Here is a 133,093-nt window from a genome sequence, read left to right as displayed (position 1 = left end):
GCACAATATCTCAGTAATGTCAAACGTTGAGCTATAGTTGGTTATGCGCAGTAACAAGGAAACTGTGCGTTTGCTTTAGAGGAGGACAAAACTAGAGGGAAGGACAAAAACGCGCTGACTTTCACATAGTGGAACTTTATTGCATACGAAAAGCATAAATGTCATGAAAAAAAAAAAAACGTGTGGCGGGTAATTCCACAAGTGTGAAACTCGAAGAAGTGCATCGCACGGGTGCCCGGCGATTCCCATTCGTAGGGGTTCAATAACGTAAGTTTCAATAACGTCACTGTTTGCTGTGTGAATGTATTCTTTCCCTGGCACGAGTGGAATCTTGTTTGACAGATTTGATAAACTCGGCGCGTGGCATATGCGCTGTTTTCACTGCGCTTTATCGACTTCCTGTTCGCTTTGCGGTGGATATACGCGTCGTCTGCAGCGCATTACATCAGGTTGTTTTCCCCATCCACGTCCTCATCAAGCGTAGTCGCGTAGCGGCGCAGGGGGAGGAGGATTGGCCCGCTCGGTGAGGAGTTGGTGCTCTCTCTTGCGCCCTGCCCGTATCAGACACAGGATTCTGAAACGATTTAGCGATTTTAGGATAACTAATGCTATTACTTGTTGGCTATTTCTGTTAATTACAGTATCATAGTCATTTTTCGTCCATTTTAACCCGGGTTTGAGAATTAATGGCCTTGTCATGGCGTACATTGATTTACTTTGAGCATTACCACGCCACATGAGATGCAAGAACGGTAAGCCAGGCCCCTAAAACGCATTTAGAGCGGGGTCTGAAAACTCACGATCGCTAGTCGAGGCTTCTGAGAACAAACGAGCCCTATATTATAGCGCAGCATGCAGCCTGTAATTCCCGATAAATTATCATAGTCAGCTAAAAATTGCTCTCTCTTTTCTCGAGAAATGACGATACAAGCTCGAAAATCTCTAGTCAGAGCCATTGTATCAGGCATTGGCTGGTTTGAGCCATATTTGAGCATGGCGGCTTGCGCTGACACCGCCGCCGACTCGGAAAGACATCCACGCCGCCGCCGGTCAAAACCGCCTTGGTGCACACCTCTCTTTGCAATTATTCGATGTTTTCTTTTTATTTAGAAAAAACACTGGCAGCATTGTGCCTGTGCCATTTCTAAAAGTAGTTTATGAATTAAAGAACATATAATAGAAATTTTCACACTTTAAAAAGACATGCTTTGCTGTCACTTTTTGTTTGTTCTGGCAGACGACGGGCCGCCTCTTTGCTTCCCGTCCCTGGCTCACGACCAGGAGGTGCGCTTTCCCGCATGGTGGGGGCGTGGCACCGCGTCACTCTAAGGGAGTGCAGAGAAAAACGATAATTACTCCTCTCCCTTTCTGATTTTCTCATTGCTTTTACGGTTTCAAGTAGCAACTGTATGAACCTTTCTTCTGTCGGAGTTACAGTATCGTAGTTGCAATAGTGCGAGTTCCCCAGCTTATTAAAAGACAATCCACAGCGCCTATGGGCGCTCTTGGAATTATCGGCTGTTTTACCGCATTTGAATCGCTACCGTGCAGACGTGCTTGAAAATATCTAACAGCTTTTTAGGATTTAGGTACTGGCATAGGTCTAGTTCATGATAGTATAGAGCGTGTTTGAATCGTGTGCTAAAAAAAAAAGTTCCCTGGCCAGTTTTGTTCAGGGTGCGACAGCCGGATGGATGGATGGATTAATATGGCTGTACCCTTTAGATCGGGTGGTGGCTAACGCCACCAAACCGTAACGCTTAGTGAACCAAAACCAAGATTTTTTTCCCCTTCTAATAGTGAGGCTGAGGGGTCGTACTTTGCAGTAAAGGGTTTAATTTTCACTCGTGCCATGATTTAGCCACCATGACGATAGTTATAGCGCGAGAACAAAACGACGACACAGAGACAAGAAGGACACGAAAGACACGAGCGCTCGTGTCTTTCGTGTCCTTCTTGTCTCTGTGTCGTCGTTTTGTTCTCGCGCTATAACTATCGTCATGCCATACCAACTAGCCCAAGCTGCCACACTTCTTAGCCACCAATAGGATAACCTTTTTCTAGTGAATTCTTCCCGCTTAAAGTCTATTTTGCCCCCTCCCCCTTGTCCCTAAACTCCAGTGCTTTGAAAAACTCTGCGCCATCATCCTGAACTATAGGGTGAAGCCATTTACAGAACATTAACAAGTGTTCGGCAGTTTCCTCTTCCTCTCCACACGCACTGCATACCGTGTCTACCCCTTCGTATTTGGCCCGATATGCCTTGGCTCGCAATACTCCCGTTCTGGCCTCAAACAGTAGAGAACTACCCCAAGTATTATCATAGATCCTTTCCTTGGCGATTTCCTGCTTAAAAGTTCGATAGACCTCTAGTGCGGGCTTCTTACTCATGCCAATTTTCCACATATTGGTTTCAGCTTCCATCACCTTCTTAACCGATTTTTTTTTTTTTTTTGGGGGGGGGGGGGTTCAGTTCCCTACTGTTTTCTAAGTATTTACCAGTCAATTTTCTAGTTCGCTTCCTCCATTTCGTATCGACATTCTTCATGTACAAGTAGCCGAATACCTTCCTCGCCCAACGCTCCTCCCCCATTTCTCTCAATCGCTTCTCAAATTTTATCTAGCTGCGAGCTTCCCTGCCCTCAAATGATGTCCATCCCATATCACCTTGTACTCCTTGATTTGGTGTATTCCCGTGAGCTCCTAAGGCAAGCCTACCTATTCCACGTTGCTTAATTTCGAATCTTGCTTCAACTTCGGATCTCATGCACAAGACCGCATTGCCGAACGTGAGACCAGGAACCATGACCCCTTTCCATATTCCTCTCACAACATCATACGTACCTAATGTAATTCCACAGTGCCCTGTTTTTCATCCCTGCTGCATTCCTGTTACCTTAAGTCGTCACGTATATTTCGTGTTCCCTTAGGTACTTGGTCCTATTGCTTATCCATACGCCCAGATATTTGTATTTATTTGTTATCTCTAGCGTGACCTCCTGTATTCTAAGCTCACTACCTTCTTTATAATTAAAAATCATGACTGCTGATTTTTCCTTACTGAATCTGAAATCTAACCTATCTCCCTAATTACCTCTGATGTCCATCAATCTCTGCAAATTTTCCTTGTTGTCGGCCATAAGCACTATATAATCTGCGTACATCGATTCTGGTAGTGCCTGATTAACGAGTTTTCCTTGTTTGACGAAAGAGAGGTTGAAGCCAAGGCCACTTCCCTCTAATTTGGTCTCTAATCTATATGATGAATACATGGATGAAAATATGTGGGATGACTTTACTTGGGAGTGTTCAGTAGATAGGTGGATGGACAGACAGACAGAGGGACAGCCGCACGAAGAGACGCACGGACGGACAGACGAAACAATGGACGCACTGATGCATGGACGGACGCACGTACGGACAGATGCACCGACGGTCACACGGATGAACGAACGCACGGACAGACGCATGGATGGACGGAAGCAAGAACGAATGGGCGGAAGAAAGCACGAACGGAATGACGAACGCTTCGCCCCACAAATCAGCATTCACTTCATCGATATGCTGTTTTTTATTTTTTTGTGCTGTCTTTGCATATGCCTCACAAGATTCATGGCGGTAACCTGCTGGCATATCATTCAAAACAATGACGAACCCAGCCTTGAAGGACGCGCGCACACAACAAGATTCAACACGCAAGCTTGGACGTCAGTATTTTTAATGAAGCAACACGGTGCGAAAAGAAAACCAAGACGAACATGTGCTACACGTGATGCAGCTAGTACAGATGAAAACACTGTGCATGATACAATCACATAATAAATAACAACACGTGGCCATGCGCCGTAAAAACCATAAATATTTAACCCAGGGTACGATACATTGTAAATTACATTTCTCTAAAAAGATGATCAGGGTCTTTTCGTGATAACGCTACGGCAGGTACACGATCAGGATTATGTTCTTTCTTTGAATTTTATATACTTCAGTCAGTTCCCTATTGCATATCGTGGCATTTGATATATACTTTCACCAGTTCTCTCTCACATTTATTTCATTGCTGGGTATCGTTAAAACCTGGCGAGCAACCGCACTTTCTGCAGTCGAGCAGGTGAGTCTCCTACCGATGATGTGACGGACATTTCAGGTTCTTCGAGCGTCCCACCTGGCCTACGCACACTCTACCACGAAACAAGGAAGGGCTAAAATCCCTGTCTTTTTCTTCTCCCTCATACAAGAAGAAAACGCTATACGATACGTATGACGTCTAATAAAATAATGAACACTTACATGTGCGTTTCTTTCCTTACGTTCGCGAGTAATTCGGTTAATCTTTTACATGGCCAGTTGTACCTCCTCCTTGATTTCTGAATTTGATGATCTCACAAAATCACGAAAGCATTGCGAGGCGCCCAGAATTCGGCAACGTTTTTTTTTTCATTTTTCATGCTATTCAAAATCGTGTACTACCGCTCGCCTACTGTGCCCACTTTCACGCGTACCTGAAGGTCCATCTGGTTCTTCTTTAAATTCCTTTTCGTTTCAACTCAACCTTGCGGCCTTACAACGGGTGAGTCAAACGCTGCAGCTTTTCAACGAAAGCTGTCCAAGTGCCTTCCCTCGGTGATTGTAGGTATGCGTGACCCCCTAAAAACGCACGTTCTTCCTACTAAGAGTCCTTCCGAACAACAACAACAAAAAAAAGTGGGGGATGCGGGAGAGGGCAGGTGTTTACAACAGGCATTTACAAATTACCAGTGTCAGACGAAATTTTCCAGCATTTTTTTCCCTTTTTTTTTTCTTAAGGTGGAGTAGCTATGGAATCACACACATGTACGCGGAACACATTGTTGGGTCGGTCCGGCGCCGAGTCACGGAGAAAGCAGTGACCCCTTTCCTCTTCCTCCTAATACAAGAAACAGGTCGCCAGAGGGCTATGGGCCTGCTGATGGCCGTCCAAATGTGTGCTCCCGACACAGGAAGTGGGGCGCTATGCAGCCAGACGAGGCAAGGAGTTCGACGAAAACTACTGCAATGGTTCCCGGCTTCCCGGCCACATCGCCCTGCTTGAGGAGAGTGGTGTCACGGCGGATGACAACCAGCCTCGATAATTGAGCGTGGCGAGCGGCGGTCCTTTTTTTTTTTTTTTTTGCTCCACTGCTCGAGCGTGAGACCTATGCCCCAGCCTTTCACACATCAAGAAAGGGACACTTTGGTGAAATGTGGTGGCAATGCCTAGTCAAAAACGTCGACCTGCAGGCGGGCGTGGGCTCAGTGGAGACATCTTCGTCTGGTTTCATATTATGTTCGTCACGTAACAAAGTGCTTTTCCTGTAATTATTCTAAATAAACGTCAAGTTTCCTTTTACTGAAGGAAATTCAGCATCCTCAAGCTGCCTCGACCGCGTCTTTGCGAATCTCCTGCGCCAGAACGAAGTCCGGACACAACACTTCTAGAACCACTGATATATCTCTTGAGAGTTTAATGCCGTTTTGTTATCTGTCATATAGAGTGCTCTTTTTTTATTTGGCAGTTTTATGAATTCTTCGATTACTCGCATAACGATGATCTGCGGTAAAACACTATGCACAATTAAGATGACATTTCTCAATATTTTGTACAACATGCTGAAAGGAGGTCAATCGGTCTGTATAGTTTGTCGATGAATGGTGAAACAGATCACGTCGTGTGTTGATGAATTCATATATGCGCATGATGGGAAGTTATCAGGAGAAGAGGAAGAGTGCGAGGACAGTTGTTATGTCACTCGCATGACGATAAAAGTGGTGATCTTTAGCGAACTATACTTTATAAGAAACCATCCAAAAGCCCGAAAACAGCGAAGGAACCAGACAGGGCAAGCGCTGGACTAACAACTAAATATTTATTAAAGAAAGCCCCCACACACATGAACCATCAGCGCATGCGTAAATGGGCTATCTGAGCCTAGTATGTTGCACATTTAACAATACACAGCCAAGAATGCAGCACTTCAAGGTGTCGCAAACGGCGCATTTCCACAAAGCCAAAATATCAGCGCCACGTGCACCCGTTGGCTAAAAACTGAGGGTTCGCATCACATATGTCATGTTGCCTTTTTTATTATATTGATAGGCTTCGCAACTTTTATATTCAATGTTATTTCTCAATTCCTTTTTTTTTATGGCACCCTGATTTGAAATCACGGGCGCGCAGCTAAAAGCCTTTGCAGCGCAGACGTACGTGAGTTTCGAAATTTTCTTGTCATGTGGCCGCGTCTACAAAGGTAAGAAGAACAGCTCAGCTTCAATGACAGACTGCTTGAACACCGCATTGTACACTCCCTACAGGTACTGGTGGAAACTCACCGCTGCACTGCAATGGCTCTACGTCCCTGATTTCAAATCAATAAGTGTCATAGTCAAAGAAATAAATCAGCGTGAACGTAAAGTATTTAAAGCTTTCAAAATAAAACAAAACATGACAATGCGTCATGTGTAAATCATCCATCAGTTTTCCTTACAGATAAAGAATTCGCGTTGCTACATAGTGATTGCACGGCAGCGATGGCATAATTTATGCACGCGTTGCTGGGTTGTGTGTGGGTGGGCTTTCTGCAATAAACATTGTGTTTGAAGTCCAATGCTTGCTTTCTGTGGTTGTTCTCTTTTGTTGTCTTCATGTCTTTCGTCTGACTCCTCTTCCGAATATTATGCAGCAACTCGCACCGCAAGCTGCGTTAGGGACGCACGGTTTCAAACACCGTTGAGGAAAATCGGCATCTAGATTTAGTTAGTCGAATTTAGTCAAGGATAGAACACGGGTGAAGTAACGCACAGATTACTCGGTTTGAATGTCTGACGAGTGCATGACAAAGCGGAGGAAATACAAGGCATTACGTACTTGGTGTTTTTTTTTTTTTTTTTCCGCGTCCATTCATGTTCTGTGCAGTACTTCACACGAAGTTGAAGGTGATCCTAATCTCGCCCAATGGTAGACCTTGCTGAACCTGCCAACTGGATCGATTGTTTGATAGAGCATACTTCATCTGTTGTGTTGATCGTCACTTTCTCTCTTCAGTAAAGACTGTGTTCCAATTCCTAACGGACTTTTTCTGAATACGCATGCCGAACAGCTGGCTCCTGCTCGTTTAAAGCAACTATAAGCAACTGCTTTCATACGCATTCAGTTCAGTTTATTACTTTAATAGCTTCCCTTTATTTTAAGGGCATTACATAAGGAGGCTTCTACATTAACTAGCACCGATCTTCTCCTTTGAACTTTAAATGGTCCTTCACTCCATTTCACAGTCCCATTGATTGTTATTCCAACACTGGCTTTCCACACCTTTTATTCATACATACTGTGGGAAAGGGAGTATAGACTCGATCGTCAGCCAGAATATGTTGGTATATAGTCCTCGCCAAACACTGTCGTTGGCGCTGTCACCGACCTGTAATCGCTTTATTAAAGTGAGCGTGAAAGTAGCTTAAAATTAACGTTTATTTTGAGTCCAACACTATCTTCCTACGTTACTATAGGAGTATTGAACAAGTTTTACAGCGAAAGCTGTTATTAATCACAACTCGGGTCGCGCACAGTTGTCCGCCGCCGCCGGTGTCCGTAACAACAATGCATGGAATTAGAAAATAAAAACCTAACTTTATTGACACAGTGGGGCCCGAACCCGGGTCCACTGGGTGCTTGCCCTGTAGTCTACCACTGAGCCACACCAGTGCTGGGGACTTGTTGGCAAGCTTGCCTTAGGCAAGATTGATGTCGGGAAAGCAGCCGAGTTATTACGACTTTTAAAGTGTTTTAAGACAACGAAAGAACAATTAACCAGTCGTCGCACAATGCGAATAGCGTAGCGTGTGGGTCATCCAATGCTCCAATCCATTACAAAAGATTGTTCTTGTTTAGCATTAACTGTGGCGCATAACCATTTCGGGCATAATTCCTCATCGTCGTCAGCCACTGCATAAACAATTGGCACAAAATTCCTTGCAAGTGTTTAGCGGATACCACGCTTCTCAGAAAAATGACGAAAAATATCAGAGCGCAGGTTGTCCTACTACCCTAAAGTTTTTATTATTAATGCCGTAGTGGGTTTCAAGCAAGTGTGCTTGCAGCAGTTTATTAATGCCGTAGTGGGTTTCAAGCCGTCGAAATAATAACACAGCGAAGTGTCATGTGTGAGTAATCTCCCAGCTTTCCTCACGGATAAACTTGACGTTGATATTTTGGTGTTTCATAGATATCTGCTGCTGTATACCATCTTGAAACATTTGTTGGCAAAAAATGAATGGTTAATTATGCAACTGTGGTTTAGATAGTTTTTGAAGCATGTGCTTCTGGTTGGGGCTTTCTTTAATAACATTTACTTTTAAGTCCAGCACTTGTCTTTCCTGGTTTCTACGCTGCATTCGTGTTTTTTGTTGGTTTTTTCTTACGTATTTCGGTAAAGATCATCCCTATTATCGTCATGTGGGCATAGCAACCACCCTTCCTCATTGTCCCATATTTCACCATCGTGAACGCACAGAAAAGGTCTTCATCAACGCGTGACGGGAACGAGAGATGTGTTCCGATTATAAGTCAACAAACTCACTGATGAGTCTATCAAAGGAATTGAAAAACTCTGATTGAGGCGTGAGTCAGAGTCTGAGTGAATCCGGCCTAGGTATAATTAAGCCACAGAACTGATTTTTCAAATGGTAAATCTGTCTAATTCCCCACACTCTGGGAACTCGTTCCAGTGAAGGTCCTTGATACAGGGCCGTACCCAGGAATTTTTTTCGGGGGGGGGGGGGGGGTGGGGGTTGCGTGTAGAACGGCTGCCATTTTTGAGATTTATACTGGCTTATTTTCGTGAATAAAACAAGTACATCGCTTACTTGTAATAATTCGATGGTACTTTTCAATTATTTGTACCCAAATAAAGAAATCGGTATGTCAACCTCAAATTCTGGTTAAAGCAAGAAATAAGTTTGGACAATAGCACCACCAAAGCCGGGGACACCGCGACCAACGGCTCCTGATGAAGTAACACAATGTAACCGCGGTACAAAAACGGTATGTATGTGTTACAAGCTGCCACTCTAGCGTCGCCAGAGCGAAGTCGGCGACGGGAATGGCAGCAGGTTAGGTCATTCCGTACGTAAGCAGAGACAGTGAAGAGATCAGAGACGTATGTGGGGAAAAACAAAACTCTAGTGATATTGCAGCACTGCAGAGGAATCTAGGAATATTGCAGAGGAATCTAGTACAACACTTAATACCAACTAACAAAATACATATAAAATCAATAAATCAGCTTACTAGAGAGAAGTATTACAAACTACACAAAACTAACCAACAATAAAACTGCAGATGAGAAAGTCCGAAGGTATAAACAGGTGAAGGGATACCTGTGATGACCGGCAGCGTTGAGTCCACGACGATCGGATGCGAGAAGTCAGAGAGAGTTCTGGCACAACTGCGATGTCGGCCGTCCGCTTCATCGGTTCGAACTTTCTTGAAGTAAGACGCAAGACTCCTTTGCTTCGTTGTTGCAGAATGTCTTTTCATTTTGCTGCCGCAATCCTGTGCACGCACACAGAAGTGGCCAGTGCCTCAATAAAGACGTTTGCGACTGCTTCGACTGCCTGGCGTGAACGGCGGACGATGTTTTCTTCCTCTCTTATCCACTCTACAGTGGCTAGAATGCAGAAGTGTGATGAACGCGCCGGCTCCCGCGTGGCGCGTGTGTTTTCTGAACGCCGCTACAGCTGGTGTGCATGCAGGCCCATTATTGTACTAAAGCTGCAGCAAACTGGATTAACGCTACTTGAAGCCCTTTTCACAGAAGACTCCATGGGCACTGATACGTGAATCCCCAAGAATGCACTGCCGAGACATTTGCACTCCCGTGGTACAGTCCAGAAAGGAGGTGTTCTCCGTTCCTGTGAAAAAGTCACCTTTTCACAGACGGCTCCCTGGGCGCCTGCATAATTCTCTCTGGGCTGCGCTAATTAAATAGCCGTGACCCCCAAAAATGCACTTTGTAGGCTGTGACGTCAGCCTCTGTACTGCTGCGCGCAGCCCAGCTTGCGGCGTTTTTTTTTTTTTTCTCCTGTGAAACTTGACAGCTGGTGCCGGATTGTGTGCCGGCTGTATCCTCGCTTTGTGCGCTTTGTAGGGAGGCGCATATACCTTCTGTGTACAGAAGAGGTAGATTTTTTTGCGTGTGGTTAAGGTTGTTCGAAGTTGCTCGGATATGCCAGTCTTTCAGTAGATGTCATCTTCGATGATTCGTTTCGGTGGTGAGGACTACAGTTTGAGAAAAGTTTGCCCTGCAGCCTGCGTCCTCGGAATGCGCCGCTGAGTTTTTCCGCTTAGGGGTTTCGTTCCCTGGCAAATTTGCGCACGTCGTGTTGGTGTTGCCGTTGCTGTCGAACTGTTTACCTTCACAGAAGTAGACGCGCTTTTCTTAGGAACCCAAAGCCGACACGTGCGGTCTGCACAGACGGATAACTTCTCCAGCGGCAATGCACAAGGAAAGCATCTGGAATCAATAAAGGAGCTGCTACGGTGTGAAAGACGAAAAAAAAAAAAAGACTCCAAGGAACGCGAGGGCGAAGTGCAAAGCTGTACAAATAGGGCAGGTGCGGGGGAGGGAGCGCTGAGGTGTTCTGGTAAAAGGGTAGGTTTGAAGAAAGGAAGAAGAGGGAAGCAATGCCAGGAAAGTTGCAGTGTAACTTTGACAGCTGGTGGTCGCTGTGAAGGCGTGTAAATATTTTAGTATCACCGGAAAAGTTAAAGCATCAAAAAAATTTCGGGGGGGGGGGGGTCAGAACCCCCTCAACCCCCCCCCCCCCTAGTTACGGGCCTGCCTTGATAAAAACCACTTGCTCATACCTTCGAATAAAAATGGCACGGAATGAAAAGGCGACAAAGAATGCACCACTGAGTTGAGATATCAACACTAAAATGCTAACATGTCTAAGAAACTAATGTATACTGCCTACTTTGCAGATGCACAGCTGTTTGTAAATTTGTTTGCAGTGTCACGGAGCTAATGCCCTTCGCGTCGGCGTGACTTCACAATTTGAAGTTAGAATTTACAACAAGACGTTAGGAGTATCTTCTAAAAAAACCTAATTTTTGGTGATATTATAGTGATTTTATGCATCGCACTGGCTACAACTTTAATGCTAATAGGTAATGCGTTTATAGAGTACACCGTTCACAGATTATGACAAAGTAGAATGAGCAAATTATGTCCAGCATGCTACAAAACTCGTTTGATCTTTTCCCAGATGAGAGAAGAACGCATATCAGATTGTGATAATAACGAAAGGAAAAACTGAGTAATTATCCGTAATTACATTATTGTGTATCTAGTGTAATTCACAATTGTTCGAAACAAATGAACATTTCTTTAAGAGGGCACAGAAGTGGGTTGTGCAGCATGTTCTGGCACATGTGCAACTCGCGGGAGTTTTATTCCGCGACATCGTGATATACCCTACCACGACTCAAGATGTCATCACCATTTGCCAGAGACTCGGAGAACTTCAGTCTCTTCGTCTTTGCCATGATGCCTCGGACATACGTCTTCCTGCGGCCCTCGACATGCGTGCCCTGGTCCGCAACATCGTTCGTGAGGAGCTTCGTGGGTGCTGCTCTTTTTGCGCCTCACCATCAACTTTAGCCTCAGCTCCAACCAACTTGCGGGACATCATTAGACAAGAGATTGCATCTGCGTCACATCCACCATGTTCCGCCGAATCCAGACCTCGTCAGGTACCAACGTACGCAGAAGTTGCGGCGCTCTCAGCACCCACCACTATCCCAGCGGCTACACCAGGTGGCCGTGTACCTGTGGCGTGTGTTACCAGCGATGCGCCCACAGCCCTATTACACCATGCCGCGCCCTCCACGCCCAATTTGTTATTATTGCGGCTATAGGGGTCATATATTTCGCTTTTGCCGAAGGCGCCAACAGGACGAGCAACGTGGCTACGCTCCAGAGGAACGTGGACACTTCAGTCCACTCACGAACTAGGTTGGTTGGTTAGTGGTTCATGAGGAAACGGAAGAAGGCACCTAATTTCTGTCTGCCTACAGACGGCACGGCGCAGTGCCTTACCACGAACTACCAGCGCACGCCTTACTAGTCTTCTTTTCAGCGTTCGCCCTCTCCACCTTACAGTACGGGTCTGCCTGTGAACTCCCGTGAGTATGCATACTATTTTTCAACTTCTGTTGGCGACGTGTGTTGCTATGGCAAGCGCAGCCTTCAGAGCCTAGAAACGAGGTAGCTGGATGTTTGATATAACGCCACTCACTCATTTTGGCAACTTCGTCTATCGGTGTTTTGGTTTCGGTTTTGTCGGGAAGATAGAACAGATTTCAAAGGTACGTGTCTCATCTTGTTTTAAAAAGGTTCATTTGGGGTACGCCTTCTGGAGTTTGTCGGATGCACGCGACATCGGTGCTTCGGTTTTGGTTCCGCCTGTAAATTGGTTAGAATTCGATAACTCTAAAAAAATTACTGGTGACTCCCAGGTTACCTAATTAGCTCTATTTTCTAACTTTATCTTTAATTATTTCAACTTCCTTATATATGTTGTCTGGAAATCTGCCGACACACACACAAGCACATATATGAAAGAGGCGAGCAAATGTCGCGTTCCCCTTGATCTTGAGTATCTGCAGGCACATTTCTTAAAACCCCAATATATACTACAACCCTTTTGTACCGCAATAGTGCGCCAGCAAGCTTCCCTGCCTTTCCTTGCATCTTTATCTCTCTCAATCTTGACACGCGAAGCATCCCTCGACAACAGATTGATCTGAAAGCGTGCAGCTGACAATGGGGGCATGAAATAATTTTTTTAATAAACAAGAAGAGACATTTATTCGTTGGTGTAACCTAAAAGTGGTTTCCATCTCATCATTTATCTCGGAACTGCAAACCGACGCGGTATTCTATTGCGGTCTATGGCGGTTCCACACCGTTTTTCCTCTAGCAATATGGCCGCCAGCGGCTTCACTTGTTCCCGTTGGCGGTGGCCAGGATTGCCACTCCAGAGGTTCGTCCTTACGAAACTCTCTGAAGCTGCGCGCGCATTGGTTCGGGCGTGATTTCGTCAGCAAACATGGCTGCGCCTATGACCATGACCTACTACACTCCTGACCTGCCCAGAGAGCACCTCTTCCAGCGCCCACGTTCTAGTTCATACCTTCTGCCGCTAGGGCCGTCACCTACGAGCGGCGTGGCGCTAGGCAGCACCTGTTCGCTGTCGTCTGCTTCAGCCATCGCTGTGGCAGTGCAAATCGTTCTTATTGTGCATGAATTGTGTATGAATGTGTAAAATATGGCAAATAAAGCGATATGATTCCTCGTCAGAGTTGGCTGCATTCGTGTGGACGTTTGAAGCAGAAATAGAACCGTAAAAAAAGCACACAAAGGGTCACAGTGGCAAGCAGACGGGAACTTTTCTACAAATGAAGGAAAATTTATTATGAAAATATTTCTTGAATGAAAACGTAGTCCAACGAGATAAAAAAACTATTGTTAGGCATTCATTGTTCACACTGAATCACGATGGTTCCAGACGATACGCATACACAAATTGCAGAAGATACGCAGAAACACAGTAGGTCGTGTGCAGAAACTTGCAGACGGCAGATAGCTGCAGTAGTCAGCTCTAATAGTGGCCGCGTGCAGTTTTTTTTTTTTAGATGAGCTGACACCTCAAATGTAAGTATGGTGTATTGCTGCGTGCCATATTGCAAATCGGAACAAGGCAAACAAAGTAAAGTAAGTTTTCACGAGTTTCCTGCCACAGACATACGGGAAGAATGGATTATTATTATTATTAACTATGCTCGACAAGATGATGATAATGATGACGATAAAAACTTTATTGGGGTCGCAATGTGTTGCCCTCGATAGGCACATCACTGCCTTTACCATATCGTCTCATCGCACGGACATATAAAATCATAGAAACGCGCATCGGCCAGCGCTCCCCGTTCCAGCAGACAAACTCCCGTAGCGAAATTTGACGCACAATTTTTGTTGTGTAGGTCACAGTAAGAGTTAAAGCTTCAATTCCTGTGTCTCTCCTTGATATGCGTCCGTGGGCGTATGTGCATTATTCTCTTCTATCAATTGACTACAAGTGTAACACCTGTCCAGGGCGAGTGTCCAAGGTAAGTGCTCAACAGGGGCACTGCGTTTCACCTGACGCGTCCTAAACAACCTAAAATCAGTTTGATATTCTATTACCAATGAGTACATTATTAGTCAAAAGCTTTATGAATACTAAATTGAAGTTTTTTTAGGCTGGAATGGCAAAAACAACCATGCAGCAAGACATTTCTACGCAAATATACAGCTTTAGAAGTCAATCAACCAGTATAGCCTAACTACTAAAATGTAACACATAGCACACGTTAGCCTTTTCAGCAAAAAACAATCACACGTATAGGCAGTTTGTCACAGAAGCAGACGCATGGTATCAGTCCGTCGCCCTCCTGCCGGCCGCACAGTAGCAGACGAACAGGTTATAGGTAGCGCCACCTACGGCGAGCGATTGAACGAGAGCGGGGACACGCGCTCCCATAGGAACCCCGCTATCTGAACAGGTCAGGAGTGTAGTAGGTCATGCCTATGACGGTGCAGGAGGCAGCTGCCAGGCGATACTGAATAAGCGCGCTGTGTTGGCTGAGACAATCTTCGTCGTGAAAAACGCCTTCCGATCATTTGGAGGCACGCGAATAACCTTCGAGTGTGCCGAAAAACGCTGTGAGCATGCCTTTATCTACGCTGCACTTTAGTGCAGTCGACAGGGTTGGTCCGTTTTCAACGCTTGCAGGAGACTCGCAGAATTGGACAGTCGTATCCAGTGAATATTAAGAAGACGTCGAGAAGCTGGTCTCCGTAAGTTCTTTTTGCACTTCCGATTAGAGCCATAAAATGATTGTTTACAAGACCGTCGGTGCAGTCAAGTTCGCGAACGATGCTCGGGTTGGCGCCACTTCGGTTACTGCGCTACCCAGCGAGAGCTGCACAGTGCCTTTAGTGCACTGTGCATGAAGACATGGTTAAAAAGGCTGTAAAGTGTTCAGGGTGGGGGGTGAGTTTGAAAATGGACCCAAGTGCAGAAGCAAATGGAGGGGAGGCCGATGCGAAGTGTAGTCAATGTGAGGTCGAGGAAAAAATGGAGAAAACGATGGCTGCCCAGAGTGAACTGCTGATGAGAACCAGCGAGCTGCAGACTGCGTTGGCGACAAAGAAAGAAAAAAAAAAAAGCGAGGGCTATGGGATAAAGGCTCAGGTCCGCCAAGGAGGCACTAGCGAAGGTGAACGAAGGAGCGGTCGACGGAGAGAACGGTAGAGCACCGGCAACCAGAACGGCGGAGAAGAAAAATCAAGCAAATTCGGAAAAGACAGGTTCAGTTGGTTCAATAGTCGCATGACCCAGAGAGGGGACAAAGCAGCCGGCGTCACAGGTGCAAGTAACCCCCAGGTGCAGGACGCTCCAGCTGAAAAGTCACAGCATGTGATAATCGCCGGGGACTCGAATTTCAATCGATGCGAAGAAGCAATCAAAGAGAAGGTAAGATGTGACAAGAGGGTTGCAGTAGGGATGTTCCCAGGACGCAAGCTGGAAGCAGTCGTGAGGCAAGCGAACACAAAACTCAAAACTACAGCTGATTGACGAAACCTCGTGATGATTTCAGGAGGTTTAAACGATGTCTTAAATGAAGATACGGCAGGGCTAGCGACCACACTGGCGAAAGGGGTCGATGACATGCGCACCACTTCTCAGGTACAGGTAGTGATATGCACGATACCGGAGGTACCGGTGCTTGACGACAACCTACAAAGAGCGGTTGTCAACGCAAACCGAGAGATATGGCGGATAAGTTGAGAGAAAGGCTTTGAGGTGGTGGAAATAAACTGAGAGGTGCATAGGTGGAGTGGTTTTCAACGAGACAGAATTCACTTCGATGGGCGGCTAAGTCGTGAGGTGGGTTGGCGACTTGCAGGACGCGCAGTAACTTTTTTGGGGGGCACGTGGGCCCTTCAGGGTGCAGGATAGCTAGTAACGAGGAAAACAGCCAGGGAGACTCTTTGACAGGTGGTATGGACAGATACGATTCCAAAGTGGCACCAGTATTTAAGATAGGTAGAGTCCGGGGCAGAAATCGACGTAGCCACGAGCGCCGAGCCAATTCAGACATAGGGTATATTAACATGCAGGGTGGTAGGAACAGGCTGTAGTGGGAAGAGATAGAACAGCTAAGGGAAGAGAGGCCGATGGTATACGGTTTAGTAAAAACACATCTAAGGAACATGGAACAACCTCCGAACAATCCGGACTACGTGTGGGAATATTGTAGTAGAACAGAAGGCAGCAGAAAGGGGGGTGGTGTTGGGGCACTCATTCATAAAAGTACAGACTGGCAAAGGCTCAGGAGTGCAAGGAACATTTATGGCTAAAAGGGAAAGTGGTAGGGCAAACGACACTCCTTGATTTTGTGTACTTGTGGACGGGAGCAAAGGCCAGAGAGGAAAACCAGGCAATGGTAGAGTGTATATCAAAGGACATTGAGGAGTTAGGAGGAGAGTGCGAGATAATTATGCTAGGAGATATGAATGCGCACATAGAAGATATAGATAGGTATACCGACCCGACAGGCAAAATGATCATGGATATGTGTGAAAGGCTCGATTTGATCATTTGCAACAGTACCGAGAAGTGTGAAGCGCAAATAACATGGGAGGTAGGAAGGCTGCAGCCGACGATAGATTACGCACTGATGTCACATAGGATGTATGATAATCTCAGGGGCATGCACATAGATGAAGGTGGCTCCGGAAGTCTGGTTAGTGATCACAAACGTATCAAGCTAAGTTTTGGAAGAGCAGGGAAAGTGGGAAGGAGACAAGATAAGCAACTACAGGAAAATTTTTATTCAGAAAGGCAAATAGAAATAGCTACTAAACAAATTGAGAGAGTAATCAGTGAGATAATAAAACAGTGTGGACATACACAAATCTAGCTAGACTGTTTGAGCTAGAGCTTGCTAAGGCACGTGACAAGTCACCCCGAAAAAAAAGACACAAACCCAAGAGTTGGTGGGATGAGGAAGTTAAGAGAGCCATAGCAAAACGCCAGGAAGCCTCTAGGGAACACAGAGATGCTAAGCAGCGGGGGGAGCTGACAGATTATGTTGGAAGAAAATGGGAAATCTTTCTAAGCTGTAGAAGGGATGCATCCCTTGTGATCAATGAAAAGATTAGAAGAAATGGGGCTGAGTGGCTGGCAGAAGTACATAAAAAAAGATAGAAAGGCAGCTGCGAAATTTTGGAATCATCTAAACTCCCTAAGAAAGGAGACGAGTCTAGAGCAGAGGTTTATAACTACAGCTCAATGTGCTAGGCTAGAAGGGGATGAAGCTATTGAATATATAAGAACAAGGGTGACAGAAAAATTTCAACAAAGAAGTGCTTTATGCACCATAATAGACAGAAGATGAATCAAGTGGCGCAATGGCTCCATTTTCACAACGAAAGTGGGAAAGGGCTGAAAAGAGAGTTCCTAGTAGTACATCAACAGGCCCAGATGGCTTTCCAATTATGCTGATAGAGACATTAGGTCCGAAGTCTAAGCAGGCTGAGAGAGAGGCTGTGAGCAATATAATAATCGGTGGTGAAGTCCCTGATGGATGGAAACTTAGCAGGATGAGCATGACCTGTAAAGGAAAGAGGGACAAAGCTGACATAAACAACTACCGTCCTATTACAGTGACATCAGTGGTCTACAGGCTGGCGATGCAGATTATAAAGGAAAGACTGCAGGCATGGATAGAGGATGAGGGGGTGCTAGGCGAACTACAGAATGGGTTTCGGAAACACAGGAGGTTAGAAGACAATCTGTTCTCACTTACGCAGTGCATCTAAATCGCAGAAAAGGAACACAGGGCCCTGTGGCTACCATTTTTGGATATCAAGGGAGCGTACGATAGCGGGGTTTAAGAGGCCTTGTGGGGAATATTGGACACACTAGGTGTGGAAGATAGAGTCACTAATCTTTTAAAGGATATCTATAAAGGTAACAAGGCAGAGTCACTAATCTTTTAAAGGATATCTATAAAGGTAACAAGGCAGTTATCAAGTGGGAAAAACAGGTATCCAAGCCTGCAGAGGTAAAACGGGAGCTTAGGCAGGGGTGTCCTCTGTTGCCCTTGTTATTCATGATGTACCTACAAGGATTAGAGGCCAAATTAGAGGGAAGTGGACTGGGCTTCAACCTCTCTTTTGGCAAACAAGGAAAACTCATTGAACAGGCACTACCAGCATTAATGTACACAAATGATATAGTGCTAATGGCCGACAACAAGGAAGATTTGCAGAGATTGATGGACATTTGCGGTAATGAGGGAGATAGGTTAGATTTTAGATTCAGTAAGGAAAAATCAAGTCATGATATTTAATGATGATGAAGGTAGTGAGCTTAGAATACAGGAGGTCACGCTAGAGATAATAGATAAACACAAATATCTGGGCGTATGGATAAGCAATGGGACGGAGTACCTAAGGGAACACGAAATATATGTGACGACTAAAGGTAACAGGAACGCAGCGGTGAGGAAAAACAGGGCACTGTGGAATTACAATAGGTATGATGTTGTGAGAGGAATATGGAAGGGGATCATGGTTCCTGGTCTAACGCTCGGCAATGTGGTCTTGTGCATGAGATCAGAAGTTCAAGCAAGATTAGAAACTAAGCTACGTGGAATAGGTAGGCTTGCCTTAGGAGCTCACGGGAATACACCAAATCAAGGAGTACTAGGTGATATAGGATGGACATCATTTGAGGGCAGGGAAGCTTGCAGCAAGATAAAATTTGAGAAGCGATTGAGAGAAATGGGGGAGGAGCGTTGTGCTAGGAAGGTATTCAGCTACTTGTACATGAAGAATGTCGATACAAAATGGTGGAAGCAAACCAGAAAATTGACTGGTAAATACTTGGAAAACAGTAGGGGGCCAAAGTAAAAAGAATTATCGGTTAAGAAGAAGGTGAAGGAAGCTGAGACCGATATGTGTTTAATTGGCATGATTAAGAAGTCCGCACTAAAGATCTATCGAACTTTTAAGCAGGAAATTGCCAAGAAAAGGATCTATGATAATACTCGGGGTAGTTCTCTACTATTTGAGGCCAGGACAGGATTATTGCGAACCAAGACATATAGGGCCAAATACAAAGGGGTAGACACGGTATGCAGTGCATGTGGAGAGGAAGAGGAAACTGCCGAACACTTGATAATGTTCTGTAAAGGGATTCACCCTATAGTTAAGTATGATGGCGCAGAGTTTTTCAAAGCACTGGGGTTAGGGACAGGGACGGCAAAATAGACTTTAAGCGGGTAGAATTAACAAGAAGGAGGTTATCTGAATGGTGGCTGAAGTCAAGGCACGAGTGAAAATTAAATCCTTCACTGCAAAGTACAAGTCCTCAACCTCGCTATTTAAAGGAAAAAAATAAATCTAGTTTTTGGTTCACTAAGTATTACGGCTTGGTGGCTTTAGCCACCCCCGATCTAAAGGTTACAGCCACATCAATCCATCCATCCAGTGTGCATAGACTTTAGTGGAAATAATGTAATAAAAAATAAGGACAATTCAACTGAAACCCACAGCTTCGAGCATTAGTCGAAAGCAATAAAATAATAAAAAAGTATGCACGCGTTTATTGAGGGTTCACTGCAAAAGTGCTGTGTATTTTGGTGAAGGCATGTTTGAATCTTTACGATCGAGTGTCCAGCGTGAGTTTCGTGTTGCAAATCACTACAGTTAGTGTAAAAGAGACTGCAGTGTGTGTCTCACATTAAATATTAACGTTTGGTGTTCCGGATGCAGGGGTGCGATAGCCGAAATACAGTTCAAAGCAATTTTTTGGATCAGCGAAATGTTACTTTTAGAGCACTAAAATCCAAATTTAGAACAGGATACGGGGAAAAAACATGCATTTTTTATCACAAAACACCAAATTTGGAGCAGTGTGAAAAGAAGGCTTACATTTAGAAAAAAAGGTGTATGAATTATTCAATCTCACCCAAATCATGTAGTGCGAACATGAGCATTGCATGAAAGTGGTATTTTGAACCACCACATTGAACAATGATAAAGTCCATATTACTATTTGATGCTCCTGTCAAATCATTTCACAGACTGTAATTTAAACATGGATCTGCCAAACTTGCGACCTTGAAATTGAGAGATTCACATAACCAAAGAGTAGGGGTGGTGAAAAGAAACTGGCGCACAATTTAGTTTGTTTTTTTAGCGGAGCAGTTGTTATACACTGTTCCAAATGATTGCCAGTAGTTTATTTAGATGGCATTGATTATATTGGTATTCAGAATTATGCGGCATACAAACACACAAGTGAACAAAATGTGCTGTGTCCCGTGGGCTGTGACTAGCGCTCTCCCAAAATTTAATACGCTTTTCCGCTAAGAACCGGTGTACTACTGCGGCGAAGGTTGCTTAAGCAGCATCCTCTGCACGATTTGGAATTCCAAGCCAAGAAATATTCAAACCGCCCCACTCCCCCCCCCCCCCACCCACACACACACACTACCCACTTTTTTTTTTCTTTCACTGTGGGTTTAGGTGCTGCTTTGGCTTCAATGCAAGGCGTGTTCGCCCAGGTAAAGTAACAACGACGTACTCCCATTGGCCTGGCAATGGTACCAGACATCTATCGCCTGTACCGTGGCTGGGACCACGTGAATTCAACAATAAAAGAAAGAAAATGTTTTATGTGCCACTGTTAAGCCAATCAATGTGGTCGCTAGCAACGCCGGCGTTCGCAGCACGTTGAGCTTGTTCGCGCGAGGAAAACGTGGCATAAGCTTCCAGTTTTATTTGTAAACAAGCCATTGCCACGTTTTCAGGCTAAGAAATTTATATTTCCCGCGAAGCGTTGGTGGCTACAGCAACATATTTTTGTCTTGAGTTTCTGTCGTCCTGCCGATAGGTATCCTGTGTGGTCAGAAGACCATTAGGTGCGCAATGTTATTACTTTATGTGGTTGATCATGTCTTGCGAACGTAGGGCGGGTGCCTAAAATATTTTCAGTATGTTCTAGTCACTACAGTTGGGGTTTGCGCGCCTTGACTGATGGCGCGTACTGCAGGTGGCCTACATGGCGTGCATTTTTCATTCACCGAAATTACTGCACCTGAAAAAATATTGAGGCAGGCTTTAGGCATTTTGGCGCAGCATGGCGCAATTACAGCAAATTTCACGGTTTTGGCGCAGCTCGGCGCAACAATCGAGAATTGTATCAGATTGGTGCAATCGGCGCAGCTATTGCACCCCTGGCAGTGCCATTGATTCACCAAGTTTTTGATGGTTTATTCAGATGTATACTGTTATAGTCTAATAAAAGTACTCAAATACTGGGTACACATTTTTGGGAATGAAACTTCTTATGGCGTCACCCGTCCATCCCCGTTATAGTTTGTTTGTAACCGCTGGTGGCTCATACCCGCTCTCTTGGGTATGTGCCGCTGCCTCTCGTTAATTTTTTAACAGGCCATAAAGGGCCGTACTTGTACTATATAAAGAATGCATGTACACTGAAAAATCAAATGGCACGACACTGGAGGGCTCCTTAAGCGGTGTGTCGTGAGTCCTCGATGTATGTAGTAGGTTGGCACATCTCGTTTATTTCTTGGAATGTCCGCTAGATGGCGGTACTTGTATATAATCAATATATGATGAATAGATGCGAGATGGTGGTACTTGGTATGTTTACTAAATGGACGGACAGACATATCGACACACGATGTTGCACGAACGAACCAACAGACGCTTCGCCCCACTCATCATCATTCAGTCCGTGAATATGCTGTGATTTTTTTCTTTTATTATTTGCAGCTCCTCTAAACATGACTCGCATAGATCCTACTTAGAGCTGTCTGCTGCTTCACTTTCTCACACTTGGATCTTCAGTGAAGGTGAACTTTCCTCTGGAGATCGCAGCACTGACTGAGCGCACAGATTCCGCAGGTTGTCCTTTAGCCACATCCTTTGAAGGCCTTGCCTAAATTAAGCATTGTGAATGCTGAGCATATCGCTTTCTCGTCTTACTTTACACAAAGAGCCTGAAGAAACCCACAAAAAAAATGGAGCGGTAAATACATAAAAGTGCAGTGCCACCTTAGAAATATTAAGGCATCACTCACTCCCCAAGACTACATTTAAAATTCAAGACGACAGAAATAAAGCGATTGGGGAGAGATTCATTTCCAGAAGCGATGAAAAATGTTTAACCCTTTCATTGTGAAAATAAATCACAGCATATTCACGGAGTTAATGTTGATGAGTAGGGCGAAACGCCCGTCCGTCTGTGCATCTGCCCGTCTGTGCATCCGTCCATCCGTACATCTGCTTGTCTGTCTGTCTGTCCAATCGTCGATCTAGGGAACACTCCAAGTACCGCCATCTCGCATCTTTTCATCGCGATCGTCTCTCTGTCTGTCCCTCCCCGCAGGGGCGCCTGCGCAAGCAGGCGTTTGGTGTGTAGCGACACCACGGACCCGAGCTAATGGGGGAGTTTTGGCTCCCTCCCACGCCTAGCCGTACGTGGCTGAGCCGTGTCCGGGGAAAAGGGGATCCTGGGGGTTCAGTCGACGCTGGGTGATTGGACCTTTAAGGCCCCCCGGCAGAGGCAACACACCCCTTTGGCCCTGGCTTCACGTAGACGTCACCCCTGGGCTGACCCACCCAGGGGAAATCGGCAGTCACCTTTTCCTATCTCTCTCCCCTACAACTTCATGTTTATCTCTCACTTTTAGTCTGTCCTGTCTACTTCTCTCTTCTGTTTACTTCCAATTTTCTTGGTGGCAAGGGTTAACCTTGTGTAGTTACTCAACCTTGAGTAGTTATATTTGGTTATAGTGGCAATGTACGGCTGGCATCTGCAGCCTTATGCTATTAAGTGCTTCAGCGTCGCCTGGTTGGACTCCATGGTGGGTGGTCGCCATTGCTGCCGAAAAAAAAGTACACTACTATGGGAACACCTGCATTTCCCCGTCTCCTAGATCGTCTTCCCCTTAAGAGAGGACACACCGATGAAATATCACTTTTCAGCCAACCCAGACAATGCTTTCCAGAACTCCATGTTGTGCACAGCGAAAATCCAACACAACAAGCCAGAGCCATATCTCCATTTCTTGTTGCCAAATCTCTGGCTGAGCTCCTTGGCCCAGGATACAAGGTTACAAAGACGGCTAGCGGAGACCTTCTCCTTGAGCTGCCTGAAAAACATCACTATGAAGGCAGTCTCGAAGCATTTGGTAATATCCCAGTATCTGTTTCACCTCATAGATCAATGAACACCTCACGCGGAGTTGTTTCAGAAGGAGACCTTGAAATGTCTGAGCAGGAACTGCTTGAAGGGTGGAAAGAGCAAAATGTCACGGATGTGAAACGAATCGTCATCAGACGCGACAACAAAGAAATATCTACTAAACATTTAATACTCACTTTCGCATCTAGCACATTGCCTTCATCTATAGACACAGGCTACATCAAACTCTCTGTCTGTCCCTACATTCCCAATCCAAGACGGTGTTATAAATGTCAACGATTTGGTCATGGCTCGCAGAACTGCCAGGGTCAGGAAACTTGTGCAAGATGTGGTAGCCACGGCCACCCATCTGATAACTGTGTTATTACGTCTCACTGCGTGAATTGTGACGGGGAACACGCCGCATATTCGCGTTCGTGTCCTAACTGGAAGAAAGAAAAAGAAATAATCACTCTTAAAGTTAAGGAAAATATATCATTCAAGGAAGCCTGGAAGAGGGTCTCTCCTTTCTACAACACATCTTACGCTGATGCGGCACGTCTGGTGGCAGCGTCGCACCAGTCCTCGCCACCCCTTCGTCCCGCGCATACCGAGCCGGCGGTTGTGCCATCTGCCCCCAAGACGGCTGTAGTCCAGGCTACACCGCCTACTCCCAAACAGAGACCGGAAACTTCAGAGTCCTCAGGTCTCAAGGCCTCACCTCACCAGGCGAGGCCCAAAATTCGAACTAACAGCCCGCACGTGCGGGCACCCAGTGCCTCCGAGGAGGCAATGGATACATCGGTACCCTTGGTGCCGAAAGAGCGGCGTGGCTCCTTGGAGCGCGCCAAGAAAACAAAAAAAGCAGATAACAGAGCCTGGTGACGGCCCTGTTACGTGAACTCAAACTCCCCGTCTAAACAGCCACTCGCTTTTCGTACACACAGCACTATTTTACATTCAGCATGAACACTCAAATAATACAATGGAACGTCAGGGGCCTTCTCAGAAACCTTGACGACATCCAAGAACTTTTACACGAACACTCACCAAAAGTGCTGTGTGTACAAGAAACACACCTTAATTCAAAACACATAAATTTTCTTCGTAAATACGTTATTTTCTGAAAGGACCGTGATGATGCCGTGACATCATCCGGAGGTGTTGCCATTATAGTGAATCAAGGGATTGCATGCACACACTTAGAACTCCAAACATCCCTTGAGGCAGTGGCTGTTCGAGCGGTTCTTTTTGATAAACTGATCACACTGTGCACTATTTACATTCCTCCTAGCTATCAGCTGCAAAAACGTGATTTACACTCTTTAATTGATGAACTTCCGGAGCCTTATGTTCTCCTTGGAGACTTCAATGTGCATAGCAGGCTATGGGGTGATTCTCGGTGCGACGCGCGAGGTCGACTGATTGAACAATTCCTTCTCTCGTCGAGCGCGTGTCTCCTAAATCGAAAAGAACTGACCTATTATAATCTCGCTCATAACACCTACACCTCCATAGACCTAAGCATAGTATCTCTATCTCTTGTGCGTCTACTCCAGTGGAAAGTCGCAGTAATCTGTACGGAAGTGACCACTTCCCCGTAGTTTTGAGCACAACTACACCAACTGAGTGTCCACCACGTGTTCCCAAATGGCTCATAAACAGAGCCGACTGGGAACAGTTTTATACCATCGCTCGTCTAGATTAGAGTGACATATGTACTTTAAGCATTGATGTTGCTGTCGACTAGTTCACAGCGTCTTTGATTGATGATGCAACAAAATGCATCCCACAAACAAATGGACACCCTGAATGTCTGGACACCCTGAAATGGTGTCCAGGCATTCGGGTGTCCAGGCATTTCAGGGAGTGGACACCCTGAAATGGACACCCTGAACTCCGAATGCCAAAACGCGGGCAAACAGCAAAACAGAGCATGGAGGTTGCTTCGGAACTCACCGACAGCCGAAAATCTTGACACCTTCGAGAAAATAAAGTCTCAAGGCAGGAGAACGCGTCGGCAGGCCAGAAGAGAAAGCTGGCTGAAGTTTTTGTCAGAGATTAATTCATACACACAGGAGGCTAAAGTCTGGAACATGGTTGGTAGGATAGCAGGAAAACAAGTACACACACTTCCACACGTAAACACTCACGTTGATACCTTGGAAGATCAGGCAAACTTCCTCGGTGCACACTTCGAACGGGTGTCCAGCTCGTCCCACTATACTGACACTTTCCAAAAATACAGAACAAGAATAGAAAAGCAGAAACTCGAACACAACTGCACTAGAAACGAGGCATATAACCAAGCTTTCAGTCTAGCCGAGCTCCGAACATCTCTAAACCTCCTGCAGTACTTCTGCCCCAGGTTCTGACCGTGTGGTGTATGAAATGTTAAAAAAACCTACCAATCGAAGCACTAAAAACCTTACTTTGTTTATACAATGCTATCTTGTTTTCTGGCACTGTCCCTACCTCCTGGAAAGAGGCTATTATTATTCCCATTTTAAAAGAGGGCAAGGACCCTTCTTTAGCTTCGAGTTATAGGCCTATTGCACTTACAAGCTGCTTCTGCGAAGTCTTAGAAAAAGTGATAAACTGCCGGCTTGTACATTTCCTTGAAACAAACAATTTGCTAGACCCATTTCAGTGCGGGTTTCGAGAGAGTTGATCCACCACAGACCACCTTGTTTGTATCGAGACACAGATCAGAGACGCTTTCGTGCATAAACAGTATTTTCTCTCTGTGTTTCTCGATATCGAAAAGGCTTATGATACAACATGGCGCTTTAGAATTCAAGAGACCTGTCCCACCTTGGCGTGCGCGGTAGAATGTTTTCCATAATCGAGAGTTGCTTGTCCAATCGGACATTCCGTGTCCGTGTGGGCAGTGTTCTCTCCCAAACATTTGTCCTGGAAACAGGCGTGCTACAAGGTAGTGTACTTAGTTGTACACTTTTTATTATCAAAATGAATTCCTTGCACCTGTCCATCCCCCGCAATATGTTCTATTGTACATATGTCGACGACGTTCAGGTTGGCTTCAAGTCATGCAACTTGGCAATGTGTGAGCGGCAGGTTCAGTTAGGTTTAAACAAGGTCTCCAAATGGGCAGAGGAAAACGGATTGCGACTGAACCCACAAAAAAGCATGTGTGTCTTGTTCTCCCAAAAGAGAGGCATGCACTCGGAACCCGACATTGAACTGAACAAACAACGTCTGTCTGTTAATGTGGAACATAAATTCTTAAGCTTAATCTTGGACAACAAGTTGACCTTCGTACCGCACATCAAGTATTTAAAAACAAAATGTTTAAAAGCCATGAATGTTTTAAAAGTGTTGTTACATACTACGTGGGGTAGTGACAGGCAATGTCTCGTGAATCTGTATAGAAGCCTTATTCGCACCCGCTTAGATTATGGGGCCGTTGTCTATCAGTCTGCGACCCAAAGTGCTTTGAAGATGCTGGACCCCGTGGGCATCCGCCTTTCTACGAGTGCTTTTCGCACCAGCCCCGTAGAAAGCCTTTACGTTGAGTCAAATGAGTGGTCGCTTCATCTGCAGATTACTTACATGTCCTTTGTTTATTTTCTTAAGGTGAAAGCAAACAAGAAGCACCCCTCATACTCCACCATTAATGATTTGTCAAGCTCCATTCTGTTTCAAAACAGGCCTTCGATGAGGCAGCCCTTCTCAGTTCGCCTGAAGGGTCTAGCTGAGGAAACTGGAGTGTCACTTGAACACAGTTCAATGGCTCCTGTAGCATATTCACCACCGTGGCGGTGGCAGACTATAGACTGCGATGTGTCTTTTCTAGAAGTTACAAAGCATGCGCCTATTGCCCATATCCGAACATACTTCCTGGAACTTCAACACAAATACACACGTCCTGAGTTCTTTACAGATGCCTCCAAGTCTAACCCTCTGTGTCCTACGCTGCTGTCGGCCCATCCTTTTCGGATGCTGGCCCTCTACATCCAGGCACAAGTATCTTCACAGCGGAAGCTTATGCGATACTTGTGGCAGCTAAACACATCAAGCAATTACAAATACAAAAAGCAGTAATTTATACGGACTCCCTCAGTGTTGTAACGGCTTTACACACGCTTGAAAAACAAAATAACCCAGTCCTTGTCTCACTTTACTTCATTTTATGCACACACTGCACACTCAAACAACATGTTGTAGTGTGCTGGGTGCCAGGGCACCGTGAGATCCAAGGCAACATGGGGGCGGATCAGCTCGCTGCATCCGTCCACAAAAGCACTGCCCCTACACCCATATCAATCCCGGCCCTTGATCTTAAGCCGTCTCTCAAACGAAACCTCAGGGACTACTGGCAGAGCAAGTGGGATAGACACACACAAAACAAACTACACATTATTAAGCCACACCTTGGTCATTGTCTGCCTGTATCGAAATCGCGTCATACAGAGGTAATACTAACGAGGCTCAGGATAGGACACACATACACGACACACACATATCTTTTGTCCGGTGGCGATCCATCATTGTGTGACAGATGTGGTGAAGCATTAACGGTCCTACACATGTTAATCCAGTGCAAAGAGTTAGAAACTCTAAGAAAACAACATTTTCCATTACCCTACCGACAACATATACCTTTACACCCTGCAATGTTCGTTGGTAGGGAACCACTTTTTAGTCATAAATCATTGTTAGCATTTTTAAAAGAAATTCATAGTTTTCATATCATATACCCGGGCATTTCCTAGCACGGCCTCTGCAGAGAGGTTTTTGCTGCGGTGGCTACACAAGAAAGCACTTGTGTAGCCACCCCTTGGACGCAAGGGTATGGCTACACAAGTCACGGCCCTTGGACGCAAGGGTATGAACGAGTGAGGCACTTGTGCTAATGCCATACATGTCCACTGTTTTTTATTATCACCGACTTTTGTCATCTATTCACACCACACACACCTTTCACGGCATGGTCATGATTTTATTACTTGTATGTGTTTACCCGTCTTACCGCGAGGAATTTTATGGCCCTTATACAGCCGCTTATCATAATCATTGTCCATATCTTATAAAGATGAACTGGCGCTCTTTGGCCGTGAAATGGCCCTTGTGCCACAAAACATCATCATCATCATCTGTCTATCCCTTGTGGCACATACCCGCTCTCTCAGGTATGTGGCACAGGTGGATACGCACTACAGTGGGGACGCACAAGCCATGTCATAAGGAGCTTCGCCCCTGGAACGTGTGGCACATGACAAAGGTGTGGGCCAAGAAAGACAACAGGACAACGCGCAGGACAGCCCGTCGCCTATGCATCGTCCCCTCATCTTTATTATTGTCCTTTTTGTGTATCATAAATTTTTATGACGTGTTACCACCAAGAAATCTATTCTTACGTCCTGTCAATTTAACTCTACATAGGTTCTCCTGTAGTTCTGACACAGTAATATAAAAAGTGGCTGTGGTATATTGATATTGTGAGCATTATTCATTATTTATGTGTTCCATCTTCTGATCTGTACATACTCATCATTACCACTTCAGTTTAGATTGTGGGGCTCATACTCAAGGCAATAAAGAAGAGTCTTGAGGCTATTAGACGTAAGTCTTACTATAGCCTGGATACGTGGCTGGAGGATATCAACCTATGCCTCAATACAAACAAAAGTACAATCATACTTTTCGCATAAAATGCCCCAGTGTGAATTTCACTAATGTACCGACAAGACGGGATACCTCAGGTCGAGTCAGTTAGGTACTTGGGGGTAACCTACACCGAAACAATTAACTGGAGTCCCCACATAGAAAACATGGCTGCTAAAGGAGCACGTGCCGTAGGGATGCTGCGCAGGCTCAGTAATTATCGTGCCGGTTTGTGTAGAGACGTGCTCGTTGTGATACATTGCATGTACATTCGACCGATATTAGAATTCGGCTGTGTTTTGTTTTCTGGTGCTCCGGCCTACAAAGTTCGACCACTGATTCTGCTAGAACGCGAATCTTTACGCTTATGCCTAGGGCTACCCATATATATTGCCAACAATATCCTATACGAAGAATCCCGCCTGCCTTCTCTTATCAAAAGATTTCATATTCTAACAGTATGTACATTCCTTAAAATCCATGCATCACCTCAGCGGAGGTCACAGTATGTGTTCATTAACCAGCAGACCTCATTCTTCAACCACCAATGGCCTAATTTAAGGTGCCCTCAAGTAATATTTACTCAGAAACTTTTGGAGCCCTTTAGAGTTAACCTTTGGGAAACAGTTGTGCTCAACACTGTAGGTGCAATTAGGATAGAATTTGACTATATATATCCCAAGAATGCAAAAAATTTACCATATCAGTATATAAATGGCATTTTGGAAGATCATTTGGCCAATATAGAAACATCCATCGTAATAGCGACTGACGCTTCAGTTTATGAAGAGAAGGCTGGCGTAGGAATCGTATCATCCTCTCTAGATTGGGCTTTCTCAATTCGATTACCCGACCTTACACCTATTTACCAAGCTGAACTACTGGCAATAGTCCTAGCATTGCGTAAAGTGCCGGAAGATCTATCAGCGGTGATTGCTCTAACAGACTGTCTCTCGGTCTGTACTGCCTTAAGCTCACCAACTTTTTCGCGTACCTTAGAAACTTTCTACTCGCTCATTCCTACACATGTGCGACTCGTCCGACTAGCTTGGGTACCAGGCCATAGAGGTTTAGCTCTGAATGAGCATGCAGATGCACTTGCTGTATCTTCCCTTGATTTTCCTGTTTTACCTATTTTGCCTACTTCGGAATATATCACAGCAGCACGCTTTGAAAAACGCACAACGGCCAGTAAGTTTGAAAAATCCCCTTTGTTTGTATCAGTCTTCCCACAGCTAAAGTTCCCTTGGAAGAACAAGTGGTGTTCATCAAGAAAGGAAGAAAGAGTGATTACCTGGCTGCGTTGTCGAGTCCCCTGATTGAACTTTTACCTTCACAGGTCGGGTCTGGCACAGTCGCCTTTGTGCCTTTATTGTAATGAGAGGGAATCTTTGGAGCACTTCTTTTTGTCATGCCGAAAATTCAAAACTCAAAGGGAAAATCTACTAGAACCCCTACGAAAGTTGGGCTTAAGCTTGACACTTCCGGTGATTCTTTCATTTGGCGCAGTCACATTTGGATTCAGCCACAGGAGCGTTTTACCGCTGTTACAAATTTCTTACGAGAATTTAAAAGAATGGAATGCTAAAAATAAGTAACTTCAGTCGTTTTATTTATAATTTTTTGTATATTTATTACGTTTTCTTCTCAAGGTTTTTTTTGTTTAGAAATTTAACACCTTTTGATTATTACTTATATTACCTAATTAATCCAACCCTCTCTTTCAAAAAGTCAATTAATTTAAACAGCAAGGCATTGTCCCATTCATGGCCTATCCCTCTAGGTGGGTTGTGCCAAGGCATTGAGGAACCAACCAACCAACCAAGTCTTACTAGTGGTGGAGAGTGCTGCCCGGTCCCTGCATTCTCTCACGCTCTCGGGCACCCCCCAGCGTCTTCTAAAACAGCGTCTTCTAGAGCTCAGCGTCTTCTAGCGTCTTCTAGAGCTCCGTTCAGGCCGCTGCCTAAATTCCCTGGGTTCGGTAATGTAGCAAGCTGACCAGCCCAGTGTGGCGGCTTCGCCACCGGTCCCAGCACCAAGAAACCCTTGTCGGCTGGTCACTGGCCCTCAAAAGGATTCTCCGCTGTTTGCAGGGCTTCCGGGTGAGGACGTTGAAGTCTGGCTCGAGGAGTATGACCGCATGAGTGCCATCAACAACTGGGATGAGCCTGTGAAACTCGCCCCTGTTGCATTCTACCTGAGCGGCATCGCAAAGACGTTTTTTCAACCATGCTACAGCTTTTCCGACATGGCCCGCCTTTACACATCAGCTCCGCCAGATTAATGCCAACCCGTCGGCGCGCTCGGAGAAGAGGCTTGGTGCAAGTGTTCAACGACCCGGTGAGTCTTACTCTTCTTACATTCAAGGTGTTCTCGCCCTCTGCTGCCGCCTCGACAACTAAATGACGGAAAACGATCGTGTGCGCCACCTGCTAAAAGGCATTGCGACTGTCGCTTTTAATGCGCTTGTGGTGCAGAATCCCTAGACCGTAGCCGATGTTGTCGCTACCTGTCAGCGCCTTGAGGAGCTTCAGACCACTCAGGTGCAACCTGATATGTCTGATCTGAGCTCGAGCTATGACACAACAGAGCTGCGTGCATTGATCTGCTCTATCATCCGCAAGGAACTTCATGCACAGGCTTCACCTCGCCACGTTGATATTCGAACGACGCCACCTGCTACTAGTCTACGCGACGTCGTGAGGAAGGAACTGGCCTTGATGACTGGCACACCAGTTCAGAGCTTACATCCCATGCCCATACCAAGTTACGCTCACGTTGCTGCAACCGACATCTGCGCCCCACCAAAGCCTGGCCTCGATGACTGTCACATCTGTTTCGAGCTCACTTGCTCAGGTTGCTGCTAGGACACCTGCACACCAGCAAAGCCCAATGCAGCTACCAGCGCCAAAGTGCATGGTTCCCTCAACTCACTCGCACCGCGACCATCTGCCCAGCCTTCCAACGCTTGACGCACTACGCGGCCAACTTGCTTCTATTGCAGCATCCTTGGTCATATTTCAAGGTTTTGCCGACGCCGTCAGCAAGACGAAAGACGAAGCTTTGATGACTTTAAACGGGACGACTACTACCCCACTGGACCACCCTATCGCCGACTGTATCAGAACAGCGCACGTCGATCGCCGTTTCCGCAGAACTTTGGCTCAATTTGCAGTTCCCGTTTCCCGCGTCGTCGCTCACCTTCACCGATGCAGCGTTCCTCTTCTCCACTCCGACCTTCTACTTCAATTCCCGACCGCCAACTAGAAAACTAAACAGTACAGCTTCGGGAGGGAAAGCTGCATCTTTCGAACTGCGTCAAACTCTTCCGGACCGCCCATCAAATGTTTTATTGGTGTATGTTAAAGGTATACAGACAGAGGCACTGATAGACACAGGCGCATCACTTTCCGTAATTCGTGCAGAGTTTTGTGCCCGCTTGAAAAAAGTTAGGACGCCATACGATGGCCCTCCCCTTCGTTGCGCAGATGGAGTCACTATTCAGCCTTCAAATGTTTGTACAGTCCGCGTTTTCATAGATGGCATCCTTCACCACATTCAGTTTTTTGTACTTCTTTTGTACACTCACACAGTCATTTTAGAATGGGGCTTCCTTTCTTCGGCATCAGCTTTCATATCGTGTCGTCAGCGAGTAATTCATATGTCAGCTACGGAGAATTCATCCAATGTCGATCCATACAGCTTCCGTTTTGTTCCTGCCGCTGATTGTTTCATTTTGCCAGGAGACAAACAAATTCTCACGGCAAATTATTGAGGAAAACGTCGGCGACATGCTCAAACGGGACATAATTCGACATTCATCTAGCTCTTGATCATCTCCTGTGGTGTTGGTTTGGAAAAAGGATGGCTCTGTCCGCTTTGCGTTGATTACAGAGCAGCACTCAATAAAATCTCGAAAAAGATGTATACTTGTTGCCATGCGTAGGTGATGCCCTTGATTCCCTACAAGGTGCAGAGTATTTTTTCTCCAGTCTTGACCATAGATCTGGGTATAAGTAAATACGTATGCGCGAAGCACACAAAGAGAAAACAGCCTTTGCAACGGCTGACGGGCTTTACGAGCTCATCATGCCTTTTTGCTTATGCAACGCTCTGGCAACATTCGGGCGCATTATGGATACTGTCTTACGTAGTCTCAAGTGGAAAATCTGTTTATATTATTTAGACGACATCGCCATTTATTCATCTACTTTTCCTCAGCACTTTAAACGTTTGTACAAAGTTCTAACATGCATTTCGAACGCTGGCTTACAGCTCCATACAAAGAAGTGCTACTTCACCAGCACAAGCATCAAAGTACAGGGTCACCTTGTCAGCAAAGATGGCCTTCAACCTGACCCCGACGAGATTGCTGCCGTCATTCGTTTTCCTCATCCAGGCAATCAAAAACAATTGCGAAGTTTTTGGGCCTGGGGTATTACTTTCGCCGTTTCATCAGGCACTTAACTGCCATTGCGGGGCCGTTACACAAGCTTCTGACGTCGGGAACGGCCTTCACTTGGACTAACGAGTGCAAGTGTGCTTTTCAAGCCCTTAAACGTGCTTTGACATCAGATCTTGTCTTCCGTCACTTCCATGAGAGTGCACCTACTTTCCTGCACACAGATGCAAGTGGCCACGGAATCGGTGCTGTCCTCCTCCAGCGCGATGACACTTCACGTGAGCGAGTGGTTGCATTTGCCAGCCGCGCATTAACACCTGTGGAGCAGAATTACTCTATAACCAAACAGGAAGGTCTCGCTGTCGTTTGGGCCATCCAGACCTTTCGACTATATCTGTATGGACGCCATTTCACTGTGATTATCGACCATCATGCTCTATGCTGGTTGTCCTCGCTGAAGAATTTGTCTGGGTGCCTCGGTCGCTGGATACTTCGTTTGCAAGAGTACACATTTGACGTTGTGTACAGGCATCAACAGGCAAACAGCATCAAGATGCCGACGCTCTCTCTGGCTGCCCTCTCTCCAAGGACGCATCATCAATGCCCCTCAGGTGCTCAGGTGGCTTCTTGTTTAATCTCGTTATCACCCCTGGCAGTTGCTGGATCGCTACCTTCAAACAACAGTGTTCAGTTTGGCTCGTGCCAGTGTGACGGCCCCTACTGTAAGCGCATCATCGGATACTTGAATGACACGCTTTCTCCACCTAATGCCCGACTACGTCGTCAGCTACGGTAGTTCAAGCTAAAGAATAATGTCCTGCAGCGCTATACTTACACTACGGATGGGCGTCGGTGGGTGCCAGTACTTTCACGTTCACTGCGAAATCAAGTTCTCGAAGTATTACACGACGATCTATCAGCTGGACACTTAAGTTTTCAAAAGACCTACAACCGCGTTCGGAGCCGTTTCTTCTGGCCTGGTATTTCTACCTTTGTGGCTAATTATGTAGCTTCTTGCGCACTTTGTCAATGCCTGAAATGACTAACTTCAGCTCCTGCTGCCCTGTTACAACCCATTCCATGTCCCGATACACCTTTTGTCGTTGTCGGAATAGACCTTGTCGGACCACTTCCCGTAACGCCAGCGGGCCACCGCTGGATCGTCACAGCCGTCGACCACCTCACACGATACGCGGAGACCGCTCCTCTACGCACTAGCTCCGCCTCAGACGTTGCCGCCTTCTTTTTAGAAGCCATTGTGTTGCGTCATGGTGCACTTCGCACGTTGTTGAGTGACCGGGGCAAGGCCTTCATGTCGACAATTCTTGACGAAATTCTAAAAACTTGTGGCACAGTTCATAAGACCTGGCACAGTTCATAAGACCATAAGGAGATGCTTGGCACATATTCACTTTGCAGAACTTTTTGCTGAAAGAGCTCCGCTCCGGTATAACAAAAATCACGTGGTCTCCATGGAACACGCAGCAGACTATCACAGCAAAGGGTGGCCTTTTTAAAGGTTATTGTAAAAAGTTTTTTGGGGCAGCTAATACAATTAAACATGCAAGGTACCAACGAGACCATTTTTCGTTTTTTCTTTTTTTTTTGGGGGGGGGCAGAGAACCGGGGACAAGCTAGAGCTCCACCCTCACTAGTTACCTGCCTGCTTCTTTTTTGATACTGCTAGAACACCAAAGTATACAACCTCTTTAGATTATGGTTGCCTGGCAGGTAAATGCTCACAAAAATAAAGCAAACGAATAGGCAATTATGATCGAGTAAGCAGACTGAGTGCTGATATGCAGGCTCCTAGAAACCTACTTAAATGGTGGAGCTGATCTTTGGCCTTCATTTATGATGCTGGTGCATGCAAACTAAAATGTTTTTTGTCCTCTCTACCACAGGCGAAGAAACTTTTATCAGTGAACACTCATGGTTCTATTTACATGACAGTGTGTTCACCTCTACAGCTTGTAGGTGTTGGACAGCTGATGATGCAAGGAGAAAGTCAATATCTTCCTTTTACATTTCACAAGCATTCTTGAACATGCTATTTCTATCCAGAAGTGTCACATGCTTTAGTCATGTGGCCGTGTTGTTCCTGAAATGCCAATGAAATTACGTGAAAATTTGATTTGAATTTTCTATTTAAAGATATTCAGACAGTATGTTGAGCTAAAATTACACATAGGTATCTCAATGATCCCACTCCTGTGCCAACTGTGCCAAATAAAGTTTACTGCACCATCGAAATAGTATCAACCGAAATCTTGCCAAAGTGCACTAAAGTCAGATTTGGGAGCATCTGTCACCGGCGGTAGCCATACATAGAAACATGTGCACTTTGTTCTCGAGGCCACCAACCTCCCAATCACGTACGTTTAATAATTTCACTAAATAAACAGAGCTCGTGCATGCGTTCCAAGTAACCCACGATGCTATGTTTGGTGCCGACACCACGCCTGTTGTGCGAGTCCGGGCACATCGAAAATGTGTCCCCCCCCCCCCCCCCCAATGAAATTTTTTGCTTGCCTGGCTCCCCTTCAGATCAAGGTGCACACCCCCTAAAGAAAAAAATATAGGGCAATTCTGCCTACTCGCCTGGTGACAAGAAAAACCACTCGAGAATGTCCATATATTTGCTATCGTAATAAAAACAAAATGGCTTTCATCATCGACTTATCTTAGGTGTATGCGTTAGTTATCCTGTGGGTTTTTTTTTCTATGTCCTACTTTCTAGGGGACACTGTAGGGGATTTTCGGAGCCCTAGCTACATGAAATATTGCTGCTAAAGAAAAACAAAGTTTATCCATTCGTGTAGTTTTAGCACGAAATGAGTGCCAGAGAAGGTTGGCTTCATGAGACTAGCTAAATCATGTCATGTTAGTTGTAAAGGAAAAAGACATTTCTTTATCCTTCAAGTCGTCTTACGGAAATGCAGTTGGGAATGTGTGAGTGTCTAGCATTGTACATCACAGCGTTGGTCTACCATATCTGCTGATAACCACATAGGTGTATATAAAATGTTAGTTCATGAAGTACAATTTTATTCAACCAGTATTCTGTTTATTTGCTATGAAAATGCCTAATCGCTGAACAAATTTTTCCAGAATGCTCAATGGAAGGACGCCATTATTTTTTCACCATCAACTGAAATAGAAAGTGCTCCTAACGTGATTGGCTCTATGAAGTTTGCAATGAATTGAAATATTTTTTGCTGTTCACAAGAGCCCCAAAGTAATTATTTATGTCCTTGATTGAAAACGCAACTTGAGTCTCCTCCAGGTTGTGAAGATAGCAGCTTCTTATTACTTCAAAATGGGAAATTTCAGGGCTTCATATTTGAAAATTTTGTTGCTTCAAAAATTGCTCCAAATTGGGAGACCTTGGTAGCATCACTGGTATCTCAAACCATTTATTACTGGTGAATGCAATCTCAAACACATTTAAATATGGTTTCAAAGTAAGCACAAGTGCCTGAATGGGTGGCACGGTGACTGACACCTTGTGAACTCTTTACCAGTCCGATGAATTCAGTGGCTGCTCGTGCCCAATGTTTACAATTCATCTACTCTACGAGTATAGCAGGCATCAATGACAGATGAATTTGCAGGGTCCACGAGAATCATTCACCTTTCTTGCAGTGTTCTTGGGCTGCTTTCTTGGTGGTGCTGGCTGCTTACGCCAGAGGTATTTTAATTTAAACATTGCAAGAAGTACACAAACATTCTAATAGTTTTTTTTTATAGGGGAGACTGTGAAACAGGCGCCCAGTCGGTACCTGTAAACAAAGTTCGCCAGAGGACTGTGCTTGATGCCCCATCACCCACATCATTTCAGTTCTCCCAGCATGCTTTCGATGTCACTGAAATATGGCCTGGCACATAGTGCAGTAAAAGCTCATTCATTCGAATTTTAAAGGGGCCCTGAAACACTCTTTTCAATAACCGTGAAGTGGATTCACTAAAATAGCTATTGCGTCACAAATTCAATGCCAGAAAATTTTTTAAGAATCCGTCGAGTACGAGCGGAGTTACAAAGCTTTGTCCCACGCTGCAATCGCACTCTCTCTTCTCCTGTCCCGGTGAAAGCGCTGAAAGCTAAGCAAGGAGGAATGGCAAGGGCAAAGAAAATATGTCACGTGCGCCTCGTGACCTTGAGCACTTTTTTTTTTTCTTTCGAATATGCAACTTTTTCCAGTGTGATCATGCTCGCATGCGTGGAAAAGTTGCGGCTTCCCACGGCAATCCCTGTAACGACTGAATGCGCCATCTTCAAATCAGCCAATGGCTGATCGATCGCCTTCTACAAGTGATTCTCGAGCTTCCTCTGTCATTTGACGAGAGCAGAAAAAGCACTTTTTAGCTGACTTCAGCAATTAATTATGAATTGCAGGCCGCATGCTGTGCTATAATATTTGGCTTGCAGGTTCTCGGGAGCCTCTACTAACAGTCCGCAGCGTTTTCTGACCATGCTCAAAAAGTGTTGCAGGGCTCCTTTAATTAAAACTGATGCCCTGTTCTTGGCACAGCCTTATGTACTTCTATGGGGGAAAACTCCAAATAATTTGAATACTTCGTTATCAACAACGGTTAATGCTAACTGGAGGCCCCCTCGCTTTTGTCCACGCTTGAAGAAATCGGCCTAGGATAATCATCCGAATTTCTCATTACTTTCGTCAGTAGAAAACAAGAGCAGTAATTGATTTCCATGTGTGATTTTATGGGTGTAGATGTAGTCTGTCTGCTGCTACTACCTGGTGGAATGGCAAGTCTGGCTATGTTTGCATTTAGCCATGTTTTTTTTGATAATTTCACTATTCTTCCAAATAAACTAAGAAAGAAAGATTTTAAATCGTGATTTGGTGACCTGTAGCTCTTCAACATCGTGTAAGGCATCTGACGAGCAGAGTCACTTCAGCTCAGCTACAGTAAGTGTAGGGCTCTCGCTATCCACTCAATACCTGCAAGATCCATGCTTGTGCAGCTGTAGCGTCACTCCTCAAGAAACAACCACATTGCACGAGTTCATGCCAATTGTTATCGAACACTTTGTTTGTCTGCCTGCCTTTGGAAAGTGTAGTCATTCAAAAGAATAGAATAAGAACTGCTGGCAGTGTGACACCAGCCCATATCTCGTGGCGGAGCATTTCTTAACCACTCTATGTGTTTGGTCTCTCTCGCCCGATGGTGCACTCAATGAAGCCTGACCCATTGAGTGCCCTGCAGTTGCCAGCAATGGCTAACGGTTTGACTAGTTGGAGGCAAAGTAGTGTAAAGAACGAGGGTATTGTTGTGGGGATTACAAACACATGGAAGAGAGAAACTAGTCTATTTGCAAAATTTACAGGTCGGTGTGACACCCCAGGACTGCAAGCATCTCACGCTTCTAGTCCGCTTCTTCTTCATCAATTCGTCTACGACGGCGGAGCCATGCCCACTGCCTCGTAACATCACCCCCGGTGGACGAAGCGACGTCACGGTGCCCCTAAGTAAATCAGGAACGGCATTATAGTAGCGTTTTAGTCGCGACACATGAACAACATCAGTAGGTGGTGGGGCAGAAGATAAGTGTGGTTGACCGGGAGTGATGATGTAGTCGACATCGGTGACCTTGCCACTCTGATGCGGCGTCCGAAGTAGGATGAGAGAGTCAGCAGGGTAGTCAACGTCGCGGTGCCAGTCATCGTAGCGGACTTTTTGTGAGGCCTGAGAAGCAGTGGGCCTCGTGTGCATGATTTAGCGAGCGACGTGGGCTCGAGAAGCCACGTCCTGGGCATACACCATTGGTTCGAAAGTATCAGAAGAAAGGAGTGTGTCGAATGGCAACGCAGGGTTGCGGCCGTACAGAAAAAAGAACGGAGAATAGCCGGCAATGTCATGCCTTGACGAATTGTATGCAAACGTAACTTAGGGGAGCGTTGCGTCCCAGTCACGGTGATCAGCAGAGACGTACATGGACAACATGTCTGTAAGAGTTCGGTTGAGGCGCTCTGTGAGACCGTTGGTCTGGGGATGGTAGGCAGTAGTAAGGTGATGTTCGGTAGAGTGGCTACGGAGGATTTCGTCAATAAATAACTTTTGTGAGGAAGCAGCGGCCCCGATCCGTCAGAAGCTGGCGCGGAGCCCCATGTCGCAGAGTGACGTCATTCAGTAGAAAGTCTGTGACGTCTGTAGCGCAGCTACTTGGCAAGGCACGAGTTATAGCGTATCTGGTCGCATAGTCAGTTAAGACAGCGATCCATTTGTTGCCTGACTCGGACGTTGGGAAAGGTCCGAGCAAGTCGAGGCCGACGCTGAAAAATGGTTCCGGGAGAATGTCGATAGGTTAGAGCAGGCCAGCCATACGGAGAGCAGGACATTTGCGATGCCGGCAGCGCTCTCAAGCAGCGACATAGTGGCCCACAAATTTATACAGGCCAGGCCAAAAGAACCGTTGCCGCACGCTGTGATAGGTGCGTGAAAAACCCAGGTGTCCTGCCATTGGATAGTCATGCAGATGCTGAAGAATGGTGGCACGCAGGTGTCGGGGAATAACTAACAAAAATTCCGGACCATCAGGCTTCATGTTGCGGCGATACAGAATTTCATTGCGGAGGACATATTGACAGAGCGAAGGGTCGTAATGTCTTGAAAATACTCGGTCAATGACCATCTTGAGGGTTGCGTCCCAGCGCTGCTCTGTGCCGATGTGCAAATCAGATATGATGAGCACGCAAGAATCGCTCTCATGGACAGTGAGGCTAGCAGGGTCCACTGGATAACGGGAGAGACAATCGGCATCTTGGGGCAACCTGCCAGACTTATACATTACGTCGAAGTTGTACTCCTGGAGACGTAAAGCCCAGCGACCTAGGCGACCAGTTGGGTCCTTGAGCGACGACAACCAACACAGAGTGTGGTGGTCCATAATAACTGAAAGCTCCCGGCCGTACATGTAGGGGCGAAATTTCGCTACAGCCCAGACCAATGCAAAACACTCGCGCTCCGTTATCGAATAGTTTCGCTCAGATGTGGAGAGAAGGCGGCAGCCATACGCAATAACACGCGTTTGGCCCCCTGGTGTTGAGCGAGGACGGCGCTGATACTGTGAGCACTGGCGTCTGTGCGAACTTCAGTCGTCGCGGACGGGTCGAAGTGAGCCAATATTGGTGGTGAAGTGAGCAGGTCGATCAGTGAGGAAAACGCAGCTGCTTGGTTTAGCCCCATGAGAAGGACGCATTCTTTTTGAGAAGATCAGTCAGTGCTTGTGCAATTGTAGCGAAATTGCGTAAAACGTTGGAAGTACGAGTATAAGCCCACAAAACAACGAACATCTTTGGTAGTAGAAGGCAGAGGAAAGTTCTTGACAGCGCTAACCTTGTTAGGGTCCAGTTGGACGCCAGCAGCACTTACACGATGACCAAGGACAGTGATTTCTGGTCGACCAAAATTGCACTTTTTCGAGTTAAGCTGGAGTCCCGCTCAACGAAAAATGGCTAGAATGGTCGACAAATGAGTTAGGTGGCTTTCAAATGTTGGGGAAAAAAACAATCACATCGTCGAGGTAGCAAAGGCAGATGGACCATTTATAACCACGGCGGAGAGAGTCCATCATGCGTTCGAACGTTGCCGGGGCGTTGCACAGCCCAAAAGGCATAACCTTGAATTGATAGAGGCCTTCCGGTGTGACAAAGTTTTTTCTCGGTCTAAGTCGTCGACAGAAATTTGCCAATAGCCCCAACGCAGATCTATAAATGAGAAGCATTGCGCGCCATGAAGGAAGTCAAGGGCGTCGTCGATTCGTGGCAGCAGATATACGTATTTGCGGGTTATGTTGTTCAAGGCACGGTAGTCAACGCAAAATCTCCAACTGCCATCCTTCTTTTTCACTAAAACAGCAGGTGACACCCATGGACTTGAAGAGGCCTTTATGACTTCTTTGGAAAGAATATTCTCGACTTCTCGTTATATGACCTGGCGTTTGGACTGGGAAACACGATATGGTCGCCGTCTAACAGGACTAGCATCGCCGGTATGTATTTGATCACGCATGACGGACGTTTGACCCAAAGGGCGGTCATCGATGTCGAAAAGATCTTGGTAGGTGGTCGGAACGTAGTGGAGTTGCGCAGCCTGATAGGACAGAAGATCAGGGGCAATCATCATCGTGATTTCGTCGGTAGGTGCGTTTGCTCGGCTGGCTGCAATAGGGGGCGAGCAGTCTTCAGGGTCTAATGCCACGATGTTACATGCATCAAGTGGGGAAACATGGCCTAAGGAAATGCCTTGCGGGAGAAATTGGGTCAAACTACTAAAGTTGAGGAGCGGAAGTTGAACATAGTTGTCCACGATAGTCACGATGGTATGCGACACAGCAACACTTCAGGCCAAGAGCACATCCACTAGTGGAGACACTATGTAGTCACCGTCAGGAAGAGCTGGTGAAATCATTAAGGCCACAAACGCGGTGGCTTGCGGCGACAGCCGAACATATTCAACAGCGCACAAGCGTTGTGACAGTGAGGACAGCACAGCCCCAAGTTGAGGCAGTTAAAGTTGGAGAACGCCGGTTGCACATTCGATGAGCGGCATGAGTGGACAAAAAATTAAATCCAAGAATCGAGTCATTGGGGCACTGCTCAATAACTGCAAAAAGAGCAGATGTTGGATGATGCGTGCTGTGCACATTCCTGTGATGGCAAGACTTCTTCTGTCGGCGACACGAATAATGCCAGGAGCAGCCCGTGTGAGAACTTTCTTCAGGCGGCGGCGAAGTCGGGCACTTATCGCAGAAATATGCGCCCCGGTGTCAATAAGTGCAGAAACAGTCGGGCCGTCAACGTCGACGTCGATCAAATGTCGTCGTGTCGGCAGTACAAGGAGAGGATTTGAGGTCGGTATCAAGGATGCAGCTTTACCTCTAAGAGCTGCACTGCTTAGTTTTCCTAAAGAGAAATGAGCGGGGAGCGCGGGCATCGTCGTAGCGGAGAAGGGGACGACAGTCGACGTCCAGGTAGGTAGGTAGTCAACTTCACGTCAAATGATTCACGAAGGAATCATTTGAGGGGGGGGTGTGGTTAGGGAAGTGGAATCAGGATGATGACGAGCCCTCGGGCCGCTCTAGGTGGCCGGACACTGCTGTGCTTCGGCGACCCTTCTGGCCCAGCTCACTGTCCGGAGCTGTAAACCCGGTTGCGAGCTGCCCAGAGCAGCCTCCCATCGCTCTTGGTGTTCTGACCCTTGCCACGGAGGCTTGGGTATGTTTGGACAATTCAGAAATATGTGCTGGAAGTCGGCTCTGGTGCTAGGACATAAGTTGCAATGAGGCGAGGTTTCGCCATGTGTAAAAAGGGAGAGAAGAAAAGGAGTCGTTACTGTGGCCGTTTGAAGTCTGCGCCACAAAGCCTGGTCACTTCTGGAGAGAGATTTATGTGGCGGGGGATACGTTAGGCGGGAATTTCGGTAAAATAGCGTGATATTGTGATAGCTGAGAAGTCGATTTCTGGCACTTCGAAGCGAAGGCAGGTCGCTGTGAGCCCAGTTGGCGAGTGCTCAGGCTTGGGTGTGAGCGGCCGTGTTGCCTGGGTGTCCACAGTGCGCAGGGACCCAGAGGAGGGTGATGAGGCGATCAGGCGGAAGAAATGATTCAAGAATTTCAGCAGCCGGAGAATGAATTCGGAAAATGGCGAAATTACGAATTGCAGTTTTTGAATCAGAAAAAATATACTCAGCGGAGGAGGGAACAATGGCTAAAGCAATTGCCACCTCCTCTGCTTCCAGGGATTCTGTCGAATTTGGAAGGGACGCACTAGCGACCAGTTTTTTAAATCCATCTACGACGGCTACCGCGAAAGCTCGATGATCTACATATTCGGCCGCGTCTACATAGACTGCGGGAGAATTGGGAGGGAAGCGCTTCTGAAGGGACTTGACTCGAGCTTCCCGTCGTGCCCGATTATGTTCTGGGTGAGTATTTTGGGGGAGTGGCGGGATTAATAGGTTGCTGCTAACAGTGACGGGAACTGCGTGCGTGGCCGTGGTGTGACCAGGAACGTTGATTCCAAGTCGGCGCAGGAGTACCTGTCCTGTTTCTGTGAGTGATAGTCTTTGATATTGGCTGAAAAGATGCGCCTCTACAAGCTCTCCCAGAGTGTTGTGCACCCCAAGTTGAAGTAGTTTATCCCTGGCTGTTGATTTAGGGAGATGGAGCGCAGTTTTATAGGCATTACGAATGAGTCTGTTAAGTTGCTCGATCTCCGTAAGTGAGAGATAGAGGTAGGGGATAGAATAGGTAATTCTGCATAGGCAAAAGGCCTGTATGAGGCGGCGTGTGTCTGCTTCCCTCATGCCGCGATGACGATTGGATATGCGCTTAATGAGGGAAGCTGTATTTTGAACTGAGGTGCGGATTAACTTTATGGTGTCAGCGTTCGAGCCATTGTCGGAAATGTTAAGGCCTAAAATATTGATTTTATTGACCCTGCGAATAGGGGTGTCATCAAGCATGACTTGAATGTGACATGTATCTTGCTTTTTAAAGTCAATTACTAGGAGTTCCGATTTAGCCGCCGAGCAGGTGAGCCCAATATTGTTGGCGTGTTTAACAACAATGTCAGTGGCCAACTGAAGCTTCGATTCGATTTCGCCATGGTTGCCAGTATTAACCCAGATGGTGATGTCATCCGCGTACAAGGAGTGATTGATAGAAGAAAGTTTGGCAAGTTCCAGCGCTAGCGGTATGAGAGTAACGTTAAAAAGGAACGGGGACAAAACTGATCCCTGGGGCGTTCCCTTGCTACCTAGCATGAAGGGATCGGTTTTGAAAGTGCCCAACTGTAGGCATACGGACCTATTGCTGAGAAAGGCAGAGACATACCTGTGCGTGCGAGAGCCTACGTTTAGTTCACTAAGAGATTGTAAAATCGAGGAGTGAGAAACATTATCAAAAGCCTTAGTCAGGTCCAATGCAAGGATGGCTCTGGTGATTTGTGGAAAAGTAAGATTTAGCACGTCCTCCTTAAGCTGCAGCATGACATCCTGAGTGGAGAGTCCCGCTCGGAAGCCGTACATGGTGGAGGGAAACAGTTTTTCTTGTTCCATGTAGCGATTAAGACGATTGAGAATTACATGCTCCATCAGTTTTCCTGTACATGAGGTAAGAGAGATCGGTCTCAAATTATTAAGGTCTAACGGCTTATTATGTTTGGGTATGAAAGTCACCTTAGCTGACTTCCATTCCTGGGGCAGCGTGCCCTGCTCCCATTGTTGATTCATGTAATCGGTAAGAGCTGCCACTGACTTGGAGTCTAAATTTCGGAGTGTTTTGTTAGTAATTCCATCTAGTCCTGGAGCAGATGTGGTGCGAAGTTTGCTTAGGGCAGCCCAAACTTCCACCTCTGCGATTGGTGAATTCAAGTCTGCATTGGGAGCTCCTTTGTAGGTAGGTAATGATTCTCGCCTTGGGCCAGGGAAGTACGTAGTTTTCAGAGCAGTTTCAACGTCTTGCCCTTGTTTTTCTACTTCAAACAAAAGTTTCGCAATTCGCTTATTACTTTCACATCGCGAGGAGCATGGATCTAACATATGGCGAAGCAGGGACCAAGAGTTCTTCATATGTAGAGTACCGTCGAGCCGGTTACATATCTGGTTCCATTGCTGCGATGAAAGTTCGGCCGCGTGTTCAGTTACAAGCTGGAGTGTTTGTGACATTTCGCGTTTTAGTTTACGATTATATTTTTGCTTGAGCCATCGTTTCTCCAAGCTGTGATAGGCCTCCCATAGGTGGAGTAGCCTGCTGTCTACTGGATCACGGATATGTGCTGCCGGGGCTACTTTTTCGCTAAGAGCTACATCCTGTTTAAGCTGAGACGCGCAGTCTTTGTAGTCTTGAATTTCTTTTTTCGGGTTTCGGTCTCGGATTTCGCGAAATTTATCCCAGTCAACAATATGTTTTAAATGAAACTGTGGACGAAAATTGGCATGGGGCAGCGTAATTGTTAGGATGTAATGATCACTGCCGAGGTTGACCCCACTGTCTGTCCAGTTAGCTTGTCGCACATTTTTAGTGAAAGTAAGGTCAGGGGTGGTATCTCTGCTCACACTGTTGTCAATTCGTGTTGGTAGCATGCAGTCAGTGACTAGAGTGCACCTGTTTCGCTGAATGTATTGAAGAAGGCTGGTGCCCTTTCGAGTGTTTCTCCTGTAACCCCAATCTACGTGCGGGGCATTAAAGTCACCCGTTACAACTATGGGAGCAGAGTTTGCTATTTGGATGGCCCTATCGATTGCTTCAAAAACAGCAGTGAGGCCATCTCTAGGATGAGAATAAATATTCAAAATAAAATATGTGCCTTGTCCTGTATGACGTGGGAGAAGTTCAAGAAGAAGGCAGTCACTGTAAAGATCGGAAAGGTCATGCGCTATAAACGAGATATTCCTCTGTATATATGTGGTAGCCCATGGGGAGCTAGGATGCGAATGTACAGCCTGATAGCCGAGGAGTTTGCAAGCTTTTAAAGGCTCCTGTACGGAGATGACATCAGGGGCCCGTGTAGACCGTTGTATATAAAGCGAGAGGTTGTCTCTCTTGTTTCTTAATCCACGGCAATTCCATTGCCATATGCAGAGTGAAGAGGGTGAAGATGAGGCAAGGGTGCAGGAGGGGGTTATGGCTCCGAAGGCGCTGGAGAGGGTTGAGATTGTGGGAGAGATTCGATTCGAGCAACTAACACGTCTAGAATACTCTCTATCTTATTGAAGCGTTCAGCAATTTGCGTAAAGCCTAAATCAACCTTTTGTTTGAGTTCCCGGTGTTCTTTCCGAATTTTTTGACTGGTGCTTTTAAAATCATCCTCTGATGACTCGAGTTGCTCTGTCCTTTTCTTTTTTGCTGGCTGTGGAGAGGAATCAATAATGTCCATCCCTGACTGGGCTGCCATATCAGGCTCTATGACAGAGGGGGAGATAGATAGGGGTGGAGAAGACGGGGGTGGGGCAGCCATATCAGGCTCTATGACAGAGGGGGAGATAGATAGGGGTGGAGAAGACGGGGGTGGGGCAGCTGTAAGTGTACTTAAACGTTCCAGCAGCAGAGCCAACTGTTGCTTTAACTCTTGATTCTCTCGCATTAGACGTTCGATAGTCTCCTGAGTTTTAGAATTTTCTTTAGCGTCAGAGAGCATACTACAGGAGCAGGAGGCTTGCTTTGCCCAGCTCACCTTTTCGGGTTTGCTGCTGAAGTCGCGGCTTTGTGATGCACTTCGTCCAGGGCTTTTGCCTTTGCTGCCACGGTTTCGTCCAGGACTCCTGCTTCTGCTGCTACGGTTTCGTCCAGGACTCTTGCTTCTGCTGCTACGATCTCTATCGTCGATGCTTGAAAAAAACTCCTTCTCGAGCTGGAACTCGGGCTGCTCCTGCTGGTGCTCTTGTTGCGGCCTTTGTCGTGGCCGAGAGAGACGGCTGACGCCACGCTGAAAGCGTTGCTTGCATGCCCTGTCACCCGTCTTGTGAGCGTCCCCACAGATGACGCACTGCGGGGTGCAGGGATAGTCCTCCGGGTGTTTCTGTCCGCAGCTTGAGCAAGTTAGGCGATTTGGCAAAGGACATACATATGTCGGTGGCCGACTTGTCTGCAGTTTAGGCACGCTTCCACCTTCGGTCGAAAGTTGAAAACGGCGTAGAGGATGCCAAACATTTTGACTGACGGAGGAAGCTCCTCAGCCATGAAGTGAATGAGCACTGAGCGTGAGGTACGCCCCATGTCCCTTGCTTGGACTATTGGTAGAAGGGGATTCGCCCGACGTAATTCTTGAAGCAAGTCCTAAGGTGATTCACCATTCCAAGCGCGGTAGATGATCCCTGCCCGTGCCCCGTCCGGGGGAGCTATGTACGCGTGAAATCCCAGTTTTTTACCACGTAGCGTGAGTTCTCGTATTTTTGCATAGTTGGCAACTCGGTTGGCGCAAGATGTGGACACGGTGAAAATAGTCTTGGCCAGATTGGTGCACACAAGATCTTCGTCGGCAACCACAGAGTGCAGTCCGCTTTTGGCGACTACAGCCGCTCGTAACTCTTTGTCGTTGTATTGGGCCAGATCTACGCCCGCACTCGGACGAAAGACAATCTTGAAGTCGTCGACTGGCAACCGTGGCAGTCGTTTTAAGCGAGGACGCGCCACAGCTGTGTTGTCGAGCTTTGAGGAAACGCTGGGCGGTGATTCCGTTTTGCGTGCTGGCGTTTCGGCAGCTGACGCCGCTTTACTTGACTGCATTCCTTCAGTGTCTTTTGACTGTTGTCGAGGTGAGCGTTGTCGGGCATTCAGGACTACACTCCATTCTTCTGGGTTGAATTCTGTGGCAGGCAAATCCGTGTCACTCACCATGTATGCTATTGCGTTGCCGAATGAACTTGTGCACGCGCGTCGAAGCGCGATCCCGACGCCGGTGCCGGTGGCGTTAGGGCTAACGAGGCGGCGTTCCCCCGCTCAGCAAGAGTTGATGTTTGCAAAGCTCCTCAAGAACAAAGAGGTTTGAGGCACTCACCAGCAGCGTCGGCAACTTTGTGAAGTTCAAGAGAGACCACTGTTGGCACCAAAAAAGCAGTCTTGGTTCGACAAAAACTTCGTAGAATACGGAGCCCATGCGAGGCACACCAGCCTTGCCTGGCCCCCTAGCGGACTCTCTCAGTCGACGTCCAGGCGGCGAACGAGACTGATGACGTCGAGGCAACGGTGAGCGACAGTGCTGCATATCAGGGGTATCGAAGGCGTTGGACTCGAAGGGTGGAAGGCAGCGGTAGTTGTCGGGGATCGGCGCAAGAGGCTGGAAGAAGCGGTAGCTGTCGGCGCGGCGAGCAATGTTGTACTGTGTTCAGGACGAAGACCAATGGTTGTGACAATATTGTCACGTGGTCGCGATGTGGCCGAAGACAGAAGACGTTTTGTTGGGATTCAACTGTTTATTTGGGCGAACCTGTACCCGGTAAACAGAAAGTTCGATTACAGTCGCAGTCTTGCACAGAAAGCAGTGAACGGAGCATCGGCCGTCGATCAACTACTGACAAGCGGCGAAGTGCGTCGGCATTTATACTCTTGCCATCGAATGTTCTAGCGTTATCGCTGGTGGTGACGAGTGTTCCAGAATAATCTGTACAGTTCGCGGAGTGGGCGTGATCTTATCGAAATTATCTACTACAGTCCCGAAGCTTCTCGAAAACTGCAGGCACGGTTTGCGCTGAGAATTGTGTAGTGTATTGGGACGATAACAAAGCTTGAGGAATGGAATGTGGCAATATCATGCGATGTGCCCTATGCGGCGGCAGTTGAAGTATATCGACCGATCATCCGCAGTTCTCCATTCGGCCGGATTGCGAGAGCATAGATAAGACCTTTCCTGGGGCGGTGACCGGGGGCGAGGTGGCAACCTTGAACGGAAGCCTTTTGGTTGAGACTGAACAACGCCGCAGACATTGAAACTCAAATTGCTGAGTTCTTTCCGCACAATCGACTGTACCAAGCAAACCTGAGATACTTGCGAATAGACGTGGCCGTTGTTGGGAAGAGCAGGTGTAATTGCTTCGATTTCCCGTCGGACGATTTGCATAATTTCAGACGCCGGTGAAGCCTGCCGACGAGAGGTCAGTCCATCTTCGTAGCAGGATGTCGCAGCTGTGTTCGGCAGTCGAGTGAATGATCTTGAAATACGCCTGCTTTTGGCCACTTCAAAACGCCAGCATTCCTGAATAATTCTCTCGACGGTCGCGCAGTTTCGGCACATTAGCAGGTTGAACGCATCGTCCGCTATCCCCTTGAGAACGTGGCCAACCTTATCAGACTCCGACATGTCATTGTAGACTTTACGACATAAAGCCAGCATGTCCTGTATTTACAAGATATACGGCTCTGTGGACATCTGAACCAGTATAGACAACTGCTTCTTTGCAGCCGCTTTTCGACTGATGGGCTTCCCAAATAAGTCGCGAAGCTCCTCCTTGAATGTGTCCCAATAGCCGATCTCCTCTTCATGGGTCTCGTACCAGACTTTGGCCGTGCCTTTCAGGTAGAACAGCATGTTGGCCAGCATGAGAGTCGGGTCATACCGGTTGAGCGCACTGGTACATTCGTAGTCAGCTATCCAGCCGTCAACATCAACTTCGTCCGTACCGCAGAAGGTTCCTGGATGCTTCGGATGCGTTAGCACGTACGTGGGTGGGGGTGGGGCCGGTGGAGGCGTTGCCGTGGATGGTGCAGGCGTTGCCGAGGTCGATGGAGAGGTGGCCATGGGATCAGTCTTGTGTTCCATCACAGAAACGCCGATTTGACGACCACAGCGGAGCTTCGTTGTATGGCCATTCGTCACCCAGCACGTCCACCAATTTGTTACGGGGATTACAAACACATGGAAGAGAGAAACGAGTGTATTTGCAATATTTACATGTAGGAGTGACACGACAGGGCTGCAAGCATCTCGCGCTTCGAGTCCGCTTCTTCTTCATCGATTCGTCTATGACGGCAGAGCCATGCCCACTGCCTCGTAACGGTATAATTGCCTGTAGCTGCCTTGATACACAGTATCTGGCTTAACTAGGGGGTGCTTCGAGTCAACCATTAGGCTCTTCAAGGCCTTCTCAGGAAGATACATTTCCCAGTTCGGCCTCACTCCCCTGCACCTGCACTGCGGAGAAGCATGCAATAAAGACAAGCACACGGATGGATGGATGAAAAAACTATTTCGTCAGAAAGTAACTGCGAATGATTCCATGTTAGATTACCATCAGCTCAATGTTGACGGCGACCTGTGTGGCCCTCTCCACGACCCTTGTCTAGACGACTAGGTCTGAGCTGGTCAACACGGACTCGCAGTGCTCAAGGGAGCAAGAGCAATCACGCATAATATCCGATGGTGGCACCATGCTACATTCCCAAAGTATGTGACCATATGTGGTCACAGCCTGGCACCATTTACATTGCGGTTTCATCTTCTCTGCGTATATTTTGTTCTATACGTAAGGGTTGGGAAAAGTTTGCGTGTGCAGTTTTCTCCAGACGCATTCCTGCACCTTAGTCAACCGCTTGTGGGGGGTAAGATAAAATTTCCGTTCTAGTTTATAATGATTCGTGGTGTCGTGAAAGGACACCAGCCCATCTCTCGCGGGCCTCTCCGGAACAGGCGGCTTACCTGCCCAGCTAACGAGACCTTGAGAACATTCAGGTGAGCCGCCTCGTTCCCAGGGTTCCGAGAGTGTGCTGGTACCCATACAATTTCTATTTCTCAATTTCTCGTCCCGTGGCCCAATGCAGAAATCGTGCGGCGGTCGCCGATATTCTGCCCCTCGCCAAATTTCAGATGGCTGTCTTTGAATCACTCAGAATCAAGTCTGACTGAGAATTACTTATAGCTAGTGCTCTTGCCGCTTCTTCTGCAGTTTCTTAGGAGCGGGTTTCAACCGACCAAGCGTTCCCGCCTGTCCACCGCCACAATCACAAAAGCGTCTTTGTCCTTATAATCCGCAACATCTGTATAGACTGCCGCTTTGTACTCGCCGTACTCAACGTGTAAAGCTCTGGCTCTTGCCTGCCTGCGCTGCGTATGGTGAATCGGATGCATATTTTTGGGCAAAGGTTTTATGTACAGGGCCTTATGTAACTCTCGTCGCACCTGAATTTTAGTGTCCCCAGTGGGAGCCTCTACTCCAATGCCAATCCTTTTCAATATGATCCTACCCACTTTAGTTGTCAAAAGCCTAGGTTGCTGCATCACCAGGTGCGCCTTCTGTAGTTCGTCCTGGGTGTTGTGCACTTCTAGATTTAACAGGCTTTCTGTAGGCTCATTGTTAGGCAACCCAAGGGCTGCCTTGTAAGTTTGCCAAATCATAGCCTTGACCTTACCTTTTTCTGTAGCATCCAAATTCATATAAGGTGTCGCATAAGTAATCCTGCTGAGCAGAAACACTTGTACCAGCTTAGAGAGATCCTTTTGTTTAACCTCTATACGGTTAGTGATTCTCCTGATTAGCCTGACAATAGCATTGACCGTGGTCTTAAGATTTAAAGGGCCACCCTACTCTTCCTGTTAGTTTGCAGATAGGCCCAGAATCCTAATCGTTTGAGCTTCAGCTACGGGCCTACCCCCATGTGTATCTCCAGTTGCGGTAACGGAAGAAAGTGTCTCGCATGTAGCCCTCTGGGTTTGTCCCGAACCACAAAAAGCTCTGACTTAAGCTGAGGGCATGAAAGTCCTGCCCGCTCTGCCAACTCTTTGACAATATTCACTGCCTGTTGTAGTGTTTCTTCCAGATGTGCGTCACTACCGTTGGTTAGCCATAGGGTAAATATCATCAGCATAAAATGTGTGTTTCAGTCCCAGTATCTCCTCCAGCCTTGGTGGTATTTTAATCAAAGCGAGGTTAAACAGGAACGGCGATAAAACTGAACCCTGTGGGCTCCTTTTGCCTCTCAACGGGAAGGAACCAGATTTGATATCTCCAATTGAAATTTCTGCAGTTCGGCCCTCCAAGAATGATCTGATGTAGCAGAAGGTCCTAGCCTCCGGGCCATTTTCCGATGATTATTTAATATTGTCTCATGCGAAACATTGTCGAAAGCTTTATTCAGGTCAAGCCCCAATATAGCTTTGGTGCCCGTGCCATGTCCGGGATTGACTACGTCATAACATCCTGCATGGACAAATCGGCCCTAAAACCAATCATGGTTAGGGGAAAGATCGCCTTGTCCTCTGCATAACCCTGAAGCCTGTTGAGAACCACATGCTCCATCGATTTGCCTATACTTGATGTCAGCGATATAGGGTGCAGGTTCTCCAAGCAGAGTTTCTTGCCTGGCCTAGGAATAAAGATAATCCTAGCATGCTTCCATTGTGCTGGGACCTCCCCGGCCACCCAATACTTGTTTATCAAGTCAGTGATAGCCCCAACTGATTTGAAATGTAGGTTTCTAAGCATTTTGTTAGTAACCCCGTCCGGACCTGCGCCAGATGTAGTACGCAGCTGCCCCATGATAAACTCCACCTCCGCCATTGTAAATTCTTCATCTAGTTCCGTGTTTTCCACCTCCGAGTAGTGTGCTAAACTACCGTCTACTCCATCAGTTATGTACCGATTCCGGAGTTCCTGTATAAACTCTCCAATTGTGCCTTTATACTAACGCATTAATTGAGTCATTTGTCCCTGTTGCGCCGATTTGGTTGCTGCTGGATCCAAAAGATGCCTCAACAACTGCCATGTATTTGGGCATTTAAACTTTTCATTTATGCGATCACAAATCTGGCCCCACTGCTTAGCTTGCAACTCAACTTTATAATTATTGATTTTACAGTCTAACTTGTTCGTCCTTCTGCGAAGGATGCCATTATGTTTTCGCTTCTTCCGCCTTCTCAAGAGACTCGCATGCGCTTTCCACATGTGTAATAGTCTAGAGTCCACCGTAAACTCCTCCTGCATGACTGGCACTTCTACCGTGGTACTCTTTACATCTTCCTTGAACACCTCTACCCATTGTCCAGGTCTTCAATTTTCCCGTTCACAGCGTCTGCCCTGTTTTTCCTAAATCTGTTCCAATTCATAATTCCATGCCCCTTCACTTTGTCTTTATGCTTTGCAGCACTAAACGTCGTGAAAAAGATATAGTGATCACTTCCTAGTGCTTGTCCCGTGTTAATCCGCTTTGCATTACTGATACCTTTAATAAACGTAAGGTCCGGAGAGGTATCCATGCTTATGCTGTTGTTTATCCTCGTATGAACTTTTGGATTGTTTAACAGCGTCCATCGCAGATCCCAGGCAACTTGCCAAGTTGCTTTGGCAAGTTGTGACATTGGTGTTTTTTATGTATTGAGTTTTAAGCACTGGAATTGCTCAGTATTAGAATACTGAAGAGGTATGCCGTTCTGTCATTGGTGTTTTTTATTTACCGAGTTTTTTTTCGTTCGATACTGGTTACGAACACCGGCGAGGGAGGTGGCAGACAACTCCGGCACCGCTGTGACTTGTGTTCTGATCTTATCGCAGCTCTCGCTGCAAAAGGCCCTTGAAAGGCCGTTCTTGCAGCTTTTGCTGTGACTGCGCTGTAAGTTCTGTGCAGGCTTTGCACAGAACGCACTGCACATTAGTCAGTTTGACAGTATTTGAGTATCTGCTGGGCCATCTACATTCTTTTTTAGAGAAAGTGTTTGCTTTTGTACAATGTTACTTGCAATGTTGGCAGTGTCATGAGGAAACTATTTGTGGGCAATTTATCTCGTCCTTGAATCTCCCTTCTTGTGAGTTTTGTCTTTTTCTGAATCAAGAGCTACATTACGTAAAGCTCACTGATGGGCTCGGCAACTCGGTTGGCATTCATGAAAACATGTGCAGGGCAAGTGCGTTGGGACAGTTAATAAATTCATCCACTAGAGTTACCATGTTTTACTGTGAGCATTTGCTTAGGCAATTGTTTACAGAGTTGGTACCGTGATATGCAGCGCTATTATCAGTACAGTACCAGCCAGCTCCATGCAAGACTGTTTGAATTTGCAGGTGCTTGCTGTGTCTCTACACCACGGGTCTAATGTTGAATTCCAGTGGCAAAGCCCGAGCAGCCGACGGACTCTGCGAGCGAGCTCGCAACTCTGGAGTAGAGCATAGCCTCCAGATTCGTGATGGGAACACAACACATGCAACTGGAGCAAGGTGGAAAGGGTAGGTATATCTTTTGAGTGCAGAGTTGTCCAGAGTACTTTGCATGCACAGATTTTAATTGGCTGCCAAATTACTGCTTATATACAGTAGTTACAATATTGCTGTTCAATGAATCCCTCCTGTGGGAAGTTTTCTGACTAGGAACTGTCGCTATTGAGCAGCATAAACAATTTGTCAATGTGGTTGATTGGGCGAGTTGGTGATACATGACTGTTTTGAAATGAGAGCGCACTACTTAGTCGCGGACAGAAAAAAAGGGAGAAGTGCTTGTCCCTGTCTTTCTGTTCGCGTCTAAGTAGTGCGCTCTCATTTCAAAAAAGCGTAAACAATACCACACAATTTGTTGACTCTATCATCTATGTTGTCCATAATTATTACCAAAACAGGCGACTACTGGCGGTGCAGTCTCAAGCAGGAAAATGTGGTAAAGGAAGTACGTCACGCTGAGTTTTGGTCTACTGTTGATTTTTATGGAGCAGCTTCTCATGTTCCATGTAGTGACTCCCGCACTGAATCCACTCTGACTTCATCATTGAAACTCTTGACTTCTGCCCTCACTCTGCCATTGGAACACACTTACTCCAAAAGTAACAGAACATCTCGCTTTGACCATGTCATTGGAGTTCAACACAAACTCATGGCATCGGACACCCCCAAGCATAGGTGTGTGCACGGGCGTGGGAAGAGGGGCATTGGCATAGCCAGGGGGTGGAGCATTGGGTCACTCCCTGGCTGTGATGCCCAGAAAATGATGACCAGGATCAGAAGCTCTGAAGCATCTCAACAGCGGCCATTCGGAATTTCAGTTTCTTAATGACGGCACAACTAATTTTTAGAGTTGCGGCAGTAAGTAGCGGTAAATGTCTTGATGCTACTCGTTGCAATTTAGATTTGCCGTAGTGTATTGCATAGTTGGCATCGTACTGGGATAAAATGGAGGCATTCTTTCCAGCATACATGCCACATTGTCAGGGATGACGAGGGAAGTGAAGAAAGAAGAGCAAGAAAAGAGAATGAATGGGCGAGAGGCCAAAAGAGAAAAGCTTGGAGGAGAAGGACGAAGTGCACGAGGGGACACCATATTGGAGGAGTGCGCGCACGAAAAAAACGTTGGCACAGCGGAGAAGAAGACGGCGGGTGATTGAAGCAGCCTGGGTCCTGTCTCAGCGCTGCTGTGCGTCGAGATCTACCTGAGTTGCCTCCTCAATGAGCCACCGTCTTTGCGCTCCTGTCGTCCAGCTAGCGGGCGGTGCAGCGAGTTGCCAGGACAGGTCGGCGTCACGCTACCGACCTTCAACGGGCCCGGGTTCGCAGACACTTGTTGGCGACGTTACAGTGTACTAGAAGAGGGCAGTGGGCTTACTCCGCCGCTCCTCTGACGCAGTTGGTGTCGCATAGGAGAGGTGGCGCCACAGGCATCTTCGATGGAAGCTTCGCCTGCAGAAGCTGCTCGCCGCTGGCCGCTCGTACGAGTTGCGACGCGCGTTTCTTCGATATTTATAATAAACTTGCTTGTATTAACTTCCCTTTGACTGTACTGAGAGCGTATGTTGCTCTCGGTTCGCCATTATTTCCTTTTTTTTTGCGATAAATTTGCCGAAAGTCAGTCCGATGGCAGCTTATGCAGATATGCTTGCTCCTTTCTAGTGTGACGCAGTTAATGCTTTTTTTTTTTCTTGGGGGCGGGGGAGCTTGAGTTCTTTGCACATTTTGACAAGCACTACATTTGTGCAGGCCACATCGTATTTTCCCCGATATAACACCTCGCTCGCTTTCTAGCCGAGCTTTAACATGCAGGCGTGCTGGCTGAGTTTGTGCCTTTGCTATGATGAAATGAAATTGTAGCTGAAATATCTTTTGTTCTAATTCGGTTGTTGCACATGGCACAGTAGTTTTCTCGGGGTTTTTAATAACTATAATTACGCAGTTACACATCTGTTAGGCCTATGTACAAGCTTCTGTTCCGGACATGAAGCTCTTATTTTCAAAACTGAAGCACAATATTCAACCACTGATTTACACACTTTATTCACTTCATGTGCAACGGCTCAGCTTCAGCTGCTTGGCCCTCTGCCGCTTTCCTCCTTTGTCACTGTTCAGTCCTTTCACATAAAAATGAAGACGTGTGACAACATAAAAACTAATTACTTTCGCTGTGAGAGTAGCTGCATGCACACTGCAACCAATTTCGATGGAAAGTCTGTGCTGAACAACTGCCAGCATGTCCATAATGCTGTCAGAGTGCAGCTCGCTCTGGCAGAAACAATCTGTGAAGATATCTTCGAGCTTTTTCACAAAGCCGTACAGCTGACTAGAGGGATGGAGGAGGCCTCCTCGGTATCCTCGGTCACAATAGTTTGTTAGCCGAGCAAGCTGAAAACTTTCACCAGGTGAGGTCACGGTGAGCAGCTTGACGCAATCTTGGCATTTTGTTTTAGCATTGACAATGCATTTTCGTGCAACATAGCCCGAAATATGGTAAATGAGCCTGGAGTCGCTTCTGACCACGTGCTGGTTATGGTCACTTGAAGCCTGCGGGCCAGCATTATGCTGGTGTACCATGATTTTTTTTGTTTTCTCTTCAGCTGCAGTGGCAGCAGCAGTTTGACTGCACTCCTCTCTATCAGTTGATGATTCGAGCGAGTCAACTTCCAGCAAGGAGGCCAGGGTACCCTCCTCGCAGTTTCCATTGCTAACAGACCTAACCAGACCATAAAATGAGAGGCAATTCACAGTGATTAGGAACTGTGTTGGAGTCGGGTGATCGTTATTGCCAGAAGCTTGTCTTACAATTCCGAAGAAATTCTCGAGTGGGTCCTGGCTGGTCCTTGATCTCATTAGGTACTTGTATCCAACCTTGGATGTTAAGTAGGCAAGCAACTCGAAAGTGCTTGAAATGGTGACACGCAAGCCGGCTGCTGTGGAGTCACTTAAAAATCCACCAGTTCCTTTGGCATGCCTTTCCCACTGATCAAGGTACGACAGGAAGTCCTTCAGGGTTTCTTCTTTCAAGGAGCCTGGCCGGAGAGCTTCAGCAGCATACCGTGATGTCATCACTGATATCAACTGGCTCACCTTGCTGAAAAAATAGAATAAAACAATATTGCTTGAATTCTTGTTGACATGGCCTCTCGGATTACAGCCACCGTCATGCAGTCGGGCAAAAAACTGCAAACTCCTTCATTTTCACTTTAAGGAATGTTTACTAAAAACATTCTATAAGCTGGCTGGCAGGGAGATTGGTTAGTCTGGGGCACGGTGTTGTCTGGGGTGAAGGCCTCGTCAGGAGACATACGGGTCATCTTTTGCCTAAGCTCGAGGACATAATTCACATTGTGTATTTATGTCTAAAATAACGAAGTGAATTGAATTAAATAGCGGTACAGTTACCTGGAGAATAATTCCTGGGTGGCATTGATGGTTCCAAATATCTTGTCCAGCTCATTCCTGTAGAGGTGGAAAGCCTGGAGGACTCTCGCACCGAACAATTGAAACGCGATGCTCACTCTCATTTTTTCAAAGCCATTTGGATTGAAATGGCACTCGGTGATTCCGGGCATAGCCTTGAGGGTCACATTATTGGCATCAATCTTGTAGGCTTCCCTCACCGGCCGAATGCTGACCTGGAATATGATTCCAAGACAAAACCAGACATTTGTTGCGATGCGCACTAGTTGCAGCAAAAATGTAAATGAGCCTCTGCAAAATGTTCGTTGATACCCTCCAGGTTAATTTTCCCCAAATAAATGAAGCCCCACGCACAATGTAAACCCTCCAATGATCGACAAGCAACAGGAAAAGTAACTGCCCTTTAGGCAAATGGTCCCTACTGCAAAACGAATTTTCGAGAGGAATGAACAAATCATATTGCATTGTACTGTTAAACGAATAGCTCGACACTGAAAAACTAGGCAAAATATGCAGTTATTAAAAGAGGCGATACATGTTACACATGCAGAAACTTACATGGCCAGCTGGGGTGTTGAAGCCGCTCTTCAACAGGGAGTTCCAGAGGCATTTGATTAGATGAGGGAAGTCTGAGTTGAAGAACAAATGCCGCTTTGGGTCAGAAGGGTGGTGGACCTTGCACTTAATCGAACTAGCAGTTGCATGTAGTCCCATCATCCTCCACATCTTTCGATTCCAGCTTGCCCCATCAGTTGTTATGAAATCGACAAAGAGCCCACTTTTTTCTGCTAGTATTGTGGCCTCTACAACAACCTTGGCGAGAATATCTGCTTTCATGTTGCCATTCGTAGCGAAGCACCCTATGACCGGACTCCATTTTCCTTGGAATGGAACAAAAAGTACCACCATACCATGGTCAGATGGAGTGCTCTTGTCCTTTTGTGTGGTAAATGGGCCCAAGTCTACAAAGCCTTCAATTGTACCACTGCTCCTAACAGACAAGCTCTCAGAAAGTTTCAGCTCATCGATGAGCAATCCCCCGTGCCTCTTGCTGACGTCGAGCTCCGCTGTTTTACTATTCAATTTCTTCAGGATTTTCTCATTGAAGCCAAAAAGTGTACGGTAAACAGATACATAACGTTTCAGGGTTGATTTGCTTGGCAGGGCAAGAATTTTGTTTTTACGCAAGTGTTCGTACAAGCGGGGACCCTTCATCTTCATTATGATGCAGTCGAGAAGCCAGCTCTTGCTGTATCGAAGACCATTAGGTTTCACTTTAGCTGCTGCAAAGCAGTGTTTAACAGCTTCTTGCTGATGGGTAGGTAGGCTCCCAATCTGTTCCTGGAGAACATCTGCATTTTTTGCTGCAGCTTGCTGTTGCAGTTTCGCAAGGCTCTCCCTTGTATCAGAGAGACGGGTGGAAAGGCGCTTATTTCTTCTTACTGCTGTTTTAAGTTTCTGGGCAATGTTGAGGCGTGCATTTGTGTTCCTACGCTGCACTCGGCTTCGGCGTGTCAACAAAGCTCGCCTTAGGTACCGACAGGAGACGCATGGCGTTCCTGAAAAAGACACGAAAGCATGGTAATGCACAGCCTCTTCTACGCTAACAGCGTGATGTGTCATTGTTCAAAAATAAAGAGTGATAATTACCTTCTTTAGGCACCTGGCCTAGGCACTTCCTGCTGAAGTACAGTCCTTGGCGAGTCAACACGTGGTCCCTAAGCTTAGTTGTGAAGAGAGCTTCATCATAGTCCTCGAGCCTCATTGCACCCGCACATAGCTGCATCCGGTCAGTCTTTCGCAACTCGTCCTCGGCCTCCGTTTTTGTATGCACCGGCCCTTCCTTTATCAAAACGCCTCTAGCAAGCACTTTGCAGTATGCGGCACATTGCGACTCTGAAAACATTACCACCTTCTCGGAGAGCACTTCGGCATTAGTGGTCAACGCGGCCGTGCAGTATACAACACCGGCATGGCCAGGGAAACTGTGCTTACTCCAGTATGGTGAAGGCACTTCTAGGTTGAAGTAAAACTGATTCACATTGGCAGATGGTGGAGATGTAGACGCTTGTGGACATTCTTCACAGCCTGCATCAACAGCGTCGTCGGTGTGTGCAAGCGGCCCAGACACCGCATTGTCGGAAGGACAGAATGCGGGCTTTAATTGCCCGTCTGAAGATTCCGATCGTTTCCTCTTACGAGCGGTCCTCTCTTGTGTCGGCTTTTTACTAAGGTAAGCTGGCAGATTTGGTAGAAGCGTCGGCACAGCATCAGCGCGGAGAATGGGTCTCCCACGAGGTATCCGCACTTCTTTTCCCTCAATAATATGCACATAGTCTCTGAGCACATAACGCGGCTCGAAGTGGAGCTTGCACACTGCGCTGGTGTCTTCCAGGGGCTTGTCCGCTCTGCGCAGGTTCTTCTCCCATTGTTTACGCCTGTTCTCATCCTTCGGGACACCAAACAACGACAGCTTCGGCCCACCCTTCACGAACACATAGCCTGTTTGGCACCCAGGCGCGTAGCAGTGGTTTTGCCGATATCGCGGCATGGCTTAGGCACTAAAGAACATACCGATTTCTTGAGTGGTGCGTACGGCTCACAGCCGACAGCAAAAACTCGGCGCTACAATGGCCACAGCAATAGCACGTCGCTCGACAACTGCTGCTGCGCAAGAGCTGGCCAGCACTTTCAGCCGCCACGCTCCCCCAAAGTTCTATTGATGGCGATGCCAGCGCCGCCGCCTGGGCGAAGAGAGAAACACACACTGGCGACGTTTGTGGAGCCACCCCACCGCATACCGTCCGCCGGGGAGTAAGCCCACTGCCCTCTTCTAGTACACTGTAGCGACGTCAACGGCGCATGGGCCAGAGGGGCTTGGAACGTGTCCAGAGTGCCTCCCGGCACTAGTCCAACCACCGCATAAGAACGACGTCCTCACACTTGGGAGCATTTGGGGCAGGCCTTTCCACATCAGCAGGAACAAGTCTGGACGCACGTGGTAAGCGCGGGTGTCGGCGTGATTGATATTCGTCGTAGGAGGCCGAGACCTTAGAGACGTTAGTTACTGAGTGGGATGATATGGACGCCAGTGGAACTTGGCTGTAACAGGAGTGGTACGTTATTTCGCTCTGGGGACATAGCTATTTATTTTTGGCTTCATTTTTCTTCGTGTAATCATTTATATCTGTGTGTAGGTGTGCAACGAAGGTTGTGTTTTTGTGCCACACACACTGTGCCCCGCTTTATGTGTCGATCCCGCTGACTCAAACAAAGTGCGCCCGGTGACTTCGTGACACACATCTTTAGGCGAAGGTGAAAGACAAGCAATATTTGTATTAATTGGCTTATAAAGCAGAAAAAACAATCAACAAAATGTTCTGTTCATAACTTCGCTAGTACGAAATTCAGATGCACTACAAAAGTGTACTTCATGTAGAAGGGATATTGCTAAGCCAAGAAATTTTGCTCATTGGTAACCATTTGTTCCTTTCTTTCCGAGGGCATTCACCAAATCTTCGGGGACAATTACTGTTATATGAAGGGCATCGTCATGAACCCCGAGTGTTTACTTTCTTCCTTTTTGATTATGTGACATTACTTCATGCTACCTTTTGTGTTGTGCACATGTGTGTGTTAATTCTGGGCTCTAGCATATTCACTTTGCAGAGATTCTATTGTTTAGGGGCTTGATGGGAGTGGTGCTGGCTGCGTTTTAATATCTATGTATTGCAAGCATCATTCATTATTCAGGGTACTGCTTCAATTGAGATAAACCTCTGAAAAGTGTCTGATTTTATTAGGTATTTCTCAAATTCTTTTTATTCTTATCTTTCCTTAGTTGTCTTTGGTGCCCCTTAAAGCATGGAGAAAGTAAAGTGACGAATGAATTTAGACTGAAAAATTATTTTATGGAAGCTTTATTATCAATAATCTTGGCATAATAGCTTTAATAACTATAATAAAACAGATAATAAAGGTCAAAGTTTCATTTTTAAATTACATGCAAAATCTTGACATGTGGATGCAAGCTTGGCCTCGCTGATTTCGAAGTGTTTCTTTATCTTCCTGCCTTGTCCGCTAAAAAATATGCTGAAACTCCATGCATTTCCTTCTGGCCCTCTCATAGTTCAATTTACTTAGTTTTCTCTGATTAAGGACTGCATAGGCCTATAGTAAGTGCCGCCCAAATGTACAAGGTTGCAGCGAGCTAGTGTGGAAATTTCAAGGTAGCATTGTAATTTTGGCATTACGTTTCCAGATTTCCTCCTTTACCAAGCATATTTTCAATGCTATTGTTGTGACTTCGTTATTGTCAAAGGGTGATTTACAAAGATGGGAAAAGTAGTTTTTCTCTCCAGTGTTCCTTCAATGCAGGCATCTCCTTGCCATTTCAGCATCACCACTGAAGAAGTAGGAATTTCTATTTCTGTTGCCACGCTTTACGCTATTCAGAGTGGCATAGATTTTGTTATAGCAATTTTTAGGGCATGCTTACATGTGTAAAGATATGTAAAAAATTTCTATATACAGTTGCAAGTAACTAGAAAGTGAACGATTGTGTTAAATATATATTTTGGGTAACAGCAAGCGCATTTAAATAACCTGGCATTGTTGCAATCGCAGATGTGCACACAGAGTAAATCGAAAAGGCAGATCAGTGCCGCTTTGGCTCTTAAATTGCCCTTACGTCTTTGTCACTGAGGAATTTATTAATAGGTGTCCGTCTTAATTAATTTCTTTGCCATTTCAAATTATGACTCCAGTGGCTGAGTTTTAATAGGAATGAAACACTTGGGACATCATTTAACCATGCATTATGTTAGCAGCTATTGTATTATTACATTACATTATATTATTACAAATAGATCACTTAGCTCTAAGTTGTTGCTGTGCATTCCAAAGCACCATACATTTTTTCATATCTTCAGTTTTTTCACTGTCTTGAAAGTACAGCATTTGACATGAAATCACTAGTGTACCGGTGTTTTGGTTAACTAGATCAGTTCAATTTTTTTTAGGATGCTAATTTCTTCTGATTATTTATTTGAATGTTTGTTCTAATGATGTATCAAATCATATTCATTTCAGGCACTTTCAAGCTGTATGGTGCAGCTTTGGACCTGATGGACCACCAACAATTTCGTTGAAAAATTGATTTCATTTGCTTTTATTGAATGCTTCAATAAAGCCTGAATGATGTTCATTTATTATTTTGATTGAATGTGGTTGCTATGACAAATTTTCATCATTGCATTGTGATGCAAGTGCTGTGATTCATCACTTTGTTTTCTTATTTTTACATCAATTCAGCTATAGTTTCGTCAATGCTGGAGTCACTGCATGACTTCTTTTTTCAATAATACGTTAATTAGGCCCTTTGAGAACTGTCCATGTCATTTGATTTTACAAACCTTGTTTTCAATAGCTTAAGGCAGTGAGACTTTTGTGCATCATTAAATACAAATAACAGTTCACCTGATTGACTAACACTTTCATGCATATTCAGTAGAGTTGTGATAATTTCAAGTTGGCCAGTACATGTATGTGACACTAATAATGAGTATCATGGTGGTATAACAAACGTCCCAACTTCATTGCCATATTGCATATTTTCTAAGTGCCCAGGAACGTGTTTGAATCAAAAGTGGAGCTCATAATTTGTTGTTACGGCAAATATTCGAGTGTGACACCTTTCTTCTTTCTTCCTTGAAGAAATTTGACATTTTTTTCGGGTTGGTTTATTTTGATAAGAAGCCTGAACCACGCACAAGGCTTCATTTCATATTGTTGTAATCTTTTTATGCCTGATAGTTTTGACAGTTGGCAATATTTTCGTTCCCCTTTTTTTTTTCTCTCTAGGTTACCAAATATCAAGAATACTCTGATGCCACTTTTATATGGGGGAACATTATATCGTGAACCCCTGCTGCCTATCTTTTGCTGAATTTGTGATATTACTTTTTTGTAAATGGGTGTTTATTCTAATTACCTTGCATCTTTGCACCAGATCCTTTTTGTGGTTTTCTCTATGAACAACCTAATTTCATCTTATTCTGTTTTGCTCATCAATTTGATCTATTTAGGTTGTAGCTAGTTCGAAGCTATCTTAACGACCACATGCAGTTGGACATTAAGAAATGTCAATCTCAGTTTTCTAATTTCGGATCAGCTTCTTCAATGACCATATATCGAGCAAGTGTTGAAGGTTCACCTACCGTTCTTTGTTTCATAGTCACCTATCTTGTTTTCTTTGTGCAGCAACGATGGCCAGCAGTCCAGCTACTACAGATTGTGTGAAGAAGCCACGTCCGCGGGCCTGCCACCAATGTAACATGTGTGACTATAAAACTTATCATACCGGTAGGCTGAAGACACACATAATGGTTCACACTGGTGAACGGCCTTATGAATGCCACCTGTGCCCGCGGAGCTTCTCACAGTTTGTCTTGTTGAAGAATCACCTGGTCACTCACACATCCGAACGGCCATTTCAGTGCCCTTTATGCCTTCAGAAGTTCCGACGCAAAGACATCCTCAAGAGACACCACCAACGGCGGCATGAATGTCATTGACCATTTCAGGAGTTCTCCTGTTGGATCCTTTCTTTTGTTGTTGTAAGAGAACGATTTACTGATTTTCGGGAGCTCTGTAGCATTGCCAAGCTTCGTAGGGCTGCAAAAAACACGAATGGAGTAGTTTTTGCACTGCCTCAGTACTGTTGCCAGGGCATCAAGATGCATGCAATGAAATGCTGTGACTATGTTAGATATCCTTCTTTATTGCCTCCTTTGCAGAGTTCTTGATCGATCATTTAAACAGAATGTGTGCTACGAGCATATGCTCTCCAAAAAAGTTAGGTTCATGATGTTTAGCTGGCACTCCTCTACATAGTCAACTTCAAATGTTTTGTAGGCCGATAACTGTGGCATACTGCAATTTGGTTCTGTGGAATCTCACAAAGAGGTGGAAAGAGCAAGAAAGGGGAACTGACAACCACCTCTTTGTAGCGTGTAGCGTCAAGGCCATACGGATTTCTCAGAAAGAAAGCATCTCAATTGCCAAAGAATTTATTTCACTCCTGGATCAGGACACTAGGACAGGCACCGACTCTCAAGTGAACATTTTATTGAAGAAACGAAGCATATGGAGATACAGGAAAGCATTTAAAAAAATTAGGTTACAATTCTAATTATGTGTGCAACGTCAGATGGTGGATTTTCTTGTCTAACAGATCAAGTGACAGAATGCACACACATCGCTTGGCTCTCTGGCAGATAGCAAAGGCCTCGTACATCTCTCTGATTCCTTTGATAAAACTTGATGAGGACTCAATAAAAGCTCATGCAGGCCTTTGATGAGAAACTTGTGTGGAATTCCTTTTGGCTTGGGTGCTACATATGGGTCGTTTTCAATTTCTTAAGATTTCTGCATATATGAACTTTTCTTTGTATTAAGAAACGTTGTAATGAGCTTGAGAAAGGTTGTTGCATATTATTTTTTCAAATTGCTAGTATGCTTGTTGTTGAAAGACCTCTTTGTCTAGAGTCAAAGAAAGACTTCAGTGTTTTCTTGTGTGTTAGCTTACAGGAAGGAGTCGATGTTTTCAAAGGACTGCAAGCTGATGGCTGTGTGACGTCCCTGCAAACGCGGACTGAACCCCAGCCCTTTCAAGATGTTTATGTTCATTTCTTAAACCCACGTCGGAACCCTAGAAAAGCGGTCACGAGTCAAGGAAGGGGGGATGCGAAGAGTCGTTCCCAGGGCCAAAAGGAAGTACGCTGCGACGACTAAAGTGACAAATTGGACATCGATGGCAAGAACCAACCTTGGGCCCCTACTCGGGCAGCCAACTCCGAGGCCCCGACTACAGGGACATTCCGCGAGACGAACTTCACCTCCCTTACTTAGACGAGCTTTGCGGGAAGGGATGCGGCATATTGAGACATTGCGTGGTTTTATTAATTATTGACTTTATCATTTGTGTCATCGTGTGTTTACTCTGTATTGAGGCACCCTTGTGTTGTCACCGTTACTTTGCTTAAGTATCCTGTGTCGCGTGTCGTGAGTATTTACTGATGTGTTACAATTTCGTGTAACAGAGATGTCGTACACGGGCAGTATGCGTGTACGCCATTTGCACTTGCTATTGAAATAAATGCGTCCCAAATGAAGAAAAGATTGTAGCGTCTCTTATTTCCCGGCCCCAGCACGAATCCCTGTAGGTGGAAAGTAATTGAGACACGTAGCCAAGAGGCAACCGGATAGAAAAGGGGTTGAGTGGTCTTCCCTTTCTTTGGCGATCGGTGGCGTAGCGAGGACGTCTCAGCTGTGCAAATTAAGGCACCAGTTTAAGTGTGAAATGGACGCATACTCTTTGAGCATTCATTGAAGTTAATATTGAAATGCAGTTGGTGCCTCCCATCGTCTTGTATAATATTTCTCATGGTATATTTATTAGAAACACATCAGAACACTGAGCTGTCATCTGTTGTTCATTTAAGATTTGTCTTTTTTATGAAACAACACAGTAGTTTGGTCACACTTGCACAACATTCTGACGAGGACAGAACGAAATCAAAATCTCAATAAGAATTGCACTCCTCATTGCACCTTAGGATGCCCAGTTTTAACAGTGCTTTCACAACACTCATTTGAGTTCATTCAACCTAGCTTGTGACAGACTTGTTGCCTGTCTATTGAAAGTTTCATTCTTGACATCCCGTAGATTGCAGCATAGTTTCCCATAAGCACACACAGGGAACACTTGCCCCATTGTAACGGAAGCTACAACGCATGACACTTTAGCCAGCATGGCAATGATCGGTAGTAGTACAAAGATTTGTCTAAGCTTTGTTTTTTGGCTCTGCTTGGCTCCTTGTGGCTTGCATTCACTCTGTTGCACGACTAAATTCAACGCTGAGGTTACACCTCACCTTAACCTTTTCAGGCTCACCAACTCAAATATGCTTGTGAAGTTCACAACGATTTGTTCTTTTATCCGAAAGAAATTCCAAAGCACTACAATAAACGAAGCGACAAGTGCTCCTGAAGCCGCTGGCACGAAAACTAGGCAAGTTTTTGTACCACACATCATTCTCATGGAGACTAAACGATTGCAGTGCCAGATTTTCCTCTATTAAGTATTGTAGGAAACTGTGCTTTGAAGGGCTGATCAGGATCAAGTAAGCCTTCACAGAATGAGAATATTCATCTCTAGAATTGCATTTTGATATTGACTGCTTATTAGCTTGAGATATATGTGAATTCACATCAATGTAATTGCATTCTATGAGTGTCTGTCTTGTTTTTTTTGTTTTTGCACAGGAGTTATGTCACGACAGTGTTATGAGACATTAATTGGTAAAATAGTGCACAAATATATAATGCTTGGATGTGCAGCTGTTGTGAGAATTGAAGCAAAAGTGGAGTGATTGTTACAGAGTTATGAAGAATGGTATTTACCCAAAAAATAACAACAGAGTGCATATTGTGCGTGTACCTTTTGTGGCATGTCAACTCATGCAAATGTGGGAACTTTGAAGGGACATGACAGTTATTCAGATGCAATCCTTTAGCTTTCTTTCTATCCCTGTGGTTCCTGCGCTGTCACTTCAGTCCTTGTTGGCAGTGGTGGAAAACCTGTACCAACTGGCGCCAACTGGACATTACTGCATCATACTGTTCCACAAGGGTCTTTTTTGTCTCATTTGCTCCGTTGATGTGCCACAAGCTGGTTTTAGAACCGAAAGTAATGTTCACTGCACGTATGTCATGAGCGGATATTACGTGAAGGTCGCATTTTGCACACTTGCGCTGCTGCAAAAGCACATAATCGGTAGTTCATGCAATTATTCCGACTTCTCCTTGATTGAGGCAGTACCTTTTCTGTTAACCATTGGCAAAGAACAAAGGCGATGTGGCGACTATAGAAAAGCGTGCCAGTATGACATATCCGACAAAAAGCGACGTTAGTGGCAGTGTGGCGCAGCGCCGCTTTAGGCCTAGTGCACACTTTTAATGGCTGGCGACCACCTTAGAGCGCTGAGGTGCTGACCACTGCTGCCTCAATTGTTGTGTGGGATCGTGTTTAGTGTGCACTACTTTGCAGAAACGAAGATGCAGCTTGTTGTTACGTAGTTGAGTGTTGTGGATCATGGGTGCCAAGACAGCAAGCGTAGCACGTACACGCTTTCATGAGGCAACAGCCCAAATGCACCTCCGTCCGATGCCAGGACAGCTAGAGCATCGCTTGCAGAAAGCTTGCGTCGTCGCTTTAACACAATAGGCTTCTTGCGGGGTCTGTGCACGGTCTCAAGCGGAGTGAGTGCAATCGGCTCGGCACTGTGTGTGCGCCAAGCAAATGAAGCACTGCACACGCAACCAGTGAGTAGACTGTGTCAGTAAAAACTGTGTCAGTTTTCGTTAAGTAGCAGATCGCGGCACACATTTATAACGGACAGCCGGTAATGTCTGTATCGTTGCTATGTCAGTCGCTGCGTTGTCTGCGGAATCCGGAATACGCATCGGACGATCATGTGAGAATTCGAGCCATTTCTGAACATTAGCAAAAAAGAAATAGCTTCATGGTGAGCACTTTAGGCAATATTTGCTGTGGCACTAATTTATTGCTTCTTTATTGGTGGTGTACGTAAAAAGATATAAATTGGTACTTGGTCACAGGAGTGTGCATGAGGGGGAGAGGGCATGGAGGGTGCATAGCCAGCCCCATAAGTTGACATATTAAAGAGGGGGGGCGCTGCGATAAACCATCTACTCTGAAGAGGAAACCTCTGCATGTTGATGTATTTGATGGTCAATGCATACTACGTTTAGTGTGTAGTTAGCAGCATTCCCTGCAGGTTCTCAGCATGTATGTGCATATTAGCAAGGTTTTACTGTAACAAGTGTTCTGTAGGTGCATGTGTGTGCACAATGGTATGGACCATGCTACAGCTAGCTTGGTGCGATGCCCTTTAATGTAGACAAGATTTACATAGCACCGACTAAGCTGAAAAGTATATTTATTTAAAAAATTCTTCACTATTTTATGTTTCTGCCTCTCTACATAATCCTTCTTTGTTTATTTTCGTGCTTATTTTGTGGGCTTGCTGCTTCTGTATAAATGATTATGCAAACTGAGGGAACAGTAAACTAAATTAAAGCTAAGTTTTCTTCCTCTGTGTGCGTCATGGAAAGTCTGTGCGCACTCCAAACACAGAGGTAGCTGCTTCAAAAGCAGATTTTGCCTGCTGCAAAATGCTGGAAGGCATTCCTACCACTCTGTTGCCATACTTCACACTTTTCCCACAGAGTCCCAGCTACTCGTGCCATTATCGAACAACACAGTGCGGAGGCTCTTTGACATATGTATTGATGCTCTTACTACCATTGTTTTGGATGTCCTCATAGATGGTCGCCCAAGCGTCATAGCGAATCTACTGTCAGGTGAAACTGACACGTGTAGTCCCAGCTGCAGGAACAACAAATTATCAAGGCCTTCGAAATCGGGAGGCGGGGCAAATTGTCACATGTGAGCGAACCCGCAGTCTTCATCACAGAGAAAGAGTTTGTGTTTCTAGGTAGCTAGTGTTCCACGCGTTAAATTTTACATTCATTCACACATTTCATAATATGCACGGTTAGGTGCCAAAGTTTGACATGGCTCAGATGGTCTTTTTTATGCATGCGCTGTTGTTTCATGTGTGGGGGTACGTGCAATTCTTTACTAAACATTCAGTTGTAGCACTCGTCCTGTGTGGTTTTTTGCTGGTTCTTTTTTTCTTATTGAACATTTATATAGTTGAAGTGTTCTTCTGGGCTAAGGTTGGTGGGGCTCTTAGGGCTTCACCGACAACCTGCTTACTGGGCCAGCTCAAAGTCAACCACTAGGCTCTTCAAGGCCTTCTCGGAGAGATACATTTCCCATGACCAATGTGGTATTCTGTTCACCTCACAAGGAAATCAAGGACAATTGTACATAATATGTGTCAGTGTTCGCACCACTAAGCTCCAAGGGTGCTCGTCTCAATATACTGCGGAATGTAGCAATTTTACAGTGTACTAGAAGGGGGCTGTGGAATGAACGAGGCGGCTGCGCCGCGTATTGGCTGATTCTTCGGCGGGCGACAGTAGCGGCGGCACTGTACTTCCATGGTACTGAAGATCTCAGGAGCGTCTGCATTGGGAGCGTGCGTGCCGTAGCCTGCAAAACCATGTAATTGCTCGTTTTTAGTGCGTTTAATGCATTTCTCAGCCTTTATCAGTGTATGCAGATCCGCTAAGCACCACAGTGCACGAGTTGTAGTGGAGCATACGCAATAACGCGTATGCCCCTTCGGAAGAGAACGAAAAACCCCGTGCTCTGATTGCGCGAGAACCTGTGCCGTCTTTGCCAGACTTGCCGTACGCCCATTTTCCGTCGCGACCACGTTGCGAGTTCTCTGTTTGAATGAACATCATCGCATTTGGTGGAGGCTGCTGAGATCCCTAAGCAGACCTGGAGCTCTGCTCTCGCAAGTTGGCCCAAAAACCACCGTACAACATGACTGACGCAGTTGCCAACCAGCCCATCCCAGCACAACCAGCACCATCGGCTGCCCCGTCGACCTGCCTCAGCGCTACCCGTCAGCGAGACCCACCAATCTTCAGCGGCAGTAGTGAGCAAGACGTCGGAGACTGGCTCTCCTTGTACGAATGCGTAAGTGCCAGCAACAAGTGGGACGACGACTCTAAGTTCGCCTATGTTATCTTTTACTTGGCTGACGTCGCTAAGCTATGGTTTACCAACCGCGAAACCGCCATCACCAGCTGGTCCACCTTTAAGATCCTCGTGACTGAAGTGTTCGGCTGACCAGAGGTGGGCAAACTCCGCGCTGACCAGCGTATATGCCACCGAGCCCAGCAACCTGGCGAGACCTTTACTAGTTACATTGAGGATGTGCTCGACCTCTGCAGGCGTGTTAACCCATGTATGTCTGAAGAAGAGAAAATTCGACAGATTCTCAAGGGCATCGAGGATGGCGCATTCCAGATGTTGCTGGCGAAAAGCCCGACCACGGTAGCAGTCCTCGTAAGCCTGTGACAGAGCTTCGATGAATTGCGTCGTCAGCGTTCCATCGCCCGACAGTGTCCCATCACCAGATTCGATCACGGCCGTCGCACTCGCAAATGGCAACGTTCGCTAAGGAACTCTGTCGAACCAGATTAAAGACTTCATCAGGGAGGGAGTCACCCGACAGCTCTCCCTGCTGCCGCATAGCGGCGCGCCCACCACAAGCCTGCCTTCGACACTGTAGCTGGCCATACACACTGAAATCTGCGATGCCCTCCCTACACTTCCGGTCCCTTACCCATGCACTTCGGTACCATCTGATCTCTCAACTGCCGGCTTTGAACCACCTGCGCCACCTTCACCTCTCAGCTACGCAGCTGTGGTCGCCTGGCCCCCACCGCATCCAGTCTCCTTATCGGTTCCATCTCCTCCGGCCTCACCTCCAGTTTACAGGCCCCACCTCGCTTTTTCCGTCCATCTAATGAGTGGCGTACCCAAGACAACCGTCCTATCTGCTTCGCGTGTGGCATCACTGGCCACATTGCACGCTTCTGCCGCCGCCGTCCCATACCTGCGCACACCTACTTCAGAACTCCTACCTACATGCCGCAGCAGGCCACCACGTCTGCATATGAACAGAGGCATTCTGACTCGGATCGCCGCCCATCAACAGCTTGCTTCTCATCCCCTCATCGCTGATCGCCATCGTCTGTGCGTCGTCGACCACCTCCTGAGGAGGGAAACTAATCAGTGCAGTTCCAGAGGCAAGAACTGCAACTTGTGCGCAATTCTCAAGGCCTCCATTTTCGCCGCAAAATGTTATTGATGTCGATGTTGAGGAAGTCGCCACATTAGTGTTAATTGATACCGGTACTGCCGTTTCTGTGATGAACGCAAAATTTTGTCGGAAACTAAAGAAAGTGACCACATCTCTCTGTGGCATGGTGCTGTCCACGGCTAGCGTGCATTGCATTCATCCCTCGGCTGTGTGTACGGCGTGCGTCGTCATTCAAGATGGTTTGTACGTCGTTCAATTTTTTGTTCTACCATCTTGCTCTCATGACCTTATCCTGAGTTGGGATTTCTTATCACGTCATGAAGCTATCATCTATTGTTCCCGTGCCGAAGTTTCCCTTGTGCCAACATGTGAATTTCTACCGCTCGACTGTTCTCCTCTGCTCTGCGAACTCCTCGCTGATGACGACACCACCTTGCCTCCGGAAGCTTCAGTCCCTATTAGCCTTTCATGTGTGGTGCCATGGTGGTGTTTACGCCATCTCCGGTTTTTACTGAACGCAAGGGCATCGTTCTCCCATTTGCTGTTCTTACAATTGCGTCTGGTTTACATGTAATGCTGGTTACCAATCACTCCAACTACCCGATTGGCTTACTCCGTGGTGAAACGTTAGGATATGTACAACCTGTCGATCATATTGATAATATTATCCCAACGAAACCCCATGTCACATCACCGCAATCACTCATGCGTCTGAGTCATCGAGTTCGTCAGCCTTCGACAATGCTATTGACGCAGACCTTTCCTCTTCGTATCGCCGCCAACTTGTTGCTCTCCTTAACAAGTTTCGCTCTTCTTTCGACTTTCAAGAACCTGCTTTGGGCCGCACCACGACTATCACTCATACTATTGACACCGGCTCACATTCGCCTCTGCGACAGCGTCCTTACCGCGTTTCCACCGCGTCATTACGGAGCAAGTACCGCGTCATTACGGAGCAAGTAGATAACATCCTTAAACGTGGAGTCATACAGCCTTCTCAAAGCGCTTGGTCATCACCTGTGGTTCTGGTAAAGAAAAAAGACGGCACCGTTCAATTTTGCGTGGTCTATCGCCGCTTAAACAAGATTACGAAGAAAGATGTCTACCCGCTACCACGAATAGACGATGCTCTTGACTGTTTACAAGGCGTCGAGTACTTTACATCCTTGGATCTGCGTTCTGGGTATTGGCAGGTGCCAATGGCTGAATGTGATCGCCCTAAAACTGCCTTTGTAACGCCGGATGGCCTATATGAGTTCAAGTCATGCCATTTGGGCTCTGCGACGCGCCTGCCACATTTGAGCGTATGATCAATACCATCTTGCGTGCCCACTAGTGGAAAACTTGCTTGTGTTACCTGGACGACATTGTAGTCTTTTCATTTGATTTCCCGACACATCTTGTTCGTCTGCAGGCCTACAACTTAACACCAAGAAGTGCCACTTTGCAGCACGAAAACTAACCATCTTGGGACATGTCATCACAAGAGACGGTGTTCTTCTGGATCCCGATAGGCTTCGAGCTGTTGCTGACTTCCCGTTGCCCACGTCACTGAAAGCCCTAAGAAGTTTTGTCAGCCTCTGCTCCTACTTTGGTCGCTTCGTGTACAACTTCGCATGCATCATCGCACCTCTGACAAGTCTGCTTTCCAACAGCAAAGGTATATCTGCATGGTCACCTGCATGTGACGACACATTTCGCCAGCTGCGCCGCCCGCTGACCGCACCACCTATTCTCGTCGCTACGACCCCACTGCTGCCACACAAATTCACACCGATGCAAGTGGCATCGGTCTTGGTGCAGTTTTGGCACAATGGAAAGGCACCCAAGCCAAATACAAAGTCGCCTATGCAAGTCGTGCTCTCAAGAAGGCTATATTGAATTACTCCGTGACAGAAAAGGAGTGTTGGGCCATAATCTGGGCGTTCACGAAGTTTCACCCGTACCTTTACGGCCGTCCTTTCGACGTGGTCACAGACCACCACGCTCTATGTTGGCTGTCCACCTTGAAAGACCCGTCCGGACGCCTGGGGCGTTGGGCACTTCGATTGCAGGAATACGACATTCGTGTCGTATATCGTTGCGGTCGCAAGCATGCTGATGCCGATGCACTTTCGCGATCGCCATTAACACCAGATGTGGCTTCTCTGTCACCTCTTTTTACCACCTTGTCACCACTCGACACCACTGACATGCTTTCGAAACAGCGTAAAGACCCATACCTTGCATTGTTACTCGACTACCTTACCGATCCGCCCGCTGTCCCTTCCACGAGAGCACTACGCCAGCAAGCAGCCCATTTTTCCATGCGAGACAACCTTCTGTACCGCCGCAACTACATGCCTTGTGGTCGGAAGTGGCTCCTTGCTGTCCCGACTCATATGCGCTCTGACATCTGCATGAGTTTCCATGCAGATCCCCTAAGTGCTCACGCAGGTGTCCTGAAAACCTACGAAAGGCTGCGCCAATGATATTACTGGCGAGGAATGTATCGATTTGTGCAGAAATACGTTCAGTCTTGCACCACTTGCCAACAGAACAAGACACCTTCATGGCACCTTACTGGCATGTTACAGCTGCTCCAAGGCCCGGCTCGCCCATTTGACCGCGTGGGTATCAATCTCTATGGCCCCCTCTCTGGCTCTGGAAACCGGTGGATTATTGTCGGCGTCGATCATCTGACACGCTACACTGAGACTGGAGCTCTACTGGCAGCGACCGCCCACAAAGTCGCACTCTTCATTCGGCGCAGCTTCATTCTCCGCCATGGTGCTCCACGGGAATCGCTCAGCGATAGGGGTCTAGTGTTCCTGTCGGAGGTCATCTAAGCTATTCTCGCTGAATAAAACATCATCCACCGGAAATCTACCGCATACCATACACAGACGAATGGTCTCACTGAACGGTTCAACCGCACATTTGACGACATACTGAGGATGTACACCTCCTCCGACCATACTAACTGGGACGCTGTATTATTTTTTCTTACCTCCGTTTACAACACCGCTACGCAAGAGACTATCGGTTTTTCTCCGTTCTTTCTGTTGTACGGCCGCGAACCTTCCCATCCACTCGACACTATACTCCCGTACCGCCCTGATGCATCTGATTGCTCCCCGCTTTCGGAAGTCGCCAGATATGCTGAAGACAGCCGTCAGTTGGCTCGGTCTATGACAAGTCAGGCTCAATGTCTACAAAAGACCCAACATGACGACTTTCATCACATAGCGCCTGCATTTCGTACTGGCTCCCTTGTGTGGCTTTGGGTGCCCCCGCACGTTCCTGGCCTTTCTTCTAAACTTCTGGCCCGGTACCATAGTCCATACCGTGTCACTGACGCGACCTCGTCGGTGAATTACATCATCGAGCCCCTAACACAATTGCCAGATTTGTGCCGTCGAGGACGCCTGACCATACACGTCGGCTGTCTCAAGCCCAACTTTGACCCCCTCATTGTGCCTACTCCCTGAGTCGCCAGGATGGCTACTCTTCACCCCGGAGGTATTGTAGTGGAGTACACGCACTAACGCATATGTGCCTTCGGAAGAGAACGAAAAACCCCGCGCTCTGATTGCGCGAGAACCTGTGCCACCTTTGCCAGACTTGCTGTACACCCATTTTCCGTCGCGACCTCATTGCGACTTCTCTGTTTCAATAAACATCATCGCAGAGTGAATATGCAGGCTTGCCGAAATCGCGTCGAGACATTCACTGTTTAAAGAGCCTGCCGACTTACAAAAAAAAAAAAATCAATTGAAGTTTGCACAGATTCCCCTAGCTTCTCACGCAAGCAGCGCTTTGGCTGCGCTACACCATATGTGGCTATTGGCAAACTACAAAGAGAGGAGAAGTATCAAAACCGCGATTAAATCAGATGCTCATTTTGTCGGCAGTCTCTACGATACACACAGCAGTGTTCCTCATATGAGCCTACATGTGCTTGATTGTTTCACGAGAAACCCGAGGATAAGTAACGTAGTTACATGTATATCGGTGACGACTCAGTTTTATTATGCCAGTTTTGCGGAAGATAACAATTATTGCTTTCTGAAAGGCTTTTACATGTTAAAAATAACACACAAACATATTAAAAAGTGCCAATTGTATATATAGCCCGTCTGTTAATCTGCATAAATTCATTGTAACCAGTTCTCATTTTCTATCGACAGCTTAAATTGTGCTGCTTTCCCAATACTCTATTGGCGTGACGCCATTGCAGGCCAGCAAACTTATGATGTTTTGCATTATAAGCATAGTTTTATTATTAAGTGTAAGTGTCAAAAGTGTAGACAGGCAGTGGTGCATCTTGTTTTGAGAAATTTAACTTGTATATGTACACAGTTAACACACACACGCACGCACACACACACACACACACACATATATATATATATATATGTATATATATATATAAAGAAATAAAGGAGCACACTTACGAATATTTGATAGTTTTTTACTCTACGTTTTGGCCGTAGCACGGCCTTCGTCAGGATTAACAGAAATACGAGTATGTGGTCGCTTTTATGGGCAGGCATGAACACGTGAGTACAAAACACGTGTGATCAGCATGTGTCACAAAAGATATATATATATATATATATATATATATATATATATATATATAGCCAAGTAGATCCTCTGTAAGTAGTGACAACGTAGTTTATTTCGACGTTTCAGCCAGAGTCTGGTTGAAACATCGAAATAAACCACGTGTGACTGCTCACAGAGGATGTATTTGACTACTTGCAACGCTACAGCCACCATGCCTGCCTATATACATATATATATATATATATATATAGATAGATAGATAGATAGATATATATATATAAGGGAAAGAAGTGTATACTTAAGGGCTCATTTTTTCGTGTTTTTTTGGCACAATATTAATGACATCTAACAGACAATAATGCCAAGGAATGTATAAGGGAAGTTATTAGGCCAATTATAATGTAAATATTCTTACAAGAAAACGTATATTTACAGATATTTACAACGATTACACGCGATCACAATGCCTGGCGCACTGGCGGGCTGGAACCAGTCTCTATCCACTTCGTAGTCTTCTCTTTTAGCCAGGGACCCTCTACCGCTTTATGCCCCAATCCCACTACTGCCTTGTGGCACCACCCCGCGGCGTTAAAGCGCCGACCCGGCGCTTGTCACGAAAAGGGAGTGTTGGGTGACACATAAGGCTTCAGTCTGACGACGTGCACAACAGTGGATGGTGGTGGCATTGAGTGCGCTTCGTCGACGACTCGCTGTATCTCGTAGGTGAGGTTGCTGATCTTGCGAAGGACTTTGTATTGTCCGTCATAGCGAAATAAAAGTTTTTCGGAGAGGCCGATGTGACGACATGGGGTCCACAAGAGTACGAGAGAACCTGGTGCATACGAAACTTCACGGTGGTGACGATCGTATCGATCTTTCTGAGAGGCTTGAGAAAGCATGAGTCGTTCTCGGGCAATCTGTCGTGCTGCGTCGGCTCGCTCTATGGCATCGCGGACGTATGTGACAGGGGAGCTTGAACCAGCGGGAAGGAGTGTATCAAGAGGCAGAGAGGGTTCCCGTCCATAAAGAAGGTAGAACGGGGAATAGCCTGCGGTGTCATGTCTGGAGGAGTTGTAAGCGAAGGTGACGTAGGGTAACGTTGCGTCCCAGTCACGGTGGTCTGGAGAAACATACATTGACAACATGTCCGTGATAGTGCGATTCAGGCGCTCTGTAAGTCCATTAGTTTGTGGATGGTATGCCGTTGTGAACTTGTGGTTCGTGGAACAGGAACGTACGATATCCTGGACAACGCGAGATAAAAAGTATCGGCCTTGGTCAGTAACGAGCTGTCGAGGAGCGCCGTGATGCAATATGATGTCATGTAGCAGAAAGTCGGCGACATCGGTAGCGCAGCTGGTTGGAAGAGCGCGGGTGATCGCATAACGTGTCGCGTAGTCGGTCGCCACGGCAACCCATTTGTTCCCGGATGCAGAAGTGGGAAATGGCCCGAGAAGGTCGAGCCCTACGCGGTAGAATGGTTCAGCAGGGATCTCAATAGGGTTAAGAAGGCCAGCTGGAAGCGATGTTGGTCGTTTTCGACGTTGACAAAGGTCGCAGCTGGCAACATACTTTTGCACCGAGCGATATAGGCGTGGCCAGAAAAAACGGCGCCGGACGCGATCATAAGTGCGAGTGACTCCCAGGTGACCAGCGGCAGGTTCATCGTGAAGCTGTCGGAGAACATCTACACGCAAATGGGAAGGCACGACGAGAAGGCGGTCAGGGCCGTTAGGGCGCATGTTGTGGCAGTAGAGAACTCCTTCATGAAGGAAATACAAGTTCAGAGAAGTGGGTGGAGTAGCGGAACTCAGGCTTTCTATGATGGGAAGTAAATCCGGGTCGCGGCGTTGCTCAGAAGCGATATCAAGAAAGTCTGATATGGATAAGACGCAAGCCTCCGTAGCTCTCTCTGTGGCGTCTGGTGGATCCACTGGATACCGTGACAGGCAGTCGGCGTCTTGATGGAGGTGACCAGATTTATACACGACCGAGAAGGTGTATTCTTGGAGGCGTAGAGACCAACGACCGAGACGTCCCGTGGGATCCTTTAGCGAGGAAAGCCAGCAGAGTGCATGGTGATCAGTTACAACAGTAAAACTGCGGCCGAAGAGGTACGGGCGAAATTTAGCAACAGCCCAAACAAGAGCAAGACACTCTCTTTCGGTGATTGAATAATTCCTCTCGGCAGGGGATAAAAGGCGGCTGGCGTAGGCGATGACACAGTCACGTCCATGCTGACGCTGAGCTAAAACAGCACCAATTCCGTGGCCACTCGCGTCCGTACGAACTTCTGTCGGGGCAGTCTGATCGAAGTGGGCTAATATTGGCGTAGTCGTGAGGGCTGCAATGAGCGCCGAAAATGCAGCACTCTGAGGCGAATTCCAAGTAAATGGGACGTCTTTTTTAAGAAGCTCGGTGAGAGGCCGCGCAATATCGGCGAAATTTCGGATGAAGCGGCGAAAATAGGAGCACAAACCAAGGAAGCTCCGGACATCCTTATGAGAAGAGGGCACGGGAAATTGAGTCAATGCGCGAATTTTGTCCGGATCGGGCTGTACCCCAGATGCGTTAACGAGGTGACCAAGTACAGCTATTTCGCGACGGCCGAAACGGCATTTGGAAGAGTTCAGCTGGAGACCAGCGTTGCGAAATACTTGGAGAATACTGGACAGTCGCTGTAGATGGCTTGCGAACGTCGGTGAAAAAACAATTATATCATCCAAGTAGCATAAGCAAGTGGACCATTTGAAGCCGCGCAGAAGGGAGTCCATCATGCGCTCAAAGGTGGCCGGCGCATTACAAAGCCCAAACGGCATTACTTTAAATTGATATAACCCATCGGGGGTTACAAATGCTGTTTTTTCTCGGTCCCGTGGGTCAACAGCGATCTGCCAATAACCAGATCGAAGGTCAATGGACGAGAAAAACTTTGCGCCATGAAGGCAGTCAAGGGCGTCATCTATTCTTGGTAAAGGGTAAACGTCCTTCTTAGTGACCTTGTTGAGATGTCTATAGTCGACGCAAAACCGCCATGTGTTGTCCTTCTTCTTGACAAGCACTACCGGGGATGCCCACGGACTAGATGAGTGTTCGACGACGCCTTTGGCGAGCATTTTCTCGACCTCTTTCTGGATGACAGAGCGTTCGGCGGCGGAGACGCGGTAAGGGCGGCGATGAATTGGGTTGGCATCGCCGGTGTTGATGTGATGGGTCACAACTGATGTCTGGCCTAAAGGGCGGTTGTCAAGATCGAATATGTCCGCATAGGATGTCAACAGACGGTGGAGGTCTTGTGCTTCGGAGGGCGAAAGATCTGGCGCTATCATTTTGGCAATGTCAATGCTTGACAGGTTGGGCGCAGTGAGCAAGTTGACATGCGGAGTAGGTTGCTGAGCCGACAGTTCAGAAATATCACACTCTTGCAGCGACGACATGACGCCTAGTTTAATACCAGCAGGCAGCACATGCGTGGAGAAACCAAAGTTCAAAAGAGACAGAAGGGTCTGATTGTGGCATACTCTCACCACGGTGTGCGGGACAGCAATGGAGTGCTTTAGCACAACGTCGGTAATAGGTGAAACGACATATTCACCATCGCGCACAGGCGGATCACACACGAGCTGCACGTAAGTCGCGGCTTGCGGCGGAAGATGCAGGAACTCGGTGGCACAAAGGCGACTTTGAGCGTCATGGGCAACAGCGGCGTCAAAAGGCAGTTCCAACTGAAGAAGACCTGTCGAGCAGTCGATAAGGGCGGAGTGCGCAGAGAGAAAGTCGAGGCCAAGAATCACGTCATGTGGGCACTGCTCAAGCACGGTGAACAATACGACGGTCTGGCGCCCAGCAATACATACGCGAGAGGTACACATGCCGAGAACGGCAGATGTGCTCCCATCGGCAAGCATTACTGCACACTTAATAGGAGGCGTGATCACTTTTCGCAGTTTAGTACAGAGAGCAGCGCTCATGACTGAAATTTGTGCACCAGTGTCTATCAGGGCTGTAACGGTAACGTCATCCACCAAAAGGTCCAAAATATTGCGGCGTGTAGGAATCGTCAACAGAGGATTTGCAGAATGGGTCGTTAATGCAGCGTCACCTCCGGGAGCTGCATGGTCTAGTTTCCCGAGGTTGAGGGCCCAGGTCGTGCAGGGGACCTGGATCGAGGAATCATCGGCGAGAGAGATCGGCGGCCTTGGGGTGATGGCGACCGGCTGAACCTTCGGCCCTGAACGTTAGTAGGAGCAGGCTGTGGATCGTACGGAGTAGAAAAGCGGCGAGAACTGCCTTCAAAGCGACGCCATGTCCCAGTGTTCCAAGATGAATTGGATGACCAACGATTGCGACAGTAGCGTGCAATGTGGCCGGCGCGAGAGCAGTGAAAGCAGATTGGTCTATCATCCGATGTTCTCCATTCAGCAGGGTTCCGGTAGCGGGAAGGGTAGCGTGAAGGGTACACCGGAATCTGGTTAACAGAAGCCGAGCTCTCGGTGGTGTGAACAGCGCAAACAGGTGTGATGCCGAGATTTGCTATTTCTTGGCGAACGACGGCTTGGATGAGGGAGACGGTGGATGCGTTGTCTTGAGGACCGTCAGAGGCGATGGCTGCAGGAGCCATTGCTTCGAGTTCGCGACGAACGATTCGGGTGACATTTTCGGACGATGTAGCTTGCGTGAACTTGGGGCTGTCTTCACAGGTCGAAGTGGCTGCAGTATTAGGCAGACGCGCAAACTGGCGGGTTATGCGACGGTTCTTGGCGTGCTCGAAGCGCTGACACTCCTTCACAACCGCGTCGACGGTGGCGCAATCTTTAACGATCAACAGATTGAACGCGTCATCGGCAATTCCCTTCAATATGTGAGCGATTTTGTCAGTTTCGCTCATGTTCTCGTCCACCTTTCGACAGAGGCCCAATACGTCCTGTATGTAAGATACATACGATTCTGTCGATGTCTGCACGCGACATTCCAGGTCTTTCCTCGCGGCCTGCTGTCGCCCAAATGGCCTGCTGAATAACTCGAGAAGCTTCAATTTGCAAACGTCCCAGCTGGTCAACTCCGACTCATGCGTCTCATACCAGGTGAGCGCCGTATCCCGCAAGTAAAATACAACGTTGGCCAGCATCAACGTAGGGTCCCACCTATAGTATTCGCTCACGCGCTCGTACAAAGCGACCCAATCTTCAACATTCACCTTGTCCTTGCCTGTGCCCGAGAAGGTTCCGGGGTCTCGTGGAGGCAGGAGAATCAGAGGAGGCAGCTGCTGCTGCTGGTGCTGGTGCTGGTGCTGCTGGTGCTGGTGCTGGTGCTGCTGCTGCTGCTGCAGCTGCGGCTGCTGTTGCTCTTGTGGGTGGGCCTGTTGAGCCATTGCAGAAAAATGAAGGTGGCGACCACTCCGAAGTTCCGTGTTGGTTTGCCGGAAAAGCCAGGTAGGCGTACCCAGCACCTCCACCAATAATCTTACAAGAAAACGTATATTTACAGATATTTACAACGATTACACGCGATCACAATGCCTGGCGCACTGGCGGGCTGGAACCAGTCTCTATCCACTTCGTAGTCTTCTCTTTTAGCCAGGGACCCTCTACCGCTTTATGCCCCAATCCCACTACTGCCTTGTGGCAATATGAAGAAAGAAAAGTGGGTGAAAAGATAGCTTGCCGTGGACGGGAACTGAACCTGCTACCTTTGAATAATGCGTTTGAGGCTCTACCACTGAGCTACCTTGGCGGCTATCCTCCCAGCTACTTTATTATTAGGTATACAAGTGAATTTAAACACGGGAGTGTCAGTCAGCGCCATCTGTAACCATGGCGGCGAGTGTGGCACACTCTTTATGTGCCTGTGTGGCGTCACGTGGGACGTGAACTTATTACTACGAGCTGGTAGATGACCAGCTACCAGTCCCTCGTATACAACCTAATGGCACCAAGTCTGCCAGTACGAGACCCTCGCTAACGAATAAGGGAAAGAAGTGTATACGTAAGGGCTCGTTTTTTTCCTATTTTCGACCAAATCTGCGACCTTCGAAAGTCGCAGGTTCGGTTCCTGCTCACGGCAAATTATCTTTTCACCCACTTTTCTTTCTTCACATTTACATTACAATTGGTTTAATAACTGCCCCTACACATTCCTTGGCATTGTTGTATATATATCTACAAGTACACGCATTTAAGTCACACGTCACCGCCCCATTAACAATATCCATGCAATGCCCAGCTACTATTTTTAGGCGGTGCATTTCTCCTCCGACTACATTGTACTTGAACTAGTTTTAATTGTTTAAAGAAGGGAAATTCACAGTGCGCATTTCACAGCGACACACTATATTCAGCTTCGCCAACTGTAAACATTCGGCACAAGGCTACTCATAATTTTGTTTTTTCTCCTTTTTAATTGCTAAATCAACAGTTTAAATCAACAGATTTAATTGCTCCTTTTGTCACAATTAAAACTGTTGATTTGGGCAACCATGGTGTACATAAACAGTTGCTCAAAAATGCTGCATGCAGGACAAATAGTCTTAACTTGCAATAAACGTGTCGACATATTTTGCTCCCCCAGGAGTTTTTATTCAGGTTCAGGGCTCAAACGTTTGATGCACTTCACACACAACGCTACAGAATTCAATTTTAAAGACTGCCGACCTGGTACAAAAAGGACAAAGATGAACATATACATAAGCTGTGACACATCTTGCAATGACGTGCTGATAGGAATGGAAAACCACTGATACAATGCTTTGTCCTAAATAAATATTGCTGCAAAAAGTGCTGCACGTGTGACGACAAAACATACTGCTTCATTATAGTGAAATGATTCAATAGACAGTTCTAACCTACCCACACAATTCCAACATGCAGCCAAATTTGAATGCTTGTTTACCCTGGCAATAAGAAACCCTCTGCCTCGGTGACAGAAGCCTGCAACTGTGGTTCATGGAGCACATTCTAACCACTTTAAATATATTTAACAAGCATTAGAAATCTACGTCTAGAGCTAGAACAAGTTCATACTGGCAAGTCTGGTACCATTGAATTACAGACCAACACAGTGGTGCACTTGAACAAGTAGTCGGCAAACAGAGAAATTGTAGGTTAGCTTAATCAGCCCTCTCTAGTAATGAAGAGGGTTGCTCTGAATAGTATGTGCCGAGTAAAACATGGTTTCATCTGACAAAAAACTTCAGACACTGTTTACAGTGCATCTTTCTTAGTTACAGCGTAATGTAATTTGCAAACATCACAATGAGGCACAGAGAACGCACGGTCACACGATCACTAAAAATGCACGTGTGCAGAATGAGGATTAAGGCACAGTCGTCACAAAGCGTCTTACAGGAATCAAACTTTAGATGAATACATACAATTGCTAGCACATAAATGCTCGATGGTACAAAGGTTGCCACGAGAAACTCCCATTTAAGACATATTTATGCAGTTAGTGCGCAAGTTCAGTGTTCCTTCAAAATATATTTGTCGATTAGTCTCGCAACCTACTAGCTTTGTGGTTATCTTCTGCATGCTATTCTGAGCTAAACTGTAAAGTTTTGAAATGCTGCGACATGACGCTGTATTCGGGTTTCAGGCGAATCCTCAATGAGCCAATCAGATCCACAAAATGGAACTTGAAACAATATGGAACAATACGACAGTGCCTCACACTGGCATGCGAAGCGATATCCCTTCTTGGGCTAACCCGCATTACCAGAGGGACCATTTGGCTGTACATAATTTTAGTGGGTCATACAGCCGATGACAGGACAAGAGAATCGAGCAGAAGGAATCCTGAGATTATACACAAGAATAGCACCCCGTGTTGGCAGAGCGAGTGCCCTAAAAAAGCATATCTGCCCAGTTTGATAACCAAGCCACGACATGTCTTTTCTTCTACTCAAAAGCTTTCCGAAACCTGCCTTGACATGGATTCAAGTCTTCCTTTAGAAGAAGTTCAGCAATCAGTCTATACCTCAGTGGATGTCTTGTCCACGTGAAGGACAAACAAAATATGCCACACCATGAGGGTCCAGTGCTTTCTGTACACAGAGGCGTGTTCTCATTGTGCAGTCAATCCATGTCCGTATTCACAAAGCTGTTTTGCACATTACACAGAGTGATGTCATATCGACACTGTAGCTTGGCATCATGGGCGCGTTTATATTAGTACTCAGATTTTCAACCTGCAGACACACGGTTACTGTGTACTAGTACACTGCAGTGCAGTTTAGAGCACAGTGCGATCCATTGTACAGACACGTGGGCAACTGCATGTTTCATGGCAAAAGAACCAGATTCTCTTCTGTCTCTCTCCACACTCTTCCTGTGCCTGTGCCCTCACCGTCCCTAGTTCTTTACCCACACCAGAAGAACGTATCTCCAAGCCACACACAGCTTCACTTTAGGAAGCTGTATGCTCAAGCAGCTCGTAAAAGCAGGTTACAGCTATCAAGAATGTTGGGCCTGGCTAAGTGACTAGCCAATGAGAAATCACTTTTGGGAGGGGGAAAATGTGGCGGAGAAGGGATTCGTTTGTACGCTGTTTCTCCATATCGTGCATTAGTCACACGAGCTTACCATTCAACAAAGACTATGTGTAAGATCAGTGGATTCCTCGCAACAGCTATCCCAGCAGATTTCATCCCATGAAACGCACTAATCATCAACAAACTGTCTTGCAGAAAAGCTAGTTCTTACCTTTTAAAGAGGTCCTGTCTGTTGGTTGTTGGCATTGAAATCTGATTTGTTCAGGTTTGGTTTTTGGTGATATACTTAATGGTGTATTCTCTCAAATTGGCTTAACTGCACATACAAATTCGTACTTGCAAACAAAAAGCTACAAACAACATGCGAAACAATGCTGTCCATACAAGACCTAAAAATTAATGTCAGACCAGCTCTCGCAAATGAATATTAACCTATGTGCACAAGGTTAGCGAAACAATATAATACAATTCTGGTTGTAAAACTTAACACCAGTTCTTCCAGTTTTGTATACTTCCTGGAGCTGTTCCATATGCAAATTCATATACATTGATAGCACAAACTGTTTATTCAACTACAAATGTTTACACCTTACAAAAAAGTTTGTACTTTAATACTGTACATAAAGGCTTTATATTGTTACGGAAAGAAGAGATGCCGTATCGACGAGGCTGTGGATTAGATGTCTTTGAAACCAGCGGTAATGGCATGACCAGTTCACCAGCGATCAAGCGGAGACTACCCTTCGTCTTCCTCATCAGGCACACATGCGCGTCGCCCCCTAGAATCTCAATATGCATGCATGTAGCAATATTTTATCCTGAAATTTAGAAGCCAGTGCAATAACGTGCAGGAAAGGTTCTGAAAGGCTTTGACTTCGTGTAAGGAGCAGTTTCACTAAATAACTTTGAGGTCTGGAAGCATGCCAGTATGTAACAAACATTTCTAATGTGAGCTTTATATTAGCTTATTTTCTCACAAGTAACCCTTCCCTGCATATAATCCACAGTCCTAACTTTAACTCTACCATATGGAAAAAAAAACATGCATATAAACCTTGCAATAATTTGCACCCCCACATTTTGGGCTCATTTGTATGTATTTTTTCTTCTTTTTTGCGTATAATATATGCGGGATAGTACAATAACACTTGGGATCGGCAAGTGAATAGTAAAACAAAGCATATTGTCATGTCCTTTCGCCTAACTTAAATATTCTCACTCTAATAAAGAGCATACGAGTTTACTGAAAGCACAGCTGAAGCAGATCTGAACAGAACGCTTTGTTTCTCATGGCTTTCAAACCGAGCACTATTAGCACCATGAAGCTTTTAGATGAGTCAAAGAGTACCAACTTCGAGTGTTACCTGTGTACAAATCGGACCAGGCTAAGAGCATGAAATTTATTTTATTATTCACAAGTACCAAACTCTAGAAAATCTGCATTCATGCTGAGAAAATCAGGTCAGCTGTGTCCTTTCAAACAACAGAGGATTTTTAACCTTAAAATTTAGAGCTAAGTGCAGAAAATAAGTTAGAAATAATTTTTCGTTCTTTTGTTAATAATACAGCCTTAGTACTTTGAAACCTGTCGTCTATTCTTGAATCGTACAAACAATGTTGCAATGTGTGGCGCTTCTATGGATAATAAATGTTTTGATAGCCTAGGCTACAGAGCCTCCAACTGCATGCATAATTTAAAATTTCCACTTTTGGCAATGATTTCATTGGCATTACAGAAAAATTCACTCTCAAAATAAGTTAGCGACACTGCTTTAGAATAACTGAGCATGCAGCACACGAGTGTGTAAAAAATTATAAAACCTACACAAGTTTTCACACTCCTAAAGCAAGCAGACATGTTTCTTGAATTAATGAAATGCCAATGCAACATAATACAAAATAATTGTCATGACACTTACACAGGTTTCAGAACGTGCTTTGAACACTGAAAACTCGCAGATTGAGTTGACTAGAAATAAAAGGTTACAGTATCAGGACCAATCAGAATAACTAAAGTGCCATTCACAAAGGTCACTCATTGCACGCATAATCAGGTGACACTTTAATGAACGTCCTAAAGGAGCCACAGAGATAATTTAAATGCACAGTGCTGATCATAATTAGGTTTCTCCTGTCAAAATGGAGCTATGCATGCAAGGAAAAAATAAACTCCCTTTAGGCGGGGTTTTGAACTGATTCTATAAAAAAAAATTGAAATTATTATTAGTTATATAGTGACAGTATGCCCCATCAAATATTGCAAAGCTAACATACACTGATGTACAAATTTCAGTTGTATCTTTATCTGCACAAATCCCAAACGGGTTTCCAGTGCCTTATAACCTACAACACTGGCAGGTGTACTAAAGAGCTAGAGATCCAGACATAGTTCACCCATCCACACTACTGTTGTTGTTCTATAATATGAAAGACGTTAGAAATCATGAAAAGACACTGGGAATTCCACGAGTGCCGTGCATTCATATACTTGAGAAGGTGTCAACTCCAGAGTCACACGTGTGCACAATCACAATGGACTGAGTGATCTAGAGAAACAGAAGTACTGAATTTCGATGATATAAGTGTGGCAAGCAAGCAAGATAGATTTCAGACAACTGTGCAGACAATAAAAAACAAAAACAAGTTTTTTTACCAAATAACAACATAAATACATATTTTACAGTGTAGCCACATGTGCCAATGCAAAGCCATATTCTTGCTACTGTGAAGACTAAAGAGTTGGTGTATAGATTCCAGCAGGGAGCCACAGCTGTGCATCTCTTCACACAAACTGCTCTCATGTAATCATTCTGCCAAATGCTCTCACATGAACCTCCATACCTCAGCACAAAAGCAAGCTTATGAAACACACTACTTGTGACGTGCTTGCTTCAGCAATGATGAGAGCGCCAACACTTTTCTGCCTACCAACTTTTGCCAGAAAATTATCGTGCCTTGTCGTACACCGTATTCTACATAAGCAGAATGGTCATCAATGCTGTGTGCAAAACTATAACTATGCCAGTTCACTGCGTTCATGTTAGGGACACGCATAGAAGCCTGTTTTGCAAAAGCATGGGTGGCTTTATTCCCCTTCAACGAAGAGTGCAAGATGGCCAGCTTTTGTGGAACTTTTCTTCTTCCGAGAGACATACAATAACCTTATTGTGCTTATATACAGTGAAACTACGCCACGGAAGAGTTATCGTATATACAATAAACTCTCATTAAAAGGAACCTGAAGGGACTGGGAAAATGTGTTCTGTTTAACAAGAGTTCTGTTTACAGAGAGATGAACATGGGTGCAGAATATAAGCACAAAACCAAGCATTGCGGAGGCGATAGTTTCATATAAGCAGTAGTTCCGTTTAACAGATTTTTGTTTACTGAAAGTCTACTGTATTCCTACAGGGCGAAGACTTGTGGAAAGGTCTGCCTATTCGCACACGATACCAGCCAACATTTTTTAGGGGATGCCACACGTCACTTTCGCAGGAGGCAAGCGCATTCTAACATGAACAATCATGGCCAACTAGACATCGCCACTGCATGTTCTACCGGCCTTTATAGAAAAAAGATCAAGGACCGCTCTGTTGAAAACCCATGCATATGACCTACACTTTGATTTTTTTCTTAGTGAAGAGAAATATATCCCACTGCATGAGCTGACATTGCATAGTGCGGGGTCCCTCATTATGCACAGCGTATAGTAGCTCTTAAAAAACTTGCCTTTAGTGCCAGCCCTTACTGTGTCAAACATATCAGAAAGTAAGGATGTTTTTATGCAATATGAGTTCTAAGGAAAGACAAAGGAAAGGAAAGACTAATTTCTGAAGCATCTTGTCAAGCTGTCGTCACTGAAGTGACGCAACGAAGAGTAATGACTTGCTGGTCGTGCTATGATGAGCTGTGTTCATTGGTCTTCAAATCGTGTGAATACATTAGACGAATAGAAAGCAGAAGCCCAACTGGGGCACCCTATATTCTACTTTACCCACACTAAGTGCTAACAGTTGATGGCGAGCCGAGCCAGCGAGGCTAAAAAAAACAAAGAACACAAAAAATTTGAGTACACATCTGGAAGTAGCCTTATTTTTAAGCATTACTTGTTCCTGTACAAGAAAAAGTACTGTTTTTTATGCAATTATGTGAAAAACCGTACGAAGAGCAACAGTTAGCGACCAATCAAGTTAGTGAAATGTATATTTTGTTACTTCTGTACATAACTTCGATGTAGTTAAGTGTATTTAGACTGAGATCAAAGAATACAAAGCAGCACAAAGGTATGTCTTTTTCGCATTGCAAAATCAGAGCCACGAGAGATTCCGTTTTAAGGTGCAGAATTAATTTGGGTAAATACGTAATATGTTATACTTTAGAACAGCACAAAAAACCTTAGGGGCAGGTCGTTTGTGGTAACACTACTCTTTCTGTGATGCTGTTTGCCTTTTTTTAATGATGAATTTGTTGCCACATTCTGCTTAGTAGTATCTCATTGTTCGACAATGTCATTTGTCAATATTACACGGCTCCGTTAGTTTGTTTTTCTTATTGTTTGCAATACTGTGATATATGCTCCCCTTTATGCATGCCTACACTCGAGTGACATCAAGGAAACAATAATGAAAAAGCAAAGATTAAATCGCACAGTCTGCATTGCACACCCACCAACACTAAACACTGCCATGCTTGGGTTTCAAAGCTTCAATGTTGGTGACGGTGTCAGTCATGCAATGTTTGACAAAGTTTGACAAAGCACAATAAGACAAAAAGAGTGATTTTAAGTACAGAATATGTATGTAAATGACACAATAGTTTTACTACAGTTGATTAAATTTTTGTCATCATTAAAAAAAAAAGGGGTAAGTGGGCTAAAGGCTTCACTTCAACTTCACCACTTATGACAAAATGCACAAAAACTGAGCAAATTATGCCTTTTCAAGAAAGTTTGTGATACAAGACTGTTTTCCGCAAATATGTAGTTAAAAATTCTCAACGATCAGTCAAACCTGGTCAAGGCTTGACTGGTCAAAACCTGATTAAAACCTGGTAAAAAAAAAAACCCGACGATGATGACAGAATGAAGCATCGTCTCTTTTTCTTCGCATGCTGTCACTTCCATCCTCTAGCAGTTGTGCAGTCTAAGTGCCAGCTGTTGCACAAACACCAACTTAGATGGCACTAAAGTGCCAACACTTGCAGTATTCGATGAGGCTTTTTGTGAATGATGACTGGCAGTGAGCGATTTCAAGCGGCTATGACTACGCATTACGATGAACCCTTTTCGATTTACAAGTACCGCAGCATGGCAGCAGTGAAACCAATTCAACCAGTGAAACCCTGAAGATCTCCGTTAAGTACCATATTGTGAACTGCATTGCTGGTCAATCAAGGCTCACATTCACAGGACGGGGTGTGTGCTTAGGCAACCACCAACAATATTGCTGTGCAATAAAGGCACACTGAACACATCCATACACGTAACATGACAATGTACCAGACGGTTCACCCAGGAATGGTAGGAAGTAACTTTCGACAAACATTCACGCAGGTGCTAAACATTGTTGCTGTGGCTCGGTGTTGACATTCACTTTGCGTTGCTGTACTTGCAGATACGTTCAGCAAGCAAGAACGTAACTCTCTGCCACACTCGGTCTTGGTTCAACACAGATGCTGCTGCTTTGGACATTTCAGTGCCACAACAGTGGCTAAGTTAAGCGACTGGGCTCGCAATGGCCACGTGCAGAGAACGGCGATGGTCATCGGCGTGCTGACTGGACATCAGTGGTCATCATCGTCATCGTCCGACTTGTTTGAGAGCTGACTTCGCTCTGCCTGCCGTAAGCTTTGGTCTGGTAGAAAGCCATGCCTGGTTGCAAGACAGAGAGTTGCAGGTCGAAATGCTATTTTGTACTAAGACATCAATAACGCATAGTCAACCATCATTTCAACAAAGTTACTTGTGAAGAGAAAATAATGTCATTACAATATCCAGTCAAACCCCTTTTATAAGAGCCACTATATAAACAGGCACCAGTGTGCTTACAATAAAATTGTACTGATAAGAAAATGGATACGAGGTACCCTACTTAATATAAGAGACAAGAATTGCTGCCTGGAGCATGAGTCTTATAAAGGGATTTAACTATACAATATTCACTTCATGATAGACATGTGCATGTTACACTGCAACATTAGTCAAAGCATCTTTGTTTACTTTGTTACATTTAATAACTAGTGATAGCTGTGTTTAATATATATCGAATATTGTTTGACTGCACATGCTCAAAGAACAGAGATTAATTTGTAAACTTCTTAGTAGGTACAATATATCAGGATACCAGGAGCATAAACACAAATGACACAGGTGGTAGCACTGCCTGGAGACACAAAGCTATACCAGATAAACACAGCCATAGTTGCAGTAATAAAGTGCATGCTACTTTGCTGCTGCTGCTGCTGCAAACTTTTTTGGACTGTCATTTTGGGCTCTTTGTAAACAGCATTTCTCGATATTGAAACTTCCCACGTCAGCTACGTCACCCATCAAGAAACAAGCTCAGTACATTTCGAGGCCTCAATTCATTGGCTATGTATGCTGTGTTGCTCCAGCATGCCTCGCCATTGATATGATGCTTCAAGAGAGAATCGCAAGGCCACAACTGTTGACAATCACGCTACTTAATGACACATTTGTACTCATTCTGTGTTCACGGGTCAACGATCACTTCGAATATTGTCACGACTAAAAGCCAGCAGGATGACAGAGGACGACGAAGTGACAAGCACGAGCAGTAACCACCGTTAGTCCAAGGAAGACGACGCAGGGCCGTCTGTTTGTTTTTATCTTTCAATGCAGGCCGTGCGCTCCCTTGTCACACTGTGGCCCTGTGTCCTGTTCTTTCCGCGTTGCGACAATATTCGCAATGTTCATAGACTGTGGTCAAGGGGAATTCAGCAGAATTCCAAGCGGAATTCAGAACCAAGCGGAATTCAGCAGTGTCCTCTCATGAATGATTAGTAGGCAGACGCTCTCAATGCTACCTTGTTCGGCGGTGCTAGCCCCAGAGTTAACGCATTAGTAAGAAACAAACACAAACCACTTTGCACGTTTCATGCATCAGTAAATTACCAAACCGTCCGCGACATGATAAATCTGATTCGCTCTTGCGGGAGGCAAAGTTGTCGTGAAAATACGTGGCAACTCGCGCTTTCGATTATAACCCCAGAATACACATATCAGCTTCGCGAGATTTTCTGCAGCCACTTTAGTTAGTTAAATGTTAGAGTCTGACCATTTCAGTTAAAACTTGCCTTGTTTTACGTGCGTATAGCATTCGTCAGTGCTTTTGTAGTGCATGAATCCCATAACATTTACTTTATGCAGAAAGTAGCGCAGGCTCGCGATTTGCGCTTCCAAACCTTGGCCTACCCCGGACTGCTTGTTTTTGACGCTCGCTGATAGATGGCAGCACACTGCAAGCGATTCCTTTTTTTGCCAGGTATCAAGAGTGAAATGACCTCTGTGCCCTAGATAAACGGGGTGAGTGACGCCGTGTGGGTGTTATGCGTGGTGAATGACACATTGTTGGCGCTGTCGAAGTCATTTGGGGAGAAAATTCTTCAGATTACTTTCAGCAGTGATGTTCAAGGAAACCGTCTTGACGTCGTAGATTTTGCACTGCACGTAGATGGTTGTCAACGCGCTGAGAGTGACAGCGACGATGAACGATCAGCTGCTAGCTCACCAGCAGAAAGTTGCACTTCACGTCCCGCCGTGCATTAATATTTTTTTCACGCTCGTAAGTCACTTTGTGTTTTCTGTATAATATCTTTAAGCGAGCTCAAAATAAAAGCATACTTTTTCTTGAGCATTGAATGTATCCCAATTACAGTGGATATTGCAAAGCCCTGCATGCCACCAACACACTCTAGGTCGACCAGCGAAGCGAAATGGTTATATCAATGAAATACACAGTTACGACTACAGTCCACGCTAACTTCTCGTGCACTTCACTGGTGCTGTCCGAACAAAGTTTTTGTGCGAGAAATTTTTGCGATTTTGACATTGCGAAAAGTGTACACATGTATTCATTTCGATATCCTTGTTTCGATTACGCTGATGAAACTTGCAACACCCTAGTGCAGGGAATTGCGCACTGTTAGAGTGTGATAATGGCTGTGACACGAAGTTCTACTTAACGATAAGTTAAATTCTTGTGTTCCGGTGCATAAGCAGCTACATGATGCTTGCAGCGCATGTAACGAGGACGTAATATGTTAGCGAACCATCGCTACGTTAAACATTCGTTTCTGTGCAGCCGCGAGGATGCGCTGTTCGCTAGTGGCCTACTACTGTGCTAAATCCGCCAGACAGGCTCAGCACAAATGATCTCGGGAGTGGCGTTCAGTTTATACGTGAATTATGGTTCGTGCAGTTTTTTGTAGCATGCACAGGATTACGCAAAGCATTGTTGATACACGGACGATCAGCTGATACCACCACTCTTCGCACTGCGGCAAGAAATGAGATAGCGAGTACTCAGCAGTTCCTATAGTTTGGGAAAGTACTTTGGTTCGATATAAATGAATTTGACGATCAAGAGTTCATCCGGTGAAAGCAGCACGGGGAGTACGATCGCACGTCCTATCTTTTCCTTTGCGAGTTAATAGGTTGATCATCCTTCCGCAGCCATCTTGGATTGCACGGCGCACCACTTATAGGCCATGGGCATTGCGAATAATTATGCTTCAGTTTTGGCAGTTGCAAGCAGAAGCTCAAACGTCAGACAATGATAGTGCACCGCACTCATGGCAAGCATTGCAAACATCAGACCGGCTGTCTTAAGCGCTCACTTGAGGGAGCCAAGATTTGAGCTCTACTTGTCAGCATTTCGGACCTCATCACAAAGTCCATCGTGGAACAACTCTTTGTACTCGTGATTCAGCACTTTGAAACACAGGGCTAAGCAGACCACGATTAAGGAGGGAGGCTACCTTCGAAGGGCAACTTTTTTGTTTGTTGAGATATCTTAATGAAATTTTTAGGGTACACTAATAGCAAAGCCATTTGAATTACCACAAAGTTTCATGCAGTTATGTTCACTGGTTCCCAAGTTACAGCCATTTATCAGGGTAGTCCACATGGGTCCCTTAGTCAGGGTCTGGAGAATTTGAAAAATGTGCTAGCACTGTGAAATTCACTATGATGATGCCTGGATAGGTGCTTTAGGGCAAGACAGAGCCCTTTTTTTAAATTTCCTTGCCAAAAAATGTTAGCAGAGCACTGAATTTAGTGTTCACAATTTGGCTCTCATCAATGAAGTTTTAGTTAATTATTACAAATTACAGACACAATAAATTGAAAAAGCGGGCTTGTCTTGCCCTGGGCAATTTATTAAGGTGCATAATAAAAAAAACCTGATAGAAATCAGACCAGCAGTTCCAGAGAGATCCCCTGACTAAGCAGCCTCACTGGCCAAAAAAGTCATTCTGAGAAAATTGACTTCGAAAGTTTGAAACATTTATTATGGTCTAAAATGACCCTTCAGAGTAGCTAGATGTGTCCTTAGGCTCTCTTTTTCTTTGCCGCTTTTCCTGCTTCTCATTCATCCGTTTCTGAGCCTTTCTCAGATGCAGAGAGTCTTTCTCCGCAGCTCGTTGAATGGTTAGGTGGCCAGGTGTGAGTCTCACTGATGACGACAACTCTTGGGTGGCCCTGTAGCAGCCGGCATTATACCGCAAAACTGCGTCATGCAGTGCTGTCTCGACAGCAATCAATGATGCATGTTGCTCCTTGGGCATCAAGGACCATAGGACAGAATGGAATGACTCCGATGCATTTTGCGTCTTTGCTCCCAGGCAGCGTTGCAGTAGAGAAGCCTGCGAAAGGCGCTGGTAGACTGGCAGCAGCGCTTCTGCAACGTAGCCCGGAAGATTGTATTTGTGCTTTGGAGGTGGCACGCCATTCCCCTTGCAGGCATTATGACGGCACCACGAGTCTGCACCTTCCGGGCACAAGTCATGGTGAGGATTCTCGTCAGTTGAGGTGACGTGATAATACGACGCCATCACTGCACGCTGCATTGCAGCCACATTGTTTGAATTGTTCCGCAGTGCCCAGCCATAATAGTCTGTGAGTTTATCAATAAGGGCTTTTGTCAATCTGCCCTTCCCTCCCAGAGCCTGTTCGCTTTTCTGCACAGGATTACGTAGGGCTGTGCCCATCCTCTTCCGGACATGGTTCAAGCATTCTTCTTTCACAATAGGGACTAGCCCATAAACATTGTCTTGTTGAAGGGCAGAGAATGTGGCGCTGTCCCCATCAGATACAATGGTTGTATACCGGAGGTTATGCTTGGACAGTGAACGTGAGAACAGAGTTACAGCTGCTTCAACCTCCATCCTCCCAGACTTGGCATCAGTGGTTTTTTGGCACACATGGTGCTTCAACCAGCTTGCATAGCCCACGTCTTCAGGCTTCGGTCCTACCTGGCAGCCGAGACACTGATTCGATAAAACTACAGCATCCAAGATGAGGCCTGTGTGATACTCGATGATTGCACCAACTCCAATGTGAGATGTATGTCCGCGCTTATGCCACGTGCCATCATAGTTCACTGTAATGTCCTTGCAGAAAGATGGGTCCATCTCCTTGTACATCTTTTTCACAGCAGAAGCCGATTCTTCATAGAATTTATCCAGGGTCTGTTGCTGTGGTTCTCTGAATTGCTTCAGGTGCCTCTGGAAAGTTCTGTGGTGCAGGCCACGGTGGGAAACATTCATAGTTGCCCAAAAGTCGTTGAGGGCTGTCTGTCCCTTCCCTATTTGTTTCATGGCCGTAATAGCCCTTATATTCACGTCGAAGGCCCTTGACTCGTTCTGACGAGCAGAGCTCCACGAACTTGAAACTATTCCACAATGTGGACATACCAGCTAAAACTTCGTGGCAAGTCCAAGCTGGGTGCCTCCTTGAACTTTCATCCCGGTCGCGAGGCAGCGCGGGCACGGGGTCTTGGACAGCATGTCGCTAAGGGCATCCCCTTGCACGAGGAAATATCTCTCGCCTTCGGTCGTAGCGGCGGTGGCAGCTTTGGGTTCAGGCATCATCGCTTGAAACTTCCTCTCGGTCGCTGGCATAGCGCCAAGTTTTCGTTGCACAGCAGCACGTTCTCTCTCCGCCGTCGCCAACTCCTCGCACGTCCGAAAACGTGTTTGAATGTGCACAGTCGATGACGCGGTCTCACTGTTCGGGGCCGAAATCAATGCGGTTGGCGAGCGCGACACACCAGGCGCACTTGAGCATGAAACACCAGCCTCACTCGTCACGACGGATCCTTGTGCCGATGGTGTAGAAGTCTCGTCGCTAGAAGCGTCGACGCAATCGTCTTGAAAAGATGAAGCGGAAGCATCGGTGCAACTGTCGCCGCGCGTGGGCGTGCAGGTGAGCTTCGCCATGCGTACGAGCTTCAGCTGACGCTTTCTTGAACCGAACGCGTGCCGAGTCTTGAACTTCGAAATGCCCATCGTGACCGTCAGCGCAACAATCCGCGTCCCGTGAACACGGCGGAAGATCGTCTCGTGAGGACGGTAGTGATCGTCTCGTAAAGACGGTAGAAGATCGTCTCGTGAAGACGGTAGAAGATCGTCTCGTGAAGACGGTGAAAGATAGAGGAGCACGTGTGACGACCGATCGGAATGATGGCAAACGGGGCACACAGAGAACGCCGGCATTGCAAGCGCCGGTGCAGACGACGAGCCGGCGCATGCCGGAGAAGCAGCTACGTCAGCGCGCGCAACAGCCAATAGGAGCCGCGCGCTCCCCCATTCCCTCGAGAGGCGCGCGCTTTGTCCAATCGCGGCTTCGCATCCAGGCAGCGGGACATTCGAAAGCTTCCGCGAGCCCCCCAATCGTGAGCGACTCCCGCCTCGGAGCACCACCGTCATTGCCGCGGGTGGCGAAAAAAAAAAGCGCAAGAATTCACGAGCAAAACAACATCAAGATAGCGGCGATCGGCCGAGCGGTTGGGAAATGGCGAGCGCGCGAAGTTGGGGTATTTTTGGCGCTCGCTCGCCGCTTGCCGGCTGCCGCGGCATGTTATAAAATTTATTTGACGTACTTTCGCGATGAATTAGACATTGATATTTACAGTAGAGGCAGTTTATGAGTCATACTGCCCGAGTATGTGGTTTTAAAAAAATCGACTTTTTCGCGATTTTTCGGTTTTCAAAGGGCGCGTCCCCCCTTAAGCTTATTGCTAAAGGCCGTGGCTAGGTCTAATTCAGCTCACAACGCCAATGCGAACTTTGCTGGCAAAAACATCGCGCTAGCAGACTTGTGAAACCGATAAAGGCGCAGTGTGTTTTGTTGCGTGCAACAAATGACATTGTCCGCTGGGTCCTCAGAACTATGAGTGGGCACACTTTACACATCGGCAGTGGACTCCCATGCCAAGCTTGTGACGCAACAACTGCTCAGAGCACCATAGAAAGGCTAGAGGTTTTGCACGTAGGTGCCCCAAAACGCAAACCTAAGCAAGCTGGACAGAGATCTATCAACGTTATATTTATTTTTCGTTATTATAAATTTATATGTTTATTTTTCTAGATGTTTGAATATTTTGAATAGTAAAATTCCGATGCAAATAGAATCGAATAGCAAACACTATTTCGAATATTCCCACACCGCTAGTCAAAGCACCTCCCTTTTAGGATGCACACAAACTTTATTAGTAATAACTTACTTTTAATGCAGCATAAAAAGAGCAGCAAACATGGAAAAATGGTAACCCTCAGCCTTCACCTATATATTGTTGGGAAATTAAAACCTTTAGAGTTGTTGCAAACAATGGCCATCTTAAAGGCTGAGAATGGTCCTGCCACCCTCAAAAGATATTGAAAATGTTTGCTCAAGAGCTGAAGCAGTGAGGATCAGCCTCCCTGTTCTATAAAAAAAACCCCACGAAGTAATGAAAACAGCTGCTTACTCAACGAGGAATGACTCCACATCCACGGCAAAGAAGTCGTCACCAAACTCGTCAGTGAGGCGTACAAAGTTGCCAATTAGGTTACCATTCTTGTACACCAACAATGCCGGCACTCCTTTGCGTTCCTGTGGGGATACAGTATCAGTGTTAAGACTTAAATAATGAGATACATATTTGATAGAACCAATGTAACAGGAAAGAGAATACTGCAATGCTTGTAAGTCTGTAGTTGAGCAAGTAAGACAGAACTTTGAACAAGGGGGCTGCCAAAATAACGTATTTTACTTCGTATGTAATACATCCAAGAGTGAATACATAAAAAATATCTGAAATTTTAGACGCTGAAACTTTTTGGCATTGGATTCTTCAGACTTTCCACTCAGATTCCAGGTGTGAAACCGCATTACTCAGGCACCACTTCTGCCACATTGATCTTCTTGCAGGTTCAAACCAGTGCTTTCATGAGCCCATCCATTTGTGGCTGAAGCATATTCCGAAAGTCAATTTTGCTGTAATGCCAAGGTAATGGGCTTATAGACAATCAAAAAAGGCCCCAAGGCCACTGTCACTGCACAAATGTGGCGATGCCCTTACAGGCAACGAAAATGCAGAGGGGCGTGATGGCAGCAGGTACAAAATACGCCATTCCGACCACGATAAGCATTTTCAGTCAACTGCAAAGCAGTGCATATGGCCCAGTGCAGTTGTAAGCACGCTGCATGCATTTAGAGGGCAACAACCCGAAAGCTTTCCTATGCAAGACCACTGAGGGTGCCACAAAGATGCATTGCTTGAAGGAATAGAAGCAACTCAGCATTGCCGTAGCCCTGTGCGGCCAGGAACACAGCAAGTGCCCCAACAGTAAAGCCATAAGCTCAGTAGGCGCCGTGCTACATACGACTACCTAGGAACCATGAGGCAGTATACGCTGCACTTTGATGAAGTCGCACAGGTTTTCATCATTAACATAGCACATGCATTGTGGAAAGCCTCCCGAGTTGTCAGCTCTACCACTACAGCCTTTGCGCTCTGCATCGTCATTTCAAAATACTTTCTGATAGAGCACTTATATAAGGGAGCCGTATTTTTTTCTGCAATTAGCCACTAGCAGCAGTGCTCGTCAGAATATGCAAACTTTTGACGGGCCATTACCACACAATTATGCAGGGTCTTAGGCAGGCTCCTTAGGTGATCCAGAAACTTATGTTGACTATAGTGGATAGAGCTACTCCACGCAGCGATGCATATCCCCAAAGGCAAGAGCAGTGCTTACAAAATGTCGACTCATGCCAGCCGCAGAAGCCTCAACGGTACAGAACTTGACCTGTGGGTACTCTTCTGCCAGGCACTGCAGGCAGCCATTCATGGCCTCACAGCCGGGCATACCCTGCAAAGGAGGGAAACAACACATTTGACAATTTCCTGTCTGGAAAAGAAAGAACTAGAACTTCTTAAGTGGTCCAATAAATATTCTCTTGCGCCAGTAGCCGAACATGCATCATTCTGAAGAGTATGGTGCTAATAAAAAGAAAGAACTTTTTTTCTCCCAGTAATTGTAGTAATAAACATGATGATTACACCATGAACTAAGTTATGCACAGTTTGTAGCAGACTTGCAAGATATATAGAAAAACATAAATTACTTTTCAGATATGAAAGATAAATGTTGCTCATAATATACACTTTCGAATGATATTGCTACCTGCCAGTGCATGGAGTTGAAGAAGACAAAGCAGATAGACTGGCGCGAGCTAATCTGTGTGGCTGGCGCTGCTCGCCTAACCGGCTGTAAATACATAGGTGACTACCCCTCAGAGTCGGTCTCCTTTTTGTAACATATTTGGTGAAGTTGTGCGATCCCTGTCCTCGCCACGGAACTCCGAAGCGGACGCTCCGTCGCGGTTTACAACATGACCACTCAAGACTCGGCTACATCCTCTCTGGTCGCCCGCCCTTCTGCCCGGCCTCTCAACCCAGCGCCCGCAACAACTCTCGCGACGCTTCCCGCGCTCAATGACCCCGGCGTGTTCTCGGGCAGCGAGGGTTCCTACGTCGACCAGCGGCTACGCCTCTACGAACGCGTCAGCGCCACTTACAGGTGGGATCCCACTCTTATGCTCGCAAACGTCATCGTTTATCTCGAAGGAACCCCTCGTGTTTAGTTTGACAACCACGGGCATGACATAAAAAGCTGGGACAGCTTCAAGGAAAAGATCCGTGAGCTTTTTGGCAACATCTCTGGTCGTCGTGAAGCTGCGAAAAAAGAGTTGTCGACTCACGCACAATCTTCCACGGAGCCCTACATCAGCTACATTAAGGCTGTTCTCTCACTATGCCGCCAAGCTGACGAAAACATGTCCGAACCTGAAAAAGTTGCGCATATCCTAAAGGGTATTGCCGAGGATGCGTTCAACTTGTTGGTATTCAACAATGTGTCATCTGTTGATGCGATCATTCAAGAATGCCGCCGGTTCCAACAAGCTAAAAGCAGACGCATCTCCCATCAGTTCCAGCGCCTCCCGAACACCACTGTGACGTCCTCATGTCTCGACACATATCATCCACCAGACACCTGTGACAACTTGACGCGAATCGTCAGGCGGGAACTTGAAGCGGCTGCTCCAGCTAACGTGGACCAACGTCCCCTGACCCCTCTCCTCCAATTACGTTGCCTCTCATTAGACAGTCGTCCGGCAGGAAATCGCCAGCTTGGGAATTTACTCTATCTCACCGCCTCCCCGCACCGACTACCAGCCCCAATACACGCCTGCACGTCCCTTCGCGACCGGCTCTCCCTCAACGTTCCGTAATCCGTCCGCATGGCCAACACACGATGACAAGCCGATCTGCTTCTCGTGTCACAGAATCGGGCACATTTCTCGCCATTGCAGAAATCGCTGGGGTCCTCCTGCACAACCGTCCTCTCGTCCCTTCCATGCACGTCCTGCCTATAGCCATGAGACCAGCCGCGACCATTTTGCCCAGGAACCTGCTTCTGAACACCGCTACTCCCGCTCTCTATCCCCCCAACGTCGCCAGTCTCGTTCTCCACAGCCCCGCCGACCATCTTCCCCCTCCTTGCCCCAAGGTTCCCCGACGGAAAACTAAGTGTTGCAGCCCCCGGAGGTGGCGCTGCATCGCTCGAACTGACCAAAAATCCTCTTTTGACGATACCGACAAAACGGAACCTCATAGACGTAGAAGTAGACGGCGTGCATGTCGCTGCTCTTGTCGACACCGGCGCTCAACTTTCCGTGATGACGAGTGATTTTCGCCGCAAGCTCAAGAAGCTTCTCACACCTGCGACCACTCAGTTCGTCCGTGTTGCGGATGGTGGAATAGCATCTATCGTTGGAATGTGCTCCGCTCGTGTGAGCGGTGCGGATCGACACACAGTTGTTCTCTTCACCGTCCTTGATAAATTCCCCCACGACGTTATCTTAGGCCTCGACTTCCCATCCGCGCATTCTGCCCTCATAAACTGTTTGACCAGTACGCTCCATATACACTTGCCCGCAACAGAACCTCTTGCACAACGGCCGAGTGGCCTCTGCACAATGGGACACCCACGCCTCCCTCCACAGACACTGACCTACATAGAGTTTGTCTCAATACCACCAGTTCCCGACAGTGACTATGTTCTGACTCCTATCACTGATGTCTGCATAAACCGTGGCATTACATTACCGCACATGATTCTGTCTGTCGCAGGAAATTCTAGGTGCCTCTTAGTTGTCAACTTTAGCTTGACACCTCAAGTTCTGCCACAAAAGATCTCTTTGGCATTGCTTTGCACCTTAGAAGACAATGCGGTAGATGTTTTCGTGATGGCCCCTCCTTCTGACCCCCACGCTCAACATCAATCTGCCACTTGCTTTGACAGCACTACTACGATGATGATCGCTTCCAACTTAATGCCGCAGCAGACTGATGAGCTTCACCGAGTTCTGCTGTTCTACATCGACGTTTTTGACATCAGCGGCCGTCCGTTGGGGAAAGCTACCAGTATTAGCCACCGCATAAACACTGGTAATGAGCATCCTATTCATAGGCGTCCATATCGGGTGTCGGCGGCCGAGCGTCACATTATCCAACGTGAGGTCGACAAAATGCTTGCCAAGGACATCATTGAGCTGTTTTGCAGTCCTTGGGCTTCTCCTGTAGTGCTAGTCTGCAAGAAAGACGGTGCATGGCGTTTCTGCGTGGATTATCGACACCTAAACAAAATTACCAAAAAAGACGTGTACCCTCTGCCAGGAATAGATGATGCGCTTGATTGCCTCTATGGGTTTCACTATTTTCCTCCATAGACCTTCGTTTCGGCTACTGGCAGATAGAGGTAGATAAAATTAACCGTGAAAAGACGGCATTCATCACCCCCGTTGGCCTATATCAGTTCAAGGTCATGCCCTTCGGCCTTTGTAACGCTCCAGCCACCTTCAAACGAATGATGGACTCCCTGCTCAGAGGATTCAAATGGTCCACCTGTTTGTACTACTTGGACGACGTCATCGTCTTTTCACCAACATTTGAAACTCATATAGAGCGCCTCTCAGCCTTCCTGGAAATTTTTTGTCGCGCTGGCCTGCAGCTCAACTTGTCCAAATGTCACTTTGGACGCCATCAAATCACAGTGCTTGGCCATTTAGCAGACGCCAACAGTGTACAACCAGACCCGGCAAAAATCAGCGCCGTCAAAAACTTTCCTGTACCACGATCTGCGAAGGATGTACGCAGCTTTATCGGACCATGCTCCTACTTCCGACGCTTCGTGAAAAATTTTTCGCACATAATGAGGCCGCTTACCCAGCTCCTCAAGAAAGAAGTCCCGTTTTCATGGGGCTCCTCATCGCTCTTCTCACTACTTCTCCGATTCTGGCACACTTCAACCCTGCTGCCCCTACGGAAATCCGTACAGGTGCTTGTGGACATGCCATTGGTGCAGTGCTGGCTCAAAAACAACATGGCCATGATTGCGTTATTGCATATGCCAGCCGCCTCCTATCCGCCCCTGAACGTAACTATTCGATCACAGAGCATGAGTGCTTGGCTCTTGTATGGGCGGTGGCGAAATTTCGCCCTTATCTATACGGACGTCCATTTTCGGTAGTTACCGACCACCACGCACTCTGCTGGCTCAACTCTCTGAAAGATCCATCAGGCCGCCTTGGTCGCTGGACTTTGCGCCTGCAAGAGTTTTCCTATTCGGCGATCAACAAATTTGGCCGCCTACACCATGATACCGATTGCCTCTCCCGGTACCCTGTCGACGATCCTGAAGACACTGACGAGCCCACGGAGAACTGTATCTTGTCAGTGTCCGACTTCCTTAATATTGGGAAAGCACAGAAGCGTGATCCAGAGCTGCGTGACATCATGACCCGTATGGAATCCTCCCCAAATCATGCTTCCGTCCGCTACTTTGTCATTCAAAAGGGTGTGCTATACCGTCGCAATTTCCGACCAGATGGGCCCGACATTTTCATTTTTGTGTCTAAGCATCTGCGCCACTGTATTCTCACCGAACTTCACGACGCTCCCACGGCTGGACACCTTGGCGTATGCCGCACGTACGAGCGTGTCTGGCGCCGTTTTTTTCTGGCCAGGCCTTGCTCGCTCGGTACGCCGATACGTCGCGTGTGACCTATTCCAACGTCGTAAAACACCGTCGCTGCTACCTGCTGGCCATCTTCAACCAATTGACATACCCGCGGAACCATTTTACCGTGTTGGGTTAGACCTGCTTGGTCCTTTTCCCACACCAACATTGGGAAACAAATGGATTGCCGTTATTACAGACTACGCTACACGCTACGCTATTACGCGAGCTCTACCGACCAGCTGTGCAACCGACGTCGCTAACTTCTTGTTAAGGGACGTTATATTGATTCACGGTGCTCCAAGACAGCTCCTCAGACCGTGGCCGTACATTTCTATCTCAAGTCATCGCCGACATTCTGCATTCTTGTTCCACGCAACACACACTGACAACCGCTTACCACTCTCAAACAAACTGCCTCACGGAATTATTTAACCGCACTTTAACAAATATGCTCGCTATGTACGTGTCGCACGACCACAGAGACCAGGACCTTGCCTTACCCTACGCAACTTTCGCGTATAATTCATCCCATCACGACACAGCGGGCTTTTCGCCGTTCTACTTATTGTACGGAAGAGAGCCGACTTTACCACTGGACACAGTCATCTCAGCTCACACCTCGTCCACCATCGAGTATACCCACGACGCGATTGTGCGAGCCGATCATGCCCGTCAGCTCGCTCGCGCTCGGCTGATGGCGTCGCAAACCAACCAATGCCTGGTTTTAATCCTGACTACGACACCAAACTTACTGAGCTCACTGACTTGTTTTCCTGGTGTTAGTGACCACTGCTGCCTGCAACTCACTTTAAATATTGACATTTCACCCCGAACTAAGGTTACGAAGACCATAAGAAACTACAAAAAAGGGGACTATGCCGCAATAAATACGGAACTTGAACAGTTTATTGATAGCTATATGCCTGGTTTTTTTGACCGATCAGTCGAGCAGAATTGGTGTCGTTTTAGGGACAAAATTTCTTTATTGATCGACAGGCATGTGCCGCTTCAAGTTATATAAAAAAAGCAGCGATCGCCATGGTTCACAGTAAACCTGAAAAGGCTTCTTAATAGAAAAAAACGCCTCTTCCGCTCTGCTACGCTCGACAGCAGTGTTTTTCGTTGGAAGGCTTATCGCGAAGCTCTTTCCGCGTATCGCTTTTCCATGAAGAATGCCAGGCGTGACTATTTCAACACTACACTTCCCTCGTTATTGTCTACTAACCCGTCGAAATTTTGGAAAACTGTCAACCCAATAAAACGAACCGTCATATCACTTATTGATTCCAATGGCCACGCGATGCGCAACGAAGAATGCTGTTCTGTTCTTAACAACGTCTTTTCGCAATGTTTTTCAGATTCATGTGCAGTTTCAGTGCCGCAGGTATATCACAGCGGGTTTTTTCCAATGGACTATATAACTATTGAATTTGAAGGAATTATTAACTTAATCCGGCGACTTAAGCTGTCTTCTGCCTGTGGCACTGATGAGATAAACACGAAATTTCTGAAGAACACTGAAATATACTGTTCCATTGTATTGTCGCACATTTTTAAGCAGTCTCTCCAGTGTGCCACTTTGCCAACTGACTGGAAGGTGGGGAAGGTTATTCCCGTCTTTAAATCCGGAAACCAACACTCTCCCCTGAACTACCGACCAATTTCTTTAACAAGTATTCCATGTAAGATGCTTGAGCACATAATCTACTCTAATCTCACGGCATTTCTTGAAACTAACGTATTCTTTAGCAAGTTCCAACACGGATTTCGTAAGCATCATTCGTGCGAAACTCAGCTTCTATGTTTTACACATGACGTCATCTCAGCACTAGATAACAAAATACTAGTAGATTGCATTTTTTTAGATTTCGCGAAAGCCTTTGATAAAGTGTCACATTAATTACTACTACTTAAGCTTAGCATACTGAATATCGACCCTAACACTCTGAAATGGATTGAATGCTTTCTTATTAACCGCACTCAGTATGTTACCGCTAATAATTGTTCCTCAAATCCCTGTGCAGTTAGATCTGGCGTACCGCAAGGTTCCGTTTTAGGTCCTTTACTCTTTTTAGTCTACATCAATGATCTAGCAAGTAACATTAAGTCATCCATAAAACTGTTTGCTGACGACTGCGTTTTGTACCGCAGAATAACTAACGAAGACGACAACGTTCTTCTTCAAGGTGATCTTAATCGCATCTCTGACTGGTGCAATACGTGGCTAATGAACCTTAACGTTACTAAGTGTAAAAGCATGACAATCACACGTTTTTCTATCACTCCAAAGCTTTTCAACTACACATTAAATGGAACTAGATTAGAGCAGGTTAGTAGTTACAAATACCTTGGAGTTCACATAACAAATGATCTATCGTGGCATTCTCACATTACCTACGTTATCAACAACGCTAACCGGTCTCTTGGTTACCTCCGCAGAAACCTTTGCCAAGCACCAACACACCTTAAATTGCAGCTTTACCAAACAATAGTCCGACCAAAACTCGAGTACGCGTCTGCCATATGGGACCCAGCTCAATCAACATTAATTGAAGCTTTAGAAGCTGTCCAAAACCGATCAGCCCGCTTCATTCATAACAACTATGCTCGTACTGCCAGTGTGACCTTAATGAAATCTACTCTTGAACTCCCAGATCTGGTCACGAGAAGATCAATTTTCCGTCTGTCGCTCTTTCATCAAATTTTCTTTCATAATCAAGTACTTAAGAGAGGAATTAATCTCAGGACCTGCATACATCTCATCCCGTGTTGACCATCAGAATAAAGTAGCCATTCCTTTCAGCCACACCAACCACTTTTTGCAGTCTTTTCTTCCGAAGACAAGCAGAGACTGGAACCGCCTTCCCCCCTCCATTGCTGCCACTAAGGATCAAGGGCTGTTCAAATCCGCAGTGTCGAAACACATTATGGCGTAACTGCACACTGTTTTTTCGTTTTTCTTGTCTTAACTATTATTTGTTGTATTTCCTTCACTGTTGTGATTATTATTATTTTTTTTGCCGCATTCATATTGTACCCACCCCCTCTGTAACACCCTCTGGGTCTTGAGGGTATACTAATAAATAAATAAATAATAAATGCCGTCGGTACGATGCGGAACATAGAGACGTACATATCGCTCCCGGTACCCTCGTTTTACTCTGGTCCCCTCATCGTTGGCTGGGCCTATCAGAAAACTTCTGTCTCATTACACAGGACCCTACCGTATATTGCGTCAAGTAACACCTGTCACCTATGAGATCAGCCCCATCTATCCATCATCATCTACTACGCGGTCCAGTGATATTGTACACGTCTCGCGGATCAAGCCCTACAAGAATGCGTCAGATAACGACCTTTAAAGCACCGGGACGGTGCCTCCGCCGCCCGGGGTCATGCTCCGTGCCAGTGCATGAAGTTGAAGAAGACAAAGCAGATAGACTGGTGCGAGCTAATCTGTGTGGCTGGCGCTGCTTGCCTAACCGGCTGTAAATACATCGGTGACTACCCCTTTGAGTCGGTCTCCTTCTCGTAACAATATATATATATGATTCAAAAAAGAAATTCTGTGGGTCCGGTGCAAATATAATTAAGAATAAAGGAGCACACTTACGAAAATTTGATAATTGTTTACTCTACGTTTCGGCCGTGGCACGGCCTTCGTCATGATGGCCTTCGTCAGGATGTATGTGTATATATATATATATATATATATATATATATATATATATATATATATATATATATATATATATATATATATATATATATATATATATACTCATCCCCTGATGAAGGGAGGACCCCTTCCGAAACTGTTGGGAAATAAATACATTTATCCTTGTTGACAACGCTCCCATTGTGCCATATCCCATACCTTCACGAAGACTAACTGGCCCATTGAATTATTACTCACTCTATATATATATATATATATATATATATATATATATATATATATATATATATATATATATATATATATATAGTGGGAGTATGCCTTGAAAAAGACGGGGTTCTCGTCGAAACGTCGGCACAATAAACAGTTGTTATGTGAAAGCGCACCTACTTTCATATTTATAACCTAGCGGCAACCGAAGTTATTCTTGTGCATATATGTATATATATATATATATATATATATATATATATATATATATATATATATATATATATATATATATATATATATATATATATATATATATATATATATATATGGCACAACGGGATGGTTGTCAACAAGGATAAATGTATTTATTTCCCAACAGTTTCGGGAGGGGTCCTCCCTTCATCAGGGGATGAGCTATACTGACAAGAGCTTCCAAACTTCGTTGCTGCCGCGTCCCTCTCGCCTTGAAAGACGTTTGCGAGAGTGAGAGGGAACTAGGAAAAAAAAAGAGAGGGAGAACCACTGTCAACACTGAGAACGAAGCCAACTGTCCGTCTACATCCACATACTGTTCATATCACGTGCTGTTCAGTTCTTGACGTGTGTCGGGCCACCCAAGATTGTCGCCGCGGTGCCGGGAGGGTCCGTGATGGCGCGCGTAAAGAAAGAAAGGGGTTTCCCCGTAATGGGTCGTTCGGCGGGCGGCATGCGTAAAGGAAAGGTTTCTCGTTAATGGGTCAGTCGGCTATTTACCTTTAATCTTCGTCCGTTTCCCTTCAATGGCCATGAAGTGGTAGGCGAACGTAAACACTTTGTATGTGCATGTGGGAAAAAAAAAAAAAACAAGAAAGGACAGTGTACACAACGAGTCAGTCAGAAAAAAGCATGGTCTCCAGCTATCAATCTTTGTCACCAATTTTTTTCCTGGCTTACTTCTCGGAGGCAGTTGAGTTGTCCGGGGTCCTCGTTGATGCCGGCTACTAATGTACGGAATTTGAAAATAAAATATGCCTCACGCTGTTCGCGGTCGCGTCTGTTTGAGAAACCGGACTGCAAAAGAGTTACGCTGATATTTTCAAAACTGTGGTTTGGCAGGCGCAGTTGTCTAGATAAAGGTAGCTTCGGCAGTGAAGTGGCGTGGTACCGGTGATTATTGAACCGCAGCCGAAATGGCGTGTCTGTTTGGCCGATATATTCGTGTCCGCAGATGTTGCAATGTAGCATGTATATTACGTTACTGGAGTCACAATTAAGGCTTTCAGTTATGCAGAATTTGAAATCCGAGAAGTTCGCTTTGGATTCACGTGTTGTGACCATCTGTGGGCATACCTTGCATCGAGCTTTTCCGCAGGGATGGCACCCTGATTGAATTTTGGGGGTGTTTGTTTTTGCTCTGACAAGAATGTCGTTCAGATTTTTATCCCGGCGGTACACTACGTGAGGTGGCTTCGCGAAAATAGAAGTTAGTCGTTTGCTCTGCCTGATTATGTTGAAATGGCGGGAAAGTATGTTGTTGATTCGTGGCGCTGATGAGGAGTAAGTTAGTACAAGGTTCGTTTGGGAAGTCGTTTTAGATACTCTGTTTGGTCCCTTAATTATATCATTCCTGTTCACGTTGCGAGCACGCAGTATAGCATCGTCAATAATGTCTTCCGGATAATTTTGTTTTAGTAAGGAATGCTTTAGGTGTTCCGCGTGTCTGTCAAATTCCCACATATCGGTGCATATTCTTTGGTACCGGTAGGCCTGAGAATATGAAATACCCGTTTTGCAATGCTTTGGGTGGCTGCTGTGGAAAGGTAGGTACATTTGACGGTCTGTAGGCTTTTTGTAAAGGTTTGTTGACAAGCGGTCATTTTCGACCGTGACAGTGACGTCCAAAAAGTTAATGCTAGTTTTGGAAATTTTGTGCGTGAATTTTATTGACGGGTGGCATTTGTTAAAATCCTCTATGAAGCGGAAAAGACTTCCCTCATCATGGTTCCATATCATAAAAATATCGTCTAAGTATCTTCTGTAGTAGAAAGGTTTCAAGGCGCGTCCCTCAATGAATGGGATTTCAAGTGAAGTCATGAAGGTGCTCGCGAAGTTTGGGGCCATTTTCGTGCCCATTGCAGTGCCACTGACCTGAAGGAAATGCTTGCCGTTGAACTCAAAATGGTTATAATTTAGTACAAGTTCAAGAAGTGTAAACAGTACCTCGTCACTTACACTAGTTGATGAGTCAGATTTTACATATTCAGAAACCATAGCCGCTATTCCGTCATGGTGGGGTATGTTGGTGTACAGTGAGCAGACGTCCATGGTCACCAGAAAACTGCCACCTGGGATGTCGAGACTTAAAGTTTCGCAGATGAAGTGGTTTGTGTGCTTTAGGTAATAGGGAAAATTTGGGGGGATGTTTTTTATTAAGGAATTGATGAATTCTGATATATTTTCTGTTGATGTGCTGTTACTGGATACTATCGGACGTCCCGGATTACCTGCCTTGTGTATTTTGGGGAGCAAATAGAATCGACCGGGAACAGAATGGGCCGGTAACATTGCTTTTAACATTTTGCCGGTAATTTTCTCGTCCCGGCGGAGATTGTTTAGGGTTACTTTTATCTCCCTTTCAAATTCGGGAGTCGGGTCCGTTGGAAGTTCGTTGTAGAATTTTGTGTCTGATAGCTGTCGTTCCCCTTCCTTTAAGTAGTCCGACGTGTTTAGAATTGCTATGCAGCCCCCTTTATCAGCCGGTTTGATACTAATTCCAGTGTTTTTTCGTAGTTCATCGAGTGCCCTTCGTTCTGACTTTGATATGTTGTTTCGAAATGGCCGATTTTTCTCATACGCTCTGATGATATCTTTTTGAACTGCTGATATATACATATCGAGGTGTTTGTCCCTCTGCTCACCCGGACACCATGATTCGTCACCACCAATCACTCTATTCTCGTCAGTACAGTCCTTGCGATCATGAAAGTATTCACGGAGGCGGAGATTACGCGCAAAGTTATCGAGGTCTTGGTACAGTTCAAATTCATTGAATCTACCGGATGATGGACAAAAGGTCAAGCCTCTCGACAAAAGTTGAAGCTGAGCGGGTGTGAGTGTTATGTTTGACAGATTGAGGACATTTTACTCATAAGTTTTCGGCTGCTCTTGGCTATCACGTGGCAAGGGAGTGTCAGCGTCATATTCGAGAGTAGGGATGCTTTGATTAGAATTGTACTGTAGTTTTGAGTTCCCATTTTTCTCCTCAAAGTTAGGTTGTGGTACGGGTGGTCCCTGGCGTTCTTGTACGGCCTCATTCCTATTTTCCTGTTGCAGAGCAGTGGAGCTACTGCAGTCGCGCTTTAATTTTCTATCTTTTACTACTGAAATTTCGCCTCTCTTCTTTAGTTCATATCTTTCCTGTTCTCTTGCCTCATGCTCTCCGAGATTAGATACCAATTTCTGCGTGGCCTCCGTGACACTGTATTCGGCGGCCTTACGCTCACTATGGTCCGCAATGACCCGAGTCAGTTGCAAGGACGCTTCTAGTAATATTTTTTCCCACTTCCCCCTTTCTGCTTCACTTAGTGTAGACATTGAGGGGTTGCAGGCTAGGCGGAGGCCCTTAGGTGCAATTTCGTGAGATAGATATTTGGTTAGTTGTTCCGCGTGTTTTTCGTATTGCACCCGCTTTTCAATGATTTTCCTAATCGATAGAAATGAGTCGGACCATGCGTGTTTAAGACTGCCCGTACCTTTTGTTTCCCTGTGTCATTTGGAAGCCGCCGCCTTGGTCTTCGCCGCATTCGTCCGCCTGGTGTTGTAAGGCCTCGCTGGTGAGAGTGGCGACGTCACTGCTGGGACCCTGGATGGCTCTTTGTGTCCCTCAGCTCCCTGTTGTTGAGTGGGTTTGGCACTGGAGTTTGCTGTGCAAGCCGTTGCCGCCGATCTCTGACTCACTGGTGGGACTCGCTGGCTCGCTGGCCTCGCTGGTGGTAGTGGCGACATCGTCACTGCTGGTGCCCTGGATGGCTCTGTGCGTCGCTCGGCTCCTTGTTGTTGAGGGGGCTTGGCACTGGAGTTGTCCGTGCAAGCGATTGCCGCCGATCTCCATGCCGCCGACGTCCATCGCAGCTGCACCCTCGTGTGCTGTGCCAGCAGCGCGACTCCCTCGAAGCTTGCATGTAAGCCGTCAGCAGCCAGGAAGCGGCGCAGCGGGAGTGTTGAGAAACCATGTTCGACGTAATAGACGCCTGCTCCCAACAACCCGTAGTTGCAGAGACGGCGGGCCTCTCTGCTGAATCGATGTACCTCCATGTTAAACCGATTCATTGATCGCCAGTTCGAGTCCCGCCGTCGGCGATTGGGTGCGCGAGGTAGTGGCAAACTAAGATGCAGTGTCTTGATGTTCGGGCGCATCTGCCTCATTCGCTTCAATGCCTCCCTCAACGAATCCAGTGATCTTGAAGAGCTCGTCTTCAGGATGTCCGTGGTGCCCTCATGCAGAAACAACGTGTCCACCCGGTAAGGTAGGTACTCAAGTAGCGCCGGAATGTCCGAAAACATAGCACCACCATAGGAGATGAAGCACGGCATCGATGAGTCGTTCGGGCTGAAGTGCGTGTGAACGTACCGCATGATTGAGTCCCCGATGACGGCACACTTCGTAGGATAATTTGGATATCTCCGCGACAAACGCTCCGTTGATGATGTACTGGCAGCCATGGTTCAGGTCAGTGGGAGTAATAATTCCATGGGCCAGTTAGTCTTCGTGAAGGTATGGGATATGGCACAACGGGAGCGTTGTCAACAAGGATAAATATATTTATTTCCAACAGTTTCGGGAGGGGTCCTCCCTTCATCAGGGGATGAGTTATACTGACATGAGCTTCCAAACTTCGTTGCTGCCGCGTCCCTCTCGCCTTGAAAGACGTTTGCGAGAGTGAGAGAGAACTAGGAAAAAAAAAAAGAAAGGAAGAACCACTGTCAACACTGAGAACGAAGCCAACTGTCCGTCTACATCCACATACTGTTCATATCACATGCTGTTCAGTTCTTGACGTGTGTCGGGCCACCCAAGATTGTCGCCGCGGTGCCGGGAAGGTCCGTGACGGCGCGCGTAAAGAAAGGGGTTTCCCCGTAATGGGTCGTTCGGCGGGCAGCGTGCGTAAAGGAAAGGTTTCTCGTTAATGGGTCGGTCGGCTATTTACCTTTAACCTTTAATATATATATATCAGCAAATTTCAACTCTTCATGTTAAACAGAAACAAATCGAAAGCTCTAGCAAATCATGGCATCACACTTTTGAGTACAACCAATGGTTACATGCCAAGATCAACAACTGGCCATTGACTAGCAAAAAATACCGTATTCACTTGCATAATTTGCCCCTTCACGTAATTTACACATCCCTAATATTTTGCTAGCTTTGCTAAAAACATATTTACTCGCATATTTTGCGCTCCCCAACCCACCTGAGCCAGCTCGCCAGCGCACACACGCAGAGACTTTCCGATGCTTTGGAGCAGACACGCGCAGTCAAACGGGCTGCGAGTACACGGTCCATCTTTCCAAGGACTTCTCCCGAACTAGGGTCTCTCGAATACCATGCACAAACACTCAAATCTAGCTGCTAATGGATCGGCGGAACTGCTCGAACGTTTGCCTTTCTCTATTTCACCATCTCTACCACATTGAGAATGCGTGCTTGCGTCACAGCACGGACAACTTTTTGCATGGGAGGCATGAGACCTCTACCGTTCCACTTGCTCTCTGCGTCGTCCACGCTGCAATCAACGCTTGGTCGATTTCGGAAGTTTAGGTTTTGCCATCCGCCCGACACGTTTTTATGGTTCCCTTGTGATGTGCTACAGTTACTATATATACGGCGAAATTGAAGCTCGCTGTTGTATATTTTGCAGAAGAAAACGGGAACCCTGCCACCGCAAAGCACTTCAAGGTGATGTACTTGAATGTGTGATGATCGGCGCGATAAGTACGCGAGAAAGCAGAGGAGTGCGCGCTTTCTAATGCAAGTTTTCTGCCACTGAAAAAGGCCTCTTCAAATATGTGCGAACGCTTGTCACCCAGTACCGCCGTGTCGTGAGACCTAGTTTCTCACACCATTGTTGCGAAAAGCTTCAAGAAAATGGGGCATTCGAGTGCACTTGACAAAACGTGAGACGATGCACTTAGGGGTGGGGGTTGCAGCGACCGCAACCGTGACTCCCAATCAGACTTCACGGTGAATGATTCCCACTACATCATGCGTGACTGGATCCGACTAGTTAATATACGTGCTAAATATTCAAAATTAACGAGTAAATTTAGTTTCTTCTCCAATTCTTATAGGCGTACGTATATATTGCGTGCGTTAGGACCGTGAGAAAATATTTCGTATGCCCTCGCCAAAACGCCGCATAATTTGCGCACCCCCTTCTCGGGGCCCCAAAATCGCAAAAAAAAAGTGCGCAAGTTATGAGAGTAAATACAGTACTACTCCTACACACAGCAACTTGCAAGCGACACTGAAATGCAGAAAATAAAAATTTTAACTCTTAAATTGCACTGAGAACCTTGAGGTAAGTAAAAGGCAGCAGTGAAACAACGCAGAATGGCTATCGCCTGACAAAAAACTTGTCAGAGGACACCCATTTATATTGCAGGCCAGCTTTATAAACTTGCACTATCCATGCTATGAAAATCTGGCAAAGTTAAGTTGTCCTAAGGTTTACCGATGCCCTCTATGTTAAAAACTGCCCATGAAGATCATTAAAAGTTTAAGAAATGCAGAATTTTCACATAGCCATGGTATGCAGTGTTTTTATGCAGTGTTAGGACTTTTACTTTGTTTTATACATCAGGTGCAGCACTATGGAGGCTAGGGAGACTTCTTGCTGTAGAAGCGCTTGAACCAAGAAATAATTCAACAATTTTACTACACGTATGATGTTTTTTGTTTCTAGCCCGAGTAATAAATGTATACATCCTTTGTGCCTGAGAAATAAAAAGAAAACTTTATTTACACAGTTGTCAATAGATTGTTGAGGATCGCCGAGCGTCTCTGTTTTTTCTTATCATGGCCTCGGCAACTATTTCCAGCAGCACGAACCTGGACCCCATCGCGGAGGCCACGTTTAAACGACGAAACCCAAGCGCGAAACACGGGCAATATACATCTTACTGACCGAATTTCTTGCATAGCTTCCACAGCGTTGCACCTAATGTATGAAACAAAGTATACATTTGCCACGTTCACAAGTGCTTCTAAACCCCCACGCAGAGGAACAATGAAACACACTAGCAAAACACACAAGCAAACTGGAAAGAGTGGTGTTTTTTTTATCCACTGGGTGATGATAATTGGTAAAGTGTCACACTTGAAAAGCGGAAAATTTCTGAATTTGAAATATCGTCAGTAGCGGACTGTCGATGCTAATAGCTGTGGATAGGAAAGTGCTGAGGAACTGGTCATGCAACCATTAGGAAAGATGGTGGACATCAGGTCACTAAGATAGGGCGCTACTTCCCCTCAAATAGTGCACATATGCACTTGCAATCACAGGACTTGCAAATGTCACGTAATTATGAATAATACATAACCTCCGTCTACAAGAGCACTGGACATCGAGCAGGACCAATCACCATAAACCCATCATTCTCTTTTACTTCCTCGTCATCTCTTCTGTTTCAGAATGGCACACAGAGTGGCATAGCCTAATTCCCGTGGCAATATCTATAAGTGCTTCTAAACATGGCCCACGGGTGCGAGTAAAAGAATATTGAAATCTGAAAAGGCAAACTCTACTTTACAGTAGGCTACTGTTTAATGAAACCTTAGGGTATCAAGAAAATATATTTCGGTTTTGTTCGGCAAACTGGGGGTGCAAAAGCACACAAAAGACATACAAGAGCCACACAGTATGAGCGCTCGTGCTGTGTGGTTTTTCCTCTGTCTGTTGCGTGTTCTCGCACTCCCAGTTCGCTGAATGACTACGAACTACCAACTAGACCACCTTTCTATCCGGTGACAATCATCATCATCATCAGCAGCCTGACTACTCTCTCATGTTCCACCAGTCGATTAGGTCTTGTGCTTTCCATTGCCACTTTATACGCGCAAACTTTCTTGTATTCAATGATATTATGTTTCATTTAACAGGAGTTCTATTTACTGAGAGAGGAACAGAGGTGGAGAATTTCAAGCACCAATTCAATCATATTAGAGGCAGTTGTTCCATATAAGCAGCGATTCCGTTTAACAAACTTCTGTTTACTGAGCGTCTACTGAATTTTCCAATTGTCACAATGTGACTGTAACGTCATAGGTTGCTAAAGCCAACCCACCTGAGCATAAATGTGCACGATGACAGTGACACCAGCTTTTTCCCGGTCCACGGCATCCAAGAATGCTTGGCCGTCCTCAAGACGAGACAAGTGGCCAAACTTGGGCCTGCACGAAGTAGGTCTACATTCACAACACTTGTCTCGTCTAGTATGACATCCTGATGTCAAGGCTATAGCAATTATCCCATCATCAATTGGGATCGTATTGCAAAACACAGATATCATCCGTGGCACAGCGTATTTACAACAGCTCACAAACACAAGAAACACAATGGCAATGAAATCAGACCGTGGTAAGCATGGCAAGGAGGCACATCCAACAGTGAGCCAACACAGCAGCTCTACATGACACAAATCTTAGAGGCCTTACTATAGTGTGCAGAGTTGTCATAGGGTTACCATAGTGGAATGTGGATCTTGAAGGCCACGCTTTTACTTTATCACGAAACCCTGAGGATAATCATGGGTGTCTTGCTTGAAGTTAGGGGTGCAATCGTTGTGCAAAAAAAATCAAGTTTTAATGACAATTTTCAGGTGTTTATATGTCAGGCTGCTAAACAGAATAGGATGAGATTCAATAGGCATGTGTTGCACAAATGTGGTGCATGATACTAATGCGGAGAAGAAAAAAGCGGTAGATGGGGAGGGGGGGCTCTTTCCTATTCTGGTGTGGAAATTTCAGCAAAGTGAAGTGTTGGGCTAGTTGGATTTGTGTGATCAATATACTGTGCTACAGTTACTAGGAGAATTGTGGTTAGAGAAAGAGAACACACATTACAAAGTATACACGACAAGCTCAATTAAGATAACCCATAAATTGAACGGGGCCCTTGTTCAGAATTTTATGGTAGTCTTTCTTGTGCATAAATGTTCAGTGTTTTTTGAAGTCACAAACATAGTCACTTGTATGCTATGATTTTCCATAACTTATATATTTGTGCATGGGTCACTCCTACGCTACTGTTTGCATAATTCAAGCACTATTGTATTTACTTCTAAAACTAAAAGTACGAAACTTTAAACAGTTGTAAATATGTTTGCTACAAATTAAGTAACCTTTCTTGCCTGTAACATGCAGCATCAGCTGCATATAGAGAAGAAATTGATCAGCAGAACGCAAAAAAAAAGAGCTTAGGGAGTATAAAAGCAACACTTCTAAAACCACGATGCGTGTGGAATCAACAACGCGGCACTACAATTGATAGCGTCTGCGAGTTAAAAATTCTACTCATCCCTGCATGCCCAAGGAATGTGTCAATATTAATGAAGAAAAAAATCAAAAAATGGGAACTTGTTTGTACCTACAACCAAACACCCGAGAATGAAAATATTCTTGCCCTACTACAATATTCTTCCAACTAGTTCACGTATTGTTTTTAGAGCGCAGGTCTTAGGAGCTCACTCCTGCATTGAGCGGCATTGGAAGCGTAACCGCATGATTAAGTAAACAGTTACTGCTTTTTTTCTCACCCTCTCTCTTTTCGGACTCTCTTTATCGGTAGGAAGATGCTTGTTGGATTCGATTTTTTAATAAGTTGAGAGGGATTTGCTCGCACCTCCTCCGACCAAGTAATGTCACTTGCAAAAATAATTCAATCTACCTTTCTTGCAGAGGCACAAGGTCGGGCCGTGGGCTTATTCAGGCGGTCTGCACCCGTTTTTTGGGCAAGGTTGAGTGTCACTGTGTATAATTTTAGTTTTTCGATCATGTGATGCCCGGTTTACAAGACCGTTTTGCGTGGTCTCCTCAAAGTCGTACAATCGGGATTCCTCTGTATATTAAGAAAGCACCAATTTCTTCCTCAAAGCGCAAGAGCAGAGCACATCAATGGAATAAGAATTCCAGCTGCAAATATAAAATCATCTCAAGCATCACAAACACCTCATGCCTGGTAAGCTCACAACCTTTGTGAGTGCTCACCCCAATATAGAATTGCGCATTAAATGAAACACAAAATCACTGCTGCTTACTGAGAGCTGCCAAAAAAATATTTAACAAGCATGGTGTTAATTCAATACTTTGAAGCCAGAAGTGGGCAGCAGATGGCAATGTGTGTGCTACATAAAGGAAGAAACAGTGTAGCTCATACACTCATCATTAGCAAGTTCTAACATACACAAACAAGAGTGCTCTCATGGAACGCAAGCTGATAACAATTACAAGCATGTCGCGATAAAAAAATGAACATAGTGCGCAGAGAGTACCTGGTGGAACTTTTAAAGTGAAACAGATGCAGTTGCTGTGAATAAGTAACTTGCTGCAAGAACAGTGATTAAAATGTTACTTTATTTGATAGAAAACCAGCAATATTGACATATGGCAAGCCATCTGAACTGTCAAGAATGACAAGATGAAGAAAAGAGGAAGAGAAAGAAGTTGTATTGAATAGGTAATTTAACATGCTGGAATGAGGAAGAAGAAGAGGAAAAGGAAGAGGGCGCGAGGCAAGGGAGGAACGTGAGAGCCGGGACGTGGCGTTCGAGGGGACAAGGGCTGCGGAAGTTCGGACTGGGTCTCGCTCCAGGCTCCCGCCCGAGCACCTGACTCGGCGAGCAGCACAAGGAAGTACCGCTGATCCTGGACGGCAGTTTTCCGCCCGAGCACCTGACTCGTCGAGCAGCTCACAGAGCAACTGCGGATCCTGGGCTGCAGTTTCCCGCCCGAGCACCGACCTCGGCGAGCAGCCCCGGAACCATCGCCGATCCTGGGCTGCAGTTTCCCGCCCGAGCACCGACCTCGGCGAGCAGCCCCGGAACCACTGTCGACTCTGGTCTGCAGTGTATCCAGCCCGAGCACCTGCCTCGGCGAGAAACCGCTGGAGCTACCGCTGTAGTGGGTCTTCGACATCGTCGCCACCGTGGAGCATCGATATGGCGTGTCATCACGCCTGAGAGGGACTCCCAGCGGACCAGAGGCCACGCCACAACTGTAAGCGCGAGACTTGGAGAACGCCAACGGAATTGGACGTTGAAACGCGCGTCATTAAGACATCTCCTTTTCTGTGTTTTTCAACGTGTGCGTATTTGTGTTGTTTCGTTTTTGTGATTGTCATGGTAATGAAGTGATAGTTTTCGTTTCGTACCATCAGCCTCTACGGTTCATTTCGCAACGCCTGACGAGCGAACCAGGCCTCAGCATATACTCGTGACAATGGCGAGCCTGCCAGGATCCATGTAACTTTGTCACACGCCTAGGTCTGTCGGGAGCCGTGAGATGGATCTGGAACGCTTGATGGCAGCCGGTAGTGCTGCGGGATTATCGGCTGAGGCTATAATGACGCTCTATCATGAGGAACAGAAAAAATTACGGCATATTCACGGGGTGAATGATGATGAATGGGCGAAGCTCCGGAGGGATTCATCGGTAAACTGTGAATCTTCCGTGTAATTCGCCCAGTCGATCATCATGTAAAGACGTGAGAAACGCTGTGTGTGTATATACACAAATCAACTTTTATTTGTTCTTAGACGATGGATGGCTTGCGATGTCCCTTTAAACTAGAGGTGGCTAGATACAGGGGACGGTACCGCCATCTAGTGAACACTGCAAGAACTAAACTAGAGGTGGCTACATACAGGCTACAGGGGACGCACAGCCCACGCCCTAAGGAGCTTCGCCCCTAAAAGATTACGTGAAGAGTGTGCAGAGGCACGAGAGGCCGCGAAAGAAGATGAAGAGCGAGCGAAAGCCACTGAAGAGAGAGCGAAAGCCGCTGAAGAGAGAGTGAAAGCCACTGACGAGCGAACTTATAAAAACTTAATGCTGGAAAAGGAGCTCACTGAAAAAAGATTGCAGTTGCGCGTAAGCACTAGTGTGGAAGTACCAGATAGGTCAGAGATGGTACCCCAGCCATCAAAAGTGAGCCCGCGTAAGTTAATCACATCTTTTGACAAAAGGCGAGATGACCTCGACGCTTATATACAGCGGTTCGAGAGAATAGCGATAGGACAAGGCTGGCAGAGGAGTGATTGGGCGACTGGATTGAGCATGTGCCTTGCGGGAGAGGCATTGGCTGTTTTTAGCCATAGGCCAGCAGCGGATGCGCTAGCTTACGACAAGGTAAAAAGGGCTCTGCTCCAACACTTCAGATTAACTGCCGAGGGTTTCCTAGTGTAATTCCGAAGCTCACAACCGCAGGAAAATGAGACAGGCCAGCAGTTCGCTGCTTGAATCTCCAATTACTTCGATCGGTGGTTGGAAATGGCTAACATAGAGAAATCATTCGAGGGTCTAAGAGATAGCATGATTGCGGAACAATTCCTGGCATCTTGTCACAAGGGAGTGGCAATGTTCCTGAAGGAGCGGAACTTGAAGACGGTGGCTGAGCTATCCAAACACGCCGGCCGACCGTTATTTGGAAGCTCAAGGTCAAAGGAATCTAGGGAAAGCCCAAGATGAGAGAGGTTTGGAGAAGAAAGAGCAAACCTGGAGCACAGTCAAATGCTACCTCTGTGACAAGATTGGGCATAGAGCAGCAAATTGTGCCGCGGGTCGCACTCACAGTTCATCGTCGAAATGCGATCGGTGCGGAAAGCGTGGACACACAACAGAAACCTGTCGTGATCGGTCAAGAAATAAAACGGCTTGCATGGTTGCAGATGAAAGCTCTGCTGATCCGGACCGGGAAAAGCAACGTGACCAGGAGGACAAGGATAAGACAAGTGCTGTTACGACTTCTGTCAAGGCGGGAGAAGCCGAAGATGCTATGCGAGTGGTCGTGGGGATGTTGCATGGACGTAAAGTTTCGGTACTTCGAGACACGGGCTCCAACATTGTACTTGTAAGAGAATCCATGGTACCAGAAACGGAGATCACGGGTACAGCAAAGCCGGTTCGGTTGGCTGATGGAACAGTACGGCGGATGCCAGTTGCTAGGGTACTGATTTCGTCGCCGTAGTACTGCGGTTGGATTGAAGCCCGATGTGTCAAAGACCCTCTTTATGACGTAATTCTTGGTAATATGCCAGGGGTCAGAGGAGTTGACGATCCGGATCCCCTCTGGAGATTGCCTACTACAACGTGCGCTGAGGGTATGGAGTTCGAACCTGATAAGGTTATGGATAAACGGGACGAGAGATGTGTTGATCAGCATACCAGGGAAGATTCCGCCTATGCCGTGGAGAAAGCTACGAGGAACAAGAGTGAAAAGAAAAAAGAGGGCATCAAGGAGAACAACTCAGTAGCAGCCATGGACATAACTGCAGCAGAAATGGGGAGAATGCAGGAAGCGGACAGTACGCTGCGACGGTGTTTTGAGATTCAGGGCAAATGGATCTATTGTAAGAGGAGTCGGGTCGTGCATAAGTTTGAGAAGCTTTCAGGGCTGCTGTACAGAATAGTCAAGACCCATGAGGGAGGGGAAAAGAGACAGTTAGCAGTGCCGGTGAGTTTACGAAGGGCTGTTCTAGACTTGGCACATGACACTATTATGGCTGGCCATCAGGGAGTAAGAAGGACAACTAGCAGGGTCGCTGAAGAGTTTTTTTGGCCGTGCATGCAAAGCGACATTAAAAGGTTTGTGCGATCTTGTGACACATGTCAGAGAACCACACCAAAAGGTTTGGTCTCGAAGGTACCTTTGAGAACTATGCCTATTATTGAGCAACCTTTTCAAAGAGTCGCAGTGGACATCGTAGGACCTATAAAACCAGTATCCTACAGAGGAAATAAGTACATACTCACAATGGTGGATGTGTCTACTCGGTACCCGGATGCAGTTCCAATGAAAAACACGGATACGGTAACAATAGCGGAGGCCTTGGTGGAAATGTTTACGAGGTATGGGGTTCCGAGAGAGATACTAACGGATAGAGGAACCTATTTCACCTCGGAATTGATGAGGGAGATTTGTAGACTGCTGTCCATGCGACACCTCTTGACGATACCATATCACCCCATGTGCAACGGCTTGGTTGAAAGGTTCAATGGCACGCTCAAGAATATGTTGCGCAAGGTGTGCCAGGAGAAACCCAAGGAATGGGATCAATACCTACCGGCACTCTTGTTTGCATATAGGGAAGTGCCGCAGGCAAGCACCGGCTTTTCGTCGTTCGAGTTGATTTACGGAAGAGCAATTAGAGGACCACTAATAGTTCTGAGTGAAGTCTGGTTGAACACTGAATTGAAAGAAGAGCAAAAGTCCTCGTATGTGTATTTATCAGAACTTCGGGACAAGCTTGAAGAAACTTGTCGCATCGCACGGGAGAGCCTCGCCGAGGCCCAGGCAACATACAAGAAGTATTATGATAGAAGAAGCCAAAAAAGGGTCTTGCAGGCTGGGGACAAAGCATTGGTACTCCTACCAAGTGACAACAATAAGCTCACAATGAGTTGGAAGGGACCTTTTGAGGTGAAGAATAAAGTGACTGATGTCGACTATGAGCTTGAAATTGGAGAAAGGCGAAAGGTACTGCATGTCAACATGCTAAAAAAATACGAGGACAGGCAACCCAACAAAGCAGATGACGTCGCAGGCATGGTTGTTACGGAGACGGAGTTGGGAGATCCATACGAAGAAGAAATACCCACGTACAGCATAACCAAAACAGTGGGTCGAGAGAAGGTGGTTATAAACCCCGATCTCAATGAGGTGCAGAGGAAAGAAGTGGAAAATGTGTTACAAGAGTTCGACCAAATCTTCTCAGACCTCCCAGGCAAGACAACGTTGCTCAAGTGCAGTATGCGATTAACCATGGAGAGGCCAGTTCATGTGAAACAGTATCCTCTGCCACTAGCTGTACAGAACGACATAGATATGGAAATCAAACAGATGTTGGACCTGGGGATTATTGAGCGTTCCACCTCTGCGTACAACTCACCTCTTGTGGTGGTAAAGAAGTCTGACGGGTCTAACAGAGTCTGTGTGGATTTTCGGCATCTAAATAAGGTACCCATACAACGAGTCAACGCAGTATTTGCGAAGGTCGCGGGAAGAAAGTATTTTTTAAAACTGGATCTAACTAAAGGGTACTGGCAGATACCCTTGGATGAAGCATCAAAGGCGAAAACGGCCTTCTCATGTGCACGATGGTTATTTCAATTCAGATTCATGCCCTTTGGACTGAAAACTGCGGCACAGACTTTCACTAAACTCATGCAAATAGTGCTGCATGGACTCCAAAACGTGGAGCATTATATCGGCGATATCCTAGTGGCGACAAATTCTTGACCGGAACATGTGAAGACATTACAGGAAGTGTTTCGCAGGCTCCAAGTGGCGGTGATCACAGTGAAACTGACAAAATGCCAAATTGGGTTTCAAGCAATTACCTTCCTTGGACACACCCTGTGAATGGGACACATCGCAGCTCATCCTGACACAATTGAGAAGATACAGTCAGCGCCGAGGCTATTGAACAAGAAGCAGTTGAGATCCTTCTTGGGCCTTACAGGCTACTATAGGGAATTTATCCCTCATTACGCGGATATAGTGAGTCCCCTTTCCGATCTCACTAAAAAGAACGCGCCTAACAGATTGCCTTGGTCGGAATGTCATGAGCAGGCATTTGAGCAACTCAAGAGGTGTATGGCTCAACCCCCGGTCCTTATGGCACCAGATCTCAGTAGGACGTTTGTTTTGCGAACGGATGCATCAGAAAGGGGTGTAGGAGTAGTACTGTTGCAGGAATCTGATGGGATCTTGCATCCAGTCTTGTACGCAAGTCGGAAGCTGAATGACCGCGAAAGAAACTACACTACGGTGGAGAAGGAATGTTATGCTTTAATATGGGCTGTTAAACGATTTCACATCTATTTGTACGGAACCCAATATGCTGGAATGAGGAAAAAGAAGAGGGCGCGAGGCGAGGGAGGAACGTGAGAGCCGGGACGTGGTGTTCGAGGGGTCAAGGGCTGCGGAAGTTCGGACTGGGTCTCGCTCCAGGCTCCCGCCCGAGCACCTGACTCGGCGAGCAGCGCAAGGAAGTACCGCTGATCCTGGACGGCAGTTTCCCGCCCGAGCACCTGACTCGGCAAGTAGCTCACAGAGCAACTGCGGATCCTGGGCTGCAGTTTCCCGCCCGAGCACCGACCTTGGCGAGCAGCCCCGGAACCACCGCCGACCCTGGTCTGCAGTGTATCCAGCCCGAGCACCTGCCTCGACGAGAAACCGCTGGAGCTACCGCTGTAGTGGGTCTTCGACATCGTCGCCACCGTGGAGCATCGATATGGCGTGTCATCACGCCTGAGAGGGACTCCCAGCAGACCAGAGGCCATGCCACAACTGTAAGCGCGAGACTTAAACTCAAAGTTTAATGCAGTAGCATAGAAATGTCATTACTTTACTTAGACAAAAAAAAAACTGCTACCGTCCCTTGCACCAGCATTGTCAGCTTCCTCATTTTATACCGTTCCTCAAGTGTCCTTATTCTTCATATTACAGTGACATGCATTATAGTAAATATGACAGAGTTAGTAACAACCCCAATGTGGTAATGCCTAATCAGGAGGTTAAGGTCCTCTTTTTGCCTTACCCCGAATGCAAACCTTGCATATTTGTTATCCTCAAAATGAAATATAAATAATAAATCATTTTGAAAATAAAAAAATAACCGCTTTAAAGAATCCTATAGCAGAGATGTGCAGCATGTACATACATGCAAACACAGCGCTGTTATGGCATGCAGATTAGTCAAGCAGTGAAAAATGAATGGCCAAAGAAAACTACCCAATGAAAAATCTGTGACTATATGAATTTATTTCTATATGAGTTTATCTACAGCAGATTACCAACCCGAGGATGCGCAAGAGTACATATGGCTCCGAATCAACGTTGGCTGTGCCTAAGCAAACGTACAACTTTTTTACTTTGTCTACCCCGGGATGCGGCTTTAACATTCTGGAATTAAATTCACAATATAATGCCATAAGTGCAGATTTTGGGGCTAGTGAAAAACTCAAACATCAAGAGCGTCTGAGAAAACAAAACCACATTGTTCTATGCTGTTTTTTTTTTTCACTGACATGTAAGTTTTCAGAAAACACCAGGCAGAAAGACACCAGACAAAAGAACAACAAAAGAAAAAGAAAACAGAAAGAGAAGAGCCACATATTTGGCACGTGTGCTCTTGTGACCACTGAAAAATGGCGTCACCTGGCGTTTATCTCAGCCATCATCTCCTCCATCCGTTTGCGCATGTACTCGCGCAGGAAGTCGTCGTCCTCTTCCTGCGGAGTTTCCTCTTCCTCTTTCGACTTTTTCTCCGTTTCGAGCTGCGTGTGTGTGCGCGGAAGCATACAAGTGTAACCACAAGTGAAGCGTCACTCTTCGACTAGAGAAAAACCCACACTTGGTAAACAGCTATATCAAATTAATGCATGCAATTCATGAGAGGCTGAGAATGTGAATATACGTTACCGCCCTATGGCATCACTGGAAACGTGCTGCACTAATACGCAGATGAATTGCACTACAGTATTGCAAGTATGCATTGCTAACAATTTAATGTTATATCGATGCTTATTTAAGTGCACTGCTACAAAGTAATAGATGACAAGACACACATTGTTAAACTAGTCATTTTAGCACCTGAAAAAGTAGAGAATGTTACTTAACGAACACCCTTAAAGTTAAATGGGTCTACTCACAATGAACTTTTTTTCGAACAAGATGGAATAAAGAGCAAATGAGGTTTAAGAAATCAGACTTTCACCAACAAACTTGTATGGTGCGTAAAACAAGTGATGTGTGGGCAGCACAAGGAGTGCCAATGCAAATCCACCAAAGAACAAAACTTCACATTTTAAGTTTATTGTAATCAAGCAGATATTGTTGAGGGAGAATATGGAGTGAGCTCTAAATCAATTGACAAGCATTCACTGTCAAATATAGAAGTGCCCCTACGAACAGGCAGGACAAGGTGCTCCATAAAATGCTTCCGCTGACCTACACCTTTGTTGAGCTCTGCATTGAATACGAGTCTGTTGTAACTGCAGTGCTTTCTTATATGATAAACACAAGCAGGAGCATTCGTACTCTTCAATTGAAAAAAACATTTTGTAATTTAAGAAACAAGCATTATGTTATGCTGTAACCACACTAATGACACAAAGCTTCCAGAAACCCCCCCCTTTTCTTACAGGGCACATTTATTAACACATTGCAGGGGCCTACAGACATTCTCCCACAAGACATGTAAATAGATTTTTGCTTGCAGCATTTATGCAGGTATTCTGGTGGAAAGTATTCTTCTCATGGGTCAATAGGTCTTCTCATGGGTCACCCAAAAAATCACTGCAGAACTACAAAGAATTTGCATGGATCACTGCGGCTCAGAAAGCAAGAAAAAACATCCATTAACTTTCCTTTTAGTCATTCTGTCCACTACAGCATTAACTATGACCACTCGTTTTGTGGATATGCCACTTCTGCATTCCATGCACATTGCTATGAACGAAAGAAGGGGAATGATCAAGGGATTGTTTGCTTTGTTAGACACAACCTGATGAAACCAATCGCCAATGAAGCCAAGAAAAGTGTTGGGGGCATTAGTTGTAGTCTTTTAACTGTAATGTAGCACTTATGACATAATCAAAAAGGAATCAAAGTGGACAAAAGAAGCAACTTTGCGGCCAGTAGTTACCAGTAGTAGTTAATTTTCAGCTGTAGCGTTGGCGGTTTTGGGATTGTTTTTGATTTCATCCTGTCTCCCTCTTCATGCATTCTACCTTGCAACGAATGCAAGCAGTGCCTGCACAAGAGATGGCTGCTGACACCCACCTCGGAGCGACAGGTGAGTGACAGCTTCTTGATGAGCTGCAGTCGTTCCCGCTCCTGTTCCTCCCTCCGCTCGCTCTGCAGTTGCCGGTAGCGCTGCCAGTCCTTCAGCACACCCTTGGGTCCAGTCTGCACAGACACACACTTACATGAGGAATGTAGAGCTTTCCTAGCAAAACTTTCAACGTTCCAGCTAGAGAATTCACAAGAAAATAAAAAATGCCATGACACATATGTTGCCTTAGTTAGTTCCTTTACTTCTTTACACATTCTTTAATGCTTCAAGGAGTACTGGAGCAATAATTTTTAAGGCAAGACAACTTCCTATACAAATTTGATTAAACGACGTGCATCATCTACAAAGCATCAATGGAAACAATAACCTACAACAAATTTAAAACGAATTTTAAAGTGTATGCTGCATAACTGAGCCCAAGATGGAGCAACTCGTGAAATAAAACTCAACTCGGTGTAAACAACCAACAACCACCTGCGTCACAAGTTTGACATCGCTGCCATGCCCCCCCCCCCCCCCCCCCCTGCCCGTGCTATATCCCTCAGTTATCCAAATAGTGGTGACGAACATGCATTGCAGTGTGCGTGTCACTGTTTTGTGTGGTAACATGGCCAGCTGCATCAAAAAAAAAAAGGACAACCTACACTCTCTAGGCTCTTCCTAACACCAAAACCACGGCTTGTAACTCTAAAAATCTCTCCAAATAATTGTTGCGCACTAGAGCAAATGCGATTTCCAACCCATAGTAACTATGTAATTAGCCACTTATTTCAACAGAAAAAGCAATGAGCAAAATATAGGCGTCAGTACACCTTAAAGGGGCACTGACACAAAATTGTTCGGCCAAGATAGCCTGTGGGGTCGCTTCTCGTGAACATTTGTATATCATCTGCAAAATGTCAACAGCAAGTATAGCATAGAAGGTATTTAAAATCAATTTTGAAGTTTGCCTGATTGCTCGACTCCCTTGTGCCATTAACACCCTCGAAGGGGACCCTTCGGGCACCCCCAACTTCCCTCACGTCACCACACTGCAGCCAATAAAACAGTTATGGTGACGTCATACTCGCCATTTTTCTTTTGCCGCGTTTGCTCCCGCAGTCTATATTTCTCGGCGGCGCGAGTGCGTGGCCATGGCACGCGTTTTCAAAGTTTTGTGTTTGGCGACACTGCAGTCCCGTTTCTTATTCGAAAGTAATTATTGATGCAGACCGTGCATAAGTGTGTCACAGCTCTGTGTGCTGACGTGTTCAATAGCTTCACAGACTAGGAGGTGCTAGTTGCACCCGGCGGCTTCTCGTTTCTGGAGCTCTCTCAAACCGAAACTGGTCGATAATGAGGGGCCTGTAATTAATTATCTCTCGTGCACTGCAGCAAACGATGTGTCATGTTATGACTAACAGGCCCCCAGAAACACATTGCAGCAGAAAAATGCAAGGCCAAAGTTTTGGTGTCAGTACCCCTTTAAGCACTAGAAGCCACATTACAACAGAAAAGCGTGAGTTGTCATTCCTGGTGTCCCAAAGAGATCAGAGTTGCACTTCTTTGTATGCCCAGAGAAACACGCACCCACAGAAAAACTACTATGATGAACGACATCTATGTTCCACTCAACTAGCTGCAAGATGTAGCCGGGTAGAGGCCCGATCGCATCAATGGACATCGCACGAGCCAGACACACTAGTAACCGATAGCAGTGGAGTCCCTGTGCACATGAAGAGTGACTGCCGCATAGCTATGTGACAGAACTGAGGACCCATGTGAAACACAGTCTCCTTTGAGAGTATATACGGCTGCACACTAGTCCTTTCATAAAAGCAAAAATAAATAAAATAGTCAATTAAAATAAATGAATATTTAAAAATGGGTAACTATGTCCACTGGCCCCTTTTTTGGCTCACTGACATATTGTAGCACTGAAGCACACTCACAAAAAAAAAAAAGCAAAGAGAAGATGAGACAGGCACTTCTTTATGTTCCATCTTATGTGAATGTGCTTCAGTGCTACAGAAGATGAAAAATTCTGGAACACTGAACGTCTCTGCAGTGTCACTCCATTTTCAAGATTTCTCTCGTCTTTTCAAGGTTTCACTTCTCCTGAAATTCAGCACTACAATATGTTCGTTAACTCAAATGTCCCCAGCAATTCGTACTTCTGCAATATTTTTCTTGGCTACCTCAGGCCATTTTATCATCGCAAAAAGATCCCCCCATAAAGACTTCAAGGTCTTTTGCAACTTCTCGGCTATTTTACCTCCCTTCGCTGACAGCAGGACAGTTAGTATGTCCAAACTTGAGCAAGATTCATGATATGCGCATCTGCTCTGCCCTAGAAGCAACCAAAAAGATTACTGTGCAATATATATGATTATCCCATCTTTTCCACTTGTATGCTGCACCATTATCAAAACCATAAGAGGACATGCTCATACGTATGAATGGACACATAATGGACAGATTTTATGACCCTCCACTTCAAAAGCAAGCAGGCGGCTAATGAATATTTAATGGGCATCCTGTATGATGCAAGCTAGTGGTTGGTGTCGTAAAGCAATCGTTCAACATTTTTGGTCTGTTTATTGTCAGCTCACCATAAAAACGTAAAATTTATTCCTCTAGAGAGGAGAGCTATAGCCCTTAATATTTCGTGTTGACAGCCTTTGATTTCAACTATCTATTATTTTTTACAACAGATTCATTGCGCTTAAAGCTGATATCCTCAAAGCTCAAGGCCTTAGACAGGGGTGCTATATGGTTAGTTGTCTTGCAGTGGAGCATTTTCGTAATTAACAAAACATGCTCGGTCGTTTTAGTGCTTTCTCCATATTTCATACTGACAGCCAAGTCAATTTTTCTGTCTTAACACTTTTGTTTATTAGGTATACTGGTTGGAATTCTAATAGTGCACTGCTTTTTAATGCTCTGTAAGGCACTTTTAGGTCGATTCTTTACAGTTTGACATACATTTGTGGACCATATCCACCATGCCTATTCAGTATGGCGTTCCTGTATTTTTTTACTTCCACCACCCTTTTCTCTGGTGCTGCTTTTATTTAATTAGTTACTTGCCAGTTTTCTGATTATTTTTCTTCACAGTTAACTGCTCCTTTTCACAATATATCCACTTAAACACTCTGGAAACCGATCTCGTGTCCCTTGCATTTCTCAGTTGGCTTTTCAATCATACTTTGTTGGAGGTTGTCTGCCACACTCCTTTATTCAGACCACCCTATCCTGTACAGACTCATCAGTAGTTTTTCTGAGAACATCCATTTCTTCCAAAGAAGCACGATAAGCTCTTAGTCCATGATAACTGCAAAACACGAGAATGCATTTTCATGAGCAAGTCAGGGAACTATGACACCTTCTTGCTGCCTGGCATTACATTATTCTAGTTACGTGCTAATGGTGCTCAGTTTAATTACAGTCATGTTTGTCCTGCCTGTTGCTTTAGCCACGGCTGTGTCTCATGAAATTCCCCACTCCTTTTACCTGTGCTGGTAGCTCCACATGCCAAACAAAAATGCGAAACAAAGTAAAACTACACAGGGCAAGCGCTGACTGCCAGCTGAAACACTGCACAACACCCATGCTTAAATAACAAGGCGCATACCACGTGTGCATGAGGGAGCAATTAGAAAACAAGTTGCAAAAAAACAATAAACTTTGTACCGATTTGCGTAAGCTTAGATACTTGAGCTCTTTTGCCAGTAAGCCGATGAAAGCCTGAGTGACACATGCATCGGACAGAGCACCGATGTGAGCAGCTTTCACAATCTCCCACTGTGTTTGCCCCCCTTGACAATACAAAATCGTGGTGCTGCCAAAGAAAGCTTGACTTTTTGACAGAGCTCCACAAACAGAGCTTGAAAAAGAGCCAAACAATCTGAGCTTGATATGATATGTGGGGTTTTAACGTCCCAAAACAACCATATGATTATGAGAGACGCCGTAGTGGAGCGCTCTGGAAATTTCGACCACCTGGGGTTCTTTAACGTGCACCCAAATCAGAGCACACGAGCCTACAACATTTCCGCCTCCATCGGAATTGCAGCCGCCACAGCCTGGATTCGATCCAGCGATCTGCGGGGTGAGCAGCTGAATACCTTAGCCACTAGACCACCATGGCGGGGCCAGACTATATGAGCTTGTGCAGATAGTTATGAATATTGGCGTGTTTGGTAACTTGTTTTCTAACTGGTCCCTCATGCACATGTGACACGCGGCTTGTTAAATAACACGTGGCTTATTATTTAGGCATGGGCTTTGCAAAATAAATTATTCAGTTGGCAGTTAGCCTTTGTTCTGAGTAGTTACTCCTTTTGTCTCTCATTCAGTGCAACATGGTAGCTAATTGTATTCTTCATTCGTTCAGCTGTGTACATGATCGAAGCTAAGGCATCAAAATCCCCGATAAGCAGATTTTTTCGCAGTGAACCTGAATTATAAAAAGGTCGCGGTGACAATGCTGGAGCTCGCCGTCCTTCAAAAATGTCAGATACAAGTTCATGGTCCTTATGACTTTTCCCAAACAAGATCTATTGTAATTAGCGTGCATTGACTCGTGCGGCTACACAGCTGCGCGGTCTTTACACTGCTGATTAAAATCTTTCCTTCAGGAATGCCAACAGAAAACATAAGTGCACAATCGTTCCCGATGGTGGATATGTGACGCCTTATAAACAAATGTTATGGTGACACAACGAAACAATGTAAAAGGTGTGCTTTTTAGCAATTAGATTTACCATTAGGTGCCACATAGTAACCCTTACAATTAAAGAACACCGCCATGTAAAGGTTCGTTATAGTGCAATTTTTTGACAAGTAACGCCGAGCCTGCAAGAGTTGAATGAAAATCGGCGTCGACAAGCAAATCGCAGTGCCTGCCCGCGATCTCGGCGGTTTCCATTCACTCCCAACTAAAACAGTCTCTATTTCGTATGGAGAGTTATGCTGAAGGCGACTGATAAACACCAGTTCCACGAAATGTACCAAAGGCCAAGCGACTTCGTAGGCGCCGTGCGTGCCGCGTTGGCGACTGCTGATGAAAAATGATTAACAGCCGCACACCATTGTATGCTCCGGCCGGCGGAGAGTTTTCACGCTCAGCTGACGCTCCTTTTCCGAAAAGATACAAATAAGAGATATGCCGAGCGTCGCCGTGAAGCGAATGCGTGCCGTACGATCGAATCGGCGGCACCAAGCTCGTCGCGCGCGGCACTCACGTTGACGGAGCATCCTTCCCGCTGCTTGATGCCGGGCGGTGGAGGCGCCTTTTCGGCGGCCGGCAAGTGCGACGGAGAACCGTCGCTTTCGGCCTGTTCATCTTCGTCTTCGCTGCTGCTGCAGTAGTACTGGAGCTTCTCGCCCAAGATGCGGTCCTCGAGCGTCGCCATGGGTGCTGAGAGCAGCGGGTTGAATTGGGACACGGGATATAACCAGCAGTCGAATCGTACGGCTTCGCGCTGTTCAAGTCACAAATGCGATCACGGCGAGATCAGAGACGGAAGCCGCACAACGAACGCGGAAGCACGCTCGTGCGTTGTGCTGATGCGCGACACGAGCGAGTTGACGCGCCGTCGGTTTCCCCGCGGAGGCGCACGCGCGTGGGCGAATCGCGGGCATATGATATTAACGGAGCGTCCGTTTATATCCCCATTTATGTCGTGTCCTACGTGAAAGTTCCGGGTCAATATTTTAAACTGTGTTCAAACATTTTACACTAAAAATAAGGTTAATTTTAGTGGTGGCGCCATCTGTCAGTAAGGTCTGAAAACGATCAGCGCGGGAGAAACGAAATTACGAAGCAGAGTGACCTGTTATGCGAGTTCGTTCATTTTTAACGTAGCTTATGGCGCGAAAAAAAAAAAGAACACAAGAGAAGGACAAGCGCAAAATATCAACTAAATTTATTCGAAAAAGTGTATGCATATATATAGCCACCTGGTATTGCCACCGAACCTCCTAGGTTCGGCCGCCCCGCCGCGGTAGTCTAGTGGCTAAGGTACTTGGCTGCTGACCCGCAGGGCGCGGGTTCGAATCCCGGCTGCGGCGGCTGCATTTCCGATGGAGGCGGAAATGTTGTAGGCCCGTGTGCTCAGATTTTGGTGCACGTTAAAGAACACCAGGTGGTCTAAATTTCCGGAGCCCTCCACTACGGCGTCTCTCACTATCATATAGTGGTTTTGGGACGTTAAACCACACATATCAATCAATCAATTAATCAATCGTAGGTTCAGCCAGCGGTCTCTGGGAATCGCTCACTACGTTGCTCAGCAGCGCGGATCGACTTCTCGGCACCACACACGCTCTCCATCACCGCGGTGGTTCCCGCCGAATCATCGCACCTATGCGGGCGTGGCGCAGGGCCGGTCACCTAGCCCGCGTCGGGAAAACTAGCCTCAGCGACCTTCGGTGGCAAGGCCGCTCGGACTGGTCATGCTCAAGACCCCCTATCGACGCAGACTGAAGATACCGACGATACATCGACAACGACACCACCGGCTGATTGCGGAAGAGTTTCCTTCTGTTCAGCTAGATGGTCGCGAAATCAGCGCTTTAGTGGACACTGGGGTGGACTATTCAATTAATTAGCGAAAAGCTGGCCGCCCTTCTCAAGAAAGTAACGACGCCTTGGAACCGAATGCCGATTTTGTACAGCTGGCGGGCATGTCGTCACGCCACTCGGTATGTGCACGGCAAGACTGCAAGTCCGCGGTTGCACATTTGTTGCCAGTTTGAGCGTTCTCCGGCAGTGTTCTCGAGACCTGATCATTGGCATGGATTTTCTCAGGGAGCATGGTGCTATAATGGACATTCGACGACGTCTAGTCACTTTCGCGACCACAAGCTCCACAACTGCTTACGCCGACCCCAGCCACTCCCGAGTGTCTCTTCGCGTCAACAACGCTGTCACGTTACCACCCTGTGCAACTGTTGTGGTTCAGGTGGCGGACGGAGTGATGCACGGTGAAGCAGTCATAGAAAGCAATCACTCGATTTTGCCGTCTCAGAGTGTCTGCGTAGCGAGAAGCCTTGTCGACCTTCGTGATGATCGCTGCAACGTTTTTGTCACGAACTTCAGCTACGAGCACCGGCACCTTTTCCCTGGAACTGTCATCGCCTACGCCGACCCAGTCGCCAATGTCGCCGAGTGTTTTGCTTCCGAGGCCATCGGCACTGCTGAAGCGCCTTTCCGCAGCGTCGACATCAATCCAACGCTTTCTGAAGCGAAC

The 133,093-nt window shown here is 46.1% G+C and overlaps 1 protein-coding gene and 3 long non-coding RNA genes across 9 annotated transcripts; 2 read left to right on the top strand and 2 right to left on the bottom strand.

Annotated features, from left to right (window-relative positions):
- The first annotated feature begins 14,483 nt into the window (after positions 1-14,483).
- Positions 14,484-65,636, top strand: LOC119170834 (uncharacterized). 6 transcript variants are annotated; one of them, XR_012893716.1, is made up of 5 exons: positions 14,487-14,915; positions 53,888-54,049; positions 55,002-60,458; positions 62,549-64,074; positions 65,041-65,636. It is a non-coding gene; the product is annotated as an uncharacterized LOC119170834 (long non-coding RNA). The 6 variants fall into 6 exon arrangements; XR_012893715.1 differs by having other exon boundaries at positions 14,484-14,915; positions 63,719-65,636; XR_012893714.1 differs by having other exon boundaries at positions 14,484-14,915; positions 62,549-65,636.
- A 16,757-nt stretch (positions 65,637-82,393) lies between these two features.
- On the bottom strand, positions 82,394-131,588 carry LOC119170835 (phosducin-like protein). Its single transcript, XM_037422100.2, has 7 exons — positions 131,084-131,588; positions 125,846-125,971; positions 124,220-124,338; positions 115,128-115,233; positions 98,585-98,698; positions 97,312-97,436; positions 82,394-90,194 (listed from the first exon to the last, which is right to left on the bottom strand). Exons 1-7 carry the CDS (start codon positions 131,252-131,254, stop codon positions 90,107-90,109), a joined length of 849 nt encoding a protein of 282 aa, XP_037277997.2. The 5' UTR covers positions 131,255-131,588; the 3' UTR covers positions 82,394-90,106.
- LOC142796297 (uncharacterized) lies at positions 111,585-115,121 on the bottom strand. The gene is made up of 2 exons (XR_012893711.1): positions 111,812-115,121; positions 111,585-111,734 (listed from the first exon to the last, which is right to left on the bottom strand). It is a non-coding gene; the product is annotated as an uncharacterized LOC142796297 (long non-coding RNA).
- LOC142796296 (uncharacterized) lies at positions 124,311-126,307 on the top strand. The gene is made up of 2 exons (XR_012893710.1): positions 124,311-124,418; positions 125,814-126,307. It is a non-coding gene; the product is annotated as an uncharacterized LOC142796296 (long non-coding RNA).
- Positions 131,589-133,093: the final 1,505 nt, after the last annotated feature.

The sequence above is a fragment of the Rhipicephalus microplus genome, chromosome 2 (genome assembly GCF_043290135.1).
Source record: "Rhipicephalus microplus isolate Deutch F79 chromosome 2, USDA_Rmic, whole genome shotgun sequence".
Lineage (NCBI taxonomy): Eukaryota > Metazoa > Arthropoda > Arachnida > Ixodida > Ixodidae > Rhipicephalus > Rhipicephalus microplus.
Note: the sequence above shows the minus strand (reverse complement) of the source record. Positions and strands in the feature narration are given on the sequence as shown.

Bases quoted from the DNA above. Each gene is read 5' to 3' on its own strand.
- LOC119170835 (XM_037422100.2), bottom strand. From the start codon at position 131,254: ATGGCGACGCTCGAGGACCGCATCTTGGGCGAGAAGCTCCAGTACTAC. The intron at 124,339-125,845 runs GTGGGTGTCAGC...ACACACACGCAG, and splicing joins CACTCACCTGTCGCTCCGAG to CTCGAAACGGAGAAAAAGTC. The intron at 115,234-124,219 runs GTGACGCCATTT...TACTTCGTGCAG, and splicing joins ATGGCTGAGATAAACGCCAG to GCCCAAGTTTGGCCACTTGT.